The sequence below is a fragment of the Lacerta agilis genome, chromosome 2 (genome assembly GCF_009819535.1).
Source record: "Lacerta agilis isolate rLacAgi1 chromosome 2, rLacAgi1.pri, whole genome shotgun sequence".
Classification (NCBI taxonomy): domain Eukaryota; kingdom Metazoa; phylum Chordata; class Lepidosauria; order Squamata; family Lacertidae; genus Lacerta; species Lacerta agilis.
In genome coordinates, this window is record NC_046313.1 from 74932174 (window position 1) to 75068598 (window position 136425).

Genomic DNA, 136425 nt, shown 5'->3' on the forward strand with positions numbered 1-136425 from the left:
GGCTCGTGACTGTGACCATGCAGATGAGCAGAAGTGCTATTCTTGTGGGGAATTTGGACACATCCAAAAGGACTGCACCAAAGTGAAATGCTATAGGTAAATCAACAAATGTGAATATTAATCCCATTATGCTGACCTTTAGGTCTCTTATAAACAAATTGTGTATTTACAATAAAATATATGGGGTTAGTTAACATTTGGACTTTTTTGCAACGGTTTCTACCGTAATAAAATTTGTTTATTGATTTTCTTTCTGTGTCCCATTAAATTATTTTGTGCTCTTATCATAGAACTCATGATTTGTAACTTCTCAAGTTGCTCATACCTCAGTGCTCACTTGGTGAACTCCAAAATTTTTAGGGTCGACTAGGTTTCAGTAAGGGTATGGTGTACAAGTATAGAATTAGTTTATTTTATGAAGAAGCTGAAAACACGGGGCATAGGAATCATATCTGCAATGTCCGGAATACTATACAGTAGTGTTTCTATGGATGTACTTTGTGTGTGGGACTGAAGTTCTGTCCTGTCTGATTGCAGGTGTGGTGAAACTGGCCATGTAGCCATCAACTGCAGCAAGACTAGCGAAGTCAACTGCTATCGTTGTGGCGAGTCAGGACACCTTGCACGGGAATGCACAATTGAGGCTACAGCTTAACTGTTTTCCTTTGTCGCCCCTCCTTTTTCTGATTGATGGTTGTATTATTTTTCTCTGAATCCTCTTCACTGGCCAAAGGTTGGCAGATAGAGGCTATTCCCAGGCCAGTGAGCTTTACTTGCCGTGTAAAAGGAGGAAAGGGGTGGAAAAATCGACTTTCTGCATTTAACTACAAAAATGTTTATGTTTAGTTTGGTAGAGGTGTTATGTATAATGCTTTGTTAAAGAACCCCCTTTCCGTGCCACTGGTGAATAGGGATGGATGAGTGGAAAGAGTTAAGTCAGACCAGCAAAGCCTCCCTGGGTTCCATGGAAGTGATCATATGCAGGAGGAAAACAAACTGGAAGCGTCTGAACTTCCACAGTAACTAATTACAATAATGGCCTTGGATTATCTGACCTCAATAACTGTTATAACACCGAGTATCTGTATCAGGCCTTACCTAGAGCGTATAGCTAAGTGGGATAAACAAAACAATGCACATGCCTGTTAATGGCCACGAGAGTGAGGGAGAAATCGAGAACTGAAGTAACAGTAATACAATAAATGAATGAATGTCTAATATGAGATAACAAGGTAATGGGAAACATTAAATATTTCAAATTAAATCAAACCCAGAACATCAGTGCTTTAGAGCATACACAATTTGGAGCTATTCAGGACTTGCAAAGAAATGCATTTTCACAGAAATCAAGATGTTATTTTTGTATACTATATCACTTAGACAACTGTTGAGTTTCATTTGCTTGTAATCAGTTTTTAAAGTCAGATGGTAAAAGCAATTGAAGTCCTAGAATATAGAAATGTAATTTTAAACTATCAATAAAGCTGGAGGAGGAAGGGGAGTTTGGCTGAAGTTTTTTGTTTGGGGTTTATTTTTCAGATACATAGTACAAATTAACATTACAGAGGCAAATATGGAAGAATAAAAGCTGAACATTGACTATTGTACCACAACTGTATTATACAAAGTTAATTCCTGTATCATTTAAACTGTAGAATTGTCAAATACATCACTTCAGCAGCAATATTTGCATTCTTTTTTCTCTGCATAGATTGACAAACCGCAGAATGACCAGTCATTAGGAAAATGATTTTATATATAGCATTCCTAAAGATACTGTCCAAGAACACAATTATATATCTTGTGTTAAAATCCTGTAGTCTTTCAAATTGCACATTAGGAAAACTACATTATGGACAAAGTACATTTTGTGGTGGAGAAAGAAGTATGTGAAGAGTACATTTCATTCAAGTAATCACATGGATCTAGCAGTGAAGGGGCAAACTTGTAGGTGTGTGCCCCACCTTCGCATTTACCTGTGGTACCAAAGGTGGCTTATATCAAACCAATAAATGTTGTCAGCTGATATTGCAGTCAAACAGGCCTGCATGGAATTTCTAAATACCCCAACAGCAGCAATTAGTGCTAGAAAGCATGTCTAATAATATGTATTGAGACAATGACCTCTAAAATAAGAGGAATAAAATTTCATCATGTGGAAATTTCATCATGTGGAAAACTGCTCCTTGTGTGACCAGCTCTTCCTTGGGAGAAAAATGGAGCAAGCAGGAGCCTACCTTTGGCCATTGTATGAACTAGGAGGAATGGGAAGTACGTACGGTATGTTCACCTTCACCCTATGATTTTGCAGGTACTTGAGGCTTTACTGCTTGGAAGTGACCTAATCAGAAGTTGAAAGGGACCCATGCTCTGGTTAAAAGATTTACCTAGCAACTGATGTCTCTGTTAAGTCTTTATCCAATTACCCATCACATTAAAAGTTTCCACTAACTAGGGAGAAAATTTTTATGCAATTCTTCAGCCTTTATATTGTTATATGTTATTGGAGACCATGTTACTAGTAAGGGAGACAAGAATGTAGGCTGTAGTTGAGGTTGACTAAAGATAGAAGTAGATTCACTTTTTGCCTGCTGGGGAGAAGATGCATGGATATGTGGAGGCAAGTGAGAATTTGTAAAATTTGATCGGTGCACCCTAAGAACTGAACATATAGCACTATAATAATTACTAGCTGGCCCGGCCATGCGTTGCTGTGGCTGATTTGGTGAAATGGGAAAGGGAGGTGCAGTGCAAAAGTGGAAGTGTATGCTTACCAACACTTGTTTAAGTTGAGGATGCGTGGTTTCCTTACCAGCTCTGCAGATGCTTTGGGCACCTCCATAAATGGCGGTCATTTCGTTTACGGGCGTCCAGACACTCCTCACAGTGGAGATGGAGTCACGGAAATGACCAAAGTTTTTTTTGCGGCCGACTCCACAGGCGCTATGGCCGTCTTGTTAGTGGAGGCGGCGGTGGAAACTGCTTATCCGGCTGGCTCTACAGCCGCTACTGCCACTGTCACAAATGACGTAAGTTTTGTTTCCGCCCGCCCTGGCTGCTTTGTAAGTGGAGGCAGCGTCAAAAACTTGAAAGGTTTGAGAGTGCCGTTTCCGCCCGTCCTGGCTCTAGGTGGCCGAGGTAACGCCGCAGACGGCGGAAGAGATGTTTCGTCTCACTTTTCCTCCCCACCCTATGGAGCCATGGCCGCCAACTGCACAAACGGTTGTTCCTGCCTTCATGGGTTTACAGCTACCGCCGAAGACAGCAGCAGCATTTGTGAGCGGCATGCCCCTCTTGGCTGGAGGTAGTGATGTAGTAACAGGAGGAGGAGGGGTTTGAGACGTTTTTAGTGTGTTATGCTGTGCTCCATCCACTGGAGGGTGCTGTGGGATTGTTTTTTGCAATCTAAATACGTAAGATCCTTCCCATATGCCCATGGAACAAGCGGTCACGGAGAAAGGTGGTGCAGCACAAACACCCACCTTTTACGATTTTATACATATATATTATTACTTATACCTCCACCCATCTGGCTGGGTTTCCCTAGCCATTCTGGGCGGTTTCCAACAAAATATTAAAATACAATAGTCTGCTTTTAATGTTTAAGCTTCCCTAAACAGGGCTGCCTTTTGATGTCTTCTAAAAGTGTGGTAGTTGTTTTTCTTTCTGACATCTTATGGGAGGGCGTTCCACAGGGCAGGCGCCAGTACCGAGAAGGCCCTCTGCCTGGTTCCCTGTAACTGCTTCTCGCAGCGAGGGAACTGCCAGAAGGCCCTCGGCGCTGGACCTCAGTGTCTGGGCAGAACGATGGTGGAGACGCTCCTTCAGGTACTGGGAAAAGGAGGGTTCTGCATGGCCGATAATATTCTGCGACAAATACAAAAAATGGGCTGTTATAAACAAGGAAAGTACCATACGTGTGAGACCCTCTTAACCAATGTCCCATTCACTTTGTTTTTCTTTGGTGCAATAGAGTGGAAAGAGCCTAGCAAAGTATATTTTGTCAGTTCCAATATAACAATCATTAGCTGAATGAGTAATGCAAGTCTGAAGTGTTCTCTGAATACAGACTGCCATAAAAATTGGTACACACATTTTGATATGGAATGCACAAGTAGGGTAATGCTCAAATGACAAAACCTTCAAAAGAAGTTCGTGACTTGAGTCTTACATAAAATCATCAATACAGCATACCAATAACCGTAACTGGGTGATAGCCAGTGTTAGATTAGATATATGGAAAAAATGAACTTGCCTATTAATTTCAGTGGGTGTACTGAGGGCTGGATTTCATTTGATATGGCCCCTTGTTTAGAAATGCTGGTGAGCTAGGCCTAGGGCTTTATTACACATAAAAATGAAGATGTTTCACAAAAGCTGGAATTTCTGACAATCCAGTAAAAATATTTAAAAAACCTGGATAACAGAAAGGAATATAGAATGTGTCCCTTCTGTTCGCTCACCCAACCTCCACGCTAAGAAGAGAGTTGCAACCTTGGTTTTACAGCTCAAGATTCATAGCACTACATTCAGGTCAAAGTAATTTAGGAGCAAAGATTCACATTGCTGTTGGACGAAGAAAGTTCACATTTACAACTTGCATGAAAAACTTGGTTATCGGCTTTATATAGTTCTGTATACATGCCTGTCAGAGCTGACGTGGGGAACCCTTTTCAGACATAACATCACATTATCACCTGGGGCCAAAAGCCCCAATGAAGGGTAGGGCTTGTGCGAGAGGGTATTGAAGGCTTCTTTACTAGAAATTCTCAATACCGTCTTCCTCCTGAGTTTTCGGCCAGGCATTGCCTACGTTAGTGAATGCAAAGTTTCTAAGGATACCGGTACTCCTCTCTCTCAATGTTGTGTTTTGTTCCTGTGGCATCACAGAAAATACAGCTTTGTATACAACTTTGCTAAACTGCTCATGTTAGGTTAGTATTTCTGTACTACAAACATCCCTAATATTTCAAGTTGGGTAAACATTTGTATGCTTGCTACAATTGGGCTTATGCCTTTTCACATCAGTAATAATTTTATCCTTGGGAATTACCCTTCAGCCTTAATTCCTTTGTTAGAAAACTTACATTCCCAAGCAATATAGTTGCCAATTCATTATGCTTGCTGCTATACACTAGCAACATACTGTTACAGCGGGTTATTCTCAGTTCTTGTGTAACATTTTCCACAGAAATGTATAGTACGCTAATGTGTCTCAAAATGATTGCCCCTCATTTTCAATTACACATACCAGCTTGGCTCTATAAAATGTTGTAGACCTAAGGATGAGTTCACACTGATATGCTCCTAGCACTGTATAGTTTGCACTTGACCAATACAGTGGTACCTCGCAAGACGAATGCCTCACGCAACGAAAAACTCGCTAGACGAAAGGGTTTTGCAATTTTTTAGGTGACTCGCAAGACGAATTTTTCTATGGTCGTGCTTCGCAAGACGAAAATTTCAATGCATTCCTATGGGAAACCATGCTTCGCAAGACGAAATTTTCGCAATACGAAACGACTTGCGGAACAAATTAATTTCGTCTTGCGAGGCACCACTGTAGTACATGTGCCACTAAAACATCGTACATGGGTCCCAGAGGTTGAGGACTACTGCTGTAACACGTCATGTCCTCTTATGTAACATGCCCCCTTTCTGAATCTTCCATCCTTCTGCATGTATTGCATGGGCCGATGGGGAATCTACTGCTTCTCATTCTGTGGATAAAGCAGGTAGGAATAATTATAGCTTATATCTCACCATGTGGCAGTGCAAACAGTACATTACTGTTAAAAGCGCTATGTATAAAGTACTGTGATTGGCTTAGTATGCCGTAAACAATTACTTTTATCTCATCCATCATGACACCCATTCAGTGCTTTAAGATACTGTTTTATTGAATGGTATTTCACAGTGCTTGCAAGTTAAACACTGGTACAAAAGCTAGCATTGTTCTGATGTGGTTTTGCTTCTACTCGTTTATGCATATGGTTATCACTGGTGTGTATATCTTCACTGATGTTAAACTTTCCCTATGATCCATCATAATTTACTTGAAAATTATAATGCATTGGTAGAAATATTAAATTTGTATGAGAAATTAACTCCTTCAGAGTAGTTATTGATCAGGAAAAATGTTAGAATTAGTAGAGATTTGTTGTTTCCTATGGTGTATTGAACTTGAGCCATCAGGACCTTTCTGTTCTCCATGAACCTTTAGCTTGGAATATCTCCACATAGAACAGGTAGCAAGCACTACATTGGCTGCCATTCACATTTATCATCCTTGGGTTTCACAGTGTTTAAGAGGATGGAGAGAGTAGTTTATAGGTAGGAAATCACATGTCCAATCATAAGCTAGCCAGGATCTCGGCTCTAGATACAATGTTCTAGACCATCAGAAGCATTAAAGATTACTGGTGCTTACATACCTGTAGTTGGGGTGTATGGAGTGTTAGGGGAGAGGTAGTACTTGTGGTGGGGGACATGCTGTGCCCCTTCTGGGGTAGTTGTCCACTTTGGTCCCTGCCCTGCACCCAGCTCTCACCTGTGACTCCTAGTAGCTGTTGGTGTGTGTCAGTGGTCCTGGAATGGCTTTGGCTGGCTGGCTAAACCAGGTGAGGGTAGCAGCAATTAAGAAAATGGTTTCTGCACATGCTGTAGAGGGAAGTGAGGGGCAGATGGAGCTCATCAACCTGGGAAGGTAGACCACCTAGGAGAAGGAAAACTGATCCTAAACCTCCGCTGCATCACAGGATATCTTGGGGGGGGGGATTAGAAGGCTAAGGAGTAAACTCTACACAGATCTGAAGCGGAGTCCCTAGAAGACAGGATGGCACCTTGTATGACTCCCTCCAGCAATTCCTGCAGCCCAGCTGGTCCCAAAAGTATTGCTCTGCTTTACTTTGATCCAAACAACAATACAATTAAAGCTTTGATACTGTGCAGAGTTAGGTACATTTAAGAACACATATTTAAATGAACCATAGGTATGCATAACACCACAGGACCAGACATTATTGCTGCTAGAATGCTAGATTTTTATTAACATCTTTAGGATCATGCTGTAAAAATGCCTTATTAAACAGAGAAGGATTTGTCCTCTCCCAGACCTGTAGTTATAGCATGCATCCATCAGATGGTAGAAGAAAGTACTGTAAATGCTTTTTGAGTTTGTCAATAGCAAAAAACCTCTAGCACCTTTGAAGCGGAAAACAATAGCAAATAAGTTATCTGTGTGGTTTTAGGGGAGGGAGGGAAGAAACACCAGCACCCCCACCCCATTTAGCTTATCATGCTTGAATTAACATTAAAATTCTGTTAACTATACGGCAGTTTGTCCTAGGTGTTCAAAGAACAAGATATATTGGTAATTGTTACAATTGTATGACGTCGTAGGGCATTATTCTTACCTCTGAATTGCAGAGGAAGGGGACGCTGATGACTGAATCTGGAAACTGAAGTTATCTCAAGATCCTCCAGTGAATCCCTGGCTCAATATATATTCTACTTTTGTTCTTTCCGCACCTCCAAGTGTACTGCTGGCACTTATGATTGGATTTTCTGGATGCAACAACAATCTGAGACTCCTAATTTCAATTGTGGATTGAAAACTATGTTCCTATTGTTACTGGTGTCTAGGCAATTCAGTCTCAAGCTTAGTACAGGGCCTTATTCAGAGTACTGTAAAATATGTTTATAATTAGGCTGATAGCTGAATGTCATTGAAGATATTGTGTGTGAAGGTAAAGCTGCAATATTTTATCCAGAGCAGGAAAGGCAAAATTTTCACATTTGCCTTTTGTGGGGAGGCTGAAATATTTAATATCCACCGATACTTACTGTGTATGTGCATAACTTCTAGGGTGATCTCAGACAAACCTACCATAGGAAAGATGCATCCTGATTGCTAGTGAGAGAGGAAGGGCAAACTACATGGATTCCAAAGACTAGAACAAAAGACAGAAGCAGACAAGAGGAAAACAACAACTCTTTAGGGCTACAGGGATTACTATTCCCTGGTGTTCAAACAAATCACTTACCAATCATCTGACATCATTCACTGGCTAAAAACAGTGACGGGAGCAGTCAGGCTGGCTCATTTCATAGAAATCATTTAGGTGGGTACCTGCCAATTTTGCTTCATAACAGTTTCTAGGGGGGTTTGAGACGGACTTTAAAGAAAGCTCAAAGATTGGGCCCCCTCCCTGGGGGCACTAATTTAGCAAGTGTCATTGTGCTCACAGGCGCCAGATTAGCAACGCTTGGACTAGCATATACTGGGCCAGAGAAGGGCTGCTAACTAAGCAGTCTTTTAATATCAATAGAAGAATGTGCACATTTGACACCTCCCTGTCAGAAGAACGGAATGTTTTATATGTAGGTGCATGGGCTGGGCAGTAGGTGTGCCTGCCGAATATCTGCTTATCACATAGGCTTTGGAAACACAGAACCTCTCCCTCCCGCCCCCCGTTGTGTCAAATAATTATGCCTCACCGGCTTGGTTTTGCAATTGCGGAGTGCAGCCACGGTGCTTTTCAAAGCACTGCAACTAGGACTTCACTCTGTGCTTTAAAAAAAACGACGTAGACCAGGCTTCCTCAACCTCGGCCCTCCAGATGTTTTGAGACTACATTTTTTTCTGACTGACGGTCGAATAAAATTTTGATGATGATGACAATTCCCATCATCCCTGACCACTGATCCTGCTAACTAGGGATCATGGGAGTTGTAGGCCAAAAACATCTGGAGGGCCAAGGTTGCGGAAGCCAGACGTAGACGAAAGGTCGAAATTCAACAAAGTGACATTTCTCATCTCTGCATCTCCATCGGTTGAACTTCCTCTGATTATAAGGGCACGTAACAAAAAGTCGCTGCGCGGAGCGCTCCTTGTCAGTGCTCTTCCATGACACACAAGCTCGGTCTTCCCTGGACCATGTTTTCCCTCGCGAGGGCTGGCTCCGATCGGGGCTCAGGGTCTGCCTGGGTCCGCTGCTGCTAGGAGAGCAAACAGAAATCAAAATCATGCAGCATTAAAAGCCCTGCTGCGGGGTGGGAAATCAAGCGCTTTTGTTGCAGAAACTGCAAAAGGCGGTATACAAATTCAATAAGTACTGTGAATTTTCTAGCCCCGTTCCCCTCTTCTATGCTTTCCCATCGCTTCTCGCCCCGCATGAACAGAACACTGCGAACCAGAGCCGGAAGTTGCTGCAGGGAAGTTGCCGCGATGGCAGCAGCCCCGCGCTCGCTTTAAGGCCAGCCTCTTCCGGGGCGGTGTCCCCTGCGCGCGTGCGCCTGCACCGCGTTACTGCTAAGGAGTCGTTTCCGCTTCGGAATCCGCGATCGGCGTAGCTTTACGTTTCTGCGGATCTTCCGCCATGGTGAGTGAATGGGCGGGCGCGGTCTCGTGTTTTTATTCGCGCGCGCCCTCCCCCGGCGCCTCAGCCAAGCCGGTGCTTTTCTGGGCATCCTCCGGGGGCTTCATTCCAATTTCCTCTATTTCTCTTTACTTATTTCACAACAGTAGCTTGCCACGTCCTTTTCCTCCCCTGCATTATTTCGGTGTTTCTTTGTTTGTTTGTTAAAAACAACAACTGCTGCAAGGTGGCCTGAGCGCTACAAATACAGTGCATGGGTGGGATATCAACATTTTCAATAGACAAAAATTTGCTGTAATACCATTTCATATCTTCATGTTCCTGGAAATGATGCTGAACCTGTTGAATTTCTGCCTCTCCTGAGTATTTGCCGTACTGCTTTGTTTTGGAATGTTAAAACGGCTAAACATACATAAATAAATGCATGCAGCAGTATCTTATATATTTTCCCATAGCTGTCATCTATTGGCTCCGGGTAACTTCACACCATCAATTCTGCTTAATTCCTCTCTATAGTGACACTCAAACCCATAATGACCAAACAAGTTCTTCAAAAGCAACAGACAGCAGGGTTGTACTGGTGTGGCTAAAAACTGAGGGTGGTATCTGTATTCACCTTGCGAACAACACGCTTTATAGTGGGAAGTGCATAATGATTGAACGATTTCTATCCTGTGTCTCAGCTTTATATATGGTGGGAACATTAATACCTTGTCATTTTTATATATTCCAAAAAAGTTGACTGGCTTTTTTTTTAAAAGACCTTAGCAGCTGCTGGGACTTGGTTACTGATGGAAAAAAAATAAAGGCCTCACCCTCAAGTGAATGGTAACATGGTCCCATTCATATGTCACAAGCAAATTCTGGCTATGAGTTGGGATTTGTTGAGAATGAAACCAACTGTGGTCCCTGGTTCAGATGTAATAAAAAGCCAGAGATTGTAGTTGTTTTCTCCCAGTGCAAGTGGGAAGGAGCAAATGATTCCATTTAGAAACATTCACAGTGATCTATGTGGGCAGCATTATTGTGAGTGTTGTCTAATTCGGTATACTGTAATATATATCAATGTGGCTTAGATGCTGCTGCACTATAAAGTTTATATGTAATAATAAGGCTCTATGGGAAATCTGACCCTTTTACCATCTTGATTGGCCAGGTTTCTATCTTTGCATAATATTCTCTAGACTTAAGTTTTACTGGTATTCAATTCTCAAATAAAGCCAATTCTCCCACTCTCTCATTTTAGGCTCGAAATGCAGAAAAGGCCATGTAAGTAGTCTGAATATTGATATTTTGTCACTGAGAATATTTTCAGCATATTCTAACAGTTAAACTGCCTTCTGCCTTTGATCCATAACAGTTTAAGAAATGTTACTTTGCACTTCTACAGTTTACAAAATGTTAATCTTGGTATTCTCTGCCTGTGCTTATTAGTTACATTTTGGACATGGTGTTTCAGACTGTGACAAGGTATTCCTAAAACACTTTTCTCCATTTCATTATAAGGCTTATGTTTGGTTCTTCCCATGCTAAATCGTGTAAATGTATGACACGTAAGTTATGAGTATTATGATTGCATAATGTCTGTTTGACGTGGAACTTTCTTCCTTTTAGGACGGCCTTGGCGAGATTTCGCCAAGCTCAGCTAGAAGAAGGAAAGGTTAAGGTAAGCCAGAAAACCAGTTTGGTTTCTGAGGAGGAAGATTAGGGGAGCAGTTTCAAATAACGTAGGGGTAGATCAGGGTTTCTCAGACCACTGAAAGTTGTATGCAACCATAGCAGGCAAACTTTTCTAAAACATTGGAACGGATGCATTAATACATGACTATTGACCTGGTCATATGTTTCTGCTTATCTTTCATTATTCTGCAAAGGAAACTGGAAGTGAGTCTCCAAACTTTTGCCTCCTTGTCTTACTAGAGAATCAACTATTGAGCATTTTGTTCTTGGCGTGATTATGAACTCGAGTCTTCCACATGATACCATGCTGTACCAATGGACAGCCATGTGATGTCTCATTTTAACTTGTACAAATCAATGCCTTTTCTATCTTGTAAAACAATACAGCTGTTACATTTTGTTTTTTGGTTGTGTATTGTTGCACTCACAAGCTGATGACAGGTTGCGGAATAAAACAAATATAAAAAATAACAACCTGTCCTGCTGAAAGTGACAAAGGGAGTGATGAGGCAAAGGAAGGTTAACTTTAGGAAAGGCAGGGAAACATGAGTGTAATTCTCTACCAAGATCTGTAAGGAGGATTCATTCATCTTCTGTAGCCCTGTTTTCCCCCCTTTAGATTTTAAAACGGTGATTCCCTTCCCTGTCCCATTCTCATTGAAGTGGATCCAGTGTCTATTCCATGAATGGAAAGGCTCCTCTCTTCTCCAATAGACAACAAACCAGTTAGATGAAAGGGAAAGAGGTGACTATTGGTAATTTCCGCCTCTCCTTCACCCTGCAAGCTCCCTTTGCCATCTTCCCCCACTGTTCTGGGGAGTCCAACTGTCTGGAGCATTTTGGGGGCAGGGAGGGGTATGGGAAGAAAGAAGAGCTGCCCAGAATTGCTTCCTCCACTTGTACTTGCAGAAGTGTCCAGTTAGCAGAGTTCCACTGCAGGCAAGACAGTCCAGTTACACCTAAATATTAAATACTTGTTCAACTGCCAAATGTCTCCAATGGTGTCTGTGGTTGGTTGTCCAGACAAAAACTACAGGGTAGCAGTGGTGGCACCTTATCCATAAAACAGCCTTTGGCATCTGTTCTGACAAGAGAAAGTATTAAGGCAATAGCAGCAGCGCAAAATTAATGGCTGCCTCTATTGTGACAGAAGGACAGACATGATCTATTGTAGTGGGAAAAGGGATAAATATTTTTGACCCAATAATTCACTGTCTGGTATTTTGTTAGCCTACATCAAACTTGTAAGCTAGGGATGATATAAAGTGTTAATCATACTTGGAGTAGTTGGATATCGCCTAGGAAAGGTTTTACTACATGCTAAAGCTCATAAAATAACTTGTAAAAAATATAACTGCCGCTAATGCCAGCAATTTCAAGAATCATGATTTTTTTAAAAACCAACAACATGCAAACTGCTTAGGATGCAGATTTTTGTGGGAAAGCAGTGTGAAACCGAAAACTTACGTATTTTTCAGTTTTCAAAATAACAGCTAGAAAGTCAAGGTGGCTTCCAGAATCTGAGTGTGAGACACATGGCATTACCTTGGGGTTGAAAGAGGAGGAAGAGAAGCTTCAATCCCAAGAGAGATATTTGGAATAAAGTGCCCCCCAAAATGTTGATGGGCCCTGTAGTAGTCTTATTTAAGACTTGCCCTGTATCTAAGAGATGTTTGCTACCTTATATTTGGTCAGCAGCAGCTTGACCAGAAAAGGGTTTCCAGTAGAGTGGTACCTCACTAGACGAATGCCTCGCTAGACGAAAAACTCACTAGACGAAAGGCATTCGCTAGCGGAAGGCTGACTCGCAAGACAAATTTTGCTATGGGCTTGCCTCGCAAGACGAAAATTTTTCGCAATTTTTTTCCCCAAACCGCTCTTCCCCTGTTGGTGCCTCGCAAGACGAAATTTTCACTAGGCGGCAGCACTCGCAGAATGAATTAATATCATCTTGCGAGGCACCACTGTATTCCTGAAAGCTTTGACTCGCAAAAGGAAATTAATTTCAGAAATCCAGAGGAGCCACTGGCAGTGCCAGACTGTGTCCAGGTTGTTTGTATGTGGTGCGCAAAATGAGGTACCAATATTCTAATGGCAGTGTGAGGCAAAGGAAATTAGACTCTGACTTTGTGCATGCTTGGAACTATTACAGAGATGTGGAAAGTATCAGGAGTGAAATGTTGAGAGTTTCATTGGCTGTATGTGCAGACTGTGAAAATGCAGAAAGTACGCAAATCTGAAGGTACCATAATCATATTATATTTATTTGCTTCAAACAGGAGCGAAGGCCTTTTCTTGCTTCAGAATGTAATGAGCTGCCAAAAGCTGAGAAATGGAGGCGACAGGTATTTGCTGTTGTGGATTCTGAATAACAATCCTCTAAGTATGTAAATGAACCCCTGATAAGATAGTTCCAACTTCTGTCCATTTATTGAAAGACACTCGTACCTTGGATCTCAAACACCTTGGCTCCCGAACAAATCAGCTCCTGAACGAGCGAAACCCGGAAGTGAGTGTTCCGGTTTTTGAACGTTCTTTTGGAAGGTGAACGTCCGACAGGGCTTCCAATTGGCTGCAGGAGCTTCCTGTAGCCAATCAGAAGCTGTGCTTTGCTTTCCGAACGTTTTGGAAGGCGAACGGACTTCTGGAACAGATTCTGTTCGACTTTGAAGGTACGATTACTCATGTATTTCTTTGCTTTGTCACGGATGAGGAGATGGTAAATGAAAATGATGCAGCAGTGGACAGGCCTGCAGGGATTGGTCTGCACATGGCTGATAGCAGCAACAGGTGGGTGGGGAGCTGTGGCAAGGAGGAGCATGCTCTGTTGCTCCTCCTAGTCTGTCACCTGAGGCAAGCGGCTTACTTTGGCTAGTGGCAGGGCTGGGCCTATGCACACCACAGCATCATTGTGTTAAACTACAAACCAGCTGTTGTAGTTTAACAAAACAGTTCCAAAGTTTTAAATCTATGAATTGTCAAAATTGGCTGTCTGCGAAACCATTTCTAGGTCATGGGAGAGAAAATGTTGGAAATGCTCTTTTTGAATAATTATTGTATGATGCAGTACCTTAAATAAATAGTTTTAAAATTATTATTCATTAAACAAAAACTTTTTAAAGGTATTGCATCATACAGCCTTAAGATAGATGCTGCTGATTTGTTTGAGGGAAAAGTAATTGTCGTATAATGTCTCTTTTTAAACAGATTATTGGTGAAATTTCCAAGAAAGTGGCACAAATTCAAAATGGTAAGTTCCTAATGCAGGGGCGGTGTTAATATTCCTAATGGAGGGGCAGTGTTACTATCCTTATGAGCCTGCAGATTGTACTTTTCATTAACATTTTTTACACTTGAGACTTCTTTTTATCTCTGACCCTGAAGAGCTGCCACTGCTCTGAGGTCTATGCTTGTGATAGTGAACTGATGAAAGGAGCTACTGCTATGGAGCCTTAAGAAACTGCCTTTGTTGGAAAGGATGCTGTGATGTCTGAATTGTGAATCTGGAATTCAACAAGCCTATCTAGCCAAGCTAGTCTTGGGTCAACCTTCTTGATTCCGATGTGCTTTGAGTCTTTGGAATAATAACCGGCTCTGGTGCTTTTGATACCCACACATTAAAAATTACTTTAATAAGAAGCCTGCTATAAAAGCTGTCTAAAAGCAGAGGGATTAATGTCTTGATGTGATAGAGAGAAATAGAGCAATATGAATGAGCAGTATTCTACAGTAGTGCTACTCAAAGTGGTGGTCCATGGATCGGTTCTGGTTCATGAGCCATCAGCTGTTACTCTGCAGTAACTCCACCTCCATCCAGGTTGGGTAGGACACTTCAGGGATCAAAAATGACACTGCTCCCTGCCTGGCACATTTGGGGGTGGAAAGAAATTGCCAGTCTACCACATCAGATAATTTGAAAAACACTGTCCTACAGTACCTGGAAAAATTCAGAATAGAGTGTGTATATCAATGACTGAAACAGCTATCTCTCCCCCCCCCACCCCATTTCCTTTAAAAAAGCTGGCTTAGGTGAATTCAGAATTCGTGACTTGAATGATGAAATTAACAAACTCCTAAGAGAAAAGGGACACTGGGAAGTCCGGATAAAGGAGCTGGGAGGACCCGATTATGCAGTAAGTATATAAAAATTATTAGATCCATATGTAGGAAACTGCAAGCACAATACAAATTTATCTGTTATAATTTGATAAATAATAACCACTGCCTGGTTCTTATCGTTGGGAATCTAAGGTGAGATACCCACACAGTGGCTCTCAATACCATTCACCACACGGAAGCAGAGAAAGGTTCAGATAGTATACTGATGCAGAAGATAAGGCTCAGTAAAACAGTTCTGGACATGGATAGATACAGCTTGTGGGCTTTTCCAGATACAGATACCTACAAGTACAAGGTATCTTTGTCGGTTTAAATAAGTTCAGCAATTCAAGACATAACACTGAACAAGTGACTTGGCTAACTGACTAACAGACAGACAGACAAACTACAGAGTAACAGACTACTGAGCTGACATATTAATCACAGATATAGTCTGGGCACTGGGCCATTACCATAGCAACCACATTGGCTGACCTTGTGATTATAATGGGGTGATTTACACTCAGAAGGAAATTAACCCATTCTCATACCCAGTTACACCAAGACTTGTATAAGTGGATATCCACATAGGTAACTCAATAATTCAAATATATTGTTGGGTCTTCCATGTTTTAAATAGTTTTTGTGAAGTTCTCCAGATTTGACCATGCCAATCTCGGTCTGCCCAACCATGTGAAACTCTGCCTGTACTCACAAGTTCTGACTAATTAGCCACACAAGGAAATACTAAGCATTGTGGCTTTTACCCCTTTCTTCCCCCTCAAGAGAATTGGTCCCAAAATGCTTGATCATGAAGGAAAAGAAGTTCCAGGAAACAGGGGTTACAAATATTTTGGAGCTGCTAAAGATTTGCCTGGGGTCAGAGAGCTTTTTGAAAAAGAACGTAAGTATTTTTGTGCATGTGGCATATGCATTAGAGAAATTAAATCATTTAAAAAGTTTTTATTAATATTTTCAAATTTAAACATTTCATTAATTTTACAATCATTTTAACATTTCAGAGTTTGACTTCTCCCTCTTTCTGTGGTTCCTTAAATTTATTTTTTAATATCTTCTGCATATCCAAATTCGTTTAATTTGCTCATTTAATTATCTACTTTAAATATATACTCTTATGAAACTGCAGGTTATTACAATAATCCTGCCAATGTTTTTATCTGTTAATATTCAATAAACCATTTCCATTTGTTTATAAAATCTTTGTTATCTTGATTTCTTACTCTTCTGGTAAGTTTAGCCATTTCTGCATATTCCATAAGTTTTTGTATCCATTCTTCCTTTGCTGGGACTTCTGCTTCTTTCCATTTTGCGGCAAGTAGCATTCTTGCTGCTATAGTCACATACATACATAAATTTCTATATAATTTAGATAGTTTGTTGTTGTTCAGTCGTTCAGTCGTGTCCGACTCTTCATGACCCCATGGACCAGAGCACACCAAGCACGCCTATCTTTCACTGCCTCCCGCAGTTTGGCCAAACACGCTAGTCGCTTCGAGAACACTGTCCAACCATCTCATCCTCTGTCGTCCCCTTCTCCTTGTGCCCTCCATCTTTCCTAACATCAGGGTCTTTTCTAGGGAGTCTTCTCTTCTCGTGAGGTGGCCAAAGTACTGGAGCCTCAACTTCAGGATCTGTCCTTCCAGTGAGCACTCAGGGCTGATTTCTTTAAGGATGAATAAGTTTGATCTTTTTGCAGTCAATGGGACTCTCAAGAGTCTCCTCCAGCACCATAATTCAAAAGCATCAATTCTTTGGCGATCAGTCTTCTTTATGGTCCAGCTCTCACTTCCATACATTACTACTGGGAAAACCAAAGCTTTAACTATACGGATCTTTGTTGGCAAGGTGATGTCTCTGCTTTTTAAGATGCTGTCTAGGTTTGTCATTGCTTTCCTCCCAAGAAGCATGCTGTTAACATCTGCAGTGTTCATGGAGCCCAAGAAAGTAAAATCTCTCATTGCCTCCATTTCTTCCCCTTCTGTTTGCCAGGAGGTGATGGAACCAGTGGCCATGATCTTAGTTTTTTTATGTTGAGCTTCAGAGTAGATAATTCCCAAAAGAAAAGCTTCTGGTTTTGTTTTGTTTTTACAAAGGTTATTTTAAACATCATTTTCAATTCATTATATATTATGAATAGAGAAATTAAATCTAGGATAAAATTTTACAGAGTAGCACACATTTCCCTGTAAGATGTGTTGGGAGTTATTTTCCTGTAGTTTCCGCTCAGTTTAATGCAAATGCTAAGAGGAGGAGAAAATACATATGCAACTGATTGCCCTGCTCAATAATTGCAGTGCAATTATTACTGTTTATTTTTTTATTTAAAATTTACTGTTTTAATTTAGAAACATTGATTGAATAGGCCCTGGCATCTCCAGGTAGGGCTGGAATTTCCTCTTTCTTGAGCGCCGCAACCCCAGAGTCGTCCGCGACTGGACCTAACGATCAGAGGTCCCGTTACCTTTACCTGTTTACAGTCATTGCTAGCATGTTTCCTACGGATGCCTTACCCAGTGGTTTGAATATACTGTAGGTGTCCTTAGCTATTTGGTTGAATCTTCATGTCTAGCTAGTCATAGCAGGTAAAGCTATGTGCTTTCATTTTCTCTTACTTGGGTGGACAGTGACTTTGCGTTTGTTCCTTCAGCCCTTCCTCCTCCTAGGAAGACACGAGCTGAACTCATGAAGGCTATCGATGCAGAATACTATGGCTACAGAGATGAGGATGATGGTGTCCTGGAGCCGTTGGAGCAGGAACATGAAAAGAAAGGTATGCATGGTCAACCTCAGATTGGTTGTTGCTTTGCTTAGCGTCTTTTACAGGAGACCCCACTTGAGTTACCTGTAAGACAAAGAAGTACAGTGGTACCTTGCTTCTCAAATGCCAAAAACCTGGAAGTAAGTGTTCTGGTTTTCCGGAAGCCGAACATCCAATGCAGTTGTCAGCTATTGTTTCCAGGGCACCTTCGCCAATCAGAAGCTGCGTCTTGGTTTTCAAACATTTCGGAAAGTCAATTAGACTTCCAGAACAGATTAAGTTTGGGGCTTTTGTTTTTGTGACTGCGTGGAACCCAGTCCAGCTACTGATTGATTGATTGTGTGACTGCGGAAATAGATAAATGAGTATCATTAGTGCAGGTAAGAATTTTTTTTAAAAAAATCATCTACAATACTGCCTTATTTATTTTATAGTACAGCACATTGATTATTGCTTTCATTTTATGGATCAGTAGTCTTGTTAGATGGTAAAATTCATGTTAAATTGCTGTTTTAGGGGTTGTTTTTAAAAGTCTGTAATGGACTAATCCATTTTTACATTACATTCTATGGGAAAGCGCGCCTTGGTTTTGGAACGCTTTGGTTTTGGAATGGACTTCCGGAACAGATTAAGTTTGAGAACCAAGGTACCACTGTAAAAGAGTTCAGTTCTTTTCAAAGGATCTTATTTCTGCTTCTTCTGCTGCGTATTAAATACTTTAGTCGTGTTGCTTCTTTCTCTCCTTGTGGATTCTTGCATCACAGGAGTGTGGCTGTTTGTCTGTCTCTCCCTGTACTGACTGCTCTGAACGGCAGGGTCTGAGGCAGTCTTTTCCATCATGTGCTACTTGATTTTGTCCCCTCCCCACCCTTAAAAATAATAATAATTAGATGCCAGGTATCTATGAATGTGGGACCTTCTGCATGTGTCACTAAGGTATGTCCCCTTCCCCAAATTAAGATTCTATTAAGATCTGTTGATCAATTTAGAAGCCAGTTTTAATCAAGCTTGTGTTTACCTGTTGGTTCACGCTATCCACTTTTTTATACTGGATAAAATAACCTGTAGTAAGCTTTTGATATGACCTTTATATTGCCCTGAAGTCAAATGCCAGAGGCTGTTATTTTACAAATTTTGTCTGACAATTCAACTACCAGTAATTTTTTTGGCGCTTGCTAACAACATTCCTGTTTAGACAAGCCTATGCAGGAGCTTAGAAAACTGAGGGAATTTTAATCTGTTTTACTGTTTTAACTCTTGTATGTTTTAAAACAGGGTTGTGATTTTTTTCTTGATTTTATAGTTTTATCTTTTGTAAACCGCTTTGAGGGTTTTTGGTTTTTTTTACATAAAGCGGTGTATAAATTATTAAATAAAAAAAGTGAGTCAATCAGTATTGGAGCTTTTCTGCTGTAGAAGTGCAGTCCCCCCCCCCAAATGGCAGTCAGATGTCCGTACTAGTGATATTGGTCTTGTTTTATTCAGAAAATACATCTGAAATTTATCTGTTCACTCATCTGGATCTGCTTCCTTGGCAGTTTGCTCCAATAAATAGATCTTCAGTTATGTTGATGATAATCACATGGGGACAGAGGAAATTAATTCAAGTCTTTTGGAAAGAAATCAGTCTCAAGAAAATTAGATGAGCTACTAGAAGGAAATAACTAAGCGGCTGCTGTTGATTATGGCAAAGCATTATAAGTTGACACGAACTATCCCCCAACAGAGTTGCCTTCTTGCCACCATTCTGGTACTTTTAAATAAGATAAATCTTCTGCTGTTTTGCTTATTGAGTTCAGAAGATTGGTTATTGCCTTTTGAAAAATGAATACGCTAGTAATTTTACTTAGATTGTTTTATCAGAAGTATTTCATTGACATACTACATTACCTGGGGTTTGAGGTTTGAAGGCTGTACATTATGAGAATCTGGCTTCCTATGCTCTATAGACCTTATTGTGGGGAAGAGTTGTACATCTCTACAGAAATTAGCAGAACTTCTTGAATTACTGTTACATATCTAAGTGTATAAAATTCAACAGCCGTTCAACTAATGCCAAACTGGTGTATTAGTAGCGCATGGTTCTGAAAGTAGCATTCATCAGTTCTCCAGAGCAAGTTCATGCTTTTCCCAAGTGTGCTTTGATCCTGTGCCATGGCTGTATCAACCCTCCTTTCATGTCCTGAGACTAAGCCCTTGCGTTCAGCTAAGTATCATTCTCATTTCACATTTACGAGCCTTGCTGTGCTCTTCTCATTTCAGCCTGTTACTGTATCAAATGATGATACAAGCTGTCTGAACTTATGAATATTTACTCGGAAGTAAGTTCCATTGGTCCCAATGACACTTACCTCCAAGTTAATTTGCATACGTATGTGAACTACAATATGGTATTGGTAAACCCATTGTGTTTTCCAGTAACTTCTTCACTTTTTTTTCTAGATGCTTGCTTTGTTTGTACAGAAGGCATATAGAACAACAGGTGTGGTTCAAGTGTTTCTTTTAATTACATACATAAATTTTAAGATACCTATATTGTTCTTTTTCTCCTTTGTTTTGAAGTATCTTTGTATAGTTTGCTTGGAAGATTTATTTTGCCAAAGGCAGAAATGATGATCCAGAAAGTATGAACATTTTACTGCAGCTAAAGGAGAGAACAGTGAATTGTGACATGTTTGAACAGGTCTCTTTTAGCCAGTTCTGAAAAGCTAGATTTGGCAGCAAGTTCTGGAACACCCAGTTCTGGAACTATATAGCAAAGTTTGGCAAGCTGGAAAAGACTCTCTTAAATATGCAGGGGCTGGTTTTTGGTAGCTTGTTTTCAACAGCACTAATTTCTAGTTTGTCTCTGTCCTGGTGCTCCAGGTCTCAAGCTTGCTTGTTGCCTGATTCCTGGCCTAGATGGTGCTATGAATGCAGGAAGCAGGGAGGTTGAAACTTGTTGCAGCAAAGTATTTTCCATCTTGAACAAACACTCCCTGATAGAATCCCCACTGCTACAAATGGATCTGCCCCAACCTACTGTGTTACTCTCACTCAACTGTAAATGTTATAGCAGTACAGAATTGCTTGTTAGGGTTGCTCTATATTGAGCCCTTGCCTTATCATGGCTATGAGAAAGGGGAAATTAAGAGTGTTAACAGACTTCTTATTTTATAGTCTGCAACACTTTTTCCACTTTAAGAAGTGAAGAAGGGCTCCAAACTCCCATCCCCTAAAGCTGATTTCAAGCAGAGTTGAGTTGCCACAGAAAAAAATGAAAATGAGAGGCCAAGCCTCGGACAGGAACATGGCTATTAAAAATGGAAATTGTAGATACAGTGGTACCTCGGTTTTCAAACATAATCCATTCCGGAAGACCAATCGAGTTCTGAAACATTCAAAAACGAAAACTCAATAGCTGACAGCTAGGGCTCAGGATCTTGCACTCAGCGGAAGCCGCATGCGCATGTTTGACTTCTGAGGTGTGTTTGAAAACCAAAATGTTCATCAACTGAGATGTTCGAAAACCGAGGTACCACCATACTTTGAAAACTGCATGAGTTTAAGTCAAGCAATGAACATAACACTTAGAAGTTCTGGTATGCTTGCGGGAACCAGGAAGATGGTGGAATCAGTAAGACAGGAAGCAGTGCCACAGAAGCTGAAGATGCTCAGCTTTTATGGAGCATTCTCATATACATTCTCTTGAAGTGTAATATTTGGTGTAAAGAATGCTTGTTAGACAAGTTCATCTTCAAATGCAAAGGGCTGCAAATGCTAAGCACTTTTGCTCCAGTCCCTGGAGGAGGAAGAGACCCCTGAAGGGAGTCACAATCAGTACCAGTGGTACCTCGAGTTAAGTACTTAATTCGTTCTGGAGGTCTGTTCTTAACCTGAAACTGTTCTTAACCTGAAGCACCACTTTAGCGAATGGGACCTCCTGCTGCCGCTGCACCGCCAAAGCACGATTTCTGTTCTTAAGCGGAGTTCTTAACCTGAAGCATACTTAACCTGAAGCGTACTTAACCCAAGGTACCACTGTATTGTTAAGCCTACAGTACCCACCCAGTGTGGTGAAGAAATGGGTTGTAGTGATATCCTACAGTGACCTACTTGAGGGCAGACTCAGCAGAGAAAGGGACAGAACATCTCTTGCTGATACCTACAGTTCTCAGTTAAAATATATACCAGTGCATCCCTAAGGAACCTACATTCCTTAAATTTTTGATTCCTTTGAGCAGATCATGGGAAGTAGGCATCCTGACTTCCAATCAGTTTCCTAATTTGAAGGGGTTTTTAATCACCATTGGTGGGACACTGAACCCTGTTTCTCCTACTGTATAAAAGTGTGTCAAGTTTCCAAGCCACTTCATACATTTGATAAAATAGGCTGGAACTTATGGAAAGCTCACATCACAGTAGGGCTACGTTCTTTTGACCACTTAAGTGGCAGTAAGTCTCACTGACTTCAGCTTCCCAGGGCTTTAGACTGGGAACATTCTCAGTTTTATCTGGAGATGCTGGGGATTGAACCTGGAAACTTCTGCATCCAAGGCAGATGTTTACTAGTTCTGAGGGGGGAAGGATTATAGCTCAGTGGAAAGAAATCTCAGCTTCTAAAAGGTTATTCAAATGTACTGCATCTAACTTACTTTATTTATTACATTTCCATACTGCCCTTCATCTGAGGATCACAGAGTGGCTTACAATATAAAAATACAAAAATGCATAACATAGTTACAAACAAAAATACCCCCAGTTTAAAAGGTCATAATTAGCCAAAGGCCTGGGAGCAGAGGAATGTTTTTGCTTGGCACCTAAAGATATGTAATGCAGGTGCCAGGTGGGCCTCCCTAAGGAGAGGATCTCACAAGTGGGGAGCCACTGCAGAAAAGGCCCGTATTCACACTGTGGACCTCTTGCAGAGGAGTCACAAGAAGAAGGGCCTCAGAAGATGATTGTGGGGTCAGGTTTGGTTCATATGGCGAGAGGTGCTCCTTGAGGTATTGTGGTTCTGAGTCATTTAAGGCTTTGTAGGTGCTGGAGGAGACTCTTGAGAGTCCCATGGACTGCAAGAAGATCAAACCTATCCATTCTTAAGGAAATCAGGCCTGAGTGCTCACTAGAAGGACAGATCCTGAAGTTGAGGCTCCAGTACTTTGGCCACCTCATGAGAAGAGAAGACTACCTGGAAAAGACCCTGTTGTTGGGAAAGATGGAGGGTACAAGGAGAAGGGGACGACAGAGGATGAGATGGTTGGACAATGTTCTCGAATCTACCAACATGAGTTTGACCAAACTGTGGGAGGCAGTGGAAGACAGGAGTGCCTGGCATACTCTGGTCCATGGGGTCACGAAGAGTCGGACATGACTAAACGACTAAAACAACAAACAACAAGGTCAAAACCAGCACCGTGGGCTTTGGGAACTAACTGGTAGCCAGTGCAGGCGCACCAGTATCAATGTAATATTCTCAGACCACCTTGCCCCACCTGGCTGCTGAATTCTGCACTAGCTGAAGTTTCCGAACCATCTTCAGAGGCAGTCCCATTGTACTAATCTAACCTAGAGGTTATTTCATTCCTTAATGAGTTGTTAAAAATAGTATTAAAAACTGAGCACATACAAATGTATGCTAGTGAAGTCAGCCTAGCTTTTGTAAACAGGAGTCACACCTCATAAACTTGAAAGAATTCTTTATGTGTACAGTACAGGAAAGGCAAACCATGTTAAAGTATAGCAAACCATTTTAAAGTATAATAAAGTTCAGGCTTTCTCAGAACTTACCATAGCACTGGGTAAAAGGTAAGCAAGGTTTAGAGGGAGACGTTGTCAGTTTCTATCTACTATCACATGAGAAAATCTTGCCCATAACTCTTTGTAGGATTGCCGTAAGTTTCTGCTAATTGTACCCTTCTAAATGCCTTCTCCATTGCTGCTGTTCCCTTCTCAAGGGAGGAAAGTTCAAACAGTGCAAGTAAAAAAGGATAAATATGTTTGTGGATTCACCAAAAGTTGACTCATATAATTGACTCTGAAATGAAAGAGCTGATGCTTTTTGAATTTTACTTGGTCAACCTCATAAAATCCAAATATAAAGTACTACTTTTTTTTTTACTTGCCCAGTTATTGCAGAAGCAGTGGACAAATGGAAAGCAGAAAGAGAAGCACGGCTTGCAAGAGGTGATAAAGAAGAGGAGGAGGAGGAAATAAACATCTATGCAGTAGATGATGATGAGGTATTATGCTGGTTTCAGTTCTGCTAATAACAGCATGCCATGAATGTTGAAGAATTCGTTAACAGTAAAAGGCAGAGTGGCATAAACATTAGCAAACTTGGATAGGCCTGCCCGTTTCAGTGTCTGTGCATTTCAGTGTCTTTATGTATGTGATAAGTACAGTTTCTTTTCTACATGGATAAAATGTGACTGTCAGAAGCTGGGGTGTGTTTCTGAATTTGGAATGAAATATCAAGATGAATCAAGTCTTAATTTAGGCTGTACTTTCTGCTGCGTACTGGTTACACACAGAGCATGCATGAAGCCTGCTGTGGACTTGTGGCTGTGTGTTCATGTGGTTTAAATAAAACACTTTCGCTTTTTATAATGGAACTTGAAAGCTAGTTAGTTTGCATTTGACCAAGTTAGGAAATGTAGTTTACCAATACCTTATCACCTCCAGCATCAGGGCTGGAAAGGAGAAATGAGGGGAGGCTTTCAAAGCCCTCTGCAGTGTATTCCATTCTCCTTTGCACCTCGACATTGGAGGAGTAAAGGAGAGCATGGGGAAGATTGCAAAGGGCTTTGTGATCCCTGTGTTGGAGGTGACCTCAAAGAACAGCACAGGAAGCAAGAAGCAGTTTCCACTGAATTGAAACTGCTTCCCTTTCTCTGAGCAAGGTACACTCCTATCTACTGCCCAGCACCTGATATTCTTTCCTACAGGACCGTTGATGCCCATTGGCTTTGTGGCAGGAGTGTGGACAGTCCAGCTAAAACAAAAGCAGGCGCCCAGTGTTGATTTTTTCTTCACTGGCATGATGCGTGTGGTTGCATAAACTGAATGTTCTAAATGTATTGCAGTCTGATGAAGAAAGCGGAAAGGAAAAAGAAGGAGAGGACAGTCAGCAGAAGTTTATTGCTCATGTCCCAGTGCCATCACAACAAGAGGTAAGGAACAAATAGAAAATGAAAGTTGTACAAGGACATTGAACTTCCAGAGGAATAGCTACATTGGCCTATTCCAGGGGGGGGGAAAGTTTTGTGACAGCTTTTTGTGGCTACTGTGTTTTCTCTGTCATTCCTGGTCTCTAAGGTGCTACTGGAAAGAATTTCCTATTTTGTTTCGACTATGGCAGACCAACACGGCTACCCACCTATTCCTGACTTCATTAGTGCATTTTGCAAATTTATGTGAACTGAAGCAAACATACAGTTTAGCTGAAAAATAAAGCCAGACTAAGGTTCAGAAAGTGTTTGTATCTCAGAAGAGAATCATTTTGCACTTTGATAACTATAAAGGGGTTGTTCAGACATAACCATACGAAACCATGCTTAAGTATTACAAGAATGAGCCTTGGGATTCCATTGCTCCTCCCACTCAGTAAACTAGAACTTCTGTTTCTGGGCTGCAGCAAACCATAATGTGCCTGTTGCAATGAAACAGTAAACTGGTTTTCTGCAGTCCCAATTCAGAAGGTTCTGAGCATAATGTGCAATGAAAAGGAAAGTATAGTGCTGCTGCACTAGTGAGAGTTCTTGCCCTGGCTTCCACCAGCACATCCGGTTAGTTGAATGCACCCCTATACCTCAGCATCTTTGCAAGGAGAGTTTGTATCAGTTCTGGAAAAGTGGTGATACAGCATCCTAAAAGTCACTGGCAACTTAAGTCAAGGAACATCAGACTTTGGCCACAGCAATAATCTTTTGACACCTCTCTTCAAAGCTTTAATTAGGTAGTTCCTTTTTGTTGCCAGCATGTATAAGCTATTTTTACTAAATCATTTGCAATCTGTGAAGTTTCAGTACTTTATTTTAAGGCTGAATGTTTTTAATCTGCAGATTGAGGAAGCTCTTGTCCGAAGAAAGAAGATGGAACTTCTTCAGAAGTATGCCAGTGAAGCTCTTATGGCTCAAAGTGAAGAGGCTAAGAGACTCCTAGGACTATAGCGTGTGTTGAGACAGTTCTGTTTTATAATCCATCCTATAGCATCCTGGGAGCAGCTGCTTAAAGCACATTGGTTCTGGAAAAATTATGTACTCTTTACAAATGCTGGAAACGAAGGGTGATTTCTTTCCCTAAGCACATTTCACTGCAAGCATTTTACTCTGCCCCATTCTGTACAATTTTTTGTTTTCAGCTTCAGTAGTCCAAACTCAGAATAACTAGCCAGCTTGCCTTCTGAGTTGTCCTTTTTTAGCTACTTTCCTTTTTGCTTAATTTCTGCTTTAAATGGCATTTCCAGTTGCTCTTAAATTAGAAATTAGCATTCCAGTATGCTTCGCCAGTCTCAGTAAAATACAACAGCATTTAGATGAAGCCATAGTTAGCTGCTCACCCTTATTGCCTGCAAATTTGGAACAGAATTGAAGGCAGTTGTTACAGAGTGATTTATTTTTTAATGTTTGACTTCACAGCAGAAATGAAACGCTCTGCACAACTAATACAGCTTTATGTAGCATGCTCAAAGCTCGATGTGAACACCCACTTGGTTGGATTTCTGAAATGCTGGATATTTCAGCAACTAATATTGTAAATACTGTTTCACCTTTGTAATATCACTCGGATCTTTTCAGTAAAACAATTTTTATGTAGACACATCTGTTCATAGTATATTTTTCACTGTGGTTTAAAATATGTCTATTTCTTTATGGGAAAGTCATGAGACTAAAGCCTCTTAGCTGCCAGAATCTGCTTTATCACATGAGCGAGGGTGGTTTCAATAAACTGAGAATCAAGAAATGTTAGGACTCCATAAATCAACACCATTAAGATCATTATCTGAAATGTATGTGCATGGAAACCATTTGAAAGATGTAATATTGCAGGTGAAGCTGGTACACATTTTTATGGGCCATTTCCCCAAAGGAATATTACAGTGCAGTCACTGTGTGTGTTTATCTTGTATTAGTCCAGTTCACAGGTAAAGCATGGGATTTATCTATTGTGACCTACTTTCCTAATATAGCTTTTACAAACCAAAACATTATGTAAGCTTGTGTGGCCACTAGTACTCATGTGTCCTTTGTGTGCTTACTGTGGCTGTGAAAGGGAGTTGAACAAGATTTACATTCGCAAAAGTCAACCAAGGAAAAGTATGGGTTGGTTATCCCTGAATTCCAGTGATTTGGCTGCTACCAGTGCCTAGAAGACCATTTGTATAAAATGAATCCCCGGTGTTATTTTCAGAACTCTTAATTCCCATGTTTTCAGTTTGCTCTACAGGCAAGTGATCTAGAAATCACTCATCAAACTTGCTCAGGGGATTGTTTAGTATAGCTCCATTCTTTTCTGTTGTAAAAAAACCCAAAAAAAACAAAAAGAATACCGTAAGAAAAGTAGCATTTGAAATGGAATGAATGAATGGTGTCCCAAACATCTTAGTCACTGCTATAATGCATCATAACTTTCAGCAGTGAAGTCTCTCTGTTTTGAGGCACATAGCCAAATTTCCTACATGTATTTATCCTATTCTTGTTTGTAATGAATTTAAAATTAGTCCTACACATTAATAGTTGCCTTATACTGATTCAGTCCCTTGGGTCACAGTGCTTGATTACAAGTACCAGTTTGGTATGGAAGCTATGCCACTGGTCCCTTTTCATTCGGGCAACTTGTGCTTGCTCACAACATAATAGTAAATAAAATAAAATAAAATAACGTTACTCTAAAAATCCTTGAAGGAAATACCAGAAGTTTAGAAAACAGTTGTGTGGGTGTAGAGGAGTAATGTATGCTGTGATCCTATAGGATTACTGTAAAGCTATAATCTTTATACACCTGCCTGGAAGCAAACTGTTATTGAACACTGGGTTTTTGTTTTTTTAAAAAGAAATACATCACTGGTCTTCAAGTGGTGGGACCTGGATCCAAGGTGGTTGCAGCAGGAGGACTACCACCTTGCAGATATAAGGGAAAGGATTAAGAAAAGGGCCCCCAAATGCATGTTTGGGTTAAATGTGGGCCGTGGGCCTGAAAAGGTTGACGATTCCTGGTATACATGCATAAGATCAGGCTTGAAATGTAGATTTGCATGGTCTTGGAACAGGGATGTCCTTGCCTTGCTGCTGCATGTTGCCATTACTCCCATTTCTCCCGCTGCTGTCTGCCTTCCTACCCCTTTGTGTCGATCTGGAGGGAGAGGACAAGGTAACCAGGCATAATCCATATGAGCCAGTTAACCCGCTGCAGCAAAAAAAGAGCCAGCATGACCTAATGGTTAGAGCGTTAGACTGACCTGGGGGAGACCAGAGTTTGAATCCTCACTGAGTCATGAAGCTCTGGGTGACCTTGGGTCGCTCACCATCTCTTAGCCTTACCTCCCTCACAGGTTTATTAGGAGGAGATAGAACCCTGTACACCACCTTGAGTTCCTTGGAAGAAAAAGGTGGTATGGAAATGAAATAAATAAAATACAGTAAGTAGGAAGAAACGCGGATGGGAGGCTGGGGCGGGGCGGAGAAAACACTGCCTTACACTTGGAACTTTTGCCAAGCGAGGGCGGCGCTGAACAAGACGCGCCCTGCCTGGCGAACCGCGGAGGCGGCGGGGAAGCTCCGGAGGGGCAAGTCGGAAGCTTTCGAGCAGGCTCCACCCCGCGGGGCTGCAGCGTAGGCAGGAGGAGGGGCCGGCGGGGAATGAGGCGAAGCCGGTGTCGGCTGTCGCTGCTGCCCGGCGCGGCGCCGGCGCCCGACTGGACAGTGGCAGGAGCGAGACCTGACGGAGGGGCCGCCGCCGGGCTGGGAGCTCCGTCTCCGCGAAGGGGCCGCCATGAGGGCAATGCTGCTGCTGCCGCCGCTCCTCCTCCGCCGGCCTCTGCCACCTCCGGGGCCGAGAAGGCTTTGCAGCGCCGCTTCCGCCGCCTCGGCTGCTCCTGCTGCCCCAGCCCCGGGGAAGAGCGAGGCGGGCTCGCAGGTACCTGGCAGCACTGGTGTGTGTGTGTGTGTGTGTGTGTGTGTGTGTGTGTGTGTGTGTGTGTGTTTTGTTTCCCGCGGCTCCCCGAGCTGCTCCTGGGCTTCGGGCGGCGGGCATGGGACGGGGCGGCCTCCCTCCCTCTCCGAGCTTCTTTTTGGAGCAGTTGATGGAGGGGTTGGACTTTTTTCAGTTTCTTAAACAAAAAGGAAAGAAAAACGAAAGAAGCTGATGAGGAAGGGGGAGGGAACCGAGAAGGGAAAGAGGAAAGGGGTCTTGTTTCCTTCCTTTGAGGCTTCATGGTCTTAGCTTAGTGCTGTATTAACTTTTAACCTGAGCTGCTGCTTTCTTTGTTTTGTGCTCTTAGTCTGCTCCCTCTCCTCCTCCTCTTTCGTAAATTCCTTGGGAATGCTGATTGGCCACTGAAAGGCACCTTGTATGTGAATTAACGGACTGGAAATTTTTGTTGTTGTGGGGCCGGACATTTCATTAGCAGTTCATTCTTTTCAAGGTACCTGCCTCTTCTTTATGCCTCTTTCCCCTTCCTCTCTCTCTCTTTCTTTCTTTCTTTCTTTCATCATAGAATCACAGAGTTGGGAGGGACCCTGGGGTCATCTAGTCCAACCCCCTGCAATGCTGGAATCTCAAAACGCCCATTCGCCATCCAGTTTGAAACCATACCAGAACCTGCTTAGATTTGCAAATGTGACAGTGGTTTTATTGCTGCACCACTAGGATCTCTCGTTTCACCTCTCCTCCCGGCATTGCTTCTGTTTCCTTTTTTTTCATATAAGAAAGTGTCCATCCTTGAGGATGGGATGCTACTGCTGCTGCTGCACACTGTGGGTGCAAATCTTCCTTCTAGGGGAGGCAGATTCAACACAAGTATTCTGTGCTTCTGTGTTGGGTCTGTCAGACAAGCATGGGGAGCAGAAAATGTGTGGTGGGGTCCTTGAACCCACCTCTGCTACTTGCTCACCTGGCTTAGCATCAGGGACAGGTACAAAGTGCACCTTCTGCCATCTCTACACACTCTTTGGGCAGGCAGTGGTTGGGATTGAATCCCTCCTGTGCTGCTTAGACCTAGATGGTGAATGGAGGCTGTCCTGCTCATCTTCAACATTGCTTGCTTGCTTGCCTGCCTGCTGAGAAGCAATCACTGCCATTTGGTAATCACTGCTGTTATGTGCAGTGGTGAGTTCTCACAATGTGCTAGGGCCTTCGCAGTTGCCTAGTGTGAGAGAGAGAGCCAGTGTGGTATAGTGGTTAAGAGCGGTAGTCTCATAATTTGGGGAACCAGGTTCGTGTCTCCGCTCCTCCACATGCAACTACTGGGTGACCTTGGGCCAGTCACACTTCTCTGAAGTCTCTCAGCCCCACTCACCTCACAGAGTGTTTGTTGTGGGGGAGGAAGGGAAAGGAGAATGTTAGCCGCTTTGAGACTCCTTTGGGTAGTGATAAAGCAGGATATCAAATCCAAACTCTTCTAATGGTGCACACCAGCCTACTTCCCCCCTTTTCTGTTTTTTTTTTAAAATCTATTTACTCTTCTCTTCACCTGTGGTGTCAAGACTGGTCTTAACAGTGTGAAGGAATGAGGAGTCACCCCCTGGAACATGTTCTTTTTCTTGTTAGTACCGTACTTCTCAATTCTGGAATGAGAAAGTGATATGGTAAAAAAAGGGCTGGTTTCAATTCCTGTCTTGTTGGTAGATTTTCTGTATGAGTATATATACTAATAGGTTGCCATGGCAATTACCGGTAATATGTAACTCTTGGCAGTTAAAACACAGTCTTCTTGCTGTGCAGGAGCATAATCCAGAATCTTTGGTCATGGAGCACTTTTGCTTTGCAGAACAAATGGGAAATTAAGAATTTGTGGTTGGTGCAGCCTGCCCTCTACTTAAGGATGCTGAGCATGACCACATACTTAAATAATAAGTATGTGGAACACTTGCTTAGTAGCTACATAGTGTTTAACTTCTGAATAAACAGGCACAGGGCTGTATGTTTTTCAGCCAATGTTATTGACCTTACTCTGGTATACCAAGAATCCATGTTCAGCTCAGTGCCAGTTTCCCAACATCTGACTATCTCCATATGGGCAGCTGTCAGTAGAAAGGCTAAGAAGTCACCATTCCTAGTTTTGACTACCCACTGACCTGCAGGAGCTTTCCATATTTTTAGGCAGGAGTCTCTTCCAGTCCTATGTTGACATACAACGGGACTGAATGTGGGACCTCGGCATGCAAAGCACATGCTGAGCCACTAAGCTACAGTCATTTCCCAATGGAGTTTCCTTGTCAAATGCATTACAAGGAAATTAAGTGCCCATGCTACTTGGTTGATAGTCTAGATACTCATAATTTCAACAACATTAGAATACGTGACCTAGATATGTCATTCTAATAATGCTTGACTTCAGTAGTCATACATTGTTTCCTTTAATTTGTTTTTTACATAGAACAGCAGGCTTTTAACGCCCAATGGTTGTTGGAGGGTCCTGGTGTTGGATTTAAGAGGGCACAAGGGAAAGCTTTAATATGTTTGCATTATATTCAGGTGTCTTTTTAAAGGAAGTTATATCCTTTAAAAAAACAGATGATAAATAAATGGTTTAAACAATAAAGTGATTCCAGTGTAAATAAAACAAAATATCCATTATGGTATTTGAGTATGTGTTCCATCACCAAGAACAGCTATTTCCCCTGTCATGCTACTTCTCTATTTAGAGTATAGCCACAGAATCACAGACTAACATTAATGTAGCAGCTGAAGAGGCTTGCTTATGCAACAGGTTAATCTTTTAACAAACATTCCCTTGGCTTGTTTCAGTTTTATTTACATATGCATGGAGTAATCCTGAAGAGAAAAGCAAATCTGGGATGTGTTTGCACCTGCAGGGATTGCTTTAGTTTTGTTTTTCAAGCTGGGCATTTGAACTGCAGACTCCAGTGCTGGAATTTTCAAAGGCTCTGGAATAGCGCTGGTTTAAATGCCCAGTTTGAATGGGCTTGGTTACTAACAATGTCTGGAGGACCATAGGTTCCCTGTCTCTCTTGTACCTTGCAAGGACCGATGGCCATATTATTTATATACTGCATTTCCTACAAATAAATCTTTGTTCAAAGCAGTTCACAAAGAAACAATGTAAATGCAGAAGTATGACAATGATACATTATAAAAAGTATAATATCCCTACAACATAACACTGAAAAAATTAAAAAGTTCATTTAACATAAATCAGCATTATAGCAAATGCACACAGTGCAGCAGCAGTTATTTTTTTCTTTCTTGGCAATAGGAAGTTGAAGCATGATGACTGGCTGTATCAGATTGAGATGTGTTGTGTGAGTAAATAAGTTGGAGAAATGATTCTTTGTTTAGGTTAACTCAGGGGCGTCGCTGGGGAGGGGCAGTAGGGGCGGTACGCCCCCAGTGACAGGGTGAGCAGCGGTGGGTGGGGGTGACAAGCGGCGGCCCCTCCTGCCACTCCCACGCACCGCCGCTCCCTCCGTCACCCCGGGAGCAGCAGCGCTGCACGGACGGGGTGCTCGCTCGGCCGAGCGAGCACCCCGTCCGTGCAGTGCTGCTCCTCCCCGGGTGACCGGTGGTGCGTGGGGAGTGGTGGGAGGGGCCGCCGCATGTCACCCCCACGCACCGCCGCTTGCTCCGTCACCGAATCGGGAGTCTTTGCAGCCCGCAAAGACTCCCGAATCCGCTGCCCAGCACCCCTTCTTGCAGCGGCTGCTCACGCAGGCACGAGCAGCCGCGGCAAGAAGGGGTGCTGCTGCCGGGCGGCAGCTTCTTCGGGAGTCTTTGCCGGCTGCAAAGACTCCCGAATCCGCCACCCGGCACCCCCGGGGGCGGGGCGTCGCGTGCGTCATGACGTCATGACGCACGCATGCGCCGCGATGCCCCGCCCCCAGGGGTGCCTCTTGGCTTCCCGCCCCCGGCAGCCAAGGGGCTAAGAACGCCCCTGGGTTAACTACTTCTCACTCAGACTCTGACCCCAAATTAGCCTCACCATTCTACATGTATTGTGGGATGGTTCCTGAATACCTCTGCATGGCTGCATATGCAGGGTAAAAGGTAAGGAGGGAGCAGGTGGAGCTGTGGTCTAAACCACAGAGCCTCTTGGGTTTGCTGATCAGAAGGTTGGCGGTTTGAATCTGTGCGATGGGGTGAGCTCCCGTTGCCGTGTCCCAGTTTCTGCCAACCTAGCAGTTCAAAAGCACACCAGTGCAAGTAGATAAATAAGTACTGCTGTGGTGGAAAGGTAAACGGCATTTCCGTGTGCTCTGGCTTCCGTCACGGTGTTCCGTTGTGCCAAAAGCAGTTTAGTCCTGCTGGCAACATGACACAGCAAGCTGTCTGTGGACAAACACCAGCTCCCTCAGCCTGAAAGCGAGATGAGCGCCGCACCCCATAGTCACCTTTGACTGGACTTAACCATCCAGGGGTCCATTACCTTTTACCTATATGCAGGGTGTGTGGTTGTGAATCAAACATTGCACACTGCACCGGCAACCATCTTCATGATCCCAGAAACTGAAAAAGTGTAACTGTAAACTGCCCTTGGATAAAAAAAAGTACAGTGCAAATCAGTATGGGATAAATATTATGAAGGGTCACATATAAAGAGTTCAAGTAAATAAGCAACCTGAATGCTAATTTGTGTGAAGTCTGAGTTCAGATCTAAAGAATTACAGGCAGCAACCATTTCATGCGGGGGCTCTGTTTCTGGCCCCTGCTTACACCTTGCCCCACACCTATTTCCACCCCCATTCTGCCTTCTTCTGGGTCCAAAAGGACCCACACGCTGGTGATCATGCATATTTACCTTCCTTGAGGGTGGTTGGGTAACCATTTAAACGCTCTTATAAATTCAAATGTTCTTTAAAAAAAACAGCTACTTAAATTCAGCCACCCTTGTGAACTGAACCCTTGTCTCCTTTGTGCATCTGTGTGGCACAGCCAGAAGCACTGTGGCATTAAACTTGAAAAGGGATGGAGCGGACAGATCCTGGAGGAGTTTCCTTTGTCGCTGTGTGTGGCTGATTGCAGTAAGGACACAGCAGTGTTTACAACTGTGAATGCTTCCACCTTCCATAGCTTGACGTTGTAATGTCAGAAAGGGACAAAATGTTCAACCCCTCACCACAAGCAATTTTTTGAAAACATTGTGACAAACTCAGAGCTATTGATGAGGCATTGAAACCTTTGCATGAACAGATGGTAATTTACTGAATTATTCTAGCGGTAGTTGGTTCTGCAAATCTACAAGCTAGTATCTGTTGGTATATTTGAAACTTTTCCATACCTTGTTGTCAGGGAAAGTATCACCTTTAAAAATAACCATATTTTAATTTGAATACTTCCTTGATCAGATGTTTTAAATAAAGTTTTAATGTGTACACTGTGTTTGTATCAGTCTGTTCTAGTTGAAATGTAGTGATTCTCCCTCTAAGCTTTTTGTGTCAGAAGAAAATCGGCTTATGTTGCCAGAAAAGTTAAACTTAATTTTCTTTCTATTTTGATTACACTATTCTGAGGAAAGAGAGACTAAATCCATAAGATCTGCAGATTGTGTTGCTCGCTGACTGTATTCCCAGTAGGAGTTAATCCAGCCTAGAATCTCATTAAAAACTGTTCCAAGACTTTATGCACTCACTCCCTTATTAGAAAATGGACAACAAGACACGAGAAGACATTTTCTAGAATCAGATTTGACCATATGGAAGAAATGGAGACTGAAACCTTTACCTTTTGACAGTGGCGGAGCATATGCCTGCGCTGCCCAGGGCGGGTGCGCTCCTGAGGGGGATGGGGGATGGAGGGTGCCCGCCTGCGACTCCCACGCCTACCGTGAGCCGTCAGGGGAAGGGGAAGGGGGAGTTGCTGCGCCGCTTTGCCGCTGGCGCAAAAGGGGGTGACATTTGGCACGCCGCCCGCCTGCGACTCAGACTCCCACGCCTACCGCGAGCAAAGCGGCAAAACGGTGCAGCAGCTCCCCCTTCCCCCGACGGCTCGTGCTCCTTTGCCGCTTTACTCACGGTAGGCGTGTGAGTCCAAGTCGCGGGCGGGCGGCAGACCGAATGTCACCCTTCCCTCAGGGATGACACCCGGGGCAGTGCGCCCCCAGCACACCCACCTTCCTCCACCAGTGCCTTTGATTCTCCTTTAGTCCCAATAATACAACACTCTTCCTTTCACATAGCAGCCAAATCATCTCCCCCCCTTCTTCGATCTACTCACAAGCACACAGAATGAATTCTCCTGTGGTTTTTAAATTTTTAAAAGAATCTTTATACCTGTGGAAATCTCAGGATTCCCCCCCCCCCCAATATCTGCTGATTCCTTTCCTCTTGGTGATGTCGTTTTGGCTTTGTAAGCAACTGCACACTCACCCCCTTAACATTGGAAACAGGTTGATTTTAAAGATGAGGCAAGACATGTTTTTATAGAGAGAGAGCATTTCTCACTATCCTAGGAAAACAAAAGGAAACTCCAAAGAGGGGCAATATCACTCAGCTGGCAATTTCCTTATGCATGTGAGAATGTGCAAGCAGCACACGTAATTACGTATTACACATTTCGAAGGAGCAGTCTTCTCAACACCGACTCTGGAGCTGCTTTTTAAACTTGTGCGAGTCCACATACTGCTTGGCCTTAGTAACATCTTAGTGTTTGTTTGGTGCTTTCTTTAACCCTGTAAGCCATTAGTGGAAGATTTGCTGACTGACCTAAATAAATGTTTTTTTGTTGTTAATTTCTTGCCAACTGCGCCCATTCTAACAGTACAAACTGGCTTAGAAGGAATAATATATTATTTGAGTGTAGGTTGAGATGAAGCAGATCACATAATTAATTTAACTGGAAATATTTATAGCTCATACAGCATTGGCCTCTGGCATTAACCCCAGGTTAATTGTTCTTGGGAATGACTTTATCTGATATGCATCCGTTTCAATTCTTCAAACATGTCTTAAAGTGTTGTCTAACAAAATGGCTTTTAATGGCCAAAGAATGTTAACCTTAGAAGTTACACCAATGTGAGATTTACGGTGGTGGTGGTGGTAGGGAGAAAGGCAGGAGATATATACCAAATGAATAAATAGTATCATGAATGCAAGCTTTCTTTTATTTCAGCTCAACATACAACCTACCTTTGGCTTTCTGTTTGACATTGATGGAGTATTGGTACGAGGAAAGACACCAATTCCAGGCGCAAGAAAAGCCTTTCAAAAACTACTTAATTCTCAGGGAGAGTTTTCGGTTCCTGTAGTATTTGTCACGAATGCAGGAAACTGCCTTCGTCAGAAGAAAGCAGACCAGTTGTCTCATATTCTTGGAGTGCCAGTGAGTAATTTTAATGCCTTTTGTATGGTGTTTTTTTTTTTTAATCACATGAATAATGAAGGAATATTTCTGTTTTATAAATAGTCCACTTAGTTCAGTAGTTCTTGTCTTGCCTTCATAAAGACAGCAACTTTAAATCTCAGTTCCAAATCCTACAGGTGTCTTTTAAAATAGATGCAATATGTTCCAAATCATTTCAAGGGTTTCTCTTAGGGGATGAAGATGCTTATCAGCTTCATAGTTTTACAGGGCAAATTGTGTGTACTTCTACCCAAGTGACATTAACCTCATGAATTGTAAGCTGCTTTCTCATTATTGTTTTGCTTCTGAATTTGTATATGGTTTAATTTAAACCGTACCTCTGAAACAAGAATCGGATGCTGGGTGTGGAGAGAGACTGAGGCAAGCACCATTTTAAGCACTGGTTGTGTGCTGCGAAAACAGAAATCTGATCTGAATTAATTTTTCAGTACTATCTTCACGAGCAAAGATGTCCAGGGGAAAAGAGAGCATATTACCGTAACTAAGGAACTGATCTCCCATTCTTTCTCTCACAGATTTCCCAAGACCAAGTCCTGATGTCCCACAGTCCTTTGCGAATGTTCAGACGTTACCATGACAAATGTGTTCTTGTGTCTGGACAAGGGCCTCTTCTTGATATTGCTAAGCAGTATCCTTCGGAAAATGTAGCTTATTCCAGGTTATACAGAAAAAGCTTTTGGTTTTTGTTTTTTTTCTTACAGTGATTAATAGGTGCATCTTGTAGTTTATGCTGTCCATGAACTCTGATGAAATCAGTCAACTCTTAAGTGTGGTCTTGAAATAAATAACGCAGCAAGGGAAATGAGGGGCAGGCAAAGAAGAGGAAACATTTCCTATTTTCTTTATTAACCTTTCCAGCTCCTGGTTGCTGCCTCGGTTCCTCACTCTCTTTGAGCAGGCCGTATCTGGCTTACGCAGAGAGGCTGCCGCTAACAGCTGTCCAGTAACTGTCGTGGTTATGCTGTGTGTTTGTGTGAAAGGGAGCCTGCAAGCTTGTTCTGAAGCCATTGTGGGTTCTTGTCTTGGGTGCAGGGAATGAATACAGCAGGAGTAGTTCAGTGGATCCTAAAATAATAATAATAATTATTGGTTGTGTGGCTTGGAAAAAAAGAAGTTACTGCCAAATCAAATTTATTGCTTGTTTCATAAAGCAGAAATGTACATTCTTCTCAGGTAAGCTACACCCTCTATTGTGTACTGTGTGGTCCCTCCTCCCACCTGGCCAATCCCCCTGGCAACGCCTCCCCAGGCGGGATTGGCGGCCGACTGGGGTAGGGGGAGACCACAGGTATCTTGCCTGGGAAGGTGGTGCCAGTCCGAACTGCCAGGTGCTTCTGTGGGATCTAAGGGGGCTGTGCGAGACCACGCAAAATGTGCACCCCATTTGATGTGGGGAATGGTCATTGCAATAAAATTGTATTGTTATCCATAACCAAATACATTGCTAGTGTTGGATTTTGTCAGCCTATTACAATCGACAGGCTGCGAGAAAACTTTCCCTTATTGGACATGGTTGACCATGACAGAAGACCTAAAGTTTCAGTAAGTATATTGTTTCTCTTAATCATTTCTCTTAATAATTGATTTGAGAGCTTTGTATTGTCCATAACAAAAATTTCCTATCCAGCAGCCTCGTTTGGCCCTTGAAGTCTCTCTGACCGCTGTTCATGTGCTCATAAATTTAGGATGTTCTACTAGCTTAACTCCACAAAATATATTTCTAAGCAGTTGTTATATAGACAAATGAAAGACAACTTTAATTGCATGTATATTGTCCACAGCATTTAAAAGGTTGTACAGTTTGTTCTGAAGGTTACCCAATATTGACTGATCTCGCAATAGATTAGGCTGCAATGAACAGAGCAGGGTAGAAACATGAGGAAATGTTTCCAAGAACTAATGAAAGCATTGCCCAAGTATCGTGTGAGGTTGAAGAGGGCAGGAGGGTTGGACTGTGAACCAGACTATTTCAGGAGGAAGGGACTGGGACACTGACCAGCCCTTTAAATACCTGTACTTCCTCGTTTCCTTTGTGGAAATTAGCCATGTGAGGTTGGATTACTCTGTGCAACTTTTTTTTAGGTTGCTCTTTCTTAGGTGTGTGTCCTTTCTTCTTTATGCTGGAGTGCGCATGCGCATACATCTTAAGTTCGTTTTGGAGGAAGGCAAGGAAGCGGAAGAGGATGATCAATTTCATGGGGTTTCTGTAATAAATTAATTTGTCTGGCCTGCTTTGAGGATGGTATCACAAGCCTGCAAGGAATAATCAGATGAAAAGTGTCTGTTGTATGCTTGAATCCCATCATGAAAATTGTGAATTTTTAACTGTGAAGGGAGTGCAGGATTTTTGTTTCTGTTGACAACAAAATGAATTTGATTGTTATTGAAATATATTTTTTTAAAATAGAGAAGAGAAAGAAATGCATTACGGCATCTTCCCACACCCCAGTGCTACCTCATCCTTACACTTAGGATATTGTGTTGCTGAGTATTGTGCAAAGGGTAAAATCCACTTGGGCACAATAGTAATATGCAAACATCCTGAGCACGCAAGGCAAAGCTGCACTAGACCTAGAGGAGTGAAGTGTTCGTTTTGAGGCAATTTTGCCCCCCTAAAACACACAGCAGGGGTTTCCATTAGTGAGTGAAGGGACTCAAGCAATTGTTTCAGCTGGTATGGAAGCATGATATGAAGCCAAAGCAACAATCAGCAGCAAGTACTTTTCAACGGCAGAGGTGCCCTTCCAGTTCCTTATTGCTATAATAGGTATACGTTTATTTATTAGAAATGTAAGTGGGCATGCAAAGAATTACATCTGAACAGGACTTTTGTGCCTGTCAGAGTCAAAGAAAAACCCCAGGATGCTTTTCTTAGTAAAGATAGCTTGTTTTTTTCTCCACCTTTGCAGCATCCGCCTGAAGTGGAACTTCCCAAGATTGAGGGTCAGTATATCCTGCAGCTTGTGATTTCTAAGTGAAGTAGAATGCATAGTGGCTTTCAAAAAACATACTACTTTGATGGCCTCAGGGCCCGATTGTGATGAACCTGACTGGTAGGCGCATAGCACTTGGCATGTAGAGTTTATATTCCCTTGCTCTTTAACACTAACTTGCCTATTTGTCTCCTTTCAGTAAGTTCTCTTGTAACACTGCCATTCTAGGCTAAGCCATGATGCTGTCAGTGCTATCTAAGTCTTAGCTTTACAATCCCTATTCCAAATTAGAACTTGAAAGCAATGAGGTAGACCCTATGGCCTGTGCTGGTTGTGTCACTAGTTGACTATGTATTAGCTTACTAAACGCCCACCCACTCCCTGACCAGAAAAAAGACAGTTACTAAAAACTGCTGTATAAAACAGCCTACATACACAAACAAATCTTCCGAAACCATATTCCATACTACAAAAATTACCATCGTCATTATTTATTTAATTTATGAAGCACTTGCCATGTGGCATTCTGAAGCGATGGACAAAATCTTAGCTAGGGATGTGTTTACATTACATCAAAGATGCACCTTTGTGCAATATTGTAGCCCTGTTCAGGCATTCAGTACGTGTGGGTACGCAACACATAGATGGGCCTGTGGGAATGCACAGTTCTAGCCCTGCCCCATTGATAATTGAACACACCTGTCAGCCATATCCCCAGGAAATATGTGGTTGGTGTCAATCTGAAGGGGGCAGATTCCATGCACATACAGGGTTGCCACCATTGTGGAGAAAATCCTGTATGTTGAAACCGTGTGTGTGTGTGTGTGTAGAAGCAGTCCACTTCAGACAGACACTGATCAAGCATTAGTGAAAGGACGGAATGAAGGTAACAATGGTCCCTGGAGTTGTACTATGCATTTCATGAGTTTCTGAAGAAGAAAGTTGATTAAAAACAAGATAGCTGCAAATAAGTTACTACTCAGTGGAATTCTGCTCTATTTATTTTGGGCTTTGTACCATCTCATGGTGCATAACAAGGACAGAATTGTTACATTGTGGTAGCTGTGTAGAATTGTGTACATAATTTGTGTCCCTGTTGATTGCCTTGTAGCGATTGTTCTATTTGGTGAGCCAGTGAGATGGGAAACGAACCTGCAGTTGATCATAGATGTTATTTTGACAAGTGGCTATCCTGGGAATCCACATGCTCAGGCAACTCACCCACATATTCCTGTACTGGCTTGCAACATGGATCTAATGTGGATGGCTGAAGCCCAGTCTCCAAGGTAGGGCAAGGGCAGTGAGTGCTGGGTGCATTTTTTAAGATCTGTACAAACAGCAAGGGAGAACTCTTGTTATCTGAAGAGTTCACCAAGCTTATCAGCATACAACACTGAAAATGTATCATCAGTGTCACTAACATTCATAATTCCTTGATTCGAAGAGTGGGCCTTGCTGATCCGCAATGCTCAACTTACTTATGAGGCAAGCATTATGACCTCTGGGAATACCTCAGTTTGGATTAAAATCTGAGCTAGAGGAGAACTTCTCCCATCCCATCGGTCTGTGCACTTACCTGGGTGTTTCTCTGTCAGTGGGAAGTCCAAGACTAATTAAGAACCAAAAACAATCCCTTTCACACTCCTGATGATGCCCGTCAAACACCCAGTGCTTGGGTCCCTTTCATAGGAGCATTGCAGGTTGTGGGGTGTGTGTGTGGAGAGGATGAGATGGTGATTTCTCACCAGAGCAACTACTGTTTCCAGGGAAGGGGGCTTGAGAAGGGTTGTGCTTCTCCATTCCCAGTAATGCTGTAGGGAACAGGACCCATTTTGAATTGTAATTGTGCTTGGAATTAACTGAACTACTGTTTTCTGATTTAGGGTTATAGTTTAATTGGCCATGTTCTTGGGTGAGGGGGGTTTCCCATCACTACAAAATATATGCAACTAGTGGATATTCCCAGCGCTGCCTGGGATTTTTTTAGAGCAGGGGTCAGCAAACTTTTTCAGCTGTGGGCTGGTCCACCGTCCCTCAGACCATGTGGTGGGCTGGACTATATTTTGAAAATAAATAAATAAATGAACACAAATAACCCAGAGATGCATTTTAAATAAAAGTACACATTCTACTCATGTAAAAACATGCTGATTCCCGGACCGTTCGCGGGCCGGATTGAGAAGGTTATTGGGCCACATCCGGCCGCCAGGCCATAGGTTGCCTACCTGTTTTAGAGACCAACAAATACTGCTTTTTAAAAATGGATAGCGTAGTATATGTGTGTTGGCTACTCACCTGCCTATTTATGTAAAACTGAACGGAATTAATTCAGCCTTCACAATCTACCTCAATAGAAGTTGGATAAATGGTTTTCCCTTTTTATGTGATATTTTGTTTTTATCCTGGCAGACCATTCATTCTCGCTGACTAAGCTTTATTTTCCGTATATTTTAGGTTTGGGCATGGAACATTCATGGTTTGTTTGGAAAACATTTACAAAAAGATCACTGGCAAAGAGCTGAAATATGAGGCTTTGATGGGAAAGCCTAGTGAACTGACCTATCACTATGCAGAATACCTGATCAGGACACAAGCAGCTGCAAAACAATGGAAGAAGCCTATTCAAACCCTCTATGCCATTGGGTAAGATGTTTCTCATCGTAAAATATTTCTGTTGCAAACAGAAACTCGTAAAACTTGTTATAATGAATGAGTCAAAACTCATGATTTGCCATTCAGTTGAGAAGGGGAACATTTTAGGTAGGCTATTGTTACGAAGTTTAAAAGTGGTAAACGAGTGGAATAAATAAATGTGATTCTCCCCCTGAAAACCTATTTAAAACTTACCTAGTACAGTGGTGCCCCGCTAGACGAATGCCTCGCAAGACGAAAAACTCGCTAGACGAAGGCATTCGTCTAGTGGAAGGCTGCCCCGCAAGACAAATTTGTCTATGGGGCTGCCTCGCAAGACGAAAATTTTTCGTCTTTTTTTTTCGTCTAGCGAAAGCGCGGCTGTCATTGCCACTTCACTAGACGAAAAACCCGCTAGACAAAAATTATCACAGAACGAATTATTTTCGTCTAGCGGAGCACCACTGTAACATTACAGATTGTCAAAATGACCCTTCCTCTTTAAAATTTAACCAGGCAGTAAACAAGTGAAAATTTGCTAGATAATTGTTCATATGTCTGGCTCCTGGTGAATCTGAAACCTCCTTTTTCAGATCTTTTCATCAGTGGTCAGTAGCAAACAAGTCACCTGCTTCTGTCTGCTTAAGCAGTTACAGCCTATTTCTCTGCATGTTTACTCAGAAGAAAGTCTCATGGAGTTCAGTGGGACTTGATCCTAATTATCTGCATAAGCTTGTCTTTTAGTTCATGTGGTGTTGAAAAAATCATGGGCCAAATCCTGCTGGTTTTACCTTGGGAGGACTGCATCACAATCACTTTTGGTTATGCCTTTTTGGTTCATCACTTATGCTGGGATACTTAATCAGATTTGAGATGGTTTTGAGCTTCATTTTGCTTTCTGTTAATGAAGTCTAATTGCATCCGCCCTGTACTGATAATATTTTGGCTTGCAGTGGAGTGAAAGAAGCCCATCAGAGGAGAACGCTGCTGTAGAGAGCTCTGGAGCACACTGAAGCTCTGCTCTCAGCCACTGTCAGCCTTTCTTTTCCTCAGATCCTGCTCATGTTTTTGGTCTTCACTCCTGTGGCAAGTTTTTTTTTGGGGGGGGGACACCTTAAAAATGTTAACATTCCAAGATGTCAGCTTCTTGACTTCTGTTGCCATCTGGTAAAATATATGCAGCCTTGGCTATACTGGTTCAGTGTCGGGATGTGTGCGAAAAGTATGAATGGCTTAAATGTGGTAAAATGTGTGAACCTGTAACATGTTCATATTTCATTAATATTATAGTATTTGTTGGTTTTCACACCATTCCTCTTGACTAGTTTGGATGTACAAAAGATTCCATGAACCAGATTGAAGTGTATTTTCCTAAAGGCAAGGAGAAACCCTCTGAGACACATTTCATTGGGCTTTGGATCCACAGAGCTGCTAGACCAGGAGTGAGATGTCCAGAAACGGAGCTTAAATGTGTGCACTTGTAAAGCCCATAGACTGCAGTATGCAGAGGAGACTCTGTGCACTGTAATAATGGAAATAGCAAGCTCTGTCAGCAGATGCATTGCCCATATACCCGAAATATGTTTATGCTGATGTAACTTTCTTGACTCCGTAGGGATAATCTAATGACAGATATTTATGGTGCTAATCTTTACAACCGCTACCTTCAAGAAAAGAACTTGAGACGAGGTTCCAAGGCACGAATCCAGGCCAAAGCTGCCGGCGGCTCAAGATCTGCCACAGTCTCTCAGGAAGAAGAACTCGAAAACACTTGGGAAAGTGAATTAGCACCTGCAACTGCCACAAGCTGTAGGTCTGTCCTTGTTTGCACCGGAGTTTACAACCCTCACACAGAGGTGCCCTCTGACACGAGGGAGTGCATAACTGAGACTGTGTTTCATGGGCACAGGGATTTTAGGTTTGATCCTGCTTTAGTAGAACCAAACCACATTGTTCCAGATGTTGAAGCTGCTGTAGACTTAATCTTCCAGTTAGAGAACTTTGCACCAAATGAAAATTACAGGACTCCTTAATGACTTTCTTAACATTTTGTATTCTATGTAATTTTTCTTCCTGAAAAGCCAAACGGGAGCACTTAGTTGTATATCCTTCCTAACATGTTTATATTTTTATATGTAACACTTCTAATACACTCCTGCTTGTTCTAACAACACCTTTGATATCTTAACTTTGGTTTCTGTGCTCTGATAATCCCTTTGCATCCAACACCCTTGCTATGGACTGTGCTTTTTGTATGAATTGTTTTCTGCATGCTGACTTCACTATTTAGCCACGGAGTTAAATCTAATTCTCTGAACAGTGAGAAAGAACATCAGCTGTGTTCAGCAGTCAAGGCAAGTCTGTTTTAGATAGTGTGTAATGAACTCTATGCAGTTCCGAGCTTAAAGCAGGGGTGGCTAACCTCCCAGATCCTGTTGTACTCCAGTTCCCATGAATCCCAGCCAGCATGGCTTCTGGTGAGAATTTGTGGGAGTTGTAGTCCAATAATGTTTGAAGAGCCATAGGTTAGCCAACCCTGATTTATATGTTTATTCCTAAGGGATTATAGTATTCCCCTCCATAACATCTTGCTTTCTTTTGCTATGAATTCCATCCAAAAAAATCAGTGGCTCATTGTACTCTTTTCTCTGTTTCCTTTATGGAAAATAGAATATGCACTTCAGGGGAAACGTTGTGTTCCGTGCTTTTCTTTGGATTTCAGCTGAAGCTCAATTGACTAAAATTATGGCACAAGCCATAAATTTGTGCAAACACCAGTGGGCTGAATGGGATTTGAGCGGTATAATATTTTGCTCAAATCCTGTTCTAAAGAGCTAGAAGTTTCTGGTAGGCTTTATCCCTTATCTGTCTGGATTTATCATTAAACTCTTAAATACACTCAAGTTTTATTATTAATCACAGTGTTTCTCCTGCACTGAACTGCAGAATGCACAATAGCTGTTTGAGCTACTTTCTTAAACCTGAAACTCCAAACCACGGTGGCAATGTTGAACATGCTAGTGAGGTTCCTTCCCTCTGCGAAGTATCATGTATCTGGTCTTTAATGGCCATGTATCTCATGGATGTAAAGTTTTAAATAATAACTTATTTCTTATGTTACCAGTTTTATAAAGCATTATGTTTAACTAAAAAAACAAAAACAAACCCTACCCAGTAAAGTATTTTCTATTTAAAACTGCCTACAGATCTTTCTTTCTTCGTGCTTTCTGTATATGTCGTACATCTGACCCCTTCCTTAGTGAAGAAGGCAGAGAGGGTGATTGTGGAGCTACTGCAGGTATTCCTGGTGAGATTATCTAGACACACCACAATCTGAGTTCAGATCTTGTATTGGAACTGAATCAGGCTTGATCAACCTTTATCGTGAGAGAGGGGCAGGAGTGTGACCCCGTTACTTCTGCTTGATCTCTCCGTGGTTTTCAATACATTGACCATGGTATCCTTTTGGACTGATATAGTGAAATGAGTGTTAGAGGCACTGTTTTACAGTGGTTCTGTTTGTATCCTCAGGGTTGTGACTATAGAGTAGCACTGGGTAAGCATTCCTCAGACCCCTGGCACTTGTCCTGTGGGGTTCTGCAGAGTACTATCCTCTCCCCAGTGCTATTGAAGATTTATATGAACAGGGCCATCTTCACCCGGGGGTGCAAGGGGTGCGGGGCACCCGGGTGCTGAATTCTGGGGGTGCCTGGCGCCCGCCACTAAAGCCACCTAAGCTCTTAACTATCTACCTGTTATGAAATAATTATTTTGATCAAACTAGAAAAACAAAACACATATATACCTAGTTATTACCAAAATGCATACCTACTGTTTCACTAAAGGACTTTACCAAAGATGTACCATGCCAGCGGTGGTGCTTGTCATTCACAACGGCGGCACTTGTCAGACTTGGGGGTGCTGGGCAGATCTTTGCACTCCTCTGGCACATATGCTTAAGACCCCCCTGTATATGAAGCTTTTGGGAGCAGTCATTAGGTGTTTAGCTGGGCCAATAAACTGCTTGAATCCCAGGAAGGAGAAGGCTCTTGGGGTGGATGTTTCCCACGTTCGGGAGATAGGTTGGGGAATGGGGGTTGCTCTCCCTTGGAAGGATGCTTGGGGTGAGCTTAGCCGTGCAAAGAGCGGTTTGGCCAGAGAATGAGAAATTGACAGAAATGGCTGCAGGAATGCTGCAGTGTGTGGGGAGAATAGGGTTGTTTCCCCAAAATATCTGTTTTTATATATATATATATATATATATATATATATATATATATATATATATATATATATATATATATATTTGAGGAAAACTTACTTTCCCCCCTTTAAACTCTACATGGTAGAGCAATATAATATAATATAATAAATATAATATAATATAATTAATGTAATAATTGATCCTGTATAAGTGGTATAGTTATAGGAACAGCTACCCCACCAAGATGGTGATGAAAGAAAGGAGACCATGAGAGCTGTGGTAGAGTTCAGCATCTAAACCATGAAGGTATTTCACTTTGGTCTTTCCAAATTTCCCAAATTTTTGTTTTCTATGGGTTGGAACCAGAAGGTGCTTTCTGTGGACTGAAGCATTCATTCAACTTGCATCAGACTTTTTCCAATTCCCTTTCCCCACTGCAGCTTCCAGCTTTGCAGGAGGAATCGGCAGAAATCACATTGTCTCCCATCCATTTTTCTTGTGGAAGCATCCCATGAGCAGAGTCCTGCTGACAGATTCTGAATCCAAACCCATTCCATCACAAAGAGCGAATATTCCTTAACTACCACAGTTTGGAGCACTTAAAAAGCAGCATTTAATTGAAAGCATTGGAGAATGAGGTGTTCAAAAAGCAAATTGCACAATATTGTTTCCCAATTGTTCCTAATATATTGACTGAAAGTGGAGCAGTAGATTTATTGTCACATTGCTGTCAATTCCAAAACAGCCGGAGTTGTTCTCCCCCCACCCAATGGCTTGGTTTGAACATAGGCCTAAACCTCCACTTTTTAAAAACAGCACAGGAATGGACTATGATCAGACAAACCATGTCTTGTTTCTGCAAAGTTTGTTTTATTTTTATAGATGTTCTTGTCACATACCTTTGTAGCGCAATAAAATCTGCGTGGGTGTGGCCATGGTTAAAGACAGGTGCTGGGTTTGCTCTTAACTCCATGTCATAGTTAAATCAAGATTTGTAAGCCAACAACAAACCATGGCTTCAGATTTTTAAGGTTCTGGGCAAGGTTAACACATGACCCAAAGGCACGGTCCAACCATGGCTTTGCATTATGTGTGAACCAGCTGTGCTGCGACTGAAGAGCATTTAAGAGCTTGAGAGTGGAAGAGACAAATTTGCTAGTTTTTCACTCTATTATCCATTAGAGGGCAGTAGAACAAAACAGCTTGTCTAACAGCTGTTCATACTACAAGCAAACATAATTTTATGCAGTATTTAATTAACACTCTTTGGTTCTGCTAGTATAGAGCTGCACTGTATTGTATGTTGCATTTGGCTTTTAGTACCATGCTCCACCAAGGACATGACAAAATATGAACAACAGCACTGACAGAAGAACATCCAGAACTGATTTATTAACAAGTGTCATTCATATTCAGCTCAGTGAGTGGAAAGTTGAAGCAACAGAAGGGCAATATGGCCCCAGAAGGACTAGGAAGTTTCACAGTCGGCCCAGCAATTGCTGGCAGAAATCAGCCATGTTCTCCAAATCATTCTCCCTTCATTACACTCTGCCCTTCATAAGGTAACACCCAACTGATTCATGGCATCCACTTCTCTCACCAGATGTAAGCATCACACAGATGAGAGTTATATCGAATGAAAGATTGCCTAATGCCCTATTTCCTAATGCCAGTGTGGTGTAGTGGTTAAGAGCGGTAGACTCGTAATCTGGGGAACCGGGTTCGTGTCTCTGCTCCTCCACATGCAGCTGCTGGGTGACCTTGGGCTAGTCATACTTCTCTGAAGTCTCTCAGCCCCACTCACCTCACAGAGTGTTTGTTGTGGGGGAGGAAGGGAAAGGAGAATGTTGGCCGCTTTGAGACTCCTTTGGGTAGTGATAAAGTGGGATATCAAATCCAAACTCTTCTTCTTCTTCTTCTTCTTCTTCTTCTTCTTCTTCTTCTTCTTCTTCTTCTTTTGCATTTATTCCAAATTGAAAGAGTTCAATGCCCACAAGTTCATAAGAAGCTGATGGTGAGCTTTTTGTTTCAATGGGTTTTTTGTTGGGTACTTTGGAATATATATGATTGAAGACAGCAGTTTGGGAAATGGAGCCTTAATCTGGGGTACTGCCACATGATGCCCCTAGCTTAGATGGTTTTAAATCATAGAATCAGAGTTGGAAGGGACCCAAGGGTCATCTAGTCCAGTGTTTTTCAACCACTGTTCCGCGGCACACTAGTGTGCCGTGGGAAAAATTGAAAAATTACTTTATATATAGTCAATATAGGCACAGAGTTAAATTTTTAAACATTTTTAAACATTTTCTAATGGTGGTGTGCCTCGTGATTTTTTTCATGAAACAAGTGTGCCTTTGCCCAAAAAAGGTTGAAAAACACTGATCTAGTCCAACCCCCTGCAATGCAGAAATCTCAACTAAAGCATCCATAACAGATGGGCATCTAACCTCTGCTTAAAAACCTCCAAGGAGAGTCTAAAACCTCCTGAGGGAGACTGTTTCACTGTTGAACAGCTCTTACTGGCAGAAAGTTCTTCCTAATAGCACACTGAGCTGGTGCAAACAGGACTGTACCCAAAGCGAGAAACAAGACGATACTGCTATGGTCAAGAATTCCAAGGTTTAGAACAGGTGTCACCAACATGGTGCCCATGGGTCTTCCCTGGCACCAGTAGGCTTCCGACTCCCCCATGCTGAACTTTGACCAATGGTTGCAAGGTGTGTTTTTGTGTTTGTGTTGCCTACGAGTTTCTCATTTGTAAATATGAGCAGGTGCCCCCAAATGGTAGCAACCCCCGGTTTAGAGAAATACAAATAGCTCAGTGCTGACAGAATGCCGAATCCGTTGAGGGAAATAAAATAATGAAGGGGCAGGGGAGAGAATGTGTGTCCTAGAATAGGGTAGCTGGCACTCTGGACAAGGAAATTCCACACTGTAACATTCTGTTTGTGATTATAATCACTATTGACAAATAAAACCTGAAAAGACAAGACTGACCTTTCAGATTCAGATGTAGTATGCCAGTAAATACCAGTTGCTGAAGGGTGAGAAAGTACTAATGCCATCCGGCTGTTTTGGGGAGCCTCTGTGGGAAGCAAAGTGCTCAACTCAATGGATTATTGGTCTGAGGCAGCAGAACTTTCATTATGAGGTTACTAGCAGGGAGTGCCCAGCAATGTCTGGGAATTTTTGGAAATAAAAAAAAATCATGATTTTAAAATGGATAGTGTAATTTGTGAGTTATGCCAAGAATCAGGCGAAGTCACATCTTTGTCCTCCATGTTGAATCAAAATGACATCGGCAATCAAACAATGAAGACCCCCACCTTGAGAACCTTCATGCCATGTTTGGTGATAATATCTCAGGAGATGGTCAATAAACAGGCACAGCTAACCCAAAGTCACATTTCAGTCTGCCACCTTGATTCAAAATGATGCCTGGCACCCAACCATCGACATACAGGTGAAATTCGAAAAATTAGAATATCATGGAAAAGTCCATTTATGTAAGCAATTGTTTTCATTAGCTACTGGAGTTTAATATATGAGATAGACTCATGACATGCAAAGCGAGATATGTCAAGCCGTTGCTTGTTATAATTGTGATGATAATGACGCACAGCTGATGAAAACCCCAAAGTTGAAATTGTTAATTTGGGGTTCTCATTAGCTGTACGCCATAATCATCACAATTATAACAAATAAAGGCTTGACATATCTCGTTTTGCAAGTTGAATTACTGAAAGAAATGAACCTTTCCATGATATTCTAATTTTTCGAGTTTCACCTGTAGATCCCCATGCCAGAAACTCTTGTGCCGAGTTTGGCAACATTAGCTCATGAGGTAGCCAAACTCGTGCTAAAAAATGGGCAAAGTCACGCCAAAGTGATGTTTTGGTACACTGTCTTGATTCAAAATGGCACCCAGCATCTAAATTCTGACAAGGACTGCCATCCCCACCTTGGGAATCCTTGTGTCGAGTTTGGTTATGATATTTCAAGAGGTGTCCAGTCATATAGAAAACAAACGGACAAACCACTTTCCAAAATATATAGCAGATAACCGAACAGTTCCTAGACCTTCTATTCTTTAGCATATTTTGAATGCTTGCTGTTTTTTTTAAACAATGAAATTGTGAGAGAATCTTGCTGTTGACTTGTTCTAAGTACACTAATAACCATCTGCTTAATCTACGCTTGGAGGTGGCAGCTGACTCTATGAACATGGCAAGCAGCTGAGCCATAGTGAAGCCTGTTTCCACTGTAGCTATAGCAATCTAGCTGCAGATACAGGGATGTTTGGATTCTGGGAATCACGTTGTTTCCAATAATAATTTCCTGCAGATCTACAAAAATGGGCCCTGCTCCAAAAACAAAACAAAACAAAACAAAACAAAACAAAACAAAACAAAACAGCACAAATCAAATGCCAAGCCATGTGAATTTATATCCAACTGTAGGTACACATGTTTAGGTTTCAACAGCTGTGGACAGCTCAACTTCTCAGATTTTTAAAGTTGCTGCTTTAGCATCTCAGGATACTGGCTTCTCAATCTCAACAGTATAACTGCCCCATTTGTTCAAAATTCTACTTGGCCCTTGCATGGTTGGTTGATTTATTTATAAAAATACAAAACCCACATCTATGACTCTCATGCTTTTCTAGATTCTTGAGTCCAGCCAACTTTGCAAGGACCAAGTGGACTTTTGAACAGATATATACACATGCACACCACTCAGTTACATTCTGACCAACACACTTATTTTATTCACTTCTTTCCCCAATTGCCCTTAAAATCTGATCTACACCTGCTGAAGAATGAGCATTCAACACTCAGGTTACAATTGTGGGGTGTCCCCCCTCCAAAATGTAGCACCTTGAGGAGAAGGTTCTTAAGTCTTAAAAATATGAACAGTTCCTTACAATGAAGTAGCACAGTCCTTTCTACCATCTCATTTCCACTTCTCTGTTACAAATGTAAAATAGGGTTAAGTTTTTGGAATATTCAGTCAAGCCAATGGGAAGAGAACGTGTCAGTTCAACGAAGCTTGAACCCTGTGTGCCAAAGAGGTACAGAAGTGTCAGCAACTGCACTGCATTTACAAGATCTCCATTTAAGCTCCTTCTGGAGATCTCCTGGTGAGCTTAAAGTTGGGGTGAAAATTGAGAAAACTACTTTTCTGGGGGAGGGGGAGCAAATCTGCTGTTTCTGTTCAATACCTATTTTGCTTTAGGTGCTGAGTGAACAGTGACACTGTGGTTATATGCAGTTAATGAAAACACACACACAAATTAGCCAAATGCTCATTTTTATTATACACATTACAATGCATTTGCTACAGACTTTGCTAAAATTTACAAAAAAGTAGGTTTCATAGTTTTTTAAAAATAAACTTCTTTTTCTTATAAATTCATAAATAGGTGACAATAAAACGTCAAAATTGACTATTGTACGCAAGCTTTGTTCCCTTGCCATCTTGCATTCCACCCCACCTGGTAAACACTGTGCTAAGAAAAGCAAGACAGTTGCCGGTGATCAGAAAGATGGGCTCTAGGCCTGTTCCCAGAAACCTTGATTATTACAAGCAATAAAACTTCTAAAAAAATGCAGAACACTTCAGTTTACACCGGAGTTCTTCAAACTTTTTAAAGTCCTTTTTGGAATGAAGTGAATGAATTCAATATGAATCAGAACTTTCTCCCCACTATGTATGTACGCCAGGCCTTTTTTATGGCTAGTGGAAGCTGCATGTCCCTGGGACATGAGATTTATTTTTTTAACGACACACCAACATCTGAGGCACTATTACAGAATAGGAAATGCCACTGACAACACAGAGCACATGAGGAACCTCCAAAGACCGTGTCAGTATTCATCACTAAATATTTCCCTAAAAACCACTTTCAAAAGTAGTGCAGGCATTATCTCTATCACATTCCAGACTGTGCCAACACCACAATCGCAGACTTGCATTTCCATCCCCATCCCCAATACCTGAATTTATAGCCTTGTGCTATCTTCCTAAAGATTATACCATCAGACTATGACCTGATGGTCAGGCTTAGTTGCCAAAAGCAACTAAGTGTGATAGCACACACACAAGACAAATTTCGCTGCACTTAATAGGTATTGACACAGCTCTGGATCTGCCCCCATAGATGGGCAAACAGCTGCAGGAAGGGCATGCTTCTGAGCAGAGAAGGGAGAAAGAAAAGGGTTAACTTGTCCTTCCCTACTACTGCCCAAATCATTGTAAGTTGTTTTAGTTGGTGTATGTAAATTGAACTAGAGATAGTATTTGGATTAACCTGCTCACATCAAAGTACTGATTCTCATAAAGATATGCAATTTCGGTATAGAAGAAGTTGTCCTTAAATCCCCTTAATTTCAGCAGGACTTAAAGAGCTGCGGCCCAATACATATCACTTATTTTACCCTGGCTATAAAAACAATCCCAATCATGTATACTTAGTAGGGTCAATTGATTTCTATGGTACTTATTCCCCAGTACACATGTGTAGGACTGTAATCTTAGGCAAGGTTCCAGATTAGGGGCACTATGTTCTTCTATTACATCTCCTGTATCAGTATGGATGGGGACTGGAGAACACACATCACAATGCAGCTGCACAATTAGAGCTAATTTGCACGTGGGTCCCAATTAAGTAAACTGTGTATGGAAGGCTGGACAATCATGCATGCATGTCTTTCTTGTGAGATCTAAAATTTTGGGAAGGTAGAGAATAGTTCTCTAAAGCTTGAGAATCTCTCAAACGTCCGCTCCCCGCCCCCGCCCCAGACAGAGAGCTTAAAAACAAAAACAAAAACTTCCCTACAGTTTTGTATACCACAGTACAAACAACCAGATTTCATAAACTGCAAAATTATTAGCATCACAATAAGAGGACTGTGACCAACAGCAATATATTAAGAGCATGCATGTATCTCATGCACTTTTTATTTTCTCAAAATACAATCAAAGCAGCTAAGATAGTGTATAAGCACCATAGGCAACCATAGTAGCAAACCATTCCAGATTGTCTATTTACCCTGTAAATTTCTTTCCTAGTTGTACAAATTAGAAGGGATTCAGGATCACCATGCAGTGAGGTAGAGAGCTTACACACTGGTCCTAAATAGAGGTCCCATTCCCATTTCCTGGTACCCAAATTTGGGACCAAGGGGAAAGTTTTCATCCACTAAATCACACCCATAATACCCAGCATGTTTTCCTTACACTTCTCAAGTTCCAGGTTTTCCACACTTCTGACAGCTCTGCCCATCTGAGCAATTCAAAAGTTGCTGCAACCTCCCTGTTTATTTTAAAAGTTGAGAATAAAAGCACAAAGCAGAGCCATGACCGTAACAGGGCCAGAAAAACATCAGAGAGGAGCAGGAAGAGGGAAGGAAAGCAAAGCAAACACAGATGTGAGAGCTAGACAGAAGGCATTTTCTTCTGCTGTTGCTGCCTGGATGATCGGTTTTAAAAGTAGGGAAAGAGGATTCAGAGAAATTGGTGCTTTATCTAGTATGACTCACCATTTTGTTCCGAAGCAAAGATTGTATTTATTTAGACTGCCATGGTGACTTTGCACATTTGAGAAAGAGAAACAGAATGGAAGAGACAGTAGGAACAGCTCTGCCAATTCCTCCACCTCCTCTTTCTATGAGAAATGTGCGAGCTCCTCCTTCAACATTACAGAGTTAGTGAAAAGAGCAAAAAGTGTGACGTCTTCCTACACTTTTAGGTAATATACAAAGTCACTGGCTGGATGATTGATTGTATGTATGTGTGCTGTATTACCTACTATGGTGGCCGATATTTGCTCCCACATACATTCTGTTAGTGCACTGGTACAAATGTTTGTCAGCACAAGCATTTCTGCTTTCCCAGTGGAACAATTTCCCCTCTTCTCTCCCCATACACCATCCTGGGGGTTCTCCCAACCCCCACAGGGCAAATTGAGAGGGCACAGGGAGGAGGAGAGAGGGGAAAGCCCTTTTGTGGGCTTCCACTGCTTTTAAATGTATTGTAAGTCACTTGGAGACCTCCAAGAATAATCCAATCTTGTACTGGGTGAATGATAAACATAACTAGGTACAAATATCTATATATGTATGTCCAACATTACCTAATTTCAGATGTTTTGAAAAAACACAAAAGGAAGGCACTGTACTAAATTCACATCTTAGATTAACAAATATTTGCATAGATTATGCATTAAGATGGAAATTGCCAATAGGTTAGTAAGGCGGGCATCTTAAAAAAAAAAAAACCTATGCCATTTGGAAAATATTTTTGTGGACAAGTACTATCCTTATAAAAGTGGTGAAATCCATAGTACCTATAAGCTATATTTTCCTTGTTGTATAGCAAAATTTATATTTAATCTTGCAAGCCAGTAAAGGAAAAAAATAAACTACAAATAACAGTATTTTAAGGCTGATAGCTATTGCTATAAACAGAAAGGTTTTCAAAACTATGAGCTACTCTTTAAAACTCTAGATTATGTTCCAACTACCAGGAAACAGTTTTCAAAGATTTAGGCCATAAACTCTACTCATAGGCTACATAATCACACATTTAATGTACTCACTTTTAATGCAAGATTTAATGTACTCATTTCTAACGAAAGACTTCCAAGTTAATTTGGACACAAATAGAACTCTTATTTTAGTAAGTGTTTGTACTTTATTTTTAAAAAGCTCTGCTACAAAAAGAATCCAATTATAAATGGTAAAATGCATGTCTGGTGCCATCAATTGTGAAAGGTACATATGTGCTTAACTGGCCAGGCAGGTTTAGTAACAGCAATTTTTGTGCAGAAAATATGCCACAAAACATGTGTAACAAATGTGGAACATCTGAAGCACCTAAACTCTAATTGAGAATTGTCTTTAGTACAAATGATTATCTATTAAGTATCAGCATCAGAATCTTGTGTGTGCTCTATGTGCTTCTTCTAGCGATATCTGTGAAATCTGCCTATGCATCTACATTCTATACTAAACTGATTTTGGCAGATGCATTTCCCTCTTCTATTGTTTTGTGTCTTTAGCATGAAAGTGTGCTTTATTCGGATCTAGCAATGTTGAATGATATAAGACAACTTCATTCATCTAAGGAAGTTGTACAATATTTTGAAAGAAAAAAAACTGGATTTAGGCAAAGCAACTTGCAACTTATTTTTATATAACCTCTGACTGAGCCAGACAAACTCCACAGATCATCTGCATGGTGGTTGAGGGCCAATGCCCATGATCTGGGCCAGTGGCAAAACAACCAGAGGACTGCTCCTCCGCTGCCACCGCTAAAGTAAAATGTGACTTAGCCCTGAGTCTTGAGGGGAAGAAAATAAATCCTAGGCAGAAAAATGCATTTATTTGTAGCAAAGAATTCTTGTTTTCCAGTGTCCAAGATGAGTGATTCTTTCTATATTGTACTGGGAAGCTTCTTTTGAGACATGCATTTTCTTTCTGATTAAAAGATTTCCTACACAATAAACTTGTGGGAACCAGCTATTGGTTGCACTAAAAAGGAAAAACAAAGTGCTTAGTTTCTTTCCAGTGATAAGAGACAACTCTGAATGTTTTCTCACCAAGTTCCCCCATTAAAAGACCAGACCCAATAGTCTAGGGATACAATCCTGAATTCTACCCCTGCAGTACATTCTGCCATCTTCCATAGGAGAGATCCCTAGGTCAACTAGCACTACATGCCACTTGAGTATAAGACAAGGTCATTGTTGTCTCTGTATATGGATGCATATCTGTTCCCACCTTCCCAACCACAGATAAGCCCCTATTACACATTCACCAATCCCCAAGTAATCATTACCACCAACTCTACCATCTCCTGGTAGGGCATCAAGTTTAAGCACTCTAGGAAGGCAGGGATTACACACAAAGAGTAGCTGCTTAGCCATCCCATCTGCTGCAACCTCATTACCACTTTTTCAATGAAACACTTGCAAGCACACACAGATCCACAGTGATACAGGTGGCTTTGGCAGTTGCCAGTTGCTTGCACTATTCTGTTAACAGTTCATGCCCTTTTACTAGGCACTGGCTCCAAAGGGTGTCAGAACACTCGGTAAATATGAGATAGGTTCGTATGACTGTTTAAAGTTAGGTCTCAAATTTACCTATGTTAGTGAGGAAGCAACAAGCATTTGTTTGTAACAAAAGCCAGTCCCTTCACAATGTTTGGTGAGCTACAGTACAATCTTATCTGTATGATTGGCCTGGAGAAAGAACTCAACTTGTAGCAAACTCAGGGCTATTCAAGGGCTACAAGAGGAGGCTCACAAGGAACCCAATATGGAAAAAAGATCCATTGTATTCTGTTCTTTCACTCTCAGGCTACATCAGAATATAAAATGTCAGACAACACTAACAGCTGAGTTCTGTGTATTCTCAACGTACTTGCTATAAAATGTGCATAGATCGGAGGCAGCAGGTCAATTCTGAAACGTTTGGTGGTTCAAGAATAATGTATTGAACTGGGATCTTGTGACTACCATCTTGTGAGCAGAGTCCAACAGGATCCTGTTCACTTAAACCCTGGAAATCTTATATAGATCACACCCAGAATGTAGATTTAAGGATCAATTTCTAAAATCACCACCACCACCATCGTGGGAGCACCATCATGTCAGAATCCATCCAAAGTGATGCTAAAGATGTAATGGCATTAGGAGGAGGAGACCCTTACAGCCCTCAGATGATTTGAGACCTGGCTATGATGTAAACTTTCCTGCACAACACAGGCACATCAGTTTAGGGCTTGACCTAAAGGGGATGGCTCCAAGTCCACTAGGCACAGTTGCTAATCAGCTTCCATTTATTTAAATTATGCAACCAAAGTGCTTGGAGGACTGTACTCACAGTGTAGAAACATTTGTTTGATACCAACAATTAGTCAAGGTTATCACTGGAGTTTTCTGTAACTCCCAAATACAGTGATTAGTTACTGCTGGGCAATCAGTGCTTTTTTAATTTCTGGATGCAGTGGACCTGACGTCTCCTGGTATGAAGTCCTACTTAGAAGCAAAACTTCTCTGTCATACCTCACACTGCATTTCTATGTAAAACGTAGTTGTGAAAAATATCCCTAACAGAAAGTAAGGCCTCTTTATTTATTATATGTAACACACTTGAAATTAAAGCCACTGCTCTCAAAACTACAAGCAAAAACACAACAGAACCCATTTTGGGTCCATCTTTGATTGGAAAAAGTGGGATGAGTTTTTAAATTAAACAAATTTTACAGTTACTTTGTATGACAAAAACCAAAACAGACAGAAGGTGCCATATTTTTTATAGATATGGGTGGATTTTCTGATTAATCATATCAATTTCTAAAAATGATCCAAGATACCAAACTTATCCAGGTCTTCTCTCTTTAATGCTAATTGAAATAATCACAAATTGATGTTTTTGAATTATAATCTGAATTTACAATATGCACTTTCCTAACACAATCCAGGTGCAAGGACCTGCTTTTCAGAGACTTTGTCCTTTGCTCTGAATTGAAGGCCTTTTAATAGGTACAATACATTAAGCACTGGAAAGTTGGCTTAACAGCCTGCAGATACTTTGGACTTGAATCCAAAGAAAAGTGCACCAAAAGTTTACTTTCCATCCCATCTTTCTTCTGACAGTCCCCCCAGCCCCTATTGTATGGAGTGGGAGGTATCACGGGGGGGGGGGGAGATAGCTGAGAGGAAAGAGATCCCTGAAAATCAGGTGGAGACACCTTCTGCAAGTGAGAAAGTCAGCTTCTTTTATCCCCCTTTGGTGCATTTTTTCTCTGGTTTCAATCCTTTATTCATCCTATTTTAGTATTAAGGTGCTAAAAAGAGAAAAAAATGTGGGCAACATCTGCACATCTAAACTGCAGGCATAACTTTAACCTGAGATGAACATAAACTCTCCTTAAGTTAAATGTGCTGCACAGAAACAGTCACATAGTTTCTTTAATACATTGCAGACCTACAAAAAAAGGGTTTTTTTCCCTTACAGAAATGAGAAGATACAATTTAAAAGAATGTGCCGCGGCATTAACTAATAGAGGCAGGAGCAGGGGGATCCACAAGAGAACACGTTCAATTATTTAACCACAAATTGTGTCCCATATTGGGAGCTCCTGAGCCAATTTCTGACATGAGAGCAATTGCTTCATGATTTATAGGGGCTCCATAACATGGGTGGACATTTAAGGAAAATTAGCAGGGATCACCTATACCTGACTGTGCAGTTTATAGACACTTATCAATTTCTTAACAAAACTGTCCCAGACAAACTTCATGAGGAGTTGATTTCCTGGCACAAAAAATAAAACAACCTTAAATAATTTATGATTTTCAATTTCCTCCACAAATTTAATATCTAAAGTTAAATAGGAAGAAGCTCTAGCTGGATGACATCCTATGGAAAAAAATACTCCAGCAACAACATTAATGATCATCGTATGTAACTGAAACTAAGCTTCAATAAAAATGATTTGATGCACTGCAGCAATTAAAGAAGCAAAGGGTAAAAAAACAAAAACATTATCTTCTTTTCATAGGTACTGAATACGAATTTTAAATGAAATTAATAACACTGAATATTAGAGGTACACGATATTATCTTCAAGAAGGGGGCTATAAAAATGTGCAAATAAATGATGAACAAACATTAATATTGACATTACAATCCTAAGCCTATTTACTTGGAAGTGAGCCTGATGAATTTTCAAAGGCATTTACGTTCCAAGAAGGTTCTGTTGAAATCAGTAGGACTTCCATTCAATGAAATGTTTTTAGGATCAAGTCTTCCAAGATGGAAATAAAGAAAATAAATTAGTGACCCATGTGTTCAGTTCCGTTCTGCTCATACTGGTTTCTCTATTTGTCTGAAAAATGTGATACAAAAATCTTGTCCAGCCAGCTTTGCACCAGCAGCATTAATCAACCCTCGCCACATGCTACATTTAATGTCTAGAAAAACCTATCTTCTATGGAGGTTCCTCATTTTTAACAAATGATTTGTCCTGTATAGGAAACTTTTAAGTATTTCATACTTGAAACGTCCCTGCAGAGAAACTGAATGACACTGTGTGGTTTCTGATTCTTTGATTCTTGGAATGCTGAGAGTTTAAAAACAGAGGCAGTGTTAAGACTCACTGACCTAAAAGCAGAAGTGTCATCTTCTGTACAAGCTCCCATGTACAGGGATTTACAACAGGTAACACAGTCATTTCTTGTTCAGACAATTTCATACAAAGAGATCCCAGTGGCTTCCTTCTGTGCAACTTAACTTTCAAATTGCACAAGTTCCTCTAAAAAGAATGTGGTAGAAACTGCTACAGAGTAATGGCCGTGGAAGGCTAACTTTTAGATCTACAAAAGAAAGCCCCTTCATATTTAAAATTATCCTGCAAATGTTAATGTCTAACCTACAAAAATATTGGGCTTGCAGGAAAAGGATACTGCTGCTCTGTTATGCAGCATGGTGTGTGGGTGGGTGTAATTATAAGGGAAGGGAAGGTACCCTCATAATTCCAGTAAAAGTTAGAGATAACATAACCTGCATCAGCAGCCACACCCCCATCCTTCCACATCCTTGCTGTCAAGTTTGATGCTGTCTGTGTTTTGCTCACTGAACATTGGGCCTCCGTGCCTCATCATTAACTCTGTTGCCATCTTTACAAAAGCCTCCTCTACGTTGCTGGAGTCCTTTGCAGAAGTCTCTATGGCACAGGTGATGTCGTAGTGCTCAGCCAGACTCTGAGCTTCCTCTAGCTGAACCTCCCGACGGTCACTTAGGTCAGACTTGTTTCCTGGCAGGAGAAAGTGGAATTGTTTACAGATTAATTTTGTAAATGCATCACCTACGGTCAGGGAAAGTGTTCAGCCATGGGAGGGAGGGGAGAGACACAATAGCAGTGACTCGTGGAAGGGTGCTTGGAAAGCAGCAGGATCGCACAGGTGAAGGAAGTAGGCTGGAGATGAGATGCCACTTATCTTGGAGATGGGAAAGAGCAGGTGAAAGCAGAAGCTGATAGAAAGTCTGTGGAGGAAGGACGAGGAAATCCGAGCCACTATAGGTTTATAACATTTTGCACTCTGGATTGTGGATTTAAAATTGCATCCTGTTTTGATGCTTAGAAAGCATTCACTTTCAACATAGTTACTTTGTCTAATTAAAGGTCCTGTGCAGCCCACACACTATAAATTCCTATACTAACGTTCATATTCCTTATTCTGTATTTCATTGGCGGTGTTTGGACATCACAATAAACCATGGTTTGTCTTGATTGGAATGAGTCTAACCTCCAACCAGGCTCATGCATTCCCCAATCCCCTCCTCTGGCACAGCGACAAGGATAAGACTGAAAGCTTTGCTTCCATTTTTTATTAACTGCAGCTTATCATGTCATCCAAAGCCTGCTAACCGTGGAGAAGGTGGAAACAAGCCAGCTTCAAACCATGAAACTGGCTTGTTTCAAACAATCTGTGGTTGAGATTCACCACCAAGGATGTAACATTAAACTGTGGTTTAAATACAGCTTTTATCTCTGGAAGTAATATGATTCTGAATGTCTACCTACAGTGCCAGTTCTAGACAAACATTGTATATATAAACTGCAATGAGGAGTAAAATATATCCTTAACAAAGTACATTTGGCATATTGGACATAAGCTATAGTACTAGCCCAGTAACATATCATTTAGAATACATCTGATTTCAGACGTTGTTTATGCTATTCAGTTTAAAGCAGGGCTTTTTTCAGGTGGAACTCAGTTCCAGCACCTCTCAGGTGGGCGCCATTGCCATTATAAGAGAACAAAGGAGGCATTCATGGTGAGTTCCTCTTTTTCTAGAAAAACAGCACTGGCTTAAAGTATGTTGGAGCTTTACCATATATTATAAACTATAAGAGTCAAATCCCAGAGCAGCCAAAGGCACAACAGTGCTTTGCTCAAATAATTCCGAGTATTTTAAAATGTCTTTTTTAATTTGAAAAAGCATAAAGGCTATAGAATCCTAAACCAGCTTTTCCCAAAAGCAAACAAAAATGCATGATGTAGAAATGTGAACTCCAAACTCTGAGAATAAATGTCTCTTCATCTCCATGATATCCAGGAAATAAAGAAAATGTCTCTGCACTGGCTGCTATTGTCCTATTAAGTAGAGGCACAGCAACAGAGCCGTCTTAAGGGGATCTGCCGCCCTGGCGCGGCTATCCCTCCGGCGCCCCCGCCATGCCGCCTCTCCGCCGCCTCCCTCCCGCGCTTGCCGCCCCTTGGGAGGGGGGTGGGCGAGTGGGGGATGAGGGGCGTGGCGCTGGAGCAGCGCGGGGCTCTGCGCGCCCTTCCAGCGCTTCCGGGATGGGAGGCGAGGGCGGCTGGCTCGCGCTCCGCGTGCAGCCGGACGGCGCGGCGCGGCTGGGCAGCTCGCGCTCCGCGCGCAGCCGGCCGCCCGCCCGATGCAGCGCGAGCTGCCCAGCCGCGCCGCGCCGTCCGGCTGCACGCGGAGCGCGAGCCAGCCGCCCTCGCCTCCCGTCCCGGAAGCGCTGGAAGGGCGCGCAGAGCTCCTGTGCTCTGCTGGGCGGCCAGAGGGCGTGGCGTGGCCGGCCAGCTCCCTTGCCGGGAGTCAGAGGGCGCTGCCGGCAGGCGCTGCCAGCGGGGCTGGAGGGCGGAGGCGCCCTCCAGGCCATTGCGCCCTGGTGCGCCGCGCCACCAGCCCCAATGGATGAGACGGCTCTGCACAGCAATTTGTATTTCTAGCTCATTCCAAAATATACCCCACACTCACCAATCAGCAATTGTACTATGTTGGAACCTGCATACTTCCTCACATCCTCGATCCAGCGAGGAATAGACTGGAAAGAGCCTCTCTTGCTGATGTCATAGGCTAGAATAGCTCCATTGGCACTTCGATAGTAACTCTGGGTGATGGTCCGAAACCGTTCTTGACCAGCTGTGTCCCAGATCTGCAACTAAAAAAAATAAAGAAATTGTCAGGTCTTACAAGATACTTACTGGTTGTATTTCTCAGGCGATATGCCTTATCTCAAGGGGGGGGAGATATTTACTACAGGAGTGTACAGTTCTTTTTTGTTTTAATAAAAATTTTAAACTTGAGAGGAGAAATGGGTATATGTGGACCATGTCCTATATAGGAAACTTTCAAGTATTTCATATGAAATGTCCCTGCAGAGAATTTGTTTTAATAATATTTTTAAACATGAGATGAGAAATGGGTATATGTGGACCATGTCTACAGATCAGAAATCTCATTTCAATCTGCCACTGTGTATTCAAACTCTGGGCTGTCATTGTATTTGAACAGCTCCAGATTAGAGTTGTAGAGTTGGAAGGGACCCCAAGGGTCATGTAGTCCAACCCCCCTGCAATGCAGCAATCTCAACTAACACATCCATGACAGATGCCCATCCAACATCTGCTTTAAAACGTCCAATAAAGGAGAGTCCACCACCTCCTGAGCAAATCCATTCCACTGTCAAACAGCTCTTACTGTCAAAATGTTATTCCTGAAGTCTAGTTGGAATCTCCTTTCTTGTAACAATATTTTAGGTAACCTGCTTACAAGCTGTATAGGGTTTTTGTACACCAGTACTGTACTAGCACCATGAACTTAGGCTGGTAGCTAATTGCAAGCTAATGCAATTTGTTCAAGAATAGAGCAATAGGATGGGAATATTCTGTCCCAGTGAGCAGTGAAGTTGTCTCATTTTGCACAAGCTGCAGCTTCTTGGCAAGCCTTGAGGGCAGCCCCATATAGAGCACATTGGATTACTGCAATCTGGAGGTTGCCAGCAAATGAATGACAGTGGATGTAGCTGTCTTACCAGCTGAAGCTGGTAAAAAGGCATTCCTAGCCACTGAGGGACCGGGCCTCTAGTGACAGAGATAGATTGCATCCCCAGACTGCAAAATTTCTTTCGGGGGGGGGGGGACTACAACACCATCCAAATAAGACAATATCCACAGTGTCTCCATCTTACTATCAATCAGTCAATTAATAGTATCAATTACTATCAATATTGGCCCTCCTCCAGCCCACCACTTGGTCTAGAAACTGGTCCTGGGCTTGCATAGTTTCTCCTGATTCAAATATTACACAGAAGTAGAGATGAGTATCATCAGGGAACTGATGACACCGCACCCCAAATCTCCCAATGACCACTGCCAACAGCTTCATTTAGACATTAAACAGCATTAGGGACATTACAAAAGATTAGATTTAATAAAACAAATATCAGATAGCTCTACAGAAGGTTCATTTAATAAAATAATTAATAAATCAATGTCCTTACAAAATATTTGCATAAGCAACACATGGGATTTTTTAAAATTCCTTGTTGTAAAATCAAGTGCTGAGCAAAGGTGAGCAAGTTACTAAAGTACACACTAATTTGAAAAGTATTCAATTTCTGCCCAATTAATATAGCTAATTTGTGGTAGGTTTATGAATAGAAATCTCTTCAGGATCAAGTAACAAAAACAACAGATGCCCCAAGCTCACACTTGATTGACTTTGATGGGCAAATCTTGTAGCATCTGGGGTTGTACTAGCAGCCCCTGTAGTTTGCTTTCATAGACCTACTACAGCAGGCATAGGCAAACTCAGCCCTCCAGCTGTTTTGGGACTACAACTCCCATCATCCCTAGCTAACAGGACCAGTGGTCAGGGATGATGGGAATTGTAGTCTCAAAACAGCTGGAGGGCTGAGTTTGCCTATGCCTGTACTACAGCATGATTTGCTGTTCATAAGAACACAGCTACCCAGTGTCAAGCCACAAACTAACCAACCTCATCAGGGTATTGCTTCAGGCATTTGCATGGGTAGAACAAAAATATCTATTTTAGCATTCAAGATCAGGAAATCCTGCCAGATGCATGTGAAATAATGAGAGTTAAGTGTCAACATAGAGCAATCTGATAACTAGCTGCAATGATCTGCAAATGCTATCTCCTTCTTCATTGACCTTGCTACCACAGTAACAGCTTTTTGCAGTTATCTGTTGATAAAACAAAGACTTAGAGGATGCAGAGAAGTCTTGTATTCTCTAAACTTGCCTCAAGGAAGTACTTCTGATGATGACGCTGCACTTTCCCAGTTCAAAGCACAAAGTTACTGCTGTAAAGATGCAGGTCTTTCCTCAGCTAGTAGGCCACAGTAATTTGGTGTGCTGCCTAGAACATGATAATATAAGTGCCAGCCACACTTCTGGATAATGATTGTAACATTGCTGAGCAAGCAATATAAATCCCTCTTCCCACATGCCCAAACCATATCCTGAATCTAACAACTAGCACTCAACGTCCAAAGAGGAAACTAAAGTGGAAACCAAAACTGACCAGTCTCCAGACAAAGGGTGGATAAATCCCTTGTCAGTTCTTTTGTTTCATACACAAACTCAGTCTTGAGACATTAGCTGGATGGTCCAACAAAGCTAATAGAAGTTGGCAAGTCAGAATTCCAAAGTGACTCACAGGAGAGAGGCACTTCAGGCTCTTGCCCACCAAAGCAATTATGGGGTGGGGGAAGAAAAACAGAAATGACTCCCATCCTGATTAATACTATATGGGGTGGGGAGTTAACCTGCCCTTCCCATGCAGTAACCCCAATGCTTAAACATACTAGTGATAACAGCTGTGGGGAGGCAGGGAGGTTTTGGGGTAGTTGCAAAGCAAATGGGGGCACTGCTACTCACTGTGATGCCTGGGAGAACAGGGATGTGGATGGATTGCTTCTTGTTATTTTCTTTCCTCTACAAAATATTTTGCCAATTCCCCCTCTCACATTAAGTTCCCACCCTCATTCTGTTCTGGAAGGTTGGGGGATGCTACATGTGTCATGTATTCAGTGAGACTGAAATGCATTGTGGTTAATTAACACATCAACTATCCCCACAGTCTTCTGCAATTAAAAACACTATCCTGATTTACCTCTTAAAATAAATACCTTTAGTTTTTACTGAACAAAATAAAACTATGGTACCCCTATAATCAAGAAGAATGTAAATGCAGTGTGCAGTATTTTTCTCAGAACACAAATTCAAGCTTATGTAAGGTTTTCTAACTTGTAAAAACCTGCCCAATTTACAATGGTTTTATGAGAGGAATAAGCAGTCACACAGATAAGACATTGTTCCCATTTTATCTTCCGGCAACATCAGAGTCAAAGCTCCACATATGGGAAAGCTCATTTAAACCAAGCCAAGTACTGAACACCACTAAGGAAGTCTGAAATATCACTTGAATTTCTCAAACGTTAGACTATCCAAAATTAGTTCAAAATGCCAAAAAAACCTGTGTACCATCTACTAGTGGGATCTAAAAGCAGACTATGTGTATCTAGTTTCTTCTACAGTAATGTGTAACTGCCAATCACAGGAAATTTATTTTTATTTTATGCCACATGTAAGAAGTCTTCTTTAGCTTTTCAGCTGGCACTGCTCTCTACTCCAAGAGCCCTTCAGAGAGACACCTGGTACTAGGTGGAGTCCCAGGAAGGAAAATATTTGCAATTCATGTGTGTGTTTGGCATATAAACTTGACCAAGCTTCGGTCTCAGAGAAAAAAATGTCCCAATAGCCTTTTTGCTGGGGGGAAAAGGAAAAAAGCGACTAAAAATATGAATGTATATTTAGATAAAAATAAAAATAAACCTTGAGGGCGTTAATTAATGGAATCCTCTTCCAAAACATAAGGTAAAGTAAAACTACCATGTTTATAAACATTTTTCATTGCACTCCCACCCCATAGCCTATATTTAAAAGCAGATACAACTACCACACAGGAAATCATGTAGGTCTCTCTCTCACACATACTAAAGCACAGCAGGGAAGCTGTGGCCCTCTAAATGTTGGTGGATTCCACTTCCCACAATCCCTGACTATTGATCATGCTGGCTGGGGTTGAAAGAAGTTGGAGTTAAGTACAGTCATACCTCGGGTTGCGAACATGATCCATGCAGGAGACACGTTTGCAACCTGCAGCATTTGCAAACCGCAGCACCGCATCTGCACATGCATGTGATGTCACTTTGTGCTTCTGTGCATGTGCGAGCGCCGAAACCCAGAAGTAACCCGTTCCAGTACTTCTGGGTTTGGTGCGGTCCGCAACCCAAAAATGCGCAACCCGCAGCATTTGCAACCCGAGGTATGACTGTAACATCTAAAGGGCCACAGCTTCCCCACCCCCTGTGCTATAGCCTGACAATGTTAGTTAATATTCCAAGGTTGTATCTGATGAAGTTGTACTGATAGTGCAAGGAGTGTCTTGAGTTCAAATCCTGGTATGGATGCACTCTGCACTGCAATCATAGCAATGCCCATGGTAATGAGCATTTGCCCTTGGGGAAACAGTATCGTTCTGCTATTTGTTTCGAAACCAAGATGGCATCTGGAAAAGCATTCTATTTACTTTAATAGTACTTTGGACAGTTTTCTAAGCCACTTTAGAAAGCTGAGTCAGATGATAAAGTAAAGCATTTGTGCAACAAGTCTGTTGACATTTGTTGCAAGCCTATTCTTAAACCTGTTTAGCATTGTCTGAAGCACTTTTCCAAACCAGCTTAGAAAATCCTGGTGTGAAGCTGAAGAAAAGGATACAGTCATAGCACCAAACATATTTGAGGCTCTCTCCTATTACAGTATATTACTTATATACACTGTGTATTCTATGTACTGTACATGTCACATTGTGGACAGGGAGATTCAAAAATGGTTTTTTTAATGTGATCCTTTAGCTTCCATTTCTCAGTCAAAAAGGGGAAAATAGCATTTGCTGTGAGGTCTAACAACGTAAGAGGCACAAATAGCCTAAGGATGTGTTCATTTTTTAGAAAGGTATTTGTTAGCATGATTTAAAAAGGACATTAGACAGGCAAAAACAAAACCCTAGGGTTACATGAGGCTGAAATCACGTTTTAACTGACTTGCCAGTCCCTGTGTGTGCAGCATTAACACATAAACACAGCAAACACATAGGCTATGGATCCTAAGTCTGTGTGTAGCAACAGAAAAAAGAAAGAAAAAAAGCTTATTCCAGCAGTCAACAGAAGTGTGACGTGGACTGTTGGGAGCTTTATGGCTTAAAACCAAGTTAACTAGGTGATAACAGAACACACCCTGATAATTAGAGCACTGTGTACCATATCCTGTACATTTTATTATTGCCACTGATGTGATGGTGATTTTGAACAGTTTATGTAACATCCTTTTGAAGTTTCCTTTAGGTAGGTAATAAATGCTCCAACTGAGGTTATCCTGGAGCTTCCTCATAAAATAACCTTGGAAGTATTTCCAATTCATAAGCAATTGCAGAAAGGCATACAACATTCCCAAAGGGATTTCCATACAAGGTTATGCATACACATAAAGTTTGAAATGCACAGGGGACTTTTTTCGCAGAGCACTTTTGTACATAGCACTTTTCAATTGTATATCCCTTTTTACAATATTATATGCCCACTCAATTGCTTCACTCTGAGGAACTGGCACTGTTACAAGTGCCACATAATCCTTGTTCAACACTTGTAAGAAATTGATCTTTCATTGTGGCAGCCACCCACACTTTGGAGCCCCCTGCCTACTCACACCAGGCAGGTGCCTTCACTATACTCTTTCTGGGGCTGCCTACAAACATTCTTATTTAGGCAAGCCAATACAGACATAAGAAGGTTGACATGTGTTTTAATCTCCTATTGTTGATTTTTTAAAAAAAGTTTTCAATAGTTATTTTTAACTTATTTTTACTGATGATTTTATTTGTTTTTTAAAACTGCTCTAAGGTTTTAGTACTATCAATTGATCTATAAATATTTTGAAATAATCAGACTTTGCTCAAAACAGGAGTTACTATCTGTACTATCGGCACATCCAGATAGGCAGTTTGCCAAGTGGCATGCATCAATGTTCTCTACATCCCTCTGTCACAATAGGAAGTGGCCTAAGAAAATTCACTGTATATACATGACAGCAGCAAGCACCCGCCCGAGATGCGCATCCTCGGCACAAAATGGATTAAAACCATTCTTGCAGTATGCTCTTTAGATCAACCAGCAGTGTGGGCCAGGGATGACATTGTGCATCCAACTCTGTACAGTTGTGTACCTTGGTTCTCAAACGCATTGGTACTCAAATACATTGGTTCCCAAACACCGAAAACCCGGAAGTGTCCTGGTTTTCAAACACTTTTCAGAAGCCGAATGTCCAATGTGGTTGTCAGCTTTTGTTTCTGGGGCACCTGCACCAATCAGAAGCCGCGCCTTGGTTTTCGAACATTTCGGAAGTCAAACGGACTTCCGGAATGGATTAAATTTGAGAACCAATGTACCACTGTATGTGTTATTGCACGAATTGCACACAATCCAAACTTTCTCAGCTACTACACCTGATACCCTTACCTTTTGGTCCGGGGGTGGGGACCACCGAAGTTTGTTTGTTTGTTTGAAATTAGTATAGTGCATTTAGGGTAAAGTTCTAGCACAAACCCTTCAGCAAAGTCTGTTGGCAATGAATTCAGTGCACCTCTGTGGATGTCAGGAGGAAGACAGAGAGGTCTGGTGCCACCTAAGCCCCCCCCCCACCTGTTACCTGCCTGGCTAGTGGGGGTGGCAGGAATAAGAAGCCCCTTCCCCTGCAAACTGGGGCGTGGGGGCGTGGCGAGAGGCAGGCCACACAGCCCCCCCTTGCTTCTCACCCTCCCTCCTCTCACACTCGGGCCAACCCCCACCTTGACCCGCTTGCCCTGGATCTCCAGGCTCTTCATGGTGAAGTCCACGCCGATGGTGCTGCCCTGCCTCTCGGCGAAGGCCCCGGTCTTGAAGCGCTGCACCAGGCACGTCTTGCCCACGCTGGCGTCGCCGATCAGCACCAGCTTGAAGAGGAAGTCGTAGCGCTCCTCCGGGTCCGGCCCGGGGGGTGCTCCTGCCGTGGGGGGACCCGGCATGGCGGAGGCGGCGGCGCTGGCGCTGGGGCACCTCTTGCCGCTGCTTCCTTTGGCCTCCTCAGCTCCACAGCGGCGGGGAGCTCTGCGGCACCGGGCCCGGCCTAACGCTAAGCTCGCCGCCCCTTGAACGCCTGTCTGGGCCGCGACTGCGACCGCCTCAGCATCGTCCCCGGCCCCGCCAGACCGGGTGACTAGGCATGCGCAGTGGGAGCCGCAAGCTCTTCCTCATGCATTTGCCAGGAAGGGCGGGCAAGAAGGAGGGAAGCGTCGCCTCAGGTGGCGGCAGGCGGGACGAGGGGCGGGGAAGCTCCGACCTGCCTTCACACTTCGCTCTGAGGCAGCGCAGGACTATCCCATCCCAGCCCGAAACCGCGAAGGGAAGTAGCCGCCCGAGACGAGTCGCGCCTCAAATTTTAGGAAAAGAAAGACGCTTCCTTTATTATTGGGGGCGGGCGGGAGGATTTGCCTACCACGTGTACGGAACCTTAAGAACACATGTATGTGCTTAGCAGAGCCGGCCCAGCCATTGGGCAGGGTGAGGCCGCTGCCTCAGGCGGTACCCCGTGAATGTCGACCAAAATTGTATAAAGTCTTGCAGCACCCGCAAGCAGAAAACTGGAGGAAGAGATCCCAGTGGAATGGATGGGCTCTACCAATTTTTTTTTAAAAAAAATAAAAACAAACAAACCCAGATCCACCTTCCTTGTGGTCTGGCCTTGGCCGGGCAGCCTCATTAGTCTTTTGGATAGCCACGTGTGAACATGCTCTCTTAAAAGGTTTCCCACCATAAGGCAGTCCTGTTCATGTTTCCTCTGAAGACCCCACTGATCATTCCCAGGTACAAGTATACATAGGCATGCAGATTTAGGCTGAAATCCAATAATTTGCTTAGAGGTTAAGTCCTATTGGTATAGGTTTGCACTGTTGATCTCAGAAATAATTGGTTCTGGAAAACAACATGCCTTCCTTCTGATGTTAAGTAGTCTCATTTGGGGGGGGGGGGCCACCAGACTTTTTCCACTGTAGAGTTCAGTGAAGTCTTGGGGTGATATTCCAGGACTCTGTACATTGTTTTCTAGAGAAGAAGTTAGCCCTTTTTATGGCAGTAAGAGTTGTGCCCTGGGAAATATCCCATGTTTGTGGAGTGGGTTCATTTTCCTTGCTTTAATCCTTGTGCTGGAGAATAAACTGTATAAAACACCACCCAAATATTCCTATGCTACCTCAGGCTGTATCTTTTCCCCCATAATAAAATCACTACTTGTACTGTTATAGCCTAAGGCAACCCATAGTTTGTGGCAGCCTAATACTATTCCACATCATCCAGCTTCATTTAGTATTCCTGAACACTCAAATGAGTATGCCATGCTACTCCTCACCAGCCCCAGATGCTGGTGTGTACACATGACATTTTATTATGCCATCAATGGAGACAGTACTTGTTTTTTTTCTAGTTACAGGTAGGTAGCCATGTTGGTCTGCCATAGTAAAAAAAAAATCAAAAAAAAAATCCTTCCAGTAGCATCTTAGAGACCAACTAAATTTGTTCTTGGTATGAGCTTTCGTGTGCATGCACACTTCTTCAGATACACTGAGACGGAAGTCACCAAACCCTTAAATACAGTGAGGGAGTGGGGAGGGGTATTACTCAGAAGGGTGGTGGGAATGGGTGATCAGGGAAAGGCAAGGGGTGAGATGGCTAAAGATAGCTTTGTCATGTATAATGAGATAAGAATCCAATGTCTTTGTTCAGACCAGGTTTCTCCATGGTTTTAAGTTTGGTGATCACCAAACTTTGGTGGAAGGAATTTTTTAATTTTATTTTGTTTGTTTTCTATGCAGTCCACACAAGTGCATATTTTTTGCTTCTGAAAAGCGCTTTATGAGAAACTGGTTTCATTCTGAAAATAAAAGCTCATTGATTCTGCATTCTTCTGCAGTTTGTCCATTTGAAAACAGGTGTAGGCAGTGCTATTTTTCTAGAAAAAGAAGTGCTAGAACTCACCATGAATGTCTCCTTTTTCTTAGACTTGCAATGGCACCCACCCGAGAGGTGTTGGAACTCACCTGAGAGGTTCTAGAACCCACCTGAGGTGCCGGATTGAGTTCTGGTGAGTTCCCTCTGAGAATAAGTCCTGGGTGTAGGTGTTATACCTAGCAATAGAGGGGGTGTAACTATCTGCCCAGTTACATATGTTTGTACATATACCAAGGTTGCAACCACTACCGTACTTCCTTCTTCATTCACCTGGGGCATGAGCATGGAGGAAAAGGCATGGATAACCAAATGAAGGTGTTTCAAATAACCACACCTATCCTTGTGGATGGTGACATCTAGAATAAATCTAGACTGAAAGCAGCATGTTGAGAGCAAGCATGAATGATTATGGATTAAGGAAAGGTACATTTTTGTGATAAAAAAATATGTTAGTGTATATACAACTGCATACACATGATACGTTTAAATTACATAACTTCCCTCCCAACAATACTGGAAACTGTTGTTTAAGTCTCACAGAACTCCAATTCCCAACACCCTTAACAAACTATAATTCAGAGGATTCTTTGGTGAAAGTCACATGGTTTCATGTTCTTTAAATTCCCTGTGTTACAGGTCCTGTTCCCAATATCTGTCTACTTTATCCAGCAGATCTTCAAGCTTGGTTAAAAAGCCAGCTACAAAACACACTGGTGAGTCAAGAAAATAAGTTTGTTAATGACGAAATAAAATACTAATAGTGGTATGCAGTAAATTGTGCTGTTAGTTTGCATCTTGCTGATAAAATGATCAATGTCCTAACCTATAATGCAATAGATTTTCAGGATGAGATGCTACCAGGGCTGCCAATCTTTTTATTTTAGGTAACAACATGATGTAGTTCATTGGAAAACAAAATGGATTGCTTTCATGTCAGTGATTTTAGAACTATGCACTGCATTAATCACTACTTGTGGATCAAAACAAACGTTTGCAGCTTTCCCTTAGCATAATCAGTTTCTGCTGTTGTTCATGATAAATGTGCTGCAGTTTCCTCTAAAAGTAAACACAACTAAGGTACAGCAATATGTGCTAATATAGTAAGCACAGAATGCAATCATCGGATTTTTATTTGCTCCTTAGCAATTATGTACAGGATTACAAACATTGTCAAAAAATGTCCTTGGGCTGTACCGCTGTGCCTGTGAATATCTTCTCTATGTTGAGCAACCTGTTTTGTACTATTGGCTCTTTGGACTGATGAAGCATGTAGCGAAACCTGTAATATATCTGGAAACAGGTCTTCTTCCGCCCACCTACGTTATTCCCATCAGGGTGGTGGCTTTGTTTTGCCTTTTTCGTGATGAGGGGCAGAGCAAAGGGGGGCATTGGGGGTGGTCCGCCCCGTGTGCCACCCTGGAGGAGGGTGACACTTGGCACCACCCCCCGCGACTCCCAAGCCGAGCCCCACCACCCGGCACCCCATCACTGCTGCTGCTCGCGCCCGGCAGCCTTGCAAGCGACAGCCTGCGTATGTGCAGCAGCCCGCCCGGATGGACTGTGCATGTGCGCACATGTGCAGTCCGGGCTGCCGGGTGCGAGTGACAGCCCGTCTGTGTGGCGGCTGCTCGCGTAACAACTCGCAAGGCTGCTGGGCACAAGCAGCTGCACTGATGGGCTGCCACAGCCCGTTCATGCAGTGGCTGCTCGCGCCCAGCAGCCTTGTGAGCGACAGCCTGGACAGACTGCGCTCCGTAGCATGCGCACTATGCAGCGGCACCCCGCCCCCAGGGGGTGCCCCCACATTTGCCGCTCTGGAGAGCTGAGCAGCTCCGTATGCCACTGTTCATGATCCATCCATATACATGGCTTGGTGCTTCCAACTCGAGACCCATTGACGAACATTTCATCTAGTTCAGCCTCGACAACAGCTTTTGAACTTTTTTCCATTCTCCTATGTGCTACCCTCACCGTTGTGGCGGCACGGGTTATCATTCTGTGTTCTGGACTCACGCTACTTGTTGTATGATTCATTAATCCAATTTGTTTAGATATAGCTGTATTTTTATCCATTCCTTGTTTCCAGTATTTGCATTTGGCACCTTAGAATGTTTGTGATTTGAATGGTTACTTGCCCGTTTCTATTCTATCTATCATTCTAGTAAATTAGGTTTTATATTTATAGCCAGTTTGTGGTGGTGTTGTTTTGTTTTCTTGGGCTGTACCCAACAAAGTAGTTCCATTTGGCACAAGGACTTATGGCTGCAAAAGGGGACTTCCCTTTCCCTCTCCTCTTCCTACCTCCCCCAATCTGTTCTTGGGGTTACCCCAACCCTCTGGTGCAGATTTGGGGAGGGCAGGAGGTGGGATGGAGGAGAGGAGAGGAATGAAAATTTCTGTTGCATAAATATAACGCTCTGTGCTAACAAAACTACTTTGTTGGATACTGCCCCTTATTTCCCAAGTCTGAATTCAATTTCATGTTAGCATCTGCCTAAGTAGCTGATATTGTTATTTGTAGGTGAGCAGTGGGGGTTTTGTTACTATTTGTTATTTTAAAGCAGTTCACCACCATACCATATAATGATGTTTTTAAAACTCCCCTGTTTCAAACTCCTTTGGGTGGTCCATTGTGAAACGACATATAAGAGACAGTGTGGTATTGTGGTTAGAGGGTTGAACTGGAACATGGGAAACCAAGGTTCAAATTTCCACTCAGATAAGGCATATTAAAACAATAGTTGTCCTGATCCAGATCTACAAGCAGAAAGGTAAACGCACATAAATCTCTCCTATTTTACTTTGATTAGCATGATTCATTAGGTAAGTACGGAGCTAAGGGGAGGCAATGAGTTCAATTTCCTCTCTCCTGAGCTTCTGACTGGGGATCAGAACCAGCAAGGCTAGCATTTTCTCAGCTAAGAGATGGACAATTCCTGCCTTACTCTTCTTGTGGTTCTCTGCAATGGTATTGCAGAATCTTGAGTTCTGATAGCATACTATTCCTCTCTCAGAGTAGAACAAATACTCACTCTTAAGATTATTCAGTCCCAATGATTTTCCATATTTCAAACCATATTTACTTATAACAGTGACTGGAACTGGCTCTGGTTACTCATTGATGGGAATATGTTCAGCACATGCTAGGATGGCCTTCTCATAACCTGTGTATTCTTTATTTCATAAATAAATAGGTTGTGAAGCTGAGCCTTGGCACAAAATAAATTCTGCAGCTGGTCAAATGACACTGAAGCATACCAATGTAAAATTGCAGTTTTAGCATAGAGATCACCCACAATTTGTTAGCTATGAAAAATGCTATAAATAAAATGATTTATCTGTAATTTTGGGATCTGCTATGAATCAAAGTTCTTTGATTTATAATTTTGTACTGTTGCTATGGTGTTTAGATAATACCACATGGCATATATTAATAACAGATTTATTGAAAATGACATTTGCAGTTAATTTTCTATGCCTCCTCTCAATTGTTCTATTTCACTGAGTGACGTAATAAGATCCCCCACACCCCTGCTCTAAAAGCGTACAGAGTGTCTCTACAATATACATTCAGCGAGCAGCTGCTTTAGAATGTGTTAGAACTGACAACTTTGTCATAGTTTCATTCAAAGTGGTGTTGCCAGCTGGGAGGTATCAAAAACAAAGTTTTTGATAAGTAAGCACCGCTGTGGATTTGTGTATCTATTTTTGTGGGTTATGTTCTTTTCTGTGTTTGTGTACCTCTGGTTTGCGCATGTAAGAAAGCTATGTAAGCATCTATATAAGCTTTGTAAGAAACTGTAGCTTGAGCACAAAGCTATGATTTGTACGTACTATACTCAGGGCTTTTTTTCAGCCAAAACTCGCTAAAACTCAATTTTGGCACCTCTCAAGTAAGCACCATTACTATGTTAAGAGAATGAGGGAGGTGATCAAGGCGAGATCCAGGACCTCTTTTTCTAGAACAATAGCACTACTGACCAGACCATACTATATATGCATGCAAAGCTAAAAGTGCTATTGTGTTTAAGCAAGTGAAAAAGGGAGTGTGAGCCTTTTGACAAATGGATAGCTACTAGGAGAGGCATATTTTTTTTCTTTTTTCTTTTTAAAAAAGATCTTTCTGGCCAAGTTTGTTTGATGCCTTCCTTGTGTATTTTTTTGCCCAATGTAATAATACGATGTTCTTAGTCGGGTATAGGTATTTTGAATCACTGAAGAAATACTCATAAATCTTAGAAGGCTCAAACAGATGTTTTAGAGACATTTTTATAGTTATATTTATTCAACTGATGCATTAAATGAACCTTGAAACAGCCCTTATTACTATTTTTATGTAGATTTATTCATCATGATGAAATATCAGTAGTAACTCTTAAGCGTACATATGCGTACAGCAAACATTCATCCCAGGAAAAGTATTCCCTTACCAATTTTTACCTCTTAAAAAGTGTGACTGTTCCATGTTCTTGTCTCTTTTCTTACTAATTAAGGCAGAAGCCTTATTCTCAGTTAACTTGACATGGACAGGGCTAAAAATCCCAGAGGGAGTTTAAGGGACAAACAAGATGAGATGCCATTCACACAACTAGCAGTTATGGTAAAGTCCTCCCCCCCCACCAACTTGGTAATTTGTAGGTCTGGGACTCCTAATCCATACTGGGATTGTTGTTGGCGGATTGGGGGGGGGGCTCTACCCTTTGCACCCTCACTGTGGTCGCACTCTGGTTTGCGGTCCCTGTGCTTGCTATTTGCGTGGGAAGAAAGTCTTCAGATAGTGTAAGTAAAAGCTTTTCTTCCCATGCAAATAGCAAGCACACGGATCCCTGCTTCAGATTGGGACCTTAGACTGGGACAAAGAGTTAAAGCCCCCAGCCCCTGCCAGGGTACCAGTGCTCAGAGCCGTCTCATCCATAGAAGCCGGTGGCGCGGTGCGCCAGGGCGCTGGGCGCCCCAGGGGCGCCCCCGTGAGCCCGCCGGCATACCGGGCTCCTCCTCCCCAACCCGCCCCCGCCCCCATGGGCAGGCGGGCACTCGCGCGCCGGCGGGCGGGCTGTAAGCCGCCCGCCCTCGCCTCCCAGAGCCCCAGCTGGAGCGCTGGAGCGGCGCGGGGCTTTGCGCGACCTTCCAGCACTCCAGCTGGGGCTCTGGGAGGCGAGGGCGGCCGGCTCGCGCTCCCGCGCGCAGCCGGCCGCCCGCCCAATGCAGCGCGAGCTGCCCAGCAGCGCCGCGCCGTCCAGCTGCGCGCGGAGCGCGAGCCGGCCGCCCTCGCCTCCCATCCCGGAAGCGCTGGAAGGGCGCGCAGAGCCCCGCGCCGCTCCAGCGCCACGCCCCTCACCCCCCGCTCGCCCACCCCCCTCCCAAGGGGCGGCAAGCGCGGGAGGGAGGCGGCGGAGAGGCGGCATGGCGGGGGCGCCAGAGGGATAGCCGCGCCAGGGCGGCAGATCCCCTTAAGACGGCTCTGCCAGTGCTTATCTGAAGGCCTGCTATTTACTTTTACAAAGCCATTCACACAATTGATATGTATGAATGATATCTGATCTGGTTTGGCCCTAAGTGCGAGACTGTGCAAAACACTTTCCACAGTACATTTTCATGAAAATTACCGGTAAATGACAATCTATCATGTACTTAAAACGGAGCACATTCTTGAGTGCTCTGCTTCAGTAGGATCTGGGAAATCTACAAAAGTATATTTTGTTTTGTTTTGATTTGTTTTTCTAGTACAATCTAATAACTTCTAGGTGGAACAGTTGTACTTTTAATTTCAAATGGAAGATGTTAACCAATGTTTTTTTAGATCTTGCCAGACTCTTAATGGATGAATTTGGCAAGTTAAGCACTCATATGGTGTTCAGCGCTCCATGATATAGAAGTATATTGGGCAGAGTTTTGTATATATTTGTATTCTCTTCATGCTGTAGAAAGAAAATTGGCTTTTAACCAAAATGAACATATATTATAAATATTAAACCTTCAGAGAAGTGTTGTTTTTTAAAAATTGAACTGGCATCGCAGTCAAATTCTGAGCTGTTTTTGGTAGAAGAATCAGTTAGTAAACAATATTTTAGCCTGGATCATAATATTATCAGTTCAAACACAACTTCAAATTGGGAATCATTGTGTCAGCTGGCATCATTTACCCCAATGCAACGCTTAAGGAAAAGCACAAGGAACGACTTTGTAATTCTATCTCTGGCTTTCCCATGATTTTGACCTTGAGCAAGGACCAATAATCATTTGGAGAATGGTTGGAATGGCCTCCACATGACACAAGAACACTCTTCTGCTGCTATTACTACAATAAAATTTGTCAACACTACAACATTTTTCTGTATAATGTGCAGTATCTTCATGCCACTACTTTGCTACTCCAGTGCTATGCTGTCAGAAGCTGTTATGGAGACACTTGGTAAGATATGGGAAAACATTCTACATATTACAGTGTCTGAGATAAGCCATCAGGTGGAGGTCCACTCAAGCGGTTTCTGGGAGATGTAGTACATAACATGAGTCACAGGGAAGCCATGAAATTAGATACACAAAACTGATCATTTCCATTTCCATATTACGGTACTTCATCCATGTTATGACTGTTCAATTATATGTTACTGTCAGAAGCACAAGGAAATAAAAGATGCAGATCCAGGTAATGTGGCCTCCCCTTTTCAGTTACCATTTTTGATTTTTTATAGATTAGGGGCAGTGCATCTACAGAAGCCTGAAAAACTTTTGGTTTTATTTGGTTTTATTTATTGCCCTTTTGTCTTCTCTTCATTCAGAAAACTTGGAATGAACTATATGGAGTTTGCAGGCCGAGTTGTTGCAGTATTATGATCATACTACACTACACTTGATCTTAGCCAAAAGGCCGAGAAGTGATTATGATCATAAACATTCCATCCAAACACTGAGAAGGCCAAGACCTGCTTAGCTATAATGGTGCAACAGCATTATCTACCTTCAGGCCATTATTTTGCTTTATACCTTCCCATTCCCTGTGTATGTTAAAAGGTATTGTGCAAATTGAAAAGGTATTACATACTTGTGAATGAAAATCTACGATGTTTTATAAAGCCTCACTTAAAGGGGGAAAAAGTTGAGAACTTGTTAGAACCTGCAAAGTAAAGTTAGATGGGGGCACCTTACTTTGAGAGCCTTATAACTCATAAGAATTAGCTGCCAATGTTTTCCTCTCCTGCATGCTTTTCTTGATCTGATAAACAGAGAATATAATTTAAGCGATGTGTAAAGTCCCTAACAATGATTTCTACAAATAGACCGATATCTCAATATTTTCTGCAAACAAAGGTAAATTTCCCAACAGATTCCAGTCAATTTCCCGTCGGCCTTGTCCAAAGATAGAATCAAAAGTGAAAAATGAGGTGTATCCCTTCTTCAGTGCTACTGTTCTCCGCTGTTCTGCTGAAATATCCACTTCCTGTTACAAAATGGTGTAAGAACCTGCTCCTAAGAACCAGAGCTATCCATTTATGTGGAGGCCCTTAATGCACTTCCTTGAAAGCACATGCGCAGTAGTAGAGCACCTGCTTTGCATGCAAAAGGTCCCAGGTTCAATCTTCAACCAGTGTTTAAGTGTCAGCTTTGGGAGGGAAGCACGTGGAGCAGTGAGGGAGGAAGGGGACACCTTCCTAGCCAGCCAGATCAGCTAAATCAACCTTGGAGATAAATGGGGTGACAGATGTCAGAGCAGATCACCCTCACATCCTGTAAACAATATTAAACTGGCTGGGCCAATAGCTTGACTTTGTACCAGACAGTGACCTGTATGCCCAGTTGCCTCATCTCACTCCACTTCAGCAGTGCTGCTGTGATGGCCTGGGATTCAGACTCGGATGCTGAACCTGAGGGATCCCAGCCTGCACAAGATTCCCCGCCTCCAGAAGCAGCTGAGCTGGGGCTAGGGCTTGAGCCTGAAGAGTTCTCACCTGTACTGGATCCTCAGGTGCAGGTGTCTGCTCTGGCTCCTGATGGGATCGAGGACCCATTGCCTGCAGGTGCTCCACTCCCAGCCTTGTCAGAGGAAGCTGAGGCGGCCCCTGGGTCCAGTAACCCACCAGCCTCTCCTGAGCTGCGGAGGCTCAGGGTAGAGAGGTGAAGGGAACTAAGTTCTTGCAGGAGGAGTGCTCGCCTACAGGCCAGAAGGAGAGGTGAGTCACCAAAGGATCAGGGCCGCCTTAAGCATCGGCAGATAAAAGCCAGCCAGCCCCAGCCCCAAGTTGCATGAGCAACATAGCTGCTAACTTGTGTCTGTCTGTCTCCTCGTACCTGCTCCCTGCCGAACTGACCCCCTGTTGGACTCCTGGACCTAGGACTGGACTTAGACCCTTCTTCACGGACAAACCCCCAGGGCCAGCACAGCTGCCACCATGGCAATGAATCTGTATGACTGGGGAATAGCAGGGAAGGAGGCCTTGCCCACCTTCATAGTGATGATAAAGGAAAAGATCAATAAATGGTGTTGCTGTGGGCTTCTCACCAGTGTGTGGTCTCTCAATCCTGCCTGTAATTTTCAGCCCTAAAAACAAATATAGTCTTTAAACTGTGGCAGGAAATAAACAGCTTTTGGAGACACCAGAGGAAACGTGTCACAGGGAAGGGTCCAGTGTTTTGAATGAATTTTCTCTGTTCTGTCTGCCATTTGTATTACTCTGCTTCCACTATTTTTTGTTCCTTTCCCAACTTCAGATTTTTTTTTTTTTGTTTCTTTGTGCTATCTCCCACATTGAAATAGAATCCTAGTGTTGGTGAGAACCTAAAGGGCCATTCGTTTCCCACTTGCCAATTCAGGAAATCCCATTCCTACAACGCCCCCTCATCAGTGCACCCCCTTTCCCCCCTCACATTAAGCCTTGGGGAAAAGAAAGAAAAAGGCACATAGTTGTCACAGCACTATTATTCGTTTCCCAGAAAAAAACCACAGCAGTACTGTGACAGCTGACTGTCTTACTCTCTCCCTTCCAACCACTGGGGAGTGTAGCTGCTGCAGTGCACAGCTATGGCCCCTGTGATTGTGGTTGTCACTCCTTGTCTTCGGTGATGAAAGGATGAGGGAGAGGATGAGTCCAGATACTGTGCTGTGTTTTCCTAACCTGGGAAGCACAGCACAGCAAGGGCAGCAGAAGGAGAGCAGACAGGTCCAGCTTGCATCCTAGCTGCTCACTTAAGGGCAATTGCTAATTGCCCCAGGCAAGATACACAGTGCATGGCTTCCTTCAAGGAAGGGGACTCAATACATTGCACGACTCTCCAAACTTCTAGATGTGATCTACACTGAACCGAGTAAAGAACACACAGCACATGTACCTCTTTAATCAGCAGGATTATTGGAGAAGACCCATAAGGAAAATTATTGTGGCTTATGTAGTTATAAGAGTGAATAAAAGGGGAGCCTTTTCATCCAAAGTGCTGTTGGATTCTGAGTTACTTGGAAATGTAGCATTGGCAGAGAAAAGTAGAGGAGCCTGCCAATATTAAGAAGGCCAGCTTGTTAGAAACAGATGCATTGCCAAAGAAGTGTGTGTGTTTTCATGGCAGTGTGGAAGTGACCACCCATACTTAACAAAGCCAGATTAAATAATATATACAGATACTGCATTTTTAATTTTTGCATTGTACTGACTAGGTCAATACATTTTAAAATATAATAGAGACTACAGCCCTATTCAGGTGTTCTTCTTCTGAACATGCATATGGGAAGAAGAGGAATTATGTCCACTCACAGCCTCTGGCCCCACCATTTGGATGAGGGGTCTGAAAGGGCCTGTGAAGTGTAAAGTGCATGTCTGTAGGCTTTGTCTCTGCAATCGCAGCCTAACCAAGGATCTGTTACCGTGGGGACAGAACCTATGCGTTAGCAGTTTGTAGACATGTAGACTCTTTCACAACTTCTACTAAGCAAATCTATGGGGCAGGGGTGGAGCTAGCAGCTGCTGCAAATGGTCACAGTCTCACTCCTCTCTGTATGCATACTCCGAAGAAAGTTTGAACAGGATTGCAATGATCTGACAAAATGGCATTGGAGGAAAATATTTCTGATTCTTCAGGGTTGCCAAAGAGATAAGCAACTTATTCAGTTTAACAGTGACTTGTTCCTACAAGAGTGGTGAGAACTGCAAATGAAAATGGCAGGCAAAGTTCTAGCTTCATGCAGAATTATCTTCCCCGTGTACATGTCCTTGAGGATTGCTCCAACCTATGCATTTCTGCAGGGGTGTCTTGCTCATAGAGGCAAGTGGCGTGGGCACCAAGTTCGCGCCAAGTTCTGGAGGGCGCCTGGGAAGAGGTGGAGGCTGGACACGGCACCTCCCGGCATCAGCTCACAGCCATTGCCTGCTGCGCCAAAGCAGCAATGCACCCAGAGCCTCTACCTCTTCCCCGCTGTAGGATCCGCCCTACAGCCGCTGCCCGCCTCCTCCAGCCCCGCAAAGCTGCTGGCAGCGCTGTAAAAAGGTCAGCAACTCTTGGAAATGGGGGGTGGGGTGCCGGAGGGATCTTTGAACCACAGCGCCAGATAAGCTTAAAAAACATCTTTAGACCCAGCCAATATGGCCAACTATCGCCCAGTCAAATCTACCATTCTTGGGGAAGGTGATTGAGTGGGTGGTTGCTGAACAACTCCAGGCATGCCTGGAAGAAGTGGACCATTTGGATCCCTTCCAATCGGGATTCAGGCCTCATCATGGGACTGAAACTGCCTTGGTCGTGCTGGTCGATGATCTCCGGCAGGCTAGGAACAAAGTTGAGAGCTATTTCCTAGTTCTGCTGGAACTCTCAGCGGCCTTTGACACCATCGACCATAACATACTTCTGGACCGGCTAGAGTGGTTGGGAGCTGGGGGCACTGATATACAGTGGTTCCACTCCTTCCTCCTGGGCTGTGTTCAGAAAGTGGTGGTGGACGAGTGTTCAGACCCCTGGGCTCTCACTTGTGGGATGCCTCAGGGTTCCGTCCTCTCCCCCATGCTTTTTAATATCTATATGAAGCCGCTGGGAGAGATCATCAGGAGGTTTGGGCTGGGTGTTCATCAGTATGTGGATGATACCCAGCTCTACCTCTTTCAAATCAGAACCAGTGAAGGCGGTGAAGGTCCTGTGTGAGTGTCTAGAGGTGGTTGGAGGATGGATGACAGCTAACAGATTGAGGTTGAATCCTGACAAGACAGAAGCACTGTTTTGGGGGGACAGAAGGAGGGCAGGTGTGGAGGACTCTCTGGTCCTGAATGGGGTAACCGTGTCCCTGAAGGACCAGGTGTGCAGCCTGGGAGTCATTTTGGACTCACAGTTGTCCATGGAGGCGCAGGTTAATTCTGCGTCCAGGGCAGCTGTCTACCAGCTCCATCTGGTACGCAGGCTGAGACCCTACCTGCCTGCGGACTGTCTCACCAGAGTGGTGCATGCTCTGGTTATCTCCCGCTTGGACTACTGCAATGCGCTCTACGTGGGGCTACCTTTGAAGGTGACCCAGAAACTGCAATTAATCCAGAAAGCAGCAGCTAGACTGGTGGCTGGGAGTGGCTGCCGGGACCACATAACACCGGTCCTGAGAGATCTACATTGTCTCCCAGTACATTTCCGAGCACAATTCAAAGTGTTGGTGCTGACCTTAAAGCCCTAAACGGCCTCGGTCCTGTATACCTGAAGGAGAGTCTCCACCCCCATCATTCAGCCCAGTTGCCCAGACACTGAGATCCAGGCAGAGGTCCTTCTCGGTAGTGGCGCCCACCCTGTGGAACTCCCTCCCTTCAGATGTCAAAGAGATAGACAACTACCAGACATTTAGAGCAGTGTTTTTCAACCTTTTTTGGGCAAAGGCACACTTGTTCCATGAAAAAAATCACGAGGCACACCACCATTAGAAAATGTTACAAAATTTAACTCTGTGCCTATATTGACTATGTATAAAGTAATTTCCCACGGCACACCAGGCAACATCTCGCGGCACACTAGTGTGCCGCGGAACAGTGGTTGAAAAACACTGATTTAGAGGACATCTGAAGGCAGCCTGTTTAGAGAAGGTTTTAATGTGTGATATTTTAATGTATTTGATTTTTGTTGGAAGCCGCCCTGAGTGGCTGGGGAAATCCAGCCAGATGGGCGGGGTACAAATAATAATAATAATAATAATAATAATAATAATAATAATAATAATAATGGCCCTGCATTTCTGTAATTCTTTAGATGCTGTAGTGTAAGATTCCATTTCTGCCTTGAGTCTCTTAATTGCAACTTTCTCAAAATTTCATCTAGAAGAACCCTGCTCATTGGTTGCACCCCCAAACTCACTGTGAGTAAGGCCTAAGAACACAGACGTCCTTTGGCAAAGGTGGACCATAGAAGAAGGTGGGACATTCTAGACAAAAAGTACACTTTTGTACTGCTCTCCACAATGTTAATCTCTTGTCGACCCACCATTGTTTGTTTGTTGAATACATATCTTTGTTTGCACATACCTCAGGAGTGTGTATGTACGTGTGTTATGGGAAGGCTACTAAGCTGGAGTCCCAGGTTTCCTAAGTGGGGGCTTGAGCCAGAACTTAATATAAGAATATCCCTTAGATACTGAACCCAAACCTAGATGCTGACCCAAGGCTTACACATATGTGAGGGGCAGATGACCCCTGTCCCTTGCTCTAATTGGATAGGACTTTAGGTCAGGGCTAGGCTTGATTCATCTCATGGTGGGGAAAGCATCAGGTTTGCGATGCAATGGCAACAATAAATGTGGCTGTGTGTCACTGGTGCAAAAATGTGAGTTTTCCTGTTTTCCAAGGACATCAGTGGCCACTAGGTGACAATGTTGATCCAGCTTAAGAGCCATCCATTGCTAAGGGAACATATACTAAACTCGAAGAAAGCACTTTAAGGTCTCTGTGTTTAATTATCCATGTTTTGTCTGCTCTGGGGAATTCCAGCTGCTTTTTCCTTCCAGCTTTTCTAAAGGATGTTATTCCTTTCCAATAAATCAGTATTTTATACATGCAGAACGGTACAAAATTCACTGCCTGCAAGTACTGATTTTTCAACAGCATTTTGAAAGAATTAAGAATTTGGGGGTGGGGGCGATAGAATTGGAGTTGGAAAGGCCTTTCTTGCAGCCCTGTGGCACAGTTGGGATCCCTATGCTTTCTGCTCAAGACAAAATAGATGGGGTGATAGTCTCTCATCCCAGCACAGGTAGAGCATGTGCTCAAACTGGGCGGGTTGCTTGTGCATCTGGGAGAAGGAGCTGGAGGAAGGAAGTGCAGGGCAAGAGGTGGGAAAGGAAAGCAGCTGGCTGGAGCTGAGCTCTCTGGTCATTTCCACACAGTTAGCACTTTTGTGTGGATCTCTCACCCATTCATGTAGATCAGGGGTCAGCAACCTTTTTCAGCCGTGGGCCGGTCCACCATCCCTCAGACTACCGGTATGTGGTGGGCCAGACTATATTTTGGGGAGGGGAATGAATGAATTCCTATGCCCCACAAATAACTTGGAGATGCATTTTAAATAAAAGCACACATTCTACTCTTGTAAAAACACGCTGATTCCCGGACCATCCGTGGGCCAGATTGATAAAGCGATTAGGCTGCATCTGGCCCATGGGCCTTAGGTTGCCTACCCCTGATGTAGATGCATCCCTCAAACAATAAAGTGCCACTTCATAACCCACACCCAAGTATGTGGGTGCATTACAATAAATAGCAATTGCACCACAATTGAGTTTGGATGCGAGGTGTGGGTGTAATCTGCCCTGAGCCATGGGCATTGCTAGAATGATGTCCTGGCAGGCTGGTTGGTATAGTGTCAGGTAGCACAAATTGGTTGTCAAATTGCCACAAAGAAGAGATAATTAGGACTGATTTCTGGACGTGTTGATTCACAGAGGAAGGGAAATGCTGCAGACAGACTGATACTCAAGGTTGCTCTGCAGTAATATTTGGAGTGTTTTGCACAATTCTCGCCCATTCTCCGTTTTGCTCCACATTAAAACAATCACATCTTAATTAGGCTGGCAAATGATGTGCACAAGTGCAGCTTGGGAAATGGTGGTGAGGCAAGTGGTGGGGCAGCATTAGAGTCCTAGGAACAGATTGCTTTCCCTTCAACATTTGGGCTAAAATAATCCCAGGTTGCCTTTTTGAACAATATGACAACTCACTGGTGCGCATCCAGCAGTTAAAAGCTGTCTCTTCCCTTGCTGTGCTATCAGGAGCCTGAGGCTGGCTGCTCAGGCACAAACATATGCTGCTGTTTTTCACTTTTTGGTGGTGATTGGGTAGGCTTCCTGCCACATCATCCATGTTTCTTTTATTGCCATTTGGCCGAATTCATATTTTTGCTTGTAATATTTATTAGATTAATAGCTGGTCAGAAGTCTCTAAACAGAAGGGAGAGCCCCACATAATTTTTAATTGAGCATCAGTTGGGAGCTGCTTTTGAACATTTCCACACAAGGCTGGATTTGATTGACTAAAATCTGCTGACTACTGGCCCAAGTAATCTAATCCCACTGTAATTAAATTGTCTTCCTGTTTGTTTGTTTGTTTGTTTTCAGTATTAATTATCCAATATAGTGTAATTTTCTTGTCTCTGCAGTGTTCAGGACACAATATTAGCTGAGAAAATGCTTTTGAAATGTACTTTTTAAATCATTCAAGTAGGTAACAATCTATGCAGAGTCTACATGGAGTACTAAAATGATCATTTCAGGGATCAGTAAAGCATTGCATAAAATGTATATCGTCTTAAACTAGTGTCTAATTAGTAATGTGTCATGTTTTCAATCTTACTCCATCCATTTTTATTTTCTTTTAAATATAAAGCAAGTGAAGCTTGAACTGATCTGATTCGTAATACTGTTGCACTCCACCCCAATCTCCAAGTGGTGTAAGAGTCCAGGGGTTCCAGTGCTTACCCATGGTTTGTGTTTTCTTTTCTGAATAAGGCACACTAGAGACTGTGGATATATGGTTTATTTACACATATATACAACCTGAGCCTACGATGGAGGGGTTCATAGCATTATCATTCCAAAAGGGTTTTGTTTCTCCCATGGCTACAGTCTTGGATGCCAGCAGAAATCAACCATGGCTCTGACCCTGAAGAAACTGGCTTGATTTGTTTTTTGGGCCTTGCTAAATCCATTGATCCAGCCCTACATTTTCTAATTTTAGAAAGTACAGTATGGGGAGAACTTGGCATAGTGTGTGAAGATTCTTGCTCCCTGCAAACGCATAACAATATTCTCTCTTGGTGGGTGGGTGTTCCCTTCCCCTCACAGAACCTTAGCAGTTCCCCAGCGCACCTTAGAACTTCTCTGTTTTCTAGCCTCTGCCTTTTTTGGGTGGGGGAAGCTTCCCAAGGAAAAACCGAGTTTGGAAAAATGTGTGATTTCATCCCTGCTGCTTTTATTGAGAAAGTGACACTGCAATACTCTGATGAGAATAGCTAACTTTTCAAATGCCAGTCCCCAGGGCCCAGATTTCAAACAGGGGCACTATTAGAAATGCAAGAGCACATTTCTCAGCCAGAGTAATCATGTCAGAGTTTGACTCCATTAATGCTCCAAAGCTATTCTGTTTGACCGAGAACACTTAGCTTAATTAGACAGTGCAATGCAGGATTGTTGGCAATTTTTAGAAAGTGAGATTTCCCTCCATCAGTTGAGATGAGAGAGCTCTAGAGCTGGTGACTAAGAATGATTTATCCTTACAAGCTTTTCCTCCGTGGCTGAGTTGCCTGCATTATGATGGTTAATAGGAAAATATGAAGCATTTGTTGTGGTGCTTCATGATGATGAATGTACAATTGCACATATACTAACTTCAGTATGATACTTTAAATGATACGATGTTTTAAATGGAATTTGTGTTCATCCGGTTAATGTAGACTACTTTGGAAGGCTTGCCTTAAAAATTTGGGGGGGGGGGGTTTATAAATAGCTTTTAAAATAGCATGCCACAAGGCTGCAATCTACTAATTGTGCAGCTTTTTCAGGCCAGTCAATAATGATTAAAAAGCATAGATGTATATATTCATACCATTCTAAACATTAAGAGAACCAGACTGACTGCTCTGAAGATGTTAGGTCTAAATTAGCTATAGAGGGACATTTCCCCCAAGTGTGAATTCTACATACTACATTGCGTGGACAGGGGGAGTCCCCCCAACCCCAGGCGACCCTGAGCGGAATAATGACTCAAGACAACGTGCTATGGGATTAAAATTGGCCACAACTTTATTAAGTTTCAGATGTAGGGAGACCTTGGCTCAAGCATTGGGCGTTCATCCTTCCCAGTCCCTAGCCGGGGATCTGGGAGACTTCAGGGTTATCCAGAATGTGTGGGGATTGTGCTGGCTCTGGAGAACATATGTTCAAGCAGAGAGCCCACCCCCCGTTTTGCTGCTATTGGAGGGGAGAGCAATGACAACCTCTCAGCATATGGCCAATGCCTCCCCTCAAGACGCCTTTAACGGGGAACCCTGGTATCACTGCTTCAGCCCCCCCCCCTTTAGGATGATAGACTAAAGGATTCCGCCCAAGGCCTGAAACCGCCAAAGTTGTGACTTTGCTATGGGAAAAGCAAAACCTGCCAATGCAGGAAAATTCCTTTCCGGCCCTTCAACAGCGACCTGACGTAGCAGCTTCTGCGTACCTGTGGAGAAGAGGTTAACCTGCAAAAGAAGACTTAGGGAGGGGAGGGTGGGAGAAGCTCTGGAGCTGACTGCTGCTTTGCAGGTAAGAGTCACCTTCTGTTGTGTGGGCGGGGCGGTCCCTCCCCTTACCTGGCCAATCCCCTTGGCAATGCCTCCCCAGGCGGTGATTGGCTGAGGTAGGCGGAGACCTCCAGGAATCCAGCCTGGGGAGGATGAAGCCAGTCCGAACTACCAGGAGCCGCACTGGGCTTGTAGACATGTCTTGCCATAGGATAGCAACAGATTCTGCTGCTGATTACAGATCTGCCATTTTCAGATTAGCCACTCAGAATCCTTCGATGTTTTAAATAGTATGGTTAGCAGAAATGGTGCTTTAAAAATTGTTATTGAATAGAATGGAAAATGTACACAATTAGCAGATGGGAACCTGATAGCACATGAAAGTGAGTGCATGTGTAATGCCAACAGAGCTGTTTCATGCTATGTAGCCAAATCAGTTCTCAGAGTATGAATCTTTACCATCCCCTCTTTTTTGCTACTCATAGCAGCCATGTTGTGCTGGTACCCACAGCATTTTTATCAAGACTTGAGTACTGGCATCTGCCGCTGCCCCTTGCCAAAATAGAGCACTGGGTCTTTGTGTAATGTGTTACATTTTTATACTGTAAACTGCCCTGTGCACTTCAGATGAAGGATGGTATATAAATTTTATAAATAAATATATAAATAAACCACACCTTTCATGCAAAGGATAGAGGTATCAAGCCCTGTAGAATCCAAAGGTTTGTGGAAGTAATAAAAAAAAAAACCTTAGGGAAAAACACTAATGGAGAAGAAACCCAGAATTGCCCAATGACTACTGAGCATACTCAGCGGATGCTGGATGGTGGAATGGAAAACTGGGTAGTGAAGGATTGGGGTATCCTGAAAGACGGTACTTGGCTAAGGGGACTATCCAGACCCAAGAACCACTGGGATGTTGGTGAATCTCCAGCTCAGCCAGCTGGTCCACATTCTATGTGGAGATTAGGGACAGGAAAATGGTATCCACTCCTTTAAGTGAGGTTGCCCATATCTGTCTCCTTTTCAACAGTTCTACCCAAAATAGCTGGTCCTTCAGTAAAAGATTCCAGTGCCTTTCTAATATAAGCAATTCACCTCCTCCCCTATCAGCACTGCACTTTTGAACAACTTTCTATTACAAAATGTTGCTCATGTAAGCAGTTGTCTAAGAGGAAGGTCTAGTTAAGAAACAGATGCAATCCTTACCATCTTTTGGTTCTCACAGTTAAATCTCCTTTTAGCAGATTGAATCAATGACTTTAAAAAAAAAATACCTCCAGGAAAACAGTTAAAATTGCTCTACCTTTTCAAGTATCAAAGAAATATCTTAGCCTGAAACATTTCATTAAAAAAGAATGTATTGAAGTGCAAACCAACCATTCCTGGGACATATTTGTTGTCACTGAACTGCCCAGTTTGGCTGGTTACCTAATAGAGCAGAAGATTTCTGATAGCAATAAGAGATTTAGTTTATGGAATAAATTCTCAGGTTAAGAGTGCTGGAAATGGTATCTCTGTGAGGGGAAAATTACAGTTCCTATGGTTCTTTGGTGAAGGCATCATATAGTGTGTGCTTGTCCCACCCCATCCCACCCAGCTGAAACATGTGCACCCCTGTAAAGGCTAACTTGATCACCTGGGTAAATAAATATGTCTTAGACTGGTGCCTAAAAACAGACAATAATGGTACCACATATGTTTTTCTGGGGTGACCATTCTACAGATAGGGTATCACAAAGCCCGTTCTTGTTTAACTATCCTCCACACTTCCTTTGGATGGAGCACAAGGAGAAGGGCCTCTGATGAAAACTGCAGGCTCTGGGCTAGTGGCAAGAGGTGGCCCTTGAGGTATTGAGTTCCTGAACCACATAAGGCTTTATATTTATAGGTCAAAACCAGCAATTTGAAAACTGAGCCTGGAAACCAATCAGTAGCAAGTGCAGTCAGGCCAGAATTGGTTGTTATAAGCCTTCTATCTAGTCCCAGTTAGTAACCTAGCCTCTGAATTCTGCCCTTGCTGGATAACTGTCTTCAGAGGCAGCCCAGTTATAAAGAAGTGCAATAATGGAACCTAAAGGTTACCAGAGAATGGGCAACTGAAACTAGTGTGAAAGTTCATGTAGTGTGCATTATTTGAGATTGACAGCTACAGTTAATGGTTTCAGATGGGTGCAGTACAGTACTATATAGCCAAATTGTGGGTACCTATTGTTTGTCTCTTCAAATCATATTAGATAGGTTATCTAGGGATGTTTGTATTTGGAAACAGCACCTCTGAAACAGACACTATATAGAAACTACTTCATGTAAATGATTTTTTCCCCATGAAAAAGGTGCAAACTTATGTTTCTACTGTCCTGTCCTTCAAGCTTTAAGTTCCCCTAAGGAGCCCCTTCTTAGTACCACATTTCTCAGAGTTGTACATTATGTTCAGCCTCTCTTTACTGTGTCTCTTCTACACATGCTACAGGCTTCCTCCACCAACAATACGGTAAAGGGCCTTCCTCATGGCAGTGTCCCACCTCTGGAGTGCGTCTCCCCTCTGAGTTATGACTGGCGCCATATCCCCTCATTCCAGTGCCATCTTAAAATGTGATTGTTTTCTCAAGCATTTTGTTTTTCAGGATGATGTATGTTGCCCCACCACATGGTTAATTGTACTGATTATCCTGTCTCGGTTATTGTTACTTAGGCTGTGTTCACACCATACATTTAAAGCACATAGCTCCCCCACAAAGCACCATGGAGACTGATTTTTACTCCTCACAGAGCTACAATTCCCAGCACCCCTAATAAACTACAGTTCCTAGAATTGGTTTGACAAAACTTACATCTTGCACCAGGTCTTGGGTGCCAAACAATACAGTGTGAAAGATGTGCAATGGATTTTCGGTAAATCCATTCAAATGTTTAAAATGTCTAAGAATATATCCAGTTAACACACATTCTTTGTTAGCATGCAGATGTTATATACCATAGTCATTTTGTTTTTACCATGACATCTATGAGATATTTGATAGGGTTTGATTGATTTTGCAAGATTCTCATTAAGATTGGCTGCTAAGCATTAGCAGCCCAGGCATGTGAACATAATCTGAAGTCTTGTGTGAGAGAGAAAAATCGGCCACTTTTCTTACAGAATACTAATGAGACCTGTTCTATAGTGCGCAGCCATTTTAACTGTCTTACCCTTTCACTAGTACTAATAAAACACAGAGAGAAATAGTGTGGTGTTTTCAAATGAACATTCCTTGGCTTGAAGTGTATGTCGAGTTCTTATTAACCTTGGTAAAATGCTTTTCACTCCACAGGTAATCCGAGAAAGAAAAATGCTTTGTTCTTTGTAATTCTTTTGCTTTGCACTTTCGTTCCTACCCATGCTTGGGCTTTGGATGAGTGATTTCTGCTGAACTGGAAAAATGTCTGCTCAGATTCTTTATTACCAGGAAAGAAACGGGGAAAGCTAGTCTTTGTTTTAGTTTGTTGATAGCTCTATGGGATTCTAAATAATAGACCTCTGCCCAGGGAGTAGGCATCCCATGGAAGCATTTGAATTTAAGAACTGAAAGCGTGGAGCCGACATCAGAGTTGGTTAGAGCACGATGCTGATAACACCAGGTTTACAGGTACTATGCCCATATGGAAAAGCTGCATATTCCTGCATTGCTGGTAGTTGGACTAGATGATCCTCAGGGTCCTTCCAGTTCTACAATTCTATGAAGATGGTTTATCCAGCAGTTCCCCATATGACATCTGGTGGTGGGACCTGGGAGGTAGATGTACCGGTAATTCATCTATCGTGAGGGATAAAAGGATGGGAAAGGGGGAAATTCTCCTCTCTGAGAGCTAATAACTTGAGTTTTCAACGCGTATGGAATTTTTCTTACTAGGTGGAACAATGTGTGCACGAACCATGCTACCATATTAACTATTATGACAGAGGACTATATTAGGGGTTGTCCTGCAAGAGCACCGTAGTTTGTGAACTGTCCTATTCTGCTCCCCTGATATTCCTTGCAATATAAACTCCCTTCTTCACCTTCCATCTGTCATAATGATGGACATTTAGCTCATTTAAATAGTTGTCTGTTTTATGTACCATAACAAAGACATTTCTAGCTGTTTTCACGTATGTGAGAGATGGGTATCATAAAAAATTAAGTTGGAGTAAGAATCAAATTAATGGGTTTCGTTTATAGACTTTGGTGTAGCTAAAGTATATTTGAGATAGGAAAATGTGTTGTGCATGCATGCACATGTGTCTGAGTTATGGCACAAATTTACATAAAATTTGCATATGGTGATTTATATGTATGGTTGCTGATTTAGGCCAGTTTTCAGAGGGGGAGGAGGAACTCTGGCTCTTGTTGTCATGGCTTACTCTGAGCTATTGGGTGCCAGCAGTATTTTCTGGGTCCCATACACCGTTATGTAGACTGGGCCCTCAACTTTGTCCACAATCTTATCCGCAAGTGGTTTTTTATGGACATATTAAAGCTAAAAAAAAGTCTTGTTCAACGTCTAACATGCCCCTTCCCCACCCTCATATCCCTACTTCTCCATCACAACCAACTACTGCATGTGCCTTTGGGCAAAGTAGGCATGAGTAGTTGGGTCTCATTGGCACTGTGTTTTGCCATGATGCTCAGCCTCCCTGTGGGAAAAATATTTAAATAAAGTTTTCTTTTAAAGGGTGGGGCAAAAAGAGCACAAGATCTGGGGCCCATCCCAATGGCCCTGGGCCACCCTCCACTAAAGTTGCATATGACCAGAGTAAAGTGTCTGTCAACATTGCAGCATGTGTTGAGTGGCGCTGGCTGGAACTCTACCCCCTGTATTATGCACTAACTGCAATCTTTGGACCATCTTCAAGGGCAGCTGCATGTACAACACATTGTGAACAGTAATTGATAATTCTCTGACATGCAAGCAGTCGCATAAACAGAGGGTTACCAGAGCGTGAACGCTGTATTTCCCCATTGGCTTGTACAAAATGTTACAATGTCAACCTGTAGGCTTGGGCTGATGGGTTATCAATATGGTGATGATCACAACCAGGAAACAACTCAGCTCAGCCAGAGCCAGCAAGCCCTATGCACTGACCCATTAGCCTAAAACTGTAATAACGGTCCAGATCTCAGAGCCAAGTTGCACCTCTAATTGCAGGATATGCTTTCACCAGCAGCATGAAGGCATCATAAATCAGAAACATAATGATTAAAATAAGGACGCTAACTAAAGTCTTTTAAAGTTGCATATGATGGTTTTCGTGCAGTGAGCACATTCTTGATGAATTGAATTCCCATCCCTTAAAATGAAAAGCCAATAATAACAATTCTTTTCAGTTTTAATGATAAACAGAAATCATTTGCTTGACCTTTCTTCTCACTTGGCAATCTAACATGCAGTAATCGCTAGCAGTGATAAATTACTCTAGACTCTTGCTGTTCTTCTTTTCAGCTGATAAGAAGTTGAAGGTAATGTGTTTGGGATCTCCATGCTGTTGTTGCAAATCTCTACTTTAAATTTAGGCCTTTTTGTTATCAAAACCCACAGGAAGAGAAAGAGCACGAAAATGAAGAGGAAGAGGAATGTGTCGCTAAACAAGAAATCAGAACAGAGTCTTCGGGGTGTGGAGCAAGAAGGAAGCTCACTCCTTCTTAGTTCAGATATTGCTTTTTTGTGAAGTGAAGGTGGAGTGAAGCATCTAATGTCACTAATCAACGTGTTCCCCATTTGGTCTTCTAACCAGTTCTTCAAGTACATAATTCCACAGTCGCAATGCCATGGATTGCTAGATAAATTGATGATACTCAGTGCCTGAAGATTATCAAACGCTCCTGCAGGTATTGTTTCCAGATTGTTGTTCTGGAGGTACAGTTCTTGGGTTGAACTGGGTAGAAGTGGAAGAGTTGCCAGCTCTCTGAAGCCACAGTCCACTTTTAGTGGGTTGTGATCTGGTGGAGAGCATATACAAGGGTGCGGACAGGAGTTTGCAGACGTGGCTTCAAGGAACAGAAGTATCAGTAATCCTATTCCTTGACTTGTGACCATTCTGAAAGTTGAAATCATGGCATCAGTGCAAAGAAATAAGTCACAGCACATTCATGAATGTGTACTAATGTATAGTATTTTTTCAAAGAGTTTAATTTAACAAGAAATAATGCCTCTCCCCTCCCCATTCTATACTTTTGCAGCTGAATCAATTGTTCCTTTCTTCTATAAAGGGAGGCTCCAGTAGTGGCTGATATAGATTTCCTACACTTTCCTGTCAAAACAGCATGAAACGTGCATATAGATTGTCTTCTGTATGCATCACAAAGTGGCATGGGTGCATGCCATTGTATACTCTCAGGTGTGCTCTTGCCACTCATTATAGTCTACACATAGGTTTTGCACACTTCCGTTGCAGTTTTATCTCCCATATAGGAAGTCTATATCATGGGGAAGGGGAAGATTACTTTGGAGGGAATAATTTATTGTTTGTTTTACCAGGCCATCGCAGAAACATCAGATTGAGGATCAGTTTAGCTTTTGATTTAATGTTTTCCTCTATGGAACATTTTGGAATTATCTCTGGTGGGCATATCCAAGGAGACCACTGCCAGAGTGGGGGAGAGAGAAGGGGTAGGGAAAAAACACTCCTTACTCTGAACTACATCTCCGCTTCCTGTTCCTTATGGGGTATCTCTTTTATAACTAAATACTAACCTCTGAAGGGACAAGAAGAGTCGTTCTCCAAATGTGGGATTAGACTTGATAATCTTGTCTGAAGAAAGCAGATTTCAGGGAGTTGGTGGAGCTTGTTGTTCAGAGGTGGTGAACCTGACGCTTTCTGTAGAGAATTCATAATAATTTTATATATCACACATTTCATATGTAAGCATCACCATCCTACAGATTTTGAAGAACAGTGAGTGCAGGAAATAAGTCAAGGTGGCAGTTCAAACCAGCATCCCTCTTCTCCATGCACTAAATAGATGTGCCTGCTTACAGATTTGTTGATGGTTGCAAGCTTCACTGCAGTGTTTGGCCCAGATAGATTAACATCTTGGAAGAAAGAGTTTTTAACTTTTGTCCAGTAAACTTCGTTTAATTCAAAAGACAGCTGAGTTTCCTTGTGTATAAACAGAAAAACCAATACCATGTTTGCAGGACATGTGGGACTGATCTAAATACAACAAAGCCTCACATACAATAATGCCCTGTGGGCTAGTTTTTCAAATTATGGAAGGGTGTCCTATGGGGTTGGAGGAGGGACACATGCGAGGCATGAAGATTTAGCTAGGGAGAAGATCCTATGGCCAGTACAGCCTACCTTAGGATAAATTGCAGCTTTGTTCCCAATTGTATTTTCCTGCATGTGGTTTTAAGACAAAAGCAAAGCTGCCCTGTTCTGTTGTTCTTGAAATGGCAATGTTGGAAAACTATCCTGTCTACATCTCTTAGCACATGGCAGTGATCTGCACATATAGACCCACATGCTTACTTGTGGAACTGATGATTTTGAGTTGGTGATGTTGACAGTGACAAGGCAAACCCGGAAAAAGCCAAGATACCAGTGACTGGATCTGACATGTGGTTTCCAAAGTCACAGAGCGATACGCTCGGCAAAAATTTTGAGAAGCATTCCCCTAAGGCCAAGTGGTCGTCCTAGCATGGTTTTTCCTACCCAGGTTAATAGATGGTAACCAGAACAGGATGAAGAAACAGTCACAGATTGTTCCTGGTCTGGGGAAGGAGGGTATCAGAGAGGAGCTCAGCACCCTGCTAACAAACTTTGAGCACCACCCACTCCACTTTTGAGAACATCCCTTAATTTCTTGTGTGCTTTCACTTTTTGATGCAGCAGTTCCTGCTGTGTTCTCTAACGGGAGCTAAAGGCTTATCTGTAGCAAATGAGCAGGAAAACCTTGTGATGCATGAAATGCATAGAACAAACCTTTCATAAGATCTAATTATGTACCATATCGTGAATGAAAATGTTAAAGCAAATTACAGCCATTAATGTTAAATTACCCCCTGTGTTATGATTTATGCATGCTCCAAACATGTTAATTGTGGTTGGCTCATTTGATAAAGGAGATCAGTTTGTTTATTTTCACTGGAAAAAACCTAGGTACTTTTATCCAAGTGAAACCAAAGTACTTTACACAGTAGCATTTAAACTGTCAGTTACCAAAATCAATGGGTTGCTAAAGAAATAATACTTGATTAGAATAATAATTTCAGGTTATCCTACTATATTACTCAGGGCCATTAATTTTGTTAGTTAACAACCAAATGCAAAACCTTTTAAAATACTGAGATGCCTAACAGTATACAATGAAAAACTTTGCCAACACCATCTTAAAAAAAAAAAGACCAAGAAAGGGAAAAACGCTTAAAACATTCAAACTTTTTCTTTGCTACCATGGGCATGCAGGTCCCTTAAAAAAAACTTCTTGTGCTTTTCTCTCATTATTTCTGCTATGTGTGGATATACCATAGGGTTCATTTGGACACCACGTCATGGACAGCACAGAGAGCATGAGTGCGGCTACTGCAGAAAGAAAAGACACATAGAGATACTGACACTTACCTCAAGTCCAAAACACATGAGGAGATCAATCAGTTCCCAGCTCTGCATTCTTTTATTTTTGGTTTTTTAGAGTATTTATGTTGATTTTGCAGCAGGATTCACTGCACACTCTTCAGTACGTACAAGAGTTGGTCAGCAGACTACTTGAGGGGCTTTTCGCAAATCCCTTGGAGAAGTCTTTTTCTGTATGTTCCATTTTAGATCCATGACATAGTAATTTCTTGCCTTTCTGCAGGTTGTGGCAACAAGGACTGTAATCAACAGCATGCACTGTGCAGCTGGAGTTGATTGGCTGCGTGGGAAGTGGCCCAGTGCTCCTGAAAGAAGTGGCTGGGCAAGATAAGCTGGTGACGCTCCCTCCATCCTCTTTCAGAGCCTGCTAGCTCCTGCTCTGGAAGGATTCCCCCAGATAAAGGCACAGTGGTTCCCACCTGATAAGGAGAATTCTGCTTATTGGAAAGACTGCTGCTCCACAATGACTTCTGGTAAGACTTTCATAAAAAGACTTGTTTCCAAAGAAATACTGTCACATTCACCATTATGCACCATATTCATACCTGGACTTTCAACAGCTTCCAAACACAGAAGTCTTCTCATTCATTCCTGGGCTAGTCCATTTTAAGTTGACATGAGCTCTCTGAAGTCTGAAGTGTCATCACAGCCATGGAAGATGGCAGGATCCCCAAGGACGTGCTCTGGGGAGCTAGCTTCAGGCACCAGGCCCCTTGGCAGACCAACTCTGCATTACAAAGGTGTCTGCAAAGGTGACATGAAGGCTGGCAAATTTAACCTGGCCATGTGGGAATCCCTTGCAGATGACCACAGTGCCTGGAGACAGGCAGACAGGTTGTGTACCCACAGCAGTGACCAGAGGAGGAATGACTGCTAGGAGGAGCACAGAGAGAAGAAATGCCATGGTACACCTGTAGTGCAGCAAAACCTTTATCTGCCCCCCACTCCTACAAAACACCTGTATTGGCTTCTACAGCCACAGCAGGTGCTATAACCTTCCAATAGTTTGACTTTACCCCCAAAGGCGCACTCCTCCATTGTCTCACAAGACAGATGGATGCCAACCAATTATATATATATTAGGAACTGTGTTTATCCAAATGCAGCTAGGCTCCAAAGGATATGATTCTATACTCAATTATTTGGCAATAAATGCAGGACTTTAGTAGGACTTACTTCTCAGTTGACATGTGTATGACTGTGCTGTCGGTTGTTTAAAGTTTCTTAGAGAGTCCCTAATTATTACAGAAATTGGCACAGTTGTAGCTTCAGTATTCCATCCATGCTGCAAACAGAAATCAAGGTATCCAGACTTTTGGATCCTTGATTCTGATCCAGTGACCCTGCCTCTCTGCCTCCCCCCCCCCCCGATTGGATTTCAGCTGACTAGTGCTAGAAAAAAAAATCTGATGATCGCCCAACTATCAGCAGTGGTGACATTTTGATGTTTTCATTTTTAGATTTTTGGCTTTCTGTTCTGTCTGCCTTTAAAAAATTATAGCACTTTAAAACACAATGGCACTTTAGAAAAAAGTACTTCAGTGCAAAATTTAAAATAAACATTTCACCAAAATTGTGTGTTCAGGCACATTGACCCTCCCTATATGAAGCCTACTAGCATGGACAGAACATTGCATGATGCACATACATTGACTTTCCACATTTTGGTGGCCATAGCCATTTTCAATTTCACATATAGCTTCTCATATAAAAGCAATGACTGGGTAGTATTAAAAGACCCAATCTGGAAGCACCCCTGCTGTTGACAAGAGAGAGTTCCTACTTCAGAAATGGTGGACAGAATTCCTGCTCATGGAGCAGCCACTCACTTCTTCACCCAATACCCTTTTCTTAAATTCAGGTATTATGCCATCCTCATAAGAGCTGTTGAGAAGTAACATGGGTCACTGCCATAGCATCCTCTGAAACCAGAGGAGAGGAACCTGTGGCCCTCCAGATATTGTTAGGACTCCAACTCCAGCCAGCCCCAGCCAGCATGACCAATGGTCAGGGGTAATAGAAGTTGTAATCCAGCAACATCTGGATTGGAAGGTTGCCCATCCTTGCTCTGAAATATATCTGGCATTAAGTGAGAATTTAGCATCTCTCTCTCTCTCTCTCTCTATGTGTGTGTGTGTGTGTGTGTGTAAGTAATGAAACTGGAAAGAGACAGAATAGCTGTGGAAACATGCCACAGAACTTGCTGAGTGTGAGCTTCCAGCATGCTTTATTTAAACCAACAAACACCTTGCTCGTTTTTGAGGATTTATGTCCTCTTAAATAACAAAAGGCATCCTGGTGCATCCTAATAAAGCCAGCATGGTGTCTTGAAGCAGGGGGTGTACAGAGCGTTACAACTGTAAACTCATAACTAACATTATTGCAAGCAAAGTCACTATTGGGCTTAGTGGTTAGCAACAGTATGCAATGGATGAAGACTCATCAGTAAAGAGTACTAAAGTTTCAGTGACAAAGCCATGAAATTCAGTCATCCATTTCCTGAAGACAGACATGCTTAAAAGACAAATACTTTTAGAACTGGTACTCTCTATTCAGAATATATTCATGGGGTATATGATACATTAATACACACCATAAATTCCATCCCAAATAATCATTTGATATCACAACAGGCTTTTGGTTGGGCTCTAAAATAGCTTGCTATAGCACGTTAATAAATGATGCAACATAAAAGAGATATAACAGCAAACAGAGCCGTCTAATCCAGATCCTTTTTAGGCAAGAGCATGAGTTTAAGGTTCTAAATTCTTTGGCCTGGTACCCAATTTAGTTTGAGATTAACTTAAACTCTATTTTTTCATATACATAGCTCTGTTTGCATAGCAGTGATATTATTAATTATCTTTGGGAATGTTTATACGGTTGAGTGCCACAGCAGCAGAAGCCATGGTGCACGAGAGCACATTTCCATTACCCCATGCTATGGTATTAGCACATGTAGTAATAATTACTACATAACCATTTACACAGCCAACAGAATTTGGTTATCCTTGGTTTCACCCCAATGGCTCACAGAAACATCAAGGGTAGGAGTGTGGTTATTGCTGTGGAGAACTAGCCCTATGCCAGGTAGGGGTTAATTTTTTCTGACAGTTAGAACCCTCAGGGGCGGGCTTAACCTGGGTATAAAACACCCCTCCCAGTGGGCAGTGAGGCAGTTAAGTGCGGGGAGTTGAAGTGTGAGTCAAGAGATAGAGCTGGGAGTTTAGAGTCTTAGGTGGATGTTAGCAGAGAGGATAAAGAGATTGTGAAACGCATTGTTATTGATATTTAGTTTACTATTAGAGGTATTAGGCCGGTAATATTTAGAGGTATTAGGCCGGTATAGGACAACTGTTATAAGCTTATTGAACAACCTTTTATTTATCAGCAACCACAAGCTTTGTACGCAATAAACATCTTTTTAGTTCACAATATCCTCGTCTGTGGTGAATGAAGTAAGCAGGATCCAGCTAGTAGTCTGAAGGGCTGCAGCTGGGGGACTGTTTGTCGTTGGTGCAGCGCTCATAGACCGTAAAACGTCCGGGGGTGGGCTGTACAGGGCGAAGGGCCCGCGACATTAAAGTGGTGGCAGCGTCGGGACGAAAGATAGTCTTAAAGTGGTGGTCACATTGAGATCAAAGATCTAAAGTGTTGGCAAGAAGTGCCAAGGTACAAGAAGGATTTAAGGGTGACGCATTGTGTGAAGTGTGAGGCTTAAAGAGGATTTAAGCAAACTTCTGTGAGACTCTACAATCTAGTCAGGAAAGGGGATCGCATACACCTGGAAAGGGAGAAGGGGAATTCAGAGAGGAATTACCTGGCCCTAGGGTGTGGTGTGATAGCGCCTAAGACTGTGAGATTGTGAGAGAGTTACAAAGATACTTTGCGTTTGAAACTATTTCAGGCAGAAAGGTTTATAGTGAGAGGTCGGAAAAGTACGCTGGACAAAGTGCACTGAGGTAACTTTAGGCGTGACTTTGGACCTAAACTGTGGAAACTAAGCCTGGAGAAATAGTTTAACTGAAACATCCTTGATTTAAGTACAGAAATAATACCACCAAATAAATAGAAAATGCCACCTAGAAAGACTAAAACAGCTCTTAGGGACTCACAAGTAGAAAGCTCTGAAGAAGAAAATGGGGTTTCCCAGATTGAGGAAACCAGTACTGAAACAGTTAACAAAAATCCTGCTGAGGGGACTAGTTTTAAAGCCTCAGAGGAATTTGAGAAATGGAAACTTGAGAAGGAATTTAATTTAAAAATAGAACTAGCGAAATTACAAGCTGAAGCAAAAGAGAGAGAATTAAAATTACAAGCTGAAGCAAAAGAGAGAGAATTAAATATTGAGAGAGAGAGAGAGAGAGAGGCAAGAGAACTGAAAGAGAAAGAAATGACCTTAACTATTGAGAGAGAAAGAGAACGGGAGGAAAGAGAATATTTACTAGAAATGAAAAGACTTGAATTATCAGCTGTAGATAATAGAAACAACAACAATAGTTCCACACAAAATCCTAGCAGGGTGGATTTAAAAAGATTCCCTGACTTCAGAGATAAAGACGACCCTGAAGCGTTTATCATTTCTTTTGAGAGGGCTTGTGAGGATTTTGAAGTAAAAGATGAGGAGAAAATGCAAATACTGAGAGCTCGTATTAGTGGAACATTAACAGAGATTTATTCTCAAATGCCATCTGATCAATCTAAAGATTTTGAAGCATTTAAACAGTTGGTTTATGTGAGATTCGGAATTACTGCAGAGCAACTGAGACAAAAGTTTAGAACAATAAAAAAGTGCGTGAGGAAACATTTGCTCAACTAGGAGCTAAAACTACAAATTATTTAAACAAGTGGCTAGAACAGGAGGGTGCTGATTCTGTGGCGAAAATAAAAGAGGTGTTCGCATTAGAACAATTTTATGACACGATTAATACCCATCTGAAGTATTTAATTAAAGAAAGACGACCTAAAACCATCCGGGAAGCTGCTAATCTGGCAGATGAAATAAATGAAATCCGAGAACACGCTTATGATGCCCCAAAATATAAGGACAAACAGTGGGAAACAAATAAGTTTAAGAGAATGCAACCGCCCACAAAGTTTACCACAGAAACTGCCAAGAAAATTTTTCCCGCCAATGCAAATGTTCCCCATAACACGCCTATGACAATGGGGGGGACTGAGGGAAAAGTAAATAAATATAGTGAGGGTAAAAGGCCTGAATTAATCTGTTGGCAATGTGGGAAAAAAGGCCATAGACAACTGGACTGTAGAACTGAAATCAGAACTAAGAGTGCACATAATATCCCTCAGAAGCAGACATATTGTGTCCAAACTGTGGAGACAGAGCCAACTGCCAACATGGTTGCCACGGCAACCGAGGCCCAGTCAGAGGCTGAGGAGTTACCAGTGGCCCAAGTTGTGAGGTGCTATATAATTCAACAAGATGACATGCTATTACACAAAACAGGAGAAGAAATTTGGGTGAATGGTAAACAATATAAAGGCTTAAAAGACACAGGGTCTCAGATTAGTATTGTACATCCTGATTTATTAAAGCCAGAAGACTTTATTAAAGACAAAACAATCAGTTTAAAAGGAATATCAAAACAGCCAGAAATCTTGCCAGTCGCATTAGTTAATCTGACATATAAACAATGGTCTGGAAAATGGCAAGTAGCAGTTTCACCAGAAATCCCAGCTCCAATGTTAATCGGGTGGGATCTCCTTGACCATGTACAGAGTGCATTTGTAATAACTAGGGCACAAAAACTGCGACAGTTACCTCAGGAGGAAAGGCCTGATACAATTGCTGAACTGACACAAGATACAAGTATAATGCCAGTTACAAATAGTCAAGCAGCTAGTTTTGCAGCCAAGCAGAAACTAGATACAGATTTACAGAAATATTTTCAAGCCACAGCCGTGAATACAGTATTAACCCCTGAAAGCCCGGAGCGGTTTATAGTCAACAATGGGTTGCTATACAGGGAGATTCTTTTAAAGCCTAATAGAGGGGGTAATGAGATCCACAGGCAACTGGTAGTACCAACTGAATTCAGAACCAAGATAATACAACATGCACATGGCAGTATCTTTGGAGGTCACTTGGGAATCACCAGAACCAAACAAAGGGTGTCCCAAAATTTCTTTTGGCCTGGGATGGGCAAGCAAATAAAGTTATTTTGTCGAACGTGCCATACTTGCCAATTACAAGGACATGGGCAAGATAAAACGAAAGCACAATTATGCCCCTTGCCTATAATTTCCCAACCCTTCCAACGCTTAGCAATAGATATTATTGGACGACTGCCAAAAGCCAGTCGCAGGGGACATCATTATTTATTGACTATTGTGGATTTTGCGACTAGGTATCCGGAAGCGATTCCATTACGAAACATAGAGACTGAAACAGTGGCTTCAGCTCTAATAAGTTATATGTGTCGGCTAGGGTTTGCAGAACAGATCGTGACAGACCTTGGAGCCTCATTTACCTCTAAACTGATGCAGCGTTTGTGGGAGAGGTGTGGGATAAAACATATCACCAGTACCGCTTATCACCCTCAGACGAACGGCTTGGCAGAACGTTTTAATGGAAGCCTGATAAGAATGCTGAGGGCATATGTAACGGAACATCCTCACGATTGGGATGACAATATACAAGCCTTATTATATGCTTATAGATCCATACCCCAGGAAAGCACGGGTTTTAGTCCCTTTGAATTATTGTTTGGGAGAAAAGTCAAGGGTCCCCTAGATTTATTAAGATTTAATTGGGAAGGACGGCCGGTTGGAGATTCGGAGAATGTAGTTGATTACCTATTTAAATTGCAAAACACTCTCAAACGATCACTAGAACTGGCAGGAGAACATTGCAAGGTTGCTCAGCACAAACAGAAAGTTTGGTATGACAAAAGGCACGTGTGAGATCTTTTGAGCCAGGACAGGATATTTTATTAATCAGACCAGTAAAAGGGAATAAGTTACAACTGACCTGGGAAGGTCCTTTTAAAATCATTTCAAAAATGAATGATGTAAACTATATAATTCAATACGGTGAAGGCAGGCGGGTCGTGCATGTGAACATGATAAAGCCTTATTATAAAGCAGAAGGGTGGTCATTATTTGCTATTAAAGAAGATTCCCGAGACATGCCAATACCTTGTTGGGAAAGGGAGAAGAAACCCTGTCCAATAACTGACATTAAGTTGGACCCCCAACTAACGCAGTCCCAACAAGAAGATGTAAAACAAATTTTGACACACTATGCACCCACGTTCAGCAATAAACCAGGTATTGCTAAAGGGGTAATGCATCAGATTGATACGGGCGATGCCAAACCCATTGCATTGGCTCCGTACAGGATTACAGGCCATTATATAAAGACTGTAACCGAGGAAGTTCAGGAGATGTTAAAAGCAGGCATTATTGTTCCTTCGAGCAGTGCATGGGCAGCCCCTGTTCTTTTATTAGATAAGCCCGATGGAACTATAAGATTTTGTCTGGATTTTCGCCGTCTTAACCATGTGACAAAATCAGATGCCTATCCTATGCCTAGGCTCGACAATTTAATCGAGAAAATTGGAAGCTGTAAATACATATCTAGTTTGGACTTAACAAAAGGATACTATCAGATTCCAATGCACCCAAAAGATAGGGAAAAGACCGCTTTCAGAAGTCCTATCGGTTTATATGAATTTACAGTCATGGCGTTCGGTCTAAAAAACGCACCAGCCACTTTCCAACGCCTCATGGATAAAGTTTTAAATGGGTTATATGACTTTACAATTGCGTATCTTGACGATATCGCCATATTTAGTAAAACTTGGGAGGAGCATAAAGGGCACTTAAAAATAGTGCTACAAAGAATCCAAGAGGCAGGCCTAACCATCAAGGCGGCAAAATGTCACATTGGGGGCAGTTCTATCAAATATTTGGGTCATATGATTGGGGATGGGCAGATTAAACCCTTATCTGCAAAAGTCGAAGCCATCGCGACCTGGCCGAAACCCACAACCAAGAAGAAAGTGAGGGCATTCTTGGGACTGGTGGGGTATTATCGTAAATTCATCCCCAAATTTAGTGAAATAGCTGCTCCTTTGTCTAGTCTGACAGGGAAAAAAATAACAGACCCCATCACGTGGACAGCAGCCTGTCAAACTGCTTTTGACAAGCTGAAGAACGCACTGATATCCCAACCAATACTAGCTACACCTGATTTTGGCAAGCCATTTACGGTCTACACTGACGCGTCTAATGATGGACTTGGCGCTGTGTTATGCCAGCCGGGAGCTGAGGACGAACTACATCCGGTCGTCTACCTCAGCAAAAAGTTGTTGCCTCGGGAGAAACATCTGTCGACGATCGAGAAAGAGTGTTTGGCCATCATCTGGGCTCTGCAACGTTTAAAGCCGTATCTGTGGGGACGAACATTTGAACTTTGTACGGATCACTCACCGCTGATCTGGCTACGATCCATGAAGACCAACAGCAAGTTAATGAGGTGGGCATTAATCTTGCAAGACTTTGATTTCACCATCAGATCAGTAAAAGGAACCCTGAACATTGTGGCTGATGCGTTGTCTCGAAAACCAGGGAGCCACGGCTGATCCGAAGACAAGACATCACCACAACGATATTGCATGTCACTGGTACTATGTAATATTGCATGTATATAATGTTCACAACCATATGTACTTTTACTGAAGATGTAACTGTTTATGCTATAGTTAGGTAATATAGGTAAGAGTTATAAAATGTATTGTTTATGTTAATGTTTGAAAATGTTGTTTGTATCAGAGGGATACTTTGGCTAGTAACTCCTCTGATACAAACCTAAAAAGGAGGGAGGTATGTGGAGAACTAGCCCTATGCCAGGTAGGGGTTAATTTTTTCTGACAGTTAGAACCCTCAGGGGCGGGCTTAACCTGGGTATAAAACACCCCTCCCAGTGGGCAGTGAGGCAGTTAAGTGCGGGGAGTTGAAGTGTGAGTCAAGAGATAGAGCTGGGAGTTTAGAGTCTTAGGTGGATGTTAGCAGAGAGGATAAAGAGATTGTGAAACGCATTGTTATTGATATTTAGTTTACTATTAGAGGTATTAGGCCGGTAATATTTAGAGGTATTAGGCCGGTATAGGACAACTGTTATAAGCTTATTGAACAACCTTTTATTTATCAGCAACCACAAGCTTTGTACGCAATAAACATCTTTTTAGTTCACAATATCCTCGTCTGTGGTGAATGAAGTAAGCAGGATCCAGCTAGTAGTCTGAAGGGCTGCAGCTGGGGGACTGTTTGTCGTTGGTGCAGCGCTCATAGACCGTAAAACGTCCGGGGGTGGGCTGTACAGGGCGAAGGGCCCGCGACAATTGCCATTTGGGAAAACGTAACTACGTACATTGTACAAGTTCTTATTTAATCAGCAAGAACAAACAGAATATAACTGGTGCTATTTCTTTAGCCTAAGGGACGTTTAGTCATGGCTCTGTATGCGCTTGGAGCCTGAACAAACACAACCTTTTAAACAGATTACTTTGGTAATCTTACTGAAGAGCTATTAGTCACTGCAGCAGCTCATTTTGATTTCTGTTTTTCCGGGTCATGCAACTGCAGCAGTGGGACTTCAGAAGGATGTAGCTTCCTGGCAGCTTGGGAAGTTAATTTTTTTGAGTATCGTAGAATGCATGTTGCTAAAATTAAGACAATAATTGCCACAAAAATAAGAGCAAAGTCTCTCCAAAAGAAATCAAGGCATTTGATTGGTTGAGGCTTCCTACATCCTTCCAGTTCATTCCCAGTCAGCTGACTCAAGGCTCTCGATTTTACAGAAGCTGGAGATGCACATTGAAGGTTGGCAAGAGAAGCGTTACTGAAGTCTTCCAGCCACTGCTTGAAATATAAAATAGAGCAGTCACAGTGCCAAGGGTTGTTGGAGAAATCAACTTCTTTCAGGTAAATTAAGTGGTCCAGTGCACCAGGAGGAACCGTGGTCAAACTGTTGTTTTGCAGATGAAGAATGTTGATGGTATGGCAAGAGTGGCATAATTCTGATGACAGGGGAGGCATATCCTTCAGCCCCATAGAACTGCAGTTTAATATCCAACCCCTTAGGTCTTCCTGCTGCTCACACAAACAGGGAGGACAGGGCTTGGGTTGAGCTGTGCTTAATAACAGTAGCATGACTTGTATCCCAGCATTGGAGGAGATATTTACTTTGTTCATGACTGCAGCTGTGGGACAAGAATATGCACAATGCAATTTGTTGCTCTGTCTTTTACAGCAAAACAAGAATGCAAAATTTTGCCCACTGGATTCTACCAACAGATATTCTAGAATTTATTTGAAATATGCTGCACAAATTGCTCCTATACAATATATGGCATTCAGCATCCTCAAATGATATGGAAAAGTGGCAACAAGAGACGTAGAAGAGACTCAAGCTGCTTTTGTATAATGTTCAGGATTACCCCAAGTATTCCTGATCTTCATGGACTACAGTTCCCATCATCCCTGAGCATTGATTATGCTGGCTGGGGCTGTTGGGAGTTGTAGTTCAGCAACATATGGAGGGCACTACATTGACTCCCTCTTGTTTAACCCATTATTTTAGAAAACGGTGTTGCCCAGAGTACATGGCTAAAAAAAATGGGGGGGGGGATATTTGAATAGCAACTCATCTGGTCAGTGGTTTTGGTTCAGGAACTTGATTTTCCATTGAAATATCAAGGTAACAGAGGATAGAAGATGATCAGTGTCTGCTGTACCAGCCACTGATTCATGCCTTTCCATATGTTCAGAAGTGCTAGGATGATTTCTTTGCACTGTTCAGATTCCTCATTTTATTCGGATTGGTTGCTGAGCAGTCAGAAGCTTCAGTGTTCTCATTTGTGGCCATTTGCCAAAAAAAATAGTTTAAAAAAGATACTTCGTGTTTAGAAGAAGCTGGTTTTATATAGGGCTGAAACTTCAGCACTTCCTACAATATGCATATAATGACTTATTGAACTAGTTTCCTGAACATGCCAAACCATGAAGAAAGACTTAATGCAGGGTATGTGTCTATATCATATTGTCATGTGATGAGGATTTTAGTTTTACCATGCATTAGATGGAGATGTAGGTTAAAGTGGTTGGTGGTTTGTATCTATCTACTTCTCTCCAAATTACCCTATTTTCCTTTCTCCTCATCTTTCTCTGTTCTGTCTCTGAGGGCCGACTCACACATGCATGCTCACCATATGACTGCAGCAGCAGCACCATAGTGATTTTCAAGTATGAATGGATGCATCACAGATCAAGTATAGATAGAAATTCCATAGTACCTGATTGATGGTACTTTAAATGCACAGCTTTCCAATGAAGTCAACACGCTGAGCTGAAGTGCTGAATTATCATGTGATTCACAAGAATATGCAAAACCAGCTTGGAGTTCTATGCCATTTCTCTTGTGCCCATCCTTTCTTTTTATTAACAAATAGCACTTTACATGACCTGAATACCCTGATCCATCTTGTTGTGCTTTAAAAAAAAAAAGTGTTTGACTAGTTGTGCTGGAATGAAGATTGCCAACCCATTGAAAGCACTGTAGTGAAGATAGATGGTGTTTTCTAACTTTTTATTCTGATATGCATTGGAATTACATCTATGGTTCCTGATCCACTAAAATATATGCATGCTTAAGCCTGCTTATGTGCATGGATCTATCTCCTTAGCTGGATGGGGGTATTTGTATATAGTGGTTGTTTCTTATAGATGTCACACAAAATGCAATGAGTCTAATTTTGGCAGGGTAAATGTGGAACTCTGTGTGTGTGAGTAAGAGACACACACAGAGAGACAGTGCATGGTACTGTTGAAATAATGACATAATTACTTCACAACAAGCAGAATTTAGGGAATATAATTCATCTTACATTATCACCCTGCCAGCTCAGTAATGTAAATTGCCTCTAAGCATCTTTCAACAGAATAGTCACATATATAAATACATTTTTAAGCACAATGAGTTGGATCAGGGCAAAAGAGGAAGATCCAACAGAAACACCAGTTTTTGACCATTATGTTTAGGATAGCTTTCCCCAGCCTGATAGAGTATTATTTTCAGCCTTTTAAAATGGCTTATGAGTCGTGGGGTGGGGGGTGGGGAGCATACATACTGAAAGTGTAATGAAAGTTATCTACTCTGGTACAGAAGGGTCTTTTAAAGTTCATCTCTATCATTGTGAAAAATATAGGTCATGTTTCCTGAGCCACAAGTTTTATTATTACATATATTAGGCAGATATTTAAGTTAAAGAAAACAAGTTTACAGCACACACTTCTGAAATGAAATGCTTTAAATGTGCTGAAAGCCACATATTTAAGGAAATAACTGGCTTTTATCTCTAAAAGTGGGCAATTCACCAGATCGGCATCACCACATTTACTCCAGAGCTTAATTTTATATTGGTGAGAACAAGAGTTACAAGTCGAAACAAAATAGAAAATTCTTTCCAGTAGCACCTTAGAGACCAACTGAGTTTGTTCTTGGTATGAGCTTACTAGAGTAAAGCCCAGTAAGGGTCAAACTCGGCAATATGTTAATCATTTCCTTAAGCACAGGAATTTTCTTTCAAAAATAGCTAGCACAGGGACCCAGCCCAGATTAAGACCCAGGCACAGGCATTAGCAGGCTTTAACCCTTTGTCTCCCATTGTGGCCCCAGTCTGGTCAGAGGGCCATGCCACATCATTGAGCTATGTAGCCATAACAGTGAACTAATCATACACTTCATTCCACTCATGGGCGTAGCCGGGGGGGGGGCAGAGGGCAACTGCCCCCTAGATCAGTGTTTTTCAACCTTTTTTGGGCAAAGGCACACTTGTTTCATGAAAAAAATCACGAGGCACACCACCATTAGAAAATGTTAAAAAATTTAATTCTGTGCCTATATTGACTATATATAAAGTAATTTTTCAATTTTTCCCACGGCACACCAGGCAACATCTCACGGCACAGTAGTGTGCCGCGGAACAGTGGTTGAAAAACACTGCCCTAGATCAAGTAAAACAATAGAAATACTTAACTAAGTGACCATTCACATCAGTTCTGCCCACCCTAACAAAAATCCTGGCTACACCCAAGATACCACTGCAGTGGTTTTCTCCTGGAATACTGATAGCTCACAAAAACAACAGTAATTTGTGTGTGTGAATCTATCCAAGGAGAGAAATCTAGTGGGAAATGAAAAGAGAGTTTCCAACTGCCAAATAGAAGTAGCAACAAATGCTATGCAACAAGAGTATCCTGTGTGATTTAATAAGAAACTTAAGTAATGCCAAGTTTTCTCATAGAACTGCAAACTAAAAGATGGTTGAATTGCACACCTTACCTTATTTCTTAAAAAAAGAAAAGAAAAGAAATGCTGGCGTCTTCCCACTGAAGCTTCTTCCAGTCTTGCAGCAATGGCCAAAGTAGAATAATTCCTGAACTCCAGGAAGGAAGAACTCACCACATAAGCCAAGCCTTCTTCATTATCTGTTTGAAAGTGGTTGCCTTTTCAAATGCATAATGCCAGCCTCCTAAGTGAGTAATTCTTTTGTTTTCTTCTATATTGGGTTCAGCAGGCAAGAAAAAATAATTCCCAATACTTGTGGAGTATATTTTGTTTGCTCCCTTAAAGACAACGAAAGGTTTTAGCAAGATGAAATTCTTTGTTTCTCATCCTTGGCGCTATGTACTTTTTCATCAGCATCAAATTTTCTTTATCCTTCTTAAAGTACATTACTCAATTTAGGCTATATAAGCTTTGGGAGCTAGTGGAATTGTAACCGAAGAGCTAGAATGAGCCTCGAGGCCATCTAGTCTATATCCTGCACCGAGGAAGGATTTATCATATCTTAATCCCCATACAGATTATTGTGCAGAGAGAGCAGAGGTAAGCAAAGATGCATTATGCCGTAGCCATCTTTAAATGGCTGAGCTGCCCCTTTTGCTTAGCCAGGAAAGTGTAAGACCTATGAGTAGCTGAGCGCCATTGACATAGGAGTCCATTAATCAGAGCAGCAGCACTCCCATATGTTCATCTGATTCTGCAGAGTTGATAAGATCAGCTTTATTCACTGCTGCCAATCAGAGTGGATAAAACTAGACTAGATTGACCAACATAAGTTACTTTCAGGCAGCTTCATAGAATGCCTTGGTTTGTGTTGGAATGGAAAAAAGATTGTCACATTTCTTTCTGCTGGAGGTCATGGTATCATCCAAACTAGAAGAGGGTACTTGGCCAACTAGGAAGACAAGGACCCAAGTCCTTTCTCCATCCCCTTTGTTAACACAACTGTATTCTTAAACTAGATTAACTAGATTTCTGAGCCAGGTGGAAGATGGACCCTGCAAGAAATATGTAGTGCATGTGGCAGTCTCCCATAGGGTTGTCCCTTATGTATTGCCCAAAATGAGAAAACTAATTACAAAAAAGCAAGAGATATGCATAAAATTTGAATGTGCTAACTAATGTGGAGAAAGGCAAATGTGCAAATAATTACTATAATTTACATTTTAGCATAGTGGAGAAAACTGACCGCCAAACTGTTGATGGCCAAACTTGGGTCAGACAGCCCTCCCAATAGAGGACTGTGCTTTGAAAGTCCCCCTAACAGAATATTGTCATCTGTAAAGGAGAATATTTCTCTACTCAATTGAAGCCAGCTGCAAAGAAGCTTTTTTTTTTGCTTAAAGACTCTTTCCCCTGTACTTAAAGGTCAGGAAAGAGAAGTGGGCCATTTAGTTGTCCATGAGACCAGATTTGGCTTAAAGGCTGCTAGTTGCCTGGTTTATGGGTTGGTTTGTTTATCATTAAAAACATTTACAGCTCAGCCTTCATGTGTACGGATACAGAGGGTGTTGGGACACACCATAAACTCTCTCCCATAAGCAATCTCTCTCTCTCTCTCTCTCTCTCTCTCTCTCTCTCTCTCTCTCTCACACACACACACACACACACACACACACACTTCTTTAGGTATATACGCTGGTTGGCATTTAAGCTCTGCAGTTCCCTTCGTTGCTTTCATTGGGTGGAGCAGGGAGCTCTTGAGAAAGCCTTGCCAGCTTCAGACCACCCTATGAGATCTTTTCAATGCTTTCATCTATAGTCTCAAGAAAGCTTCACTGGTTTCAGATATCCAGAGAGAAAGTGAAAGGGATGGCTACCACCTGAAAGCATCCAGACCCTCGAGTGACTTCTGCCTGGCAACTTCTTCTGCTGACTTCAGCCTGCCATCTTCCATGGGTTTCATCTATTCATGAATATCCACCATTCATACACATACACACCTCATTTGTCCTGACCACAACTGAAACCTCCCATTTTTATAGGGGCCATTCATTCACACAAGCATACGCCAGCCTACATCCATGAAAAACACCAACAAAAAATGTTCATCTTTCACTCTGCACCAGTTCACATTCATGCCCTGGCTTCAACTCACAAATATCCACCAGCTTCTGTTGACTAGCTTCCAAAGGTGAAATTCAAGCAGCTTACACCCATGAACACCAGCCAGCTCCAGCCACTGGCTTCTGAATATGATCTTTATCAGTTTCCACCCAACAACACCTGCCAGCTTCCGTTAAGTCCATCACTAGACACCAGCCATTTTCCAACTGTGGGTATTGGCTGTCTTGAAGCTGCAGTCCTGCTCAGCAAGTGACCTTGCCTTATTATCGCTCCATAGCATCTCACAACCAGATGATCTCATCCGTCCATCAGCCAATTCTTCTCCTACAAGTGGAAGAAAACAAGGCAATGCTGAATGTCACAGCTGTTGCACACTGTGTGTTCTGTTGGAGAAGAGGAAAAGACCCACCTTTATGTCCACTCAGCTGCCATGTACGTTTGGGATGTCACAGGTAGGCTGCAGCCAATGGCAACAGGTGGGGATACATAATCATAATCTTGGGACTCACAACTGTGGGTGTACCACAGCAGTGATTTATTTGTGTGCTTGTTTAGCATTAAAAATAATAACGTCCCCCACCTCTGCGTAGACTAGAGTCTATGCAATAATTTGCAGCCAGCTCCCACCAAGCTGCTCACACAATCAGCTTAATAACTTTTTAAAATAGGGGCTCTCACCCACCTGGAAATTCAAACCCTCTCCCTGCCACCTGGGGCCAGCCAGGCAAACTTGGAGACTTCACGTCAGGCCTGGGGGGTCTGCCAACCCTAATTTTGCATGTCTTCAACCTGAGCACCCTGCCTCTTGCATGATGATAAACTGTTGTTTAGTAAGAAAAATGAGGAGGCAAGACAAGCTCTTGACTTTTAAAATTCTGCCATACTCCACAACTTGTCTGAGATTTTGTTTAATTATTATTTACTTTCAAAAACTGGCCTGAAAGGACTCCAACTCTTACTACCCAGCACCTAAGATTAGTTGGTAATCTTCCCTTAAAAGATGATTTATGGCACACATTTGTTTCCTAACATTTAAGAGCATCCTGAAACAAAGCTACAAGAATAAAAAAGACAGAAAACCCCATCGGATCTCTTTAGAATAATAATCATGGGAGAAAATGAGGCAAAAACCAACAGCAACCCATTAAAATGAGTAGGCTGCCTCATTGTCAACTACAAAGCAACAAACTGTTTCTGAAGAGACTGTTAAATGGAGTGGTTGAGCAGGGAAGATCCATTCAATGTAGCTTAAAAGTCCTGCTACTGTGCTCTCTTCGGCAGCACATATACTAAAATTGGAATGATACAGAGAAGATGAGCATAGCCCCTGCGCAAGGATGACAAGCCAATTCGTGAAGCGTTGCATATTTTTTAAAAACTGCCACTTGTTCTTAGCAGCTTCTGTTCACATCATCAGAACTTGGTGAGCAGAACAGATATGGGCCACTTCAGCATCTCCCATCCATGTCTCTTGGTCCTATGTATAAGGTGAAGCAACACTCTGGGCCTCCCCAAAGCTAAAGTCTGCTATATGTAGAAACAAACCTCTTGCTAAGCACCACACCCCCTTTTTCATTTATCCATCCACAGTGGCAACTTTTTAAAATCACGTCTAGCTCATCTACCAGGCTTGGGGAGGACTTTAAGATGTTGGATGTCTCCGGTTGTGTACACACTAACCTGCATGCAGCAGAAAAAATGTACTTTTCTTTTTCCTCAACCTGGAATCATTCATTCTTATCCTCAACATGCTGCTGTCAATCTAGACTGATTCTGAATCCTGCTGTCCACAAGGGTGGGTGTTGCTGCTTGATATACATTTGAAAACCATTTGATTAGGTTATCCACACCTTTTCCTCCCTGGCACATGCTCCAGGTGAATGAAGAAGGAAGTGGTGGTTGTGATCTTGGTATGCACCCACCCACAACATTATTGGGCAGGTGTGGATATATCCCTCTCCCTTCCCCATTCCCAGGACTGCCTACACCTGTTTTCGGGTGGACATGCAGATGGTAATGCAGAAGGAATCTCCAATGAGCTTCTGTTTTAAGAATGAAACAAGTTGCTCAAGAAGTGCTTTTCAGGAGCAAAAATGCAATAGAGCTAGATTGTGCATAGATTATGTAGACAAAATAAGTATTCAGTCTCCACTGATTCAAGAGGAAAGTGTCATGTGTGTGCAGACTAAGTGTATGTAATGGCAAATAAAGCCTGGAGATTGTGACCTTTCTGTAGGACACTCGGGGTTTTCCCCTCAGGCCATAGGAGAGCTAGGATGTAGCAGAAGCTAGCAATTTTTCCACCCTCTTGTGTCCTCAAAGCTTCCTTCCAAGAGAGTGTTTTCTTTTGGGGATTGATTATTCCATCAGCAGTGTGAGCACAGCTTGTATTTACTTGCAGGGAGATTCATGCATACAAATGGCAGTGTGCTTGAGCTCTTGCTGTTCTTCAGGAGTCGGGGTTCAGGGCACCTCGATTAAACCTAAATGTCTAGATGAAATCCATAACTGGTCTGCTCAGGTCAACCTGTGCAAAGTACACTTACAGAGAACAAGCTACTGACCTCTCATTAAGCAAATACTGCACTGTGGTCTCATTCATTGCTGTGAGTGATTTATGCTGCTAAGGCAAAATACCCTTTCATTCCTGGACTTTTACAATTCTCAGTCTTTTTACCTGCTTCTTCACTTCAGTTGCCTGGTGATTTTATTATTCTAATTAAACACCAAGCAGCTAGGACTATTGCCTCAGACAATCCACCTCTGTTGAAACACACCCTTCTGTAATTGGATTACTATAGAATAACATACTGGGGACGTAGATAATAAAGACACAGGAGATGCACTATTTGGAACTCCCCTGGATGCTTCTTTTAACTAATTAGCAGTCACATCATGGTGCCTGCTTGGGGAAGTGGGGCCAGGGGAGGAGTGTTTAACCCTTTTTCTTAGCTTAACCCTTGAAATAGATGGATGCATTTATTTTAGCTTTCAAATCATTGGGGGGGGGGGGTTAAAGACCAGTTAATCTTAAGATGAAAGACTAACACTAAATTCACTGCGGCTCCATCAGCAGTTTTAATTTAAATGTTCTGTGCATAGATAGTGTCATGAAGGTCAGTGGGGCCAAGCATATTGGTATGTTAGACTTGAAATGCTGTCACTCAATATACATCTTAAGTTTCTGTTTTATTTTAAAATGCAGATTCCATCCCTAATGCTGTTATTTGATCAGCTTATAAATTAAACCTGAATGCTTGCATTAAAGGAATTTCAGTGAGATTTAAGAAAAAGCAAAAACCCTAGGGTGTTCAACTTTTTCCCAGCAGGGGTCGCTGAAGTAGTTTTGTTCATAGTGGCATGCATGTGGAAAGAATGTGTGCAATGAAATGGCTTAGGTCTGCTTCAGTTTTGTAACATGAGAAGCAAATTTTGCATAGGAAGAAGGGTGTCAGTTGTTTGTCATGTGTAATGTCATGTGTAAGTGTGACAGCATGTCACATGTGCAGGGATGCTGTGGGCAGTTGTAGCTTTTCAGTGCTCCTGAAGTAGATGTGTGCAGAATTTTCATATGCAACTCTCTATAGAGGGTTTGCACACTTTAGCCTACCTTTAAGTTTTCTCTGTGTAGGAAATTCCTTGTTTTTTATATTTAAAAAAAAACCCAGAGAGAGAGAAATCATGCTGAGTTTAGCTTCATGTTGTTCTTCATTCCAGTGAACAGAGCAGACTCCAGGATAACAAGTTTCAGAAGAGTTTTTATAACAAGGAATCTGCAAGCTCAGATAGATCTTATTCATCGTCCAGTTATAACGTTGTTGATCTGTTAAGGAAGAAATATTTAGATATATGTGTACATTGTAAGATATATGTGTACATTGTTAGTAGACCTTTCCGGGAATTAGACCTGCTGTAACCATATATATATATATGTGTGTGTGTGTGTGTGTGTGTGTGTGTGTGACTATATCTACTGGGTATATCTATATCTATATATCTATATCTATCTCTACCGGTATATCTATATATCACATAGTTCTTGCATAAGAACTATATCACATAGTTCTTGCATAAGATTTTTCTTCCAAAAGACCACAACTATCGTTGCTTAGTGGCATTTCAAGAGTTGGACACATTGCACTGTTGTGGGACTTTCCACTTCCTTTATATCCTGTTGAGGGTAGAAGAGGAATTGCCTCTAAAGCAGGAGTGGCTAACCTAGGGACCTCCAGAGGCCACTGGGCTACAATTCCCATCAGCAGCAGGCAGCATTTCCAAAGGGTGAAGATGAAAGCAGTAGCAGTCCAAAAAGGCCTACAGGTAAGATAGTGTGAATTCTCTCTTCCTTTGAGCTTATTCTTCCCTGGAAGACATAGTGCTTCCACTCAAATTTTGGGCTGTTGCTCTCAGCCAGTGTCAGATGCTGTTTTGCCTTTTCCTCTTGCTCATGGTCTGAGACTCAGTGCAAACTTTTCCCTTTAGAGCTGTTCCATGTTTCAGAGTTTGCCCTTGAAGAAGGGTCAAGCAGCTGGTCTCTAGGTCTGACCCCCCAAGCATGCCTTTTTTTTTTTAAAGGCTAATAGCACTAATCTTCCTTCATCCTCGTGCCCCTTTTAGAATTAATCAGATTCAGCTTTCACAGCTCTTGGATAGCAGTCGATAATCTTGAGAGAAGAAGTCAATAATTTTAATGCTCTTGCCACGTGCTTCAGTAGCTGAGAGTGTTGTCAGTCAGGGCCCTGCTGAGAAGCATTGACGGATTGTGTTGAAAAGGAGCTGCCAATTCCATTTTGCTTCTTGCCAACAACAGGTCCTATTAATGATCCCCCAGGTTTAGTGCTGGGGTTTACATAACCAGTGCTCGCTATCCACTAGCTTACAGAGCAGGATATGGGAACATAGGAAGCTGCCTTATACCAAGTCGCACCAATAATCCATTTAGCTCTGTTTTGTCTACACCAACTAGCAGTGGGTATCCAGAGCTTCAGGCAGGGAAGATTTCCAGCCCTAGTTGAAGATGCCAGGGGTTGAACTTGAGACCTTCTGCATGCAAAGCAGATACTGTACCACTAAGCTGTGGTCTTTCCCTTGCATCAGACATGATACACACATGTTCTGAGTGACGTACAAGCATTTTGGAGCTGTGGGGTGTAGGTTACAGTGCTGATCAGAGCTAGCTCACCCATGACACAGGCTGAAGAGCACTGCCTCAAGTGGCAGAAGTGCAAGAGGCATTCCCCCTAATAACATTTTTTGTATGCAGTTTTGTTTAATACACACATTTTTGCTAAGCAGTTTTCCTTAATATAATGCATTTTTGTATGCCATTTTCACCAGTATATGCCTGTTTATGCACACTTCACCCATGTACGTGCATTTTTGTGCTTAATACTTGGCTGGAGAACTGCATTGCAAATTTCAGAGAAGTGCAAATTTCAAATGATGTTGTGTTTCATTTCATGTGCTGTTTCAGAAAGGCTAATTGGGAAAGTTCACCTTGAGATGCAAAATGGATCTATTTTCTCCTCCATCCTTAATGTCTGTATTCCTTTACCTTCTTCCAGATAAGCGAATGACTACTATTAACTCCTGCAAGGAAAGGGCGGAAATGACCATCTTGAGAACTGTGAGAGGAGGTCCTGGGAGGAGGAATGTGTCTCTGCATCCTCCAGAATCCTTGTCATTTATCTGCCCACTTTACACCCACTCACACACCATAATGATAGGCGTTTTAATAATCAAACATCAAGATAGATATTTTCCCCAGGAATCAGATAATTAAATTAAAGCTTGTTCAAACTGAAATGTTAATCCAGAGGATGGTTATGATTGGGAGGTGGGGGTGGGAAGGACAGAATCCCCTTTTAATCAAATGGCATTATTAAGAAAGTAAGCATCATGCTCCACACACTAACACTTGGCTAGTCTAAGATTAGTTGGCTTGATTGAAAATGTAAGCCTGTCCTCAAGCCAGTCAGTAAGTATATCTGAGAGTGGAGAAGAGCAAGGGGTGCCAAAGATGTGTAATTGACTTTTCCCACCCACTGCATAATAACGCTGACAGGATCATAAAAGATGCAATAAGATTAAAGAGCACTTGGAACAGTTTGTTTTTGTTTTTCATTAAAAGAACTTGGCACAAAACAGAGGCTTTGCCCCCAGCACTGCGCAAGTGCTGACATTTTCTGCCTGATGAGCAATAAGTGCAAGGGCTGTGTGTTGCGCTTTACCATCACGCTGACAGTTTGTTTTCTTCAGCAGCAATTAGGAATGAATTTGTGGCTGATGCAAAAGAGGGAGAGTGAGAAAAGCCAAGCAGAGTGACCTCCACATCAGACCTCTGCTGCGCGGCTGTGATTAAGTAATTTTTAAAAAAACCATTACATCTCCACTTGCATTCATATACACCGTGTCATACACCCACCTTTTTCTCTTAGAAGAAGCTAATTTGGCTAGCTACACACACACACACACACACATATATAAAATTTTTGATTTTTATTTCAAGAGACTCTTCAAAATTCCTCCTGAATACCGGTAAGTATTACAAGCCGCTAATCTGATAGTGTACAGAAACTCTGGTGCTTTCAGAGTTTGAATCAGACATATGTATATATTGTGTACATTCTCAGTGATTATCATAACTATTACCACTGCTTTTTCCCTAAAAAATTGTTTAGGGGTACTCTCATTTTCCTACTCATATTGAAATACTGCCCCTCAATGAGGCCAAACTTAGATTCACAAAATGTTTAGGGGTATCTGTCCCACTGCGTCCCCCCAGACTGACTGTTACCATCACAAATGTTTTGCAGTTGCAGGGTCTATGGGATAGGCCATTTTCCATGCAGATCCAACATATTTTTAAAGCTTGCAAAGTGGTTGCTTTAGTTAACAATTTCCTTTCATTTTTAATAAATATCATTATTTTGCTATGAAAATAATATTGAAGAAAAACTCTGCTATTAAAGTCTCCACACTCAGAAACAAAAACTGGCATCAGAGCAATAAAGAGACTATTCATTACTGCTCTTCCACCCACTCATCAGGAAGAAGCAAAATGAGATGAACCTGCAAACAGGAAGTATTTAATTAAAGGCAAAGGAGCCCTGAAGAATCTTTGAATGTAGTCCTATGCATGTTTACCCAGAAGTAGGCCTCACTGAGTTCAATGAGACTTATTCTCAGGAAAATGCGCATAGAAGTTCAATGTAAATAGTGCTTTACTTATGTACACTAGATAGGTTGGTGCTGCAACTGCATTTTCTTATAAAAACATTGCAAGTAGTCAGTTCTGAAAAAAACACAGAGAGACAAACCTTGAATGTAATGGGCTGATAAGGACATAGTCTGGATGCTCCATAAAAGTGAATAGACAACGATGGCAATTCCAGAGAATTAGTATGGAAACATCCCATGCCAGTGAAAATATAAAATGCATTGGCTCTGTCAATGTGAACGTGAAATCTGGGTGGGAGACAGTGTCCTTCAGAGATCTCAAGCTGTGGCTATTTTGCTGCACATGCCAGCATTGTGTTATAATGATAGAGTAGGGTTTTTCCTCTGGTGGCTTTTCTAAGTCATTGAGAATGCTGCTGGTGTCTGCTTCTGCTTTCCTTGTGCCTGCCTTTGTCCTTCCTCATGTCCAAATGAAATGATGTTGGTTGGAACTCAGTGAAAGTGGCTTTCTTATTTAGAGGTTATTTATGATAGTAGCCATGTCAGTGCTGATGACTTCAGATTGCTGGAGGCTGCTCTGCAATGTCGTTTGTCATGTCATTGTCTCTCTGTTGTCTGTCAGACACAGAACCCCCAATAGTAACTAGCATTCTAATTGGAAAAAATAGGAGCTTGGAACTGAAGGAGAGCACTCTGTCTCCTTCAGTCAACACCACGGCCCTTGGATGAATCTGAAATCAATCAGTGTTAGTCTGGCATCTGGCCTGCCTGGATGCCTGCTGCAATTCTAGGCATGGCAGCAATGCCCATTGCTAAAGCTGCACGGACGTCTGTGCTGAGTTTTTAAAAAAGGGTATAATATGTTCTTTTCAGATATTTTCTGTACTCTGCAAATGCATTGAGGCACACAGTGGGACTGCCTGAAATAAAATGAAATCAATGTTTAAATCATGGGTGGGGAACATTAGGCTCAGAAGCCAAATGCAACCCTCCAGTCCTCCTACCTTGCAAATTTGAGCATCCGAAGCTACTTACAGAGACACTCCTACCAATGTTAACCTATGTGCACAGTTAGTACATAGTAATAAACAGCTTGTCATAGAGGTGATGGGAAGCAGATCACTGACATGACACGCTCTGTGTGCCATCACAGCTATGCAGATCTGAAAGAATGGGAGAGAGATACTCATAGTCTGGTGCACATCACTCTTTAGGGAGAGAAATTCTATCCTCCCCTAACCACCTCCCTTAAAGGGCATTAGGGATAAATCAATATTATGCCCACACTAGAGAATGTCAGCACTTTCTTTAACAAAGTCTGATTTAAGCATTGTAGGTCAGATTCAGCTAAGTTGTTTCTCTAGCAGAAGCCTGTGCAATGAGATTTCCTCTTCTGGTCCCCCTGCACACACCCCAGCATGCGCTCTCCAAATCTCGGGAGGGTCAGTAGCTCATCCAGAACTGTGCAGAACTGGGGAAGAGAAGGAAGATTGTTCCATCTGGCAAGCAGAGCAGTGCTGACGGAATGTGTCTCCCATATAGAGGTCAGTAAAGCTCTTCCCAATGATGGCAGCCCGCAAGGTGGCCTTAATTAGGATTAAAAGATCTTACCCACTCAAATCTCCCCAACTGCATGCAGCATCTGCTCACTTCTGCTAACCCTTGTCAATAAATCTTAAATACCACACCTGCTGTTACCATGGGGCCTTATTGCAGAGTCAGCATGGTGGCGGTCATGTTTAAACTGAACATGAGCCAACTGAACTATTCGAACCGTAGCAAGATGGAGAGGAAGTGTTGGATCCCTTGCAACTGGTTGGTCCTAAGTGTTATTGTACCTAGCCCAAGTGGATTTTATTGGTAGCCTTCATATCATAAGATGGCTCAGGAGCAGATTAAGTATATTCTATTAGAAGGCCCCCCCAAAAAAGCAGGTCTCAAAAGTTCAGTCTCACATGCCTATGACATTGCAGAAGCTGGGTTACATGAATCATTCCCTTCTTATCCTTGGCCATGCTTCTTGCTCCTGGTAAGTTCTTTCCCCAAATTCATACCGCAAGGTGAGAAGTAGGGTAAATAAGTAAAAATTTCCAGTGATTGACCAGACTGGTCTCCCAAATTGTGTCTCTTTGCAGACTAGACTGACTTCATATACATTCTGTTCTTATATTTCTAATAAATTGCTTGTTTTTAGAACTAGTACATGGAGACATTATCGGCAATGAGTTCTGAAAAAGCTTTTGTTATGTTTTTTGGGATGGGGGGATACCGTAATTCATCTGACTGATGTTCTGAAGTAACAGTGTGGGGTCAGAAAAGGAACTAATAATATAATCAACTTGGCAGGTAAAGAAAATAGCAAAATGGAACCTCCTCTGCACATTGTGAGTTTAGCAAACACATGTGATGGTCAACATAGAGGAGCACAAACATTGCACTGTGTGTTCTGCAGAACAGATTTGACAGTGGGGCAGCACAGCATATTTAAAGCTGCGTTGACATAAGCAGCTCAAATTGACTCTTGAGTTGCATCCGTGACGTAAAATTGTTTCAGCCTAGAGATGGTCTCCACTTAAACACTGCTTAGGTTTGCCAGCATACAAAGAAAAAATTTGTATTTTTCTTTTGAATTGCAGGACAGATCAATAGAATTTAAGAACACACACACACACACACACACACACACACACACACAAACACACACAGTGGTTCAGAGAATATGGATACAGATACAGAGAATCTTCATGGTCCTTTAAAGTTCCAGTCCTGTGCACACTTACTTGTGAGTAAGCTGCAGAACGTACTGGCAGTTCTTTGTAGATATTTTATTTTATTTCTTTCAACTATTTATATACCACCATTACCAAAATTTAGAAGTGGTGGAGATAACTGTCCTCTATAACTATAATCTGGGGGGGGGGGAGGTTGCCACGTTAACTTGTTGCAGCAAAAACAACAGTTTAGCAGGACCTTGAAATATATTGTGAGATAAGCTTTTCTTTATCAGAGGGGTGGAATGTTGTTCTTAAATGTGTGTAAAAATGATTACGGGGTAGCATCACTCATGATGAGTTAATAAACACATGTAATAGACAAAACCCATTATTTTCATTTAGGTCACAGGTAGTGATGGAACTGAACTTCTTCATAAGTGTAAATTCAGCAGTTGGGTCTCTGAAATACCTTTGTTCAATGCATTTTCTACACTTAACTTTGTTCTCTCAGTCACAGAAGCTAGCAGATGGACATAAACAGAGGTGTAGGGACACAGTATTGTGGGGACAAGATGAAATGAGAAATACAAACTGAAATGGGAGAGACACACACAGAAAGAGACTGAGACAGAGGACAAAAGTGGTGAGTCATGAGGCCCACAACAGTGATAAACTAGATTATTCTGGCAAGTCAAAACAGTGGTCATATCTGGACCATACATTTAAAGCACTATTCTACTATGTTAACAGTCGGGGCTTCCCCCAGAGGATCATGGGAATTGTAGTTTGTTAAGGGTGTTGAGAGTTGTTAGGAGACCCCTATTCCCCTCATAGAGCTACAGTTCCCTACAGTTTGCTTTGGTTCTGATCACCTTTACTGTTAAAGTGCCTCAAAAACATTTGCTGTGTGAAGCAGTTGAAGCAGGCAAGGCAAATACCTCAGTGCCAAGTTCCCATTTTGGTAGGGGGGTTTGCCCCGCCATCCTACCATGTGCTGACAGCTCTGTTTTGTTAGGCAGCCCCAGCCCACACTGTGAACATATGAGAACTTAATTATTGCGGCTTATTCTAGCAAAGTGCTTTGAGAGTCCTCTTCATTAGTAGGGGCACTGGAGACACTTTATTGACCATATTTGTTCCATTACATCTCCCTCTTTTATTTACTTGCACTGTACGAAGTTGTTTAAAGGTCAGCCATTGGAATCATCCACTGTCACAGGCAGCCTATTCATTGATTTCCCAGAATCCTTAGTGTGCCGCATACCCGCTGAGTGCTTCTCATTACCATAGTGATGTGCTTAGTGGTCATTACCAGCTAGCACTCATTCCACAGAACAGATGCATTCCGTGGGGGTGATTTTTTAAATAATTTTTTGTTCTAATGCAGCCAGTCACCTTCTGCTTTATTGATTATCTATGGTCTGATACAAGCTGTGAACATAAGAACGAACAGCCTGCTGAATCAGGTCAGTGGCCTATCTAGTTGAGCAGCACAGGTGTTATCATTGTTAATATTTCTGTTAGAAACAATTACATTAAATTTGTAATACCAGCTGAAAAAGAAGTGGCAAATAAATGAGAAAATGTAGAAGCTCCACAGACCTTGAGTATGGAATACAACGTTTGCACATTTAGTTCAGTTTAGAGAAGATAGAGAAAGGATTACTAGTATAAGGGGTTTTGCTTCATAAGAAGAGCCTGCTGGATCAGACCAACGGCCCATCTAGTCTAGCATCCTGTTCTCATAGTGGCCAACCAGATACTTGTGGAAAACTCATAAGCAGGACCCAATCACAAGAGCCCTCTCGCCTCCTGTAGTTTCTAGCAACTGGTATTCAGAAGCATTACTGCTTCTCTCAGTACATTTCCGAGCACAATTCAAAGTGTTGGTGCTAACCTTTAAAAGCCCTAAATGGCCTCGGCCCAGTATACATGAAGGAGAGTCTCCACCCCCATCATTCAGCCCAGACACCGAGGTCCAGCGCCAAGGGCCGCCTGGCAATTCCCTCCCTGTGAGAAGTGAGGTTACAGGGAACCAGGCAGAGGGCCTTCACAGTAGCGGCACCCACCCTGTGAAACGCCCTCCCACCAGATGTCAAGGAAATAAACAACTACAGTGGTGCCTCGCAAGACGAAATTAATTCGTTCTGCGAGTGCTGTCATATAGCGAATTTTTCGTCTTGCGAAGCACCAACGGGAGAATAGCGGTTTGATGGGGGGGGGAATCGGATTTTTTTTTCATCTTGCGAGGCAAGCCCATTGAAAAATTCATCTTGCAAGACAGCCTTCCGCTAGCGAATGCCTTTCGTCTAGCGAGTTTTTCGTCTAGCGAGGCATTCGTTTAGCGGGGTACCACTGTAGCTAACTTTTAGGAGACATCTGAAGGCAGCTCTGTTTAGGGAAGTTTTTAATGTTTGATGTTTTATTGTGTTTTTAATATTCTATTGGGAGCCATCCAGCGTGGCTGGGGAAGCCCAACCAGATGAACAGGGTATAAATAAACTATTTATTTATTTATTTATTTATTTATTTATGACCCTGGAGACAGAGCATAGACATCGTGGCCAATACTATATTTGCCTAATTCAGGAAGTTTACGTGTCTATATTATCTTGTTCATTTCCTCAGCTAATGATTGAACTTGAGCAAAAGCCAATGCTTTAGTTTATACTATGTAACTGAATGGTAACATAGTAGAATAATGGAATATTAGTTGCTGGTAATCACAAGTGAGAAAAGTATTACTGTACTCAGGTCCAGCTTTTTGACTTCCCATAGGCATCTGGTCAGCCACTGTGAGAACAGGATGCTGGATTAGATGGGCTTTTGGCCAGATCCAGCAGGGCTCCTCTAAAGTTCTTAAAAGTCACTGAATCCCTACTTGGATATTCTTATCCACACTATTTTCATTGGAGGAAGAGGCAGAATGATTCCAGCTGCTTACAACATCACCAGTCTCACAATTTATGCAGACATTTCCTCAGTCTTCAAGCTGCAGAAGTAAAATCAAACTTCTCAAAAATCAGTAATTTTTAATATGTGCAATCTAGTTCCTAGGACGCAAAGCATTTAAACAAAATGACTTCCTCCTCAGTTTGCCCTTCAAGCGTGAAGTAATTATATATCTCTTCCAATTACCTATATAAACCTCCTTTAGAGACAGTGGATCTTGTAGAGTGAAATATCTTATTATTGCTGTGCTTAGGCAATTTCATATTAGCAAAGCGTTTGAAATGCAATTCACATTTGTTCTTTTCTTCTTAGCCCAGAGCTCATAAGGAGGAGGAACACTATCAAGATGCCCAAGTTAGGATCACAGATGTGAGGCTGCAGATATAATTCCTTCAAACAGAGCAAACTCAGATGCTGGTTCCTGGCAGAAATAGAACAAGAGACAGGTATCAGTCTCCTCAGGAGAACCTCGAGGTTTGCAGAAGTATAATAATAATAATAATAATAATAATAATATCATTAGTGGGTAATTCTTCCTTTAAACAAAAATAGCCCAGTGAGGACTGAGCATGCTCAGCAGCCACAGAATGTTGAGTGTCAGGAAAGGAAAATGGAGGGGGGCATTTCTGCCTAGTTAGCTGGGAGAAACCCTCAAGATGAAGTCTCCTGCTAGGGGTGGGAACCCTTTTTTAGCTCCTGGACCACATTCCCTCGGTTACATCGCTTGAGTCATTCTTCTGGGGGCGGCATACCAGTGGTGGGTGTGGTCAGAGTGGGTGTGGTCAGACATGCACCACTGTCCACCCAAGCAAGCAAATGGAATTGTGACAGTTCAAGGAAACATTCCAAGCCAAGTAAAATCATTAGAGGAAGGTGCAGAGCAGGGTCACTGTGGCTTTGATCTGGGCAGATTCCCAAGGGCCACATGAAGAGAACTGGGGGCTGCATCCAGTCCCTAGGTCGCAGGTTCCTCATCCCATTGTTAGGAGGCAAGGTGGATACACTGCAACATTATGCAGTCAGGCCCACTTCTCAAATCTGCTACTAGTCTTACGAGTTTTAAACGTTCGAATTTTAGACAAGGGATTTCTGTATCATGTGCCTGCAGTAGCTTATCATTCATAAAATTTTAGACAGAATGCCAAAAATATATGTCTCCTCGTCTAGGAGAGTTAATTGTGCTGAAGCACACGGAGGAGAAAAAGGAGAAGGAAAAAAGCTATATGATAAAAACTATTAAGTTTTTTGTGTTTTTTGTAAATGGCTCCTCTCGTATGCTATTGAATATGCTATTATTCAGCTGAGTGGTCTCTTTCACTCTGATTTTATGACGCAAATTCATGGCTCAGCCAGATCTATTTATTCTTAGGTTAAGTCAGCTACGAAAAAGCATATCCAGCTGTGTTTTCCTTTCTGTCATAAGTATAGCTGCCTCCATCCAATGCTTAATTATACTTGCTAAAACCTTCCATTGACCCAAACAGTTACATCGCTTGAGTCATGCACAAAAGTGTCTTCGTATTCAGAAAGGGAAAAAGTCATTGGAATGGAGGGCACTCTTCTGCAAACTGTGATGGTAAGCCTTGGAACATGGATGTGTAAGAGGTATTTTGTAGTGCCTTTTTCTGTGCTGATGCTCAAGTACACAGATCTTGTGCCAATCAAACCTGACCAACCTTAAGGACTCCTTTGCAACAGTTGAGAGCTGTTACTAATCCAGTGCTCTGAGACAGGAAAGGGCTATAATAATTATAAGGCATAAAATGACTACAGTGGTACCTCAGGTTACATACGCTTCAGGTTACATACTCCGCTAACCCAGAAATAGCGCTTGAGGTTAAGAACTTTGCTTCAGGATAAGAACAGAAATGGTGCTCTGGCAGCGCAGCAGCAGCGGGAGGCCCCATTAGCTAAAGGGGTGCTTCAGGTTAACAGTTTCAGGTTAAGAACGGACCTCCAGAACGAATTAAGTTCTTAACTCAAGGTACCACTGTACTAGCAAGGACAAGGCTTTCCTAAACAGCAAAAGGCCTATGGAAGAGTTTTCTAAAGATGACACCTGAATGTCAGCAAGGTGAATTTCCATAGGGAGGGAGTTCCATAATTTTATTTTTATTTTTCATTTATTGTTGAGGACCACCAGTAAGAGTTGCATTTATTGCCTGGCCCAGTTTTGCCTCTGGCTCTGTTAGTATGGAGGAGAAATTTGATTCAGTACACATTTAAAGCTGAATCTATCAGCTTTGCACTTTCCAAAACAATATGCAAACATAAACACAGCTCTCTTTGAAATTTACACTTCTCTGAATTTTGCGATGCAGTTATCCAACCAATGTTTACAAAAATGCCTTTTTTATGGGAAAGCGTCCCCCCATAAAGATATTGCTGAAAATTAACATACAAAAATACACTATATTAGGGGAAATTGCTTTCAAAACTGTGGATATTGGTTAAAATGGCATATAAAATATGTTTATTGGGAAAACTTGCACTAAAATGTTGATGAATTTTCATGAAATGTTTTGTTCTACTTAATCTGCCAATTGCTAAATAATGTGGAGAACTAAATTTAAGATTGAGGAAATGAGAAAACCAAAATGGACAAATCCTTCCATTCTACCCACCATTGATAAGTGGCCTCCATAACATAACGTATGGGTAGGCAACCTAAGGACCGGGGGCCGGATTTGGCCCCATCGCCTTCTAAATCTGGCCTGCAGATGGTCTGGGAATCAGTGTGTTTTTGCATGAGTAGAATGTATCCTTTTATTTAAAATGCATCTCTGGGTTATTTGTGGGGAATAGGAATTCGTTCAACCCCCCCCCCAAAAAAAATATAGTCTGGCCCCCAACAAGGTCTGAGGGACAGTGGACCGGCCCCCCTCCTGAAAAGGTTTGCTGACCCCTAACATAATGCATCCTTGAGTGTTTTGGTTTTTTTTAAAAAAAGATTCCCCATTCCTATTTTGAATTCTAGGCTATTTGCAATATGCAAACACTTTTCAAAGACAGCTCTACACAGAGCTTTTTATTGTAGTCTAACCCGGACATCACTGAGGTATGAACAACTGTAGCCATATCCTTTTTTGTCTAGGAGGAAAGGGTACAATGCCTCAGGCCCAAATAACTAGTAGACATTCTTGGCCTGTTCTGTAGCCCTGGAAGTCATAATTAAACTACTGTGACTAGATTTCCAGAGACATTATCATTTTTCACTTAAGCAACTGAGACCCTAGTTGGATTTTGCCCCATCAGTGCAACTAATAGATGGAGTTTCCATAATCTGCCTGGTTGAAAAGTGGCAACTCTGGAAGGGGCTTACCAATAGAACTGTTTGGAGCATCTGCCCTTCCTCCTCCTCGAGAGTAGTTCAAACATACTTCTACTCTGTATTTTGTTATGCAGCAGGGATGGGGAACCTGTGGCCCTTCAGATGCCGTTGAACTACAACTCCCATCATCCCTGAGTATTGGCCATTCTTTTGCAGCGTGAGCTTTAATTTCAGTTTGCCTAGAATCAGTGCATCCATTGCTATAGTTTCTTTTGAAAACAGTCCCTTTAATTGATGGTTCTGATTAATATTTTCTAAAATGCAAATTACCATCTTTTCAAATGAGACTATTCCCCTTCTGAAATGGAAAGTGTGAAATGTATGAAACAGCTTGTATAATGTGAAATTAAAATCCTGTTAATTTAAAATGTGTGAGGTTTGTTGATCTCTTGGGCTATTAGAAAGGGGGGGGGGAACCTCTGAAAATAAAATAGCTATCTGTGGTGGGTTTGTGCTTGACAGGTTTCACAGAGTTGTCTCCTTGTTTTGTTAGCTATTTAAACGGTCATTTGTCTACACAGCCTGACAACTTGCCCATTCTGTAGTGAATTTCTTGAGACAAAAAGACAGCTTTTCTCCATGCTAGCAGGGAGTAAACTGAGCATGCTGTGAATTTGATTTCTAACTTGACTGGTTATGTTTAAGTGCCAGCTATGATAGCTGGAGTTTGCCCCAGGGTTCTTTCTCCATTTCCCCTTTTTTCTAATGGAAAACTACTGTTTAGATTATGTATTTTGAACATTACAAAAGTTTCCATAATGTTCCTGTTTTACTTATTAATTTTCAAAATATTTAAATTTGAAAAAGCTAAAGTTCTTAGGTTAGCAGGAGTCCCTGGATGACCTCACTCACAGTGGTTTCAACAGAATGGGGAAGAAAGCGCAACCCTGCCAACCACCGTGGGGCAAGAAGGAGTCCCCTAGTGCCACCTTCCTGCATTGGACAGTCAGATAGGAATCACTGAAGGACATTGTACCCAATCGGACACCATGGTCAACAGTATCAAAGCTGCCAATTAGTCCAGAGGAATAGCAGTGCTGCACTTGCCCCCATTCTCCTTCCAGTATAGGTTATCCATTCAGATGACCAAAGCTGTTTCTGTATCAAAAGCCAGTTTGAAATGGATCCAGGAAACCAATGTCACTCAGGAGGTGGGGTATGATATTTTTTCAATATTTTCCCACACAACAAACCCTTCAAGTTAAGAGTTTGTCAATTTTTTATTTTATAAGTTCAGGCTGTTCTGTTCTTGCATCGGGCTTTTATATAGGACAGCATTTAAAATTTGGTCCTATCCATTTAGTCTTCGAAGTAGTACAATCCATTCTATCACCTCACATCTTTTCCCATTTGCTGCTTATCCCCAAAATCATATTATTATTATTATTATTATTATTATTATTATTATTATTATATTTGTATTCCTCCCTTTTTTACATAGTAACAAAGTGAAGCTTACAAAAATTTCAATATGGTAAAAGTGAAATAAAATGCAGCATAAAACAAAAACCTTCAGCAAGGGGTTTCAGAGGGGTCTTAAAATGCTGCATTGGCTATATGCCTGTAGTTTAACCTTATATGCCATTGCAACCTATACTAATTCTTCAGGTTTTTGAAATTGTTTTTACCATAGAGAATATGGTATTCTTTTTTTTTTTTCATTCCTCACTTGGGGAAAAAAACTCCTTTTGTGCTTCAGATATATTTTTAAGTTGTCTTCAGCATCTGTTCTCTGTCTGCATCTGGGCTTGTTTTTCCTCCTTTCATACTTTTGATCTGCACTATCTTCTTTGATGCTTCTTCCCCACCCACCCCAATTGTCTAATTTTCTTGGGTGGAGCTGGGGGAGGGGAGGCTGTTGTTTGCTTTTCCTTTCATCCATGTCAGTCTTGTCTATGTTTCTTTCAAAAACCACAAGAATTTATTGCATCCAGAAACAGAGATTTGTTCTTTTGAGCTCATACACACCATGCTGCCCTACACATAAAACGAAGAAAGATAACCATGCTGGAGATGGATAACCATGCTGGAGATGGATAAGATTGGAGCCGTAAATGTACAAAAGCCATCGTTGTAAATCCAAATGCTTCAGAAAGGAAGGTGGCGCTCAATTAAATTTCATGCTAAGAATCCACTTGTAATAATCTGGCATTATGCAGAGTTATGGGTAGCTTTTTCAACAAGTATGCCAAGGTAAAAATTAAGGGTTACCGGTATGTATTAAACCTCCATAAAATTACTCTTCTTAAAGATAGCCTTTTGTGTGGTAATATGATTTGTCACTCACACATCCTGGGAGTCTTATTGTCATGTGGATTTGCAAAGGAATTCTATTGTAAAATAATGCTCCCCCCCCCCCCGCAAACGAAATCAAAATGTGCACTTGCAAAATAATTTGCATAATTTAAACACATTGCATGATGGATCAACACAGAGGATGGATTGATTTTATTTAAACCACAAAGCAAGCAAATTCCAGTTGTAATTGTTGATTTAAACCAAGTCTCCTGTTTCTAAATTCATATATTTTCTTAGGAGGCATGGATTATAAGTTGCTATGGCATATTTGTTTGCAGCTTAGAGCCAAACTGTACCTGATACTTGTCTTCTCTAGGCTTTCCCCTGACTTCTCTCTTTTTCTATTAAAAAAAATGTAACCACGAGACCTCAGTCTAAAGTGGAAGGCCTGTGTGTATGCACACACGTTCCCGTGCGAAACCACAAAGAGAATGACCTTTCTTAAACCTTCCCCCGCCCCTAGTACTTTTCTTCTTTTAAAATACCCCTAAAGCTGCTCTTCTTATTACAGGGGGGAAAGACCTGTAGGAGGAAATGCAGCTGGGGATGCAATTGTTAGCAAAAAGAAAGGGAAAGAACATAAGAAGAGCATGCTCATCTAGTTGAGCATCCTTTTCACACAGTGGCCAACCAGATGCCTAAGGGAAGCCAGCAAGCAGGACCCGAGCACAAGAGCACTCTGCCCTCTGGTGTTTCCCAGCAACTGGTATGCAGAAGGATACTCCCTCCAACCACTGAGCCAGAGGATAGCCACCACTGTAGTTGCTGATAGCCTTTGCTTCCATTAATTTGTCAGATCCTCTTTTAAAGCCATCCAAGCTGATGACCATCCATGCCTCAGAGTTCAGTTCTGCACAACATTAAAAAAGTACTTCCTTTTGTCTGTCCCGAATTCTCCAACATTCAGAATGCCATTCCGATGCCAGTGTTCATCTCAGCTGTTTTCGCAGATTAAGCTGGTATAAACAGAAAATGTCAGAAGCTCCACAAGGCTAAGTGTCACATGTAGGTTGACCCCAAACAGAGGCTTTTAAAAACAAACACATTCCAAAAGTTGAGGTCATGTAGCCAACATGCATTCCAAAATTACATCTAAATAGATATAAAATACATTTTTGCCCTCTTTCTATATGCATATTGAGGGTATTAAGCAAGACTGTTTACTTGAAGGCTAAAACTGGCATTCTCTCTGCACTTATTTGGAAATTGATCGAAAGTGGAGCTTACTTCTGAGTAAATATATGCAGGACTGAACTTTAAGTGTCCATAACTTTTCAGAAGCAATGGTCATTACTTACTAAGCAAAATAGGGTTTCTCCATGAAATGGAAAACAAATGCTGGTGGTTTATAGTCATGATCTGAGAACTCAAGGAAATGTAGAGCTTAGGTGACTCAAGGTCATAAGAGTTCAAGGCCACCCACCTTCGGCCATCTGAAGGTTGATTGGCTTTAAATTCTATCAGCTACAGCCCAGGTGGCCAATGCTCAGAGATTATGGGAGCTGTAGTCCCATTGGAGAGCCAGAGGTTTCCCACAGATGATCCTGCCAAGATGCAGGCTGCAAACACAAGTGATGATTTGCTCATTCCTTGGTTCAACAGCCATCTCCATAAGTAAGAAATATAATACATGACTTATTTTGACATTTATAGCACAGCTAGTACTTAACCTCAGAAATGAGATATTTCCACACATAATTCTTTTTAAAATAGAATGTGTCTGTGATACAAAGTCACTCTCTTGCTTCAGGAAATGGTCTTTATTTTTGCACTTACAGGCAGTTTCTGGTGCCAGATGGAATGGATAATTAACAGGCACCTGAGATGTCCTTATCGGTGCCAGTCTTTACCTGCAAGGCTAATACTTTTGAAGTCAATGACAAAAGCACCAGCCGTAAGTGAGCTAACAGCCATTATGTCAATGGGTCTCTCATGCATGTACATTTATATTAAGGTCTAAATGTGCGCTAGGGCGAGCTGGCAATCAGAGACAGCAGGTTGACTTGACGTGCAGAGGGTAGGAGCCCAAAATAACAGACTATTGTGATTGAAGTAATAAGCAGAAGAGCAGGCCGCCAGCTGTCTAGCTGAGTCATTTCATTCCCATGCTTACCCTCAATAGCAAGGCTTTTTCACAATGTTCGTTGGAAGGATGATTACTCTGAAATTGGAAAAATAGGGGAGGGGGAATAAAAAAGGATCCCCCCATGCAATCCTGCAAAGATTATTAGTTATGTTGAATTATAGGCATCTTCATAGCCTAAAATTCTGCATAATTCAATGTGCAAGAGGTTATAAAAACCAGCCAGAACAATCAGGAAAAAGAATCTGGGAAGAATTATTTTAAAAATCAAGGATTGGGAGGCAAGTGGAAGCAGATTAAGGGTAAGCAAGAGTATGGTGTGCTTAGATGGGCTTCCCTGTTGTTGTTGTTGTTGTTTGTTGTTAACATATTTTGACTTTATAGGGTCATAGGTCACATCCACACCATACATTTAAAGTGCTTCCCCCAAAGAATCCTGGGAACTTTAGTTTGTTAAGGGTGCTGAGCTCTAGGGAACTCCTGAGGAACTGCTGGTCCATAAATGCCTTGTGAGGGTGCTTCCTCCCCAAAACTCCATTTGTTCTCTATGGAGCAGCAGCTGTAACCAGGAGGAAAGGATGGATATGCAAACTTATCGCAGCATCTGGAAAACTGATAGGAATCATATGGGAAACTGATTTACTGTGTCAGTTTCACACGTAGAGAAGAGTCCTTCTCTCAGTTATGAGTTTCAGTGGAGATGGGGAGAGGGATACTGCAAATGAAAAGGCTTCCCCTCCACACTTTCATACAATTGAGATTAAAATGTGGAGGCTAATCATAACATTTAAATGTATAGAACTGACTCCAAAAATAGTGGATGGAATACTAAAACTGTGCTTCCAAAGCAATGCACCTGCTCACAAGTGAAACAAATACAGAGGAAGGTTGAAAGATGATTCTAAACCTACCTTCATTTATTGATTTTAAAATCAAATGGTGTTTTTTTTTTTTAAAGGTTAAAAAAATATTTAAACCTGATCTCCTGACTTTGCACATGCATAGCAACAATGGCTTAGTGTTGTGTGAAAAAATGCTCTAATGTCCATTCTCCTCTTCCAGAGTGGCTACAAATAGAAGATTAGCATTTTTTAAGTCTGAACCCAGACAAAGCCCCCTACTCCATAATGACACAAACTGGAGAAACCTCTGGAGAAACAATCCAGTTGCAGAATATGTTGATGCTTGGATGAGGCAGCCACACCACTTCATATCAATGTTGAAAGAAATTTTAACAACGAACTAAGTGCAAACACCCCTTGTCATGCCGGAAACCAATTTGGATTTCACAGCACCTTATCAATATAGTTTAAGTTAATTCCTTTCTGAAGTCACATTGCTAAAAGGCACAGATCAAGGTATATGTCTAATCTATTTAATTAATGTGTTGTGACTTTCCTGTGTAAAGATGCATTTCCATTTTGGAAACTCATTAGTCATTCCATTACAAATTTCTTTGCAGTGACAAGGACTAAATAACAAGAGAGTCTTGAAGCACCTTAATGACTAAGGGTGGTATCCAACAGTGACAGTTTCCTGGAGGAAATAATCTATCAGAGGAATGGGACGGTAGGGTTATTTTGGAGATCTATCATCCCTATGCAGTGTCCTGTGCTTCGCTTAAATCTGTTATGGGGGGTTAGGAAGAACTACTGGAACATTTTGGGGGTACATGGCGTGGATATACTTCTGGTATAAATTCTAATTCCTTCTTCCAACTCAAATGACAATGAATACATAATGGTGGTACAGGAGGAATCTTTTAATTCTCTTGTTTACCTATAACAGAGAGTTAGAGACAGCCAGTGTCTGTGGGCAGTAAAAAGCAAATTTGTGGGCAACTCACTCCAGAAAAAGGAAGATACCTATTATAAAAGGATTGTATTTATTCCATTTAGAATATTTTCCTTTCTATTTTTCAATATGGTTTTTACATGGATGTGTCTGGATTTTTTTTTAAAAAAACTATTTCTCCATTTTTTCTCTCCAAATATTTTATTTAGACATCTTCAATAAAACCCTCTAGACCATCTTTCTAAAACCACATTCACAATGTATGTTCAAAGCACTGTGGAAACTGCTTTAAAGAACCATGGCTCCCCCACAAAAAAACTATGGGAGCTGTCGTTTGTTAAGGGGGTTGAGAGTTGCTCATGGAGGTACAATTCCAAAAGTTGCTTATGAAGAGGGATTGGAAATTGGAGCTCTGTGAATAGAATGAGGTCACCTAACAACTCCCAGCACCCTTGGCAAATTCTTTGGGGGGAGCCATGACTGTTCAGTGTGGTATCATAGTGCTTCAAATGTAGGATGTGAAAGTGCCCAAGTTTGCTCTATTAATTTTGTCGTCACAATGAAAAGCCTCACAGTACAGAGCCAAACAGGACATGGCATGGGGAAAATGGTGAAACTGTGTTGCTTTTTAAAGCAGCTGCACAGGAGGCCTCATACAGTGTGGTGGTGCTTGAGGGAGCAGCTAATATTTTCTCCTATGCTCTATGCTATTTACCTCACAGGGCAAACCATGCAGGCACCTGTGTGATTGTTGACCTGTGTGTTTTGGCAAGGGTGGGCAGCTTGAACCGCCTTAAGGAAAACGAAATGGCATGCATGGTGAAAAAGGGTTCACCCCTGCTTCTGCCAGTACTTTGGCCCTGCTCAAATCACCCTTTCCTCACAGCTGCTCTTAACACTTTGGGGGGAAATGTGGAATATCCTGTTCATTGATCCCTATCACATCTAGTTTGGCCCTTTGTGATTGGCTCCACAAGAACAGACTCTGTTGCTTCCTGCATTGAGCTTATTCCAGTATAATTTATTAGCAGAATCTTCTCTCAGCACCTGCTCATTACTCTGCTCTTCACAGCAGCAACCACCCGTGTTCAGTGACAGTTTTTTCCTTTCTCTGGTTACACCATAATTGGTGTTTTGTCTGGGCTATAGGGCATCTGGGTTACATAGCTCCCCAGCTTCTCATTAGGAGAAATGACTGCTTATTGTAGTGGATATCCTGAAGGGAAGCAAAAATACACCCAGAATCCACATGTAAATGACCTGAGGGCACAGCCATCCTTCGGGACAATATACCTTGTCAGGTATGTCATATATTTCCCTGCTATTATTTCCCTGCTCTGCTTCTTTATGAAAAGCATAGGCAGTAGAATACACCTCTGTTGTCCACCCCCCCCCCCAGTGAGGCTTATATAGGAATCATATATTAATGGTGGCTTGCATCTGGAATGCATAGTGGGTTGCTCTAGGAGCATATAAGATGATGTGGCATTCAGATTCCATGGGCTGAATGCTGCATTTTGCTGTTCTGTCTTATCTTCTCAGCTGCTTCTAGTATGGGAACTGTCTGGTCTTCAGAAGATATTATCATGAAGCAGGAAGGGAAACATATGGTCTCTTAATTTGGTTGCCCACACTTATATTTCTCCTTTGTGAGAGATCCAGTTCCCTTGTTTCCGTAATGACTTCTTCTCGAGGCTTTCTGTGTTGTCTATGTTATCTATGCACAACTAAGCAAAATATCACTCTGTTTATACATGCATCAGTTACAGGAACAATAGTGAAAATATATTCAGACCATGACCTTGCTTTTGCTATCTGCATACCAACCTCATAGTATTGTCAGCACATGGAATAGTTTTGCATACTATTTTGTAGCTCAGGATGTATTTTATACAGTAATTGCTATGTGGTGTGAAAACAAAACAACACTAATTTATGAAAAAAAATCACATTCAAAAGGAGTCTGTGGCTTTAGCTATTTCCCCCTGGGGAGAGTTTGGCTTAATTTTGAATTAGATGTTCTTCTGCATCCTGAATTGTCTATTGCAGCCAAATCCAAAATCTTATTCCATTAAGGACTGGGAAAGTGCCTATTTAAAACTGCACATATTTCATAAATAAGATAAGACATCCTGACTTTTATTTCTT

The 136425-nt window shown here is 42.1% G+C and overlaps 6 protein-coding genes, 2 long non-coding RNA genes and 1 other non-coding gene across 13 annotated transcripts in view; 6 read left to right on the forward strand and 3 right to left on the reverse strand.

Moving 5' to 3' along the window:
- The window catches only part of CNBP (CCHC-type zinc finger nucleic acid binding protein), a 7157-nt gene extending 5473 nt beyond the window's left edge, over positions 1 to 1684 (forward strand). For all 4 annotated transcript variants that reach the window (XM_033140816.1, XM_033140814.1, XM_033140813.1 and 1 more), the window contains exons 4-5: positions 1 to 96; positions 538 to 1684. The exon at positions 1 to 96 is cut by the window's left edge. In XM_033140816.1, coding sequence (XP_032996707.1) covers positions 1 to 96; positions 538 to 655 — 214 coding nt within the window. In that variant the 3' untranslated portion in view covers positions 656 to 1684. The remainder of the gene's footprint in view (positions 97 to 537) is intronic.
- A 7613-nt stretch (positions 1685 to 9297) lies between these two features.
- Positions 9298 to 26734, forward strand: ISY1 (ISY1 splicing factor homolog). The gene is made up of 11 exons (XM_033140812.1): positions 9298 to 9383; positions 10627 to 10649; positions 10995 to 11046; positions 13340 to 13405; positions 14268 to 14310; positions 15081 to 15193; positions 15945 to 16062; positions 17827 to 17949; positions 24046 to 24158; positions 25002 to 25088; positions 25980 to 26734. The coding sequence occupies exons 1-11, from the start codon at positions 9381 to 9383 to the stop codon at positions 26085 to 26087; spliced, it is 849 nt and encodes a 282-aa protein (XP_032996703.1). The 5' UTR covers positions 9298 to 9380; the 3' UTR covers positions 26088 to 26734.
- Positions 26735 to 28755: 2021 nt separating this feature from the next.
- Positions 28756 to 45183, forward strand: LOC117041742 (haloacid dehalogenase-like hydrolase domain-containing 5). The gene is made up of 8 exons (XM_033140817.1): positions 28756 to 29052; positions 36202 to 36411; positions 36969 to 37081; positions 37902 to 37995; positions 39363 to 39396; positions 40498 to 40672; positions 41841 to 42029; positions 43633 to 45183. Exons 1-8 carry the CDS (start codon positions 28909 to 28911, stop codon positions 44048 to 44050), a joined length of 1377 nt encoding a protein of 458 aa, XP_032996708.1. The 5' UTR covers positions 28756 to 28908; the 3' UTR covers positions 44051 to 45183.
- A 13121-nt stretch (positions 45184 to 58304) lies between these two features.
- RAB43 (RAB43, member RAS oncogene family) lies at positions 58305 to 69389 on the reverse strand. The gene is made up of 3 exons (XM_033140819.1): positions 68982 to 69389; positions 62028 to 62211; positions 58305 to 60048 (listed from the first exon to the last, which is right to left on the reverse strand). Exons 1-3 carry the CDS (start codon positions 69195 to 69197, stop codon positions 59801 to 59803), a joined length of 648 nt encoding a protein of 215 aa, XP_032996710.1. The 5' UTR covers positions 69198 to 69389; the 3' UTR covers positions 58305 to 59800.
- A 23837-nt stretch (positions 69390 to 93226) lies between these two features.
- On the reverse strand, positions 93227 to 96599 carry LOC117041744 (platelet glycoprotein IX-like). 2 transcript variants are annotated; one of them, XM_033140820.1, is made up of 3 exons: positions 96479 to 96599; positions 94609 to 94732; positions 93227 to 93952 (listed from the first exon to the last, which is right to left on the reverse strand). In XM_033140820.1, the coding sequence occupies exon 3, from the start codon at positions 93949 to 93951 to the stop codon at positions 93331 to 93333; it is 621 nt and encodes a 206-aa protein (XP_032996711.1). In that variant the 5' UTR covers position 93952; positions 94609 to 94732; positions 96479 to 96599; the 3' UTR covers positions 93227 to 93330. The 2 variants fall into 2 exon arrangements, with proteins under 2 accessions (XP_032996711.1, XP_032996712.1); XM_033140821.1 differs by lacking the exon at positions 94609 to 94732.
- Positions 96600 to 97408: 809 nt separating this feature from the next.
- LOC117041746 lies at positions 97409 to 112498 on the forward strand. The gene is made up of 3 exons (XR_004426004.1): positions 97409 to 97475; positions 106315 to 106438; positions 112204 to 112498. It is a non-coding gene; the product is annotated as an uncharacterized LOC117041746 (long non-coding RNA).
- Positions 105875 to 109954, reverse strand: LOC117041745 (platelet glycoprotein IX-like). Its single transcript, XM_033140822.1, has 2 exons — positions 109857 to 109954; positions 105875 to 106716 (listed from the first exon to the last, which is right to left on the reverse strand). The coding sequence occupies exon 2, from the start codon at positions 106706 to 106708 to the stop codon at positions 106061 to 106063; it is 648 nt and encodes a 215-aa protein (XP_032996713.1). The 5' UTR covers positions 106709 to 106716; positions 109857 to 109954; the 3' UTR covers positions 105875 to 106060.
- A 693-nt stretch (positions 112499 to 113191) lies between the features above and the next one.
- LOC117043045 lies at positions 113192 to 113298 on the forward strand. Its single transcript, XR_004426132.1, has one exon. It is a non-coding gene; the product is annotated as a U6 spliceosomal RNA (small nuclear RNA).
- An 11304-nt stretch (positions 113299 to 124602) lies between these two features.
- Positions 124603 to 132565, forward strand: LOC117041747. Its single transcript, XR_004426005.1, has 3 exons — positions 124603 to 125217; positions 126141 to 126347; positions 132179 to 132565. It is a non-coding gene; the product is annotated as an uncharacterized LOC117041747 (long non-coding RNA).
- Positions 132566 to 136425: the final 3860 nt, after the last annotated feature.

Excerpts from the sequence above, each read along its gene's own strand:
- ISY1 (XM_033140812.1), top strand. Across the intron at positions 14,311-15,080 it reads AGTGGCACAAATTCAAAATG|CTGGCTTAGGTGAATTCAGA; the intron begins GTAAGTTCCTAA and ends CCTTTAAAAAAG. Across the intron at positions 25,089-25,979 it reads CAGTGCCATCACAACAAGAG|ATTGAGGAAGCTCTTGTCCG; the intron begins GTAAGGAACAAA and ends TTTAATCTGCAG.
- LOC117041742 (XM_033140817.1), top strand. The coding sequence starts at position 28,909 with ATGAGGGCAATGCTGCTGCTGCCGCCGCTCCTCCTCCGCCGGCCTCTG. Across the intron at positions 39,397-40,497 it reads GGAACTTCCCAAGATTGAGG|CGATTGTTCTATTTGGTGAG; the intron begins GTCAGTATATCC and ends ATTGCCTTGTAG. Across the intron at positions 42,030-43,632 it reads CAAACCCTCTATGCCATTGG|GGATAATCTAATGACAGATA; the intron begins GTAAGATGTTTC and ends TTGACTCCGTAG.
- RAB43 (XM_033140819.1), bottom strand. The coding sequence starts at position 69,197 with ATGCCGGGTCCCCCCACGGCAGGAGCACCCCCCGGGCCGGACCCGGAG. Across the intron at positions 62,212-68,981 it reads TCCAGGGCAAGCGGGTCAAG|TTGCAGATCTGGGACACAGC; the intron begins GTGGGGGTTGGC and ends TATTTTTTTTAG. Across the intron at positions 60,049-62,027 it reads CATAGTACAATTGCTGATTG|GAAACAAGTCTGACCTAAGT; the intron begins GTGAGTGTGGGG and ends TTCTCCTGCCAG.
- LOC117041744 (XM_033140821.1), bottom strand. The coding sequence starts at position 93,951 with ATGGTCACAAGTCAAGGAATAGGATTACTGATACTTCTGTTCCTTGAA.
- LOC117041745 (XM_033140822.1), bottom strand. The coding sequence starts at position 106,708 with ATGAACAAAGTAAATATCTCCTCCAATGCTGGGATACAAGTCATGCTA.